Source organism: Larus michahellis, chromosome 2, assembly GCF_964199755.1.
Source record: "Larus michahellis chromosome 2, bLarMic1.1, whole genome shotgun sequence".
In the NCBI taxonomy this organism is placed as follows: domain Eukaryota; kingdom Metazoa; phylum Chordata; class Aves; order Charadriiformes; family Laridae; genus Larus; species Larus michahellis.
The window spans coordinates 93,817,907-93,939,893 of NC_133897.1; the positions used below are offsets into that span (position 1 = coordinate 93,817,907).

A 121,987-nucleotide genomic window follows, 5' to 3' on the forward strand; every position below is an offset into this window, starting at 1 on the left:
TTTAGTTCAACCCGTCAGTGAATCTCAACAAAAGTGAATTAAGTTTTATTGTTTTGTGGAAGGTGTTCAAACCACTTTACTGATGTTAGAAATGGTTTAGTAAAAGAAGCATAGCTTTCCTCCAGCACAGAAAAGACCTTAGGATTTACAGTGGAATTCTGTCTTGTAGGAGGAGTTGTTTCTGTTGCTGTTAATGACTATTTTGCATTTGGCATTGGAGCAGAATCAGTCCATTAGGCAACAAGGCTTCTGCAAAATAAATGATATTTTAAGATTCCATGATTTCACAATTAGAGCCAACGTATACACAGAGGTGCTTATACTCTTTTTAACATCAACTTTCATATATTCCTCCTGTCTGGTACAGTTCCAGAGGTGATTAGTCTTCAATACAGGCTCTGAGTAGCAATTTTAGCAAAGAAGGCAGAGGCCTCTTTCACATTTGCAAAGCAGTCCTTGTACAAATGGAGAAAGAGTGGAAGAGCTCAAAGCTGAAGATGTTATACTGTAATAACCTCCTGTATAATTTCACTGCAAAGAAATTTTTCCAGTTGTAGTTCATGTTGCCCTCAATTAGTATGTGAAACTTTTGTTAACACTTTCAGTGGTGTCAAGAATGTTACCTTTGAGGTAACAAGAAGCATTTTTCAGTCATGTTTTCAGTAAAACGACAGTTTTACTTGGCATCAAAGTTTTGTTAACCAGAATCTCTCTTGTCCTTGCCTCATAAGTAGACAATCAAATCAGACAGTTCTTGGCTTTCTGAAACTAACTGAGATCCATTGATTTCTGCCTGCTTGAACACGAGAACATCAGGATAAAGTATGACATAAAAGAAGTCATACTTTAACAAAATGTTAGATTTGTCCTGATTTTTGATGTAGGTGGTAACAAGCAGAAGCAAACATTTAGTTTAAAAGATCCTGACATGCTTTAGAGATGTGTTACCAACATGATGGTAAATCACTTCATTTATTTGTCCTTCAGTTTGAAACCTACAAATTAGCAAAGCCACTGCTTAAGACACCTTTCCACGTAAATTGCTTTAAGGTAGCTACATGGAAGGATTCACAGAAAGAATAAATAGTAATTATCATTGCAGGCAGCTCAGGCTGAAGAGAACTCTCCACTTCACAGCAGCAATTAAAGAAAGCAAACTTGGTAGGATGGATAATGAACAGGATATAAAGCACACAAGAATCACATTGGAAATCAATGGAACACTCTCTTCAGATTTGATCCTGAAAAGTATGAAGAAATAGAGAGTGTTCAGAAACAAACAATCAGAATTATTAGGTGTATGGCATATAGAAAACTGTTTTATGAGGAGACATTATGAGATCAAGATTGAGTAATTTGGGAAGTTGATTCATACAAGCTACCCATTTAAACCCATATAACAGAGAAACACAGAATAGTTTAGGTTGAAGGGACCTTTGGAAATCATCAGTCAAGTCCCCTACTGAAGCAGGGTCAACTAGATCAGGTTTCCCAGGACAGTGTCCCGTTAGGTTTTAAATATCTCCACAGATGGAGGCTCCACAACCTCTCCAGGTAACCCGTTCCAGTGTTTGACAACCATCATTGTAAAAAAGAGGATGGGAGTGAAGGTGTGTATATATATACAGAGAGAGATACATAGGTAGATAGATATGGATATAGGTGATATAGATATAGCTATATGGATACATACGCACGTATTTACCTTCATCCTGCAATCCCATGTGAGTAGGAATGGTATGTGTGTGCGGGTAAGATGAAAAGAAATTTGTGTAAGAATTCCTACTTACTGAATCTTTGTTTCTTCCTGCTGTTTTATATGTGACATCAGGCAAAGAGGTTATCAGAGGCTGTGGGTTTGCTAAGAATTTATTTTCAAGTTCCAGTACCTACAGAGACATATGAATTGTCTGAGGTGTATTAACTATATGAAAATATGATTACTTGTGTAACTCGTTCTCAAAAGATAACCAAGGTCAGAAACTTAGTAGGATACTAAGCAAAATCATTGACATGTTATTCTCATTTTAAATGGACATTTAAATCGATAAAAGAATATATCTTTCAGAATCAGATTTAGAATGTTTTTCTTTTTAGATTTAGATTTAGAATCTTTTAAATTTGAAGATATTTTGGAGAAATACTTCCAAAGATAGAAATATTTTAACCTTACAGCAGATTTCTCTCTGTTGGGGTTTAGGCTGGGCTCACCACTGGATGAACGTCACTGATTACTGAAGGATTTCAGAATCTTCCCTTAAAATATCAGTTGCACTTTAGTTCCAGAGATTTGTCACTGGATTGTGAAAATGTTATCTCTGCTCTGTTTTAGTCATTCCTGGGTAAGCACAAACATCACTGGATTTTTTCCTGAAAAATGTTTTTGCTATATTTTACCATTTCTCTTGTTTTCTGTCTGTAAATAGTAAAAAAAAAAATATAATTTTAAATTTTACATAATGTGAGAAATACCCACAGCAACCTACCAGCACATTTTCTCAATAAATGACATAAGATAGTTTACCAAACAATAAAATAAAAGTGGGGTTTTTTTCAGAATATTCAAAAAGCAAATTTTACAAATCCTTTTCCCTTTTTCGTTTAGGTTTCTTATTCTAAATTTATCTGGCCCAAATTAATCTCTGCAGTCTATTCTGATCCCAGATACACAAACATTTCCCAAAAAACAAATGCCTTGTTTGCAGTGCAGAAAAATAAGAAAGTATCCTGGGGCATTTCTTCTATATTAATTATAGCTCTGGTTGATTTCCAGGAACAACTGTTTTAGGAAACTGCCCATGGAAAGTGACACTGATGAAAGAATTTGTATTGAAAATACTGCTTATTAAAAAAAAAAAATCAGACCAATTACTTTCAGACAGAAAATAGAATAGTGGATGCAGGGATTTAGACATAATAGTCACAAAGTAAAAAGAAGGAAACAAGCAAGCCAAAGACTTCAGACATCTTTAGTGACACAGCAGGAGATAGGTATAAAACATGTATACATAGACACACACAAACACACACACATACACACATACCCTTCCGCTTGTTTTATCCTCTGGGTATTGCTTATTATCTTGTCAAACATCATCTGCAAAGATAATACAACATATTGTGTACTAACCTATCCTCTGGTCCAGAACTGTGCCATGTGGCTTCGTTACATATTAAAATTTTTCCAGAGCAGCCTCCAATTTTTCATCTGTCTCAGACTTTCAGTGTGCTGTTTGAGCCTGATCTCAAAAAACCCAAATGTTCGCTTGCTTTTTGTCTAAATTGTTAAGGATGGCATACTTTTGATCACCTTATGTAAGTAAAAAGTTATGTCCCTCTTTTGCTCTGTTTCCACTTCCATCTTATGAAACCAAGAGTTCTCGTCTGCTTCTTTGAGGGAGGATGAAAAGGCGTTTTAGTAATTAGTGTTTGCAAAGTTCTAAGTACAAGTCCTAAATTTCAGTCACTGGCATCAAAATAATATGAAAAATTCACTGTTCCAGAAGTTCTGTAAATGTCCCCAAGTATACACAGCCTTTGAACAAATGATCAAGATGGTTCTGACATCTTTTCTCATGTGGAGTAGATAATTGCACAACATAAATAGTCCTATAAAGATCCCACTGAAAGTACTTGTAGTTTGCAGTAGTATTAGGTGCAAACAAAAGTGTCTTCTACCGATTGATAATGAGTAAAGAGGGTCCACTTCAATTTTAATTAAATCAAGAGGAGTGTTTTCATTCGCTTCACTGGATAGGTGCTTTTCCTTTTTTACAAGCTTTCTAATAGTCCATTTTAAAATATGTTTCTTTCTAGTGAGATCAAAATGCAGCCTGTACTGTCGTAACAGAGCACATTCTCATTGCCATTCTTTGGATCAAAAAGGATTTTAAATGCGGTTGCAGCCATTGTGCTATTTTACACAGTGCAGCATTTACGATATTTGGTGCTTCTTTGGCCATTTGTGTGCCACTGAAATAATGAGACAGACACACAGTGTGACATGCAAATAGTAAAGAATGTTTTCCTAAGGTATGGAACAGATATAATATGCTCAGCCACTCTAAATAAAAAGCATCACTGTTTTTAACCATGAAAGAATAGGAAGAAAAAAAATTAAATTTGTTACTTTGACTAAGTAACATAAAGGATGCAGCACCTCCACCCCCTAGAGAGCTGTTAAAAATGGATAGGCCTTGTAGGTTGCCAAAGCTTCAAACTATTTCAGTACATGGTTGCTTTTCGAACAGCTGAAAAAACCCTTAGAAGAGACTCATTAAAGTGCAGGCAAATATTCAAACAGAACCTTCACCTAGTAGATCTTTCCCTTTAAAATGTAAATGGTTTGCCGCTTATGAGGTTAGCAGTTTAGAAAAACAAAACAAAATCCTTGAACATTTTTAATAAAGTCCTACATTATCTGAAAGGGATTGGAATGGATAGTGCTCAAACGGAAAGAAATGGATGGCTTGTGTATACGCTAATACTCGTGCTATTGTAGCTCTTATACATTCCTGCCAGCAGCTGTTTACGTTGTCTTTTCATATAATCACAGAGCAGCTCAAATGAGTTGAGATATATACAAATACTGAGAATCAGACTTGAAGAGGAACCCTTTTATTGGCTTTTAGGGCTACGTTGTGAAATAATGCCTTAAATTCTATTAGGCCACCCATGCAACTTCTCACTACTAGACAACCACATGCCTAACATTTTTAAAAATAGCTGTATTTTGCATAGCCAACAGTTTCTCCATTTAAGGTTAATTATTATGACCCAGAATTTTAGCTTGCAATATATGAAATACAAGGCTACTAGCAACCTACGGGGGTTTGCTCATTTCTAATTTAAATAATGGACAGATTTACTCTTCCACAATTGCTGGAGTGAGTCGCTCGGTGGCCCAGTGTCACGGAGGCTGTACGCCTGTAAGTGAGAAGAAAATTTGGCCTGCCATCTGGGCGTTGCACTCTAGATCTACGTATGTTCCATGAATACAAACCAGTACTGCTTTCCTTTTGTTTAGCAGGCAACATACTATCGCAGTTTTTCATTTAACAGCCTCACACTGTTGTCTGTAGCAAGCAAGTAGTTTCCAGTGTCTTCAGAATAGGCTCCCACAGCAGCCAGGCTGCAGTTCCTGAGCATAAAACTTGAGGAAAAAACATGCACACGGTGAGTACATTTTGGGTATGATCTCTATGTGCAAGCAAAAATGTTGCAGGAGAGAAGGCTATAGTTCCTTGAAAGTTTCAGGAATTTTTTTTAGTATACTCCATGAATACCAATTCCAAGTTCTAAACCTGTCTGCCTACATTGTTTTGGTAATCTAATATAAGGGGGTTTATATTATATGACTGGATTCTACAAAGAGACGGTCTTTAAAAATGCTAATGCACTGATTGAGCTCAATTCAATTAGGTTACTGAGAATAGTAACTATAAATGCCTGCAGGAAAAGAAAAAAATAAAATCCTTGATTTACTTTATTACAAATATGCTTTTTCATAGCTGCAACTGAAAGCAAAGTCCTGGTCGCATGCTTCCCTTGAGCACTCTAGCAAGGAAGGCCAGTATAGGTAATCCTTTAAAGTGGACAGTGTTAGATCCCTTGTCCTCAGGATATCACAGGTGATGTCAGCAGTTCAGTGGTGGCATTTATAGGACTTCGGACCATTTATGAAATCCATTTGACAAACCTGAGTAGACTCTCAGGTGAGCAATCCACGCTCATCTCTGCTTTCTGCACAAACACAGCTAACCGAATTTATATTGTAAATATATATTGTATATATATCGTAAATATAAATATACTTACATGAGCTGCAGGTGTGTGGTATAGAAATCTGGATGCAAAATATGTAAGCATGTGTGCAATATTATTTGAAATTGCATGAAGAGACCTGAAATAGATTTTTGAAGCTGCTCTGATTAATTTGATGCAACTTGAACTGTCTCCTATGAGAAGACAGCAGAAAAGCACAACCCAAACAGGTTTGATAGTTTTCCACAGTTATAGTATACCAAACTCTCTCCACAACCAGGTATTATGGGGCTTGTAACAAAGGACTCTCTCTCCTTTGACAGATCACCACTGACTCTTTCTTTTCCACCTCTCTTTTTAGTTACATTTGCTAGGTCTGTGAACCTGGAAGAGCCTGCTGCAGACCCTAGGGAGCCCTTGCGTATTCTTGCAATTTAGTGGTGGAGCCTGTGATTCCTTTTCTTTCTGTCTACTAAATGTTTGGACTTTTGTTGTTGGTCATGTTTATTTTCTTGGTTCCTGTCTCCAGCTGCTGGTAACTATTTGTGTCTTAATGCAGCTGCTTGGATGTTTTGGAAAAGGATGAATTTTTCGCTGGGGTGGTTTGAGAGCTTTGATACTCTGATGTGTTTTGGGGTGAGTTTGATGACGAGCTTTTTCCTGAGTGCTCACTTTGTCTCTGCTACCCTGAAGCCGGTACTGGAGGTAGCAGGGAATGTCCTCCTGACCTGTATGTGTGTGGCTGTTCCTCTCAGAGGGGTTGGATATTTGTTCTTTATTTTATTACGTGTATAATTTACCTTGGGTTAAAGCAAACTCCAGTTTATCTTATGATCCTGCCTGTGGAGGTGGAAGTATTTCACCTCCCACAAGTCGGTGCAAGACTGTCTACAAATTCAAAATAAAGATATAAACTGCATCTGGTCTAAAGAAGTTACTACTTAGCAAACTCTGTAGAAGTGTTTATAGTCTTATGGCTGAATATTTACGGTTGAACTCTGTTGGTGCTGTACAAAAGTAAGAGTAGGATTAAATGAGATGTGTTTAGTATCATTCTTTCCTTCTATTGACTGCATCTTCTTTGTACTTTCAGTTTAGTATGTTTTACCAGGTCGGCTTGGATCTAACTAACTGCTGAGTTTTTTCTTGATTTGGCAGATTCTCATTTATCATCCTAATATAATACTGGTATTGCTTGGTTTTGTTACTTTACGAATACTCTGTAAAATATACAACACAAGCAGTCAGAAAAAAGTAGAAAAAGAAAGCCAGCAACATGGGCAGTAACAGAATATGCATATGCCCTGTATTTTTCCACTGGTAAATGCACAGAAAAAGGCTGCTTTGTAAATCCTCTGGTAGCAGGCTCTATAACCAGGGTTTTTTCTCCTGAAATTCAATGTATTTTTCTTTCTGAAATTAATAGCAATCTTGATTTTCAAAACACATATAAATAGGAATTTTAGTTGGCAGAGTTCTACTTACCACCCTATGACAGGCCCAGCTATGGTCTTTTTTTCACTGAAGATTATATATTTATTAGGCCATTACAAATGATTGGAAAGTGTCTCACAAATTGACTTAAATTCCACAGTCAGTTTAATCTGGCGTATGTTTGTGCTGCTGCTGAAAAGGTCATTTCTACTCTTGTCTTTATGCTGGAGCTAATGTTCTCATGGCCTCAGCATGAACCGATTAAAATGGTGTAAAGTGAAAACTAAGGTGTTGGGGGGCGGAGGTGGAGGTGGGGGGAAGCTTGTTCAGGATAACCAGCGGTTTTCCGAAGAAGTTTGCCGTGTGGCTGCATGAATGCCAGCCCTGGCACATGGGAACACCCGGACACGATGGCTGTGACTGCTTCTTTGGGCACCAGCCTGTGCCAGATTTAAACCTGAACCACTGAAAGGCGGCATTTAACCCTCCGTTTCCGTAGCCTGCGCTGTGTTACGCACCTATTCCTTTGCCTCAGAGACATGACTAAGCTTCTTTGTACTGACCCACTTAAACATGAAAACAAACAGCACCCAGCCAAGAAGCAATTTCTCTTGCGGAAAAATAAAATGGAAATCTTGATGTAGCGCACTGTATCCCCCAAGCCCGTCGTCTGGTTTGGCTTGTAACCCGGCAGACAGTGGTCTGTGTAATTTTCATTCGTTTAAGTGATTTCTGACCATGTCAGTTTTGTTTCATGGTAAACTAAACATAAATTTAACAGTCCCGATAAAGGGAGGGTGTGCAGAAGCACAGCTGACATTACTGTGAATCCTCATGAAACAGTGAAGGTTGTGTGTCCTAATGTGTTTGGGACTCTAGTTTGAGATAACACTGTCTCTGCCCACTATGCTTATTCTTCTCAAAATGAGCATAACTGATTTTTAGCTCTAAAGCCTCTACAAACTGCAGGCATCTTTCTTTGACGGATATTTTGAGATTTTGCTTGGTTGTTTTTTTTTTGCATTTAGACTGAATGAATGTGTGTTCATTTTCTAAATCATAATCCCATTCCTCTCTCCAATTTTGGGGTTCTTTTGGTGCCCTGACTTTAGAAAAACATAATTTCAAAGACCCTGCAGAAGCAATACAAAAAAGTACTGTTCCACACATTAAAAAGTATTCCCTTTATCTTCTACCTTGGTGATTTATAAGAACGAAGAAAAACGTCTGTTCACTACACATGAAAATCCCCAGTGAGTTAATTTTTTTCCAGTTATAGTGCTGTTTTTGAGTGATTTATGGTCTATGAGGCATGGGAGCCTATGATTGTGGAAATACACAAACAACATTTAATAGGCCTTTTCCAAAACTCGAGCAACATAAGATAGACTTAATATGGATTTCACGTGCAACGTGTTGTGGTCAGTATTTAATCTATGTGTAACAAGAGCCATTACCTTATGACAGTAGCTGATGTCAACACAATATATTCTCACTCACAGAAGTCAATTTGTGGGTTTCTGTGCCCAGTACTCCAATCAGAGGTTTCTTTTAGGTCTTGCAGAAAGAACATACTTCTGGCTGTGCTCAGACCGAAGGTGTTGTCCGTATGAACTTGTTTAAGCTAAATTTTGTGTATGGTGAGGAAAGGTGAAATGCACACAGTTTTCATCTGTGCCAGTACCTCCCAGCTCACTCTCACTGGCATTCCAGTGCCCAGCAATGGCTCTAATGTAAAAATGGAGTTCTGTTCCAGCATGCTGTGTGTTGCTCTTGTTAGACATGGGACGGCCTTTCATTATTGTTTCTGTGCAAACCAGTAACACCTTAAGTGTTTTTTCATAATTTTCCTTCTTTATTTACATCACTATGGATGGTTAAATGTTCCTGATTGCCTCTACGTACATATGTACTTATGTACTTCCCTCTTTCACAGTTACTTGCGACATACTCAATAAAATTATAGCATGAAACCAACAGAAGTAAATGCTTTTTCCACTTATCTTGTAGAATTGATGGTTAAGGCTATATCTGTGCTTTTACTGTCAAAAGATAATATGCCATATTGTCTCTATTGCATGGCACATTCTTCTTTTTAACACAGCCGCGCTGAAGAGAAGGGCAGGTAGCACAGTGAATGCACACAGAATTGTTGGTACTTGAAAGGTGTGAGGGTGGGTCAAAACAAACAAGCAAATCTTAATTTATCAATCAGCTTTAATCAATATTTCTTCACACAAAAGCTAATATAGTAGCTTAAAAAATAACAAATTACTCATGGCTACTGGATATTAGCCTGTTTTCTTAGACTACAGCAAAGTAAGATATTCTTTGGTGCTGCAGGCTAAAATCTCTGACCAATTTTCTGTCCTCAAATAGGAGGTGCCATGCAAAAGCAGTGTATGATCTTAGATGTTATACCTTTGATGTACCTTTTGGTGTTGATAATTTCATGATCTTATCACTGGTGTAAGCAATCCGTGCTTACAGTTTGTTTCTATGTCTGCACACGGACACCTTGGGTCCAGTAGAAGTGACCTGCTGAAATGTACTCCTACGAAATGCCTTAGAGCATGAATGAAGCTGGAGAGACGGAGTTCTTGTATCGACCGTATGAACTGAACCTTTAGAACTATAGCAATTACAAAACGGTAATTGGTATTTCATTGATGATGCTATTGAGATGAGAGCTCAGAGCAAAATGCACTTCCACGCACACCCTTCATTTAAGATGCTACTGATCGGGAAATAGATTGAAGTGCCCATAGCTGAACTGTGATTTGGGCCCATACTGATTACATGTATCATTTGCTTTCGCTTTTTGAATACAGTTATCAAATTGCTCTGTATAAATGGGAGTGGTGCAAGCATGGGGAAGAATTATCCACTTAATTCCAGCCTGTGAACATGATCCATATTAATTTAATGGAAAGTCAAGCTCCTATGTACATGTTCTCGGGGCTAAGGAATTTAATAGAGCCTCTGTGCGAACATCCAAGATTCTGAATTAGGTCCCTTGCTTCAGGATTATAGCCAGAATATATGATTATAATTGAAATTTTCTTATTTCAACAATAAAAAAATCCAATCCCCCTCAACATATTTGCGGTAGAGATTTCAAGATTTCATTTTCAGAAAAACAAGGCTTTTTAAATGCCTCGATAGCAGATGTTGCTGTTAACGAAATATCCCAAGGATACATGCATTATGAAACAATCACCTGAAAAGGATGTAAACTAAGCAAGGGAATTTCACTGCAGAGTTGTAAGTATCACATTCTGCACAGAATAACTGCTTGTTACTGCTATCTATATAAAACTATGGCTGTAACACAGAAAGAAAAACAAAAGTAAAACAAATTAGCCATAGACACCTGGTCAATGAGGAGAATTGTTGTCAGGGTTAAAGCAGGCAAAACAAAGCTGCAGGCAGGTCAAGAAAGCTTCCGACAAGGCAGACCTGACAAGCCCAGTCACGAGGCCTCACAAATGCAGTACAAAGTACTGGCAATGCTGGATCACAGGGCTACCCAGTTACATATGTAAAGTAATTACGTTAATGGGTGAAATTTAACAGTGAGTCAGAACATGTCAGGACCGCTGACTCCTTAATAAATGAAATGAACAGATTAATGTTTTGATATGTAATTTGACTTCTCATTAGTGGTAAATGTGAAGTCTTAAACCGATGCATGTAATTCTGACCCTATAGTTACTATTACAGTTGATTAAGTCCTTACTGCAAGTCGTGATCTTTCTCAAGTCTCTCTGGATATGATCGAATGATTTTGTGTTTTACAGGAGCACTGCTAAAATGTTTGAGGTGAAATAGAACTCAACCCCATCTGTATTGCAGGGAATAATGAAATAAATATATTGCACTTCTCCGCACTTCACCTTGTTAATATGTTTATATCCTGCAAAGAGAGACTGGTCTTCCATGGCCTTTACAGAACCACAGAGCACTGGGAAAGCAATAAAGAGGCCAGTCCTGGTCAGCCAAAAGGAAATCAAAAGAGCAACTGAATGGGAACATTGATTTAATCCCATTAGCCTCTGTAAGCTCACGGGTCCTTCATGAGCTCGTCAGACTTTCTCTTATTCTGTAAAAACTAGTGACATTTCTGTAACGCTACCTCCGTACACTGCTTGGCATTCTTGTGACTCACCTTGACACGCAGTTCATGCCCTTCATGGCTGTCAACAAGGAACAAAACTACATAAAATCTCTATGATGTGAGTTGTTCTTTTCCATCTTTCATTTTGCCTTTCTTTCCTGTGCATGCTTCACGGTCCAAGTTCATTAGCTTCTAATAGAAAACGCTCTTATTATAAATTATTTCAAAACTGCAATGCAGTCACATAGATGCCAGATCTCCTCCTACATTTTGGGCACATCTTACACTGCCAACAAAGTTCTCTTGTTTTGGTGTTCTGTGGTCTGCTCAGCTCTCCCACATAAATAATACCAGAGCTGAATTTTCTTAATAAACATCTAGATCTTGGCCTCCATCTCTCACAGTCTGCTTTTGGGACTTTTTAAAAAAATACTTCACCATCCCTTTTATTTGGATATTAACCCTCTCCACACATCTGCAACCTACTGCTATAGCAGTGGGTCCAGTTTTTTGACTGCTAAGACTGAGTATGAGCTAAAGTCTAAGTTCAATGTTATAGCAGTACTCTTGAACTCCAGAGAGCAACACATTGTTTCTGACGTTTTAAGCAGAAGACTCACTCTTCCTTCCACCTGTTGCCTTGTGCTCCCCCACCATGGGGTTTCCAGTGCGCCATCTCTGCCCCTTCTTGCTCTGGGTCTCCATAAGCTACATGAAGGTCATTAGCAGATCTGTGACACACCGACCAAATGAGGCTGGTTCAGGGAGCCTGAAGCAAAGCAGAGAAAGTTGAAAGAATATTTTAAAGGAAGCCATACTCCTTAAAAGTAGCTTAACACTGTGAATCCAGGCCTATATATGATACATAAACTCGTATGATACACAAAATCGGTATACAGTATTTCTGCAACAAGACATCAATGCCAAGAGTTGAAACTCAAGTCTCACAGATTACTTATTCTTCCAGTAGTTCAAGAAGCATTGACTTCTCTTCAGTCCTATAAATGGAACTGCAGTGCCTTTGACACCATGAGAAATGTGTGAGTGCTTCTGTCACGCTTTATGAGACTAATCTCTTTTGTCTGGGGTTAACTCATCCTTTCTCCACAAGATGCTATTGTGTTTGAACTAGGGAACTCCTTGCTGAACTCATATGCAAAATAGAAGTACACAGAAGGTAGAAACAGGGGCAGGCTGCCCAGGAGCAGTAAAGGACTATTGCCTGAACATGCAGGGGAGGTGGCACGCACCTGTGGGAGGTGGACAATGTCATCACAGAGCAGCTGCCTATCACCTTTCAGAAGTCACGGCAATCAGGGAAGTTCACAATGACTGAAAGAAAACAACTGCCATGACCATCTCCAAGAAATATAAGAAAGAACATCCAGGACAGCTTCACCTCAGTTCCTGGGAAGGTCAAGGAACAAACACTTCTCAAAGCCATTTTTAGCTACATGAAGAGCAAGGGTGTTGTGAATGGCTAGCATGGATTCAGCGAGGGCAAATCATGGCTGGCTAACCTGAGCCAACCTTCTGCCATGAGATAAGTGATTCTGTGAATAAGGGGAACAGTCGGTATTGTATACCTTGACTTTAGCAAGGCCATGATCCTCCATAGTGTCCCTATTGCCAAAGCGATGATTTTTTTGTCTGGATAAGTGAACAATAAGGTGAATGAAAACACTGGCTGAGCCATCAGGATCAAAGGGTGTTCATCATTGACACAAAATTCAACTGATGCCCTGGTCTAAGCGGCATCACTCAGGGATAAATACTGGGGCCAGCAATGTTTAAAGTCTATTAACGACAAGCATAATTTTGCCCCTTCCAGACCCTGTGATTCTCTGATTCCAAGTCTGAGGTAATCTTTCCTGAACATTTTAAAATGTGCTAACTGGAATATGCTTAGTCAAAAGGCCTTAATTTTAAGTTTTTAATTTTCTAAAGCATTGTGGCTGAGTCATGATTTTCCAAAAGCAGCTCTCCAAGGAAGAGAAATGTGAGGATTTTATGGAGAACAGCAACACAGGAAAACAGCACTGCAGTTTGGCAAAAGCTGACTCTAAAATAAGCAGCAGAGAAGCTGATCCAGTTGTAATCCCTAAGGAGCTGTAGCAGCAAGTACTGATTTGGCCCTAGGAGCAAAGAAACTATCCTCTTCCTTCCATTCTTCTGTTGCACACGTCTCTGACTGTCTTTTCTCCACCTGATGATGAGGGCGAGGAAGAGAGGAGAGCAATAGTTATCAAGACTCCTTAATCGTGAATCTCAGGGGAATTGCCTTGCCTCATTTTATCCCATTCCCTATTCTTTTTCTTAGCTTCTGATAAGAAGAATCTCTTAGATTTAAAAACAACAAAATCTTGACCGAAAAACCTGCAGAAAGACATGACTTACTATTACGGATAAGAACACCCAGTGCTCGTGAGCTAAGTTGGGGGAAGGAAGACAACCTGTTTGGCTACATTGGTACTTTGTACGAGATCAGCTTTGCTCGGTTCCAGTTAAATTTAATTATTTCCATGTAAACTTATTAATTATGCAGAAGAAAATTTTAAAAACTTTTCCTTTAAAAATGAAGCTTTAGACCAGAGGAAAACATAGGCACTTTGATCTGGGGACTGCGTATCCAACACTGTGCTAGGAGAAGGATGCTGATGCAGATATGAAACGGTACCATTTGCAGCACAGTTTTATTACATTAATTATTTTGAGTCACTTATTATTTACTCTTGGAATTTAACGCTCAGATGAAGGCTCTGAAGGCAGCCTCTGGAGAACTGCTGCCTCTACTCTACTCGTTTGGTGCTTGCCTATGTTAATATAATCAGCTTGTAGCATACACTGTGGCAAAAACAGCAGTACAGGATTCATGACATGTAGTTGGGCAAAATTCCAGCCATGCTTAATGCCAGAAAAGTGGTGTATTTGGGGATCAGCACACTCCCTGGGTACAGACAGCAAAGTCAACAAGTGATTAGGAGGATAAGTATGCAAGGTGTGGGAGAAAAAGTTTCTAGATGAGAACAGGGTGCATCTGTGGGGGAAGGGAAGTTACAGAGACTCTCTGCACTGATGACAGTCTTTGATTTAGAGATGGAGAGTATAATTTAAGAAATATCAGCCAAAATGAGATCGTAAGCAAAACCCCAAGGGACACCATGGGGTGAGTGCGTCTCCTAGGCAGCAGATGTAGTTAGCATCATCCTGGCCAGAGCCTGAAGGTAGGCTCACGCCTCCCAGGACAGTGTCAGCAGCGGGTGCAGCAGCATGATGCTCATAGCAGCTAGACTGAATGCGACGAGCTTCTCAAACCACTTACAGAGCTGGTTCTTATGAACCTGTACAAAATGGTACGTCTTTAGACATTATTGAACTCCTGGAGGTAGTACCTCCAGGGCTCTGCAGCCGCTTCAACAGCCTTCAGAGTTGTGACTACGTGTTGCAATGCAGCCTTCAGTTTTGTGTGTGTATGTACTTGGAGAATGTTGAACACTTTACATTTGTAGCAGCATTTGTCCTGTGTTATACTATTTCATTTGCACCAGTTTTGCTGTCATGGCAATGTAGTGATTGAGCAATCTGACTTGCTCGATCCTCGTGACCTAAACAGAAACTCAGTTACTCTTCTAAGTCAGGTTCTGTGTGGCGTGGGCACTTAAAGCCCTCATTCAAATTGCTAAAAAAAATAAAAATATGCTCATTATCTATGAGAATTTGGCCCTCTTATTGATTGTCTACCCTTCTGCATTTGATTTTCTAGTATATTTCATACTGCATATTTGACCACTAAAGGACATTTTAATACCGCTCTGAAAAACAATTTATGGAGTTAAAATTAAGACCCCGCCTCACTGTGCAAAACATATGCAGTGGGTGAACCTGAAGTATTTTCTATTTTAATTATTTCTTTTCGGTGCTACTTATTCCAAATCACTACATTCTTCCTCTTGGTTATGAGAAGCTTCAGTCCTCATAGTTTCCCCAAACTGATAGAATCTAGAAATATTCAACTGCATTCTGCTTAATTCAGTGATGGCAATATTTATTTGCTTGTGTGAACACATTTTGTGGCAGAATATGCTCGTATTTCTCTGGTGACTGGGCATGATGGTTCTTCCGGGTCAGGTATTTTTGCACTTGGATCACCTTTCCGGAGGTATGTACTCCGTGCACCTTGCTTCTTTTCTGATAACCAGTGCTTACAGTGGCATGAAAAGTGGTGTCAGGGTTGGTGCCAAAGCTGCTGTGGCTTGGAAGCTCCCACATCACACCTGCCCCTGCGTGCATGATGCTGCTCCTACCTGAAAAACCTCCCTGAGGACCAGGAGCTGCTGCCACGTTCCCAGCAGCACACAATTAACCCGTGGGGAGTTACTGCTGCAAGCTGCAGTCCAGACCCAGCATTTCCAGTCGAGCTGACTCATTCTGAAGACGATGAGATAATTCACCGCTTCATAGGACGAGATTCCCTCTCCACTGCTATCTTCAGTTGAAGAAGTAGGGAGCTGACTGCGATGCTGTAAGTGGCGCGCTGCGGTTGGGAGCACTCGCTACATCTGTGTTCAAAAAGGAACGAACCATTTTTTAGAGTGTGGAACAAACAAAAAGAGCAAAGAACCTGGAACGGACCCGATAGGAAGGAAGTCACAGTAGGCAGGGCACTGCAAAGACAGGTGGGGCAGAATGGACAATGGCAGGCCACTGGGAGTTCAATCAAAGAGAGGGGGGAGGAAGAAGAAGGGAAGGATGCCCAAAAGCTGGTTAGACAGATGGGGAGTGTAAGTCAGCAGGGAATCTTGCTGGGAAATACAAGCACCCCTGCAGGAGAAACAAGAGAGCAGGGCTGACATGTAAAATATGTTAGTCACCATCCCATTTCCATAGATCTCTATTATTCTGGTTTTTAAGGATTTGGCCAAACCTGCAAGGATGTTAAGCAAACTGAGAACTGCTCTTAGGATAAACATTGAGCTCGGAGATTAGAAAAATCAGTATTGACAGTAGCTGTGCTTCTCACACTCACCAATACGCCACATTATCTGTTCTCCCTCCCACCCCCCGGGCTTTAAACCTGCTTCAACACTGTCATGCAGGGTTGCCTTATATCAGAACAAGGAATACACAAAGATTTCAGGCTTTTGGCTTTTGCAGGTTTTTTTGTTATCTTTCTTTAATAAGCCTCTCCTCGTTGCTTTCAAATGTCATTCTAGCCAAAGATCTTCTATAATTAAAGAGCAAAACTGTCCAACTAATTAGGAGTTTTCTCTTGCCCTAAGCATATCTCTGGGCATAGAAACAGGGAGTTTAAGGCAAACTGCACAGCAGCAGGAGTAATTGAATTATTTAAAATTAATGTCTACTTTCTAAACCGTGTTCAGTGGGAAAAAAATGAGCAGCGAGATCAGGAACAACAGAAAAATGATAGAGAATTTTCCTTAGGAAAGTAATCAAAGCAGAAGTTGCAAAAATCCCCTCTAAATTGCATTGAAACAGCGGGATTTTGTGAAAGTCACTGACTGTCAGGCCCCTAGGGCTTCTGGCCTTGATTATGCAATTGCTGCACAGGCAGGACGGGCTGCCAGCGGTGGCTTTTATGTGAATTTCCTAAAGAAAATACTACAGTAAAATACATGTTTAGGTGCTTTTCATTCAGAAGATATTGCCTGCGGTGGAAATCCTTGGGTTCGTTCTCACTTTCTGATGATGGAGGGAGAGAAGAGACTTGTCTAATTAGGTACATTTCATCCAAGATTCCCTCTTGCAAATCTCCCATCTTTAATAATGAGGTGTTCCTGCTCCCTCTGCAGGGGCTAAGAAGGCTGCAGTCATAAAACAGCCAGCTTTTGCATGCCTGAGAACCAGGTGAACGCATAACCCCAACCATAATCGTCCTCTCATTAGTGCAGCATTGAAAAATTTTCTCAGCTGAATGTTTGGGGCAAATACTATTTGGGGTCTTTTATAACTGCCTTTCTCACTGGGATTTTTTGCAGCGTGATACCATCAAAAACACAAGTTAGTTTATTTTGTGCTTGTGCTGATTGTATCTCCTGTTTTGCTGGGCTGGTTTTCAGGGTATGGGATGGTATGGCATCCTTCAGGACCAGCCACTTACCTTCTCTCGCTGGTGGAACATCAGCGCTATCAATGCCGCTTGGTAAAAAGGAGGCAGTTAAATGTGACAGAACAAAAGAGAAGCAATATATAAGCATGCCTGGGCTAGCTGCGGCAAAAGTTTCTCATAGCAAACTTTGAATAAAACTCTGCTTAGTGTGCAAAGTCCTGGACTGCACCCATGCATCTCAATAGAGTTTCATTCCCTTAATGAAGCTGCACTTCACTTCTGTACTTTAAAATACTTATGTGGCTGCCACCCAAATATTTGAAATAGAGATAACAACTACCCCCCCTTTCTTCTTCCTTGGAGACAGGAGAAATGGCTTGATTAATTTATTATAGGGTTTTGTTTGGTTTATGTTTATATGGATGACTGGGCACAATGTGCTGGAGACTGGGTGGGAATAAATTATCAAAGGAGAGCTGTAGCAGACCTGAAAAAAGAGAGATCTGCGAATGTTCATTTCACCTGAGGGTGCTTTCCATAACCTGAAGTCCTTCTCCTAGTGAGTTCTGTTACTAATAGGATGTATTGCTGCATTTGCTAACAATGTTGAATTTTCAGGCTGTCTGGCTTCATGTCTGTATTTTGTTTGCTACCATCAATTCTGGCACCCATCACACGTATTTTATTAGTTTATACTCTTCCTCATAGCCATCATCAAAATTTTTTGTCACTTGAATTCTTTGAGCAACCGATCACGTACATACATACATGAAAAAAGTCTTACAATTAAATTCTTATTTTCTAGGATGTAAATATAATATTCTTAGAATAGAGGATAAAAAGGTATTCTTTCTTGTAACTCCTTAGCTTTGTCAATTGAAAGAGGAAATTTATTTCTTACTTCCCTCTGTGGGAAAGGAAGAGGAGGCTTCTATTATAGAATGAAAAGATGCCCATCTGTTAAGGGAGCTTTTAGCTGGAAAAGGGAGATTTGAAGCTGGTCTTTAAATGATGCTCCACAATTATTTGGGCCCAAAGTGGTGGGATTTTGTCAATAAACTCAATGAAAACTTCAGCCTTGGCTTTGAAGAAAGTCTGTTCATCCAAAGCTAATAAATCCCTTTCCAGTGGTGAACAGGCTGTAACGATGCCTCTAGGGCGACGAGGAGTGTAAACCAGCCAGAGAGGCCTTTCCTTATCACCTCGGAATTGCAGTGATGGGGAGGAAGGAAAGCACCAGGACAGACCACACCACTGCCAGGGGGCCTTAACTGCTCACAGAAAATGATGTGAACGCTCGTTCTCAGCATCCCTGATGCCTCTTTAGGGTATCGTACGCACAAACAGTTATCAGCCAACTGCGCACAAGCGGCATGAGAGACAAAAAGCCTAATCTGGCACCTGGAAGCAACTCCATTTGAAACCACAGTGGAAACTTAATGCCGTTGTCTCTTGGGGTTTTATAGCACTTTAATGTCCCAAACCGCATTCACCTAAATGTCTGCGTGCATATTTCACTGGTGCAAGATTTTAATCATTTTAATCATTTCAATATTCTCCTAAAAGCTGAGGCAGAGAGAGGAACTGCTCAGTGAACTCTCTTGCCTGCTTTCTAAGACAGCAAAGATAACTGATTAGTATAAAATGGAATTGCACAACCATATTAATACCTAGAGATTTTGTAGGCTGGCTTATCTTTATATTACCCTTCAAATTAGCCTGTGGTTTCCTTTCATTCCTTCCTGCACCATTAATGAGTTTGTGCTCGCCCTTGCTGATTATTTTTTCCACTGTTCTTGCCCCTGTTCCAATAGAATACATAGTATAAACAAACACTGTAAAATGTAAAAAATTACATGACTAAGAAAACAAGCAACAAACAAGCTAATTTGGAAGGGGGAGGCAGAAAACAGTAAGAATTTAAAACAGGAAGAAAAGAGAAATTAAAACCAGGATTTATTGATAAATTTACATAAGTATATAACTCCCCTGACAGAAACAGATCTTTATTTTAAGGTAAACAAATCCTCAGACTATGGCCAAAAAAAACCCAAAACCTAGCAATTTTATATGAACAACTGGAGATACCAGATAAGGGCAGAAGTTTTTAGGGAAAAGTGACTAGGACTTTCTGAAAGGTTAAAAATGGATATCTATGTAGTTAAACACTAAGTAGTTCCGAAAATTTCAGGCCATATTTGTATGATAGGGTATTGTTATTATTTTTGTCTATAGGCTGTAAGTGGATTGGGGAAAACCATTTTGGGACACATAAGATTGTCTGTTTCCCACAGTCAGCCTTTCGGAGCTCAGAGACATACCCCACAATTCAGGATGCTCGTTCACACAGGTATGTAAATTTTCTGTTAATCTACCTCAAAGGACTGGAGAACTGAACAACCATGCATTTGAACCCCTTCGTGGGGAATCTAGGCACTTCATTTCTGATACATTTACTCTTCCCCTTGAGGAGTCAAAAGAGATCTATAGATCTTTTGGGGAAATGGCTGGCTTTATAAATTATGGAGGCATAACTGCAATAATTAGCTGGCTTTTGTCAGCATCCTACTCCATATATAGCAGAGCTGCTAATCTCTTACTGTTTTTCACTGCTTTTGTCTCCTTAGTAGATTATAGCTGTATGATTGGTTTTGATCACTTTGTAATGAATATTGTATCACAGTGCGCTAAGTAGACTAGCATCAACATGTTACTTATTTCTTTAGGATTAAAATGTATGTGGGTAGTTTTAAAAGGTATTTGCAATGACTGGAAAAATCCCATGTTTTCCAAACAATTAGATTCTGCAGATTAGGACAGTCTTTGATTGCACGCGATATTACTCTGATGTTACTGGGCATTGAAAGTCCATGTGAAGCTGTTTCAGATCTAAATTGGCTCACAAAGGTAATTCGTCATTGTCTCCATCCTGAGGTGTATACATCCATCGTGTGCTTCAGGGGATGGTAGCAAGTATTTTAATCCTGCTTTAAAGACAAAAAAACTCAGCAATGAGAGCTGAACAGGTTTATCAGACATCACAGCAAGGGCCAAGTGAAATGTGAAATGTAGCTATAGGATACTCTGATGTCCTAACCGTTGGAAGTATGTGGCCTTCCTAGAAAGGCTGGATAAAGGTGGATCTGCATTTTATTTAATTATCCAGACTCAGCTTTTGAGAACTCCTGGCTGAGAAATTAATCCGATTTATTTCAGCATGCTAATAGCTGCAAGTGTCTCAGATGTAACTCACTGCATCCGCCCTCCTGGCTTTTCTCCATTGCTCTCAGTGCTTATACAATGCTATTCTGGGTTGGCTTATAAAAACTCCTAGGGCATGTACAATTTCTCTTCTGTGGCAGACGGTGCCAGGTTTGCCTGTCGCAGGGCCGATGCTGCAAAGTGATGATCTTGCTGAGCGTGGCCTCTTAACATTTCAGTCGTTTGCTTCTCCAGCCACCATGCTTCAGCTGGCCATAGAAAATAGCTTTGGGCAACCTGTTGGCCACCCTACACACTCTGAAATACGGTAGAAGGTAGAGAGTCAAATGTCAGATATGATGCCCTTAGGCCCCTGATGCATCTGAGTATTTAAATACAGGTGAAGCCCACAAAACATTGGTTAACGTGTGCTGAACTGAGTCTACAACTTCTGTATCTGGTTTGGATGCTCTTCGACAGAGTTGAACAGACATCGAATCCCAAACAGCAGAGCCGTTTGTCAGCATCATCCAGTAATTCTTTCAACGCAGAAAGCCTGTGAAATGAATCAAAATGCTGCACTCAAACTCTTGGAAGCATTTCATGCACAGAGCATTGCTCTGCTTAACACATTTCAAACTACAGTAACTGCTAATAAGATAAAAAGCAGTGACAAATCAGAGAATATCGCCTCCAACAATCATGCATGACTTACCATGGCAAGCACATCCTCGATGAAGAAGGAGAGTGCTCAGCGTCCATTTCAGGCCTCCTGCTGCAGCTTTTTATGCTTTTTATTTTTATCCTATTTGTTAAAATAACAGCCCTTTATAAGTGCTGATTGCAGAGATTTTGACTCCTCGCCTGCTGGGTTCTCCCTCTGCTCCATAGGAGTTTCCTAATTGAATATTTCCCCTGTGACTAGAAAAGCTTTGAATAAGAATAGGAAAAAAATTATTAACAGTCTTGAAACCTCCCCCGAATCTTCCACCCCAGCCCTGTACACAAGCTCCTTTCCTCTCCCCAAAGTGCAGAATATTCTTCTTTCAGTGAGCAGCCTCAGCTCTTTTTCTGCAGCTAATCACATTTATTATACGCTGAACATTGTAAATGAACTGCAGTAAGATCCTAACATGAGGAGGAGGGAAAGGAGAGAGAGATTTTCATTCAAAATAAGTTATAAAAGGTGTCTGGTTTGGTTAGAGTCACCGGTGCCTCATTTCTCACATTTGTGAGTCAAAAGCAAGGAATCGTTTACTGCCTGCGTTGAGAGCTTGCATTAACAATTTCTGCCCGTGTCCTGGTGGATGGCGTAGGACTTTGAATTCATTGAAGGATGAAATGTAAACTCTTTTTTCTGGCACTATTATTCCTATTAAAGCACCAGCAGGCTGCATGCTGTGGTTCACTTGAGGAAGGACCAAAAAGTTGTGTTTCAGCTCTCGACGTGTGCGGGAGCTGGCATTTCGGACTGAGGCAGAAGGAGGACTTTATCTGCCAAGCTCTTCCACTGACCATGATGGCTACTGCAAATGCTCACGTTTCCTCCTTTCTCATCAGAAGCTGCTGCTCAGGTGGTCTTGCTGCATCCCTCAGCAGAAGAGGCAGGAAAAGTCACAGCTCCACCTGGCTTGTCTGTGAAAAAAGAAAAAAAAAAAAAAAAAGTGTCAATGAGGCCATTGCACACACCTGGCTTCTTCAAAGCAAGGAATACTTTTCTAGAAAAAGGAGGCTCTGCTGTACTATTCCCTGGGATTTCTCAGCTAAGTGTTTCCTAAGTTTCAGAAAGCTCACTATTCCTCTGCACACAAAATAAATAAATAAATACATAGTAAAATGGATAGGGAGGATGTATGAAAAAGGAAGGAATCAGAGAGGATAGATAAGCATGGGAAGGACTTAAAAGGGCTGAAGGGAAATTCTTCTCTCTACATCTCGGCTTCTTCAGCCTCTATGCCATCATGGATTTAATTTTCCTCTTTTTTAAAGGGGGCTTTGTTCTTCAGATACTTGTGGAAATAGTCTCACAAAGATATTCCTTGTAATCTTTCAATTGCATCAGCTTACAATAATGAGAAAACCCAAGTTTTTCCCACTCTCCGATGTAGGCCGGTTATTACCCATCAAGGGAGGGAAATCTGCACGTTCTGCTCCTCCTTCCCCACCTCCAGGGTTACATATCCTTTCATGCCTTTTCCCATATCATTTCCCCACTTTATGAAGCAGGTTTATCTGTTATCCAGCTGCATGTGCTGCAAGAAGATTGCAGCTGGGAGTTATCTCTCCTAGCGAGAGAGAGCAAAAGGGCACCCCTCAGTACCTGTCTTCAAAAATCATCTGTTCTCCTATCAAGTGACCTACTGTTGAATTTGAGCTGTGAAGAAAAATGATCTTGAGAGGAATGTCTGCTAGGGACAGTTAACTGGACTCTGGTACTCCCCGTAGATCATTAACAAGAGGTTAATTACATTCTAATTCCTTGAACAAGCCAGCTGAAAAAAAGTGGATTTCAGCAAGTTTCTCTATGCGTGTACATTGGTCTGCAAAGCCAGCGCTGGCACAACAGAAAGGGAGGACCCAGAGAGACCTGAGTCTGCTGCAGATCAGGCTCAGGTGTTTTCAACATGGGATACTGGTTGCAGGTCGGGTTCAGCCATCACCTGAGGAGGAGGAGGATGGGCTGGGCAGGGCAACCAAGGTGGGGGGGGGTCCTATGGCAGCAGGTAGAAACTACTCTGGACAGTCAGGTTTGGGGGCACCCCTGAGCAGCTGAGTCTGCTGCCTCTCCAGCCAACATGAGGGAAAGAGATGGGTTGTGATTGCTGCTGGGAAGCACTGGAGGGAGGCCGCCGTCTTATTCCCCAGGTCTGCTTCTGCCTCTTATCTGAGCAAAGCAGCAGTGGCTCTGGCTTTGTAGGGTGCATGAGCAACAGGGAGAACAAGGCCCTGGACATTTAGCTGCTCCAGAGAGCTCGCTGCCAGTTCTGATTATGCCTGGAAACAGCCCTGGTTGCAGGCAAGAAAAAGTAAATCATTCTTTTGTAAGGGAAGCAGTCTGAAACAGCTAGGTACAGAGACTAAAGGTGGGACCAGAGCTTAGAATTCCCCACAGGTGCTTTTTAGAGTAGCGTGCCTCTTCTCATGAGGCCCCACCAGGTATATGGAAGAGCATAACAAATGAGCTTCTGCACTGTGTAATCAAATATGTTGGGCAGCAGAGAAATGGTTAAAGGCCACAGCAGAAGGATGCGTAGTGCGACCTCGCTGTGGTTCTTCTCACCATCCACAAGTTGCCCAGTACGTGCAGCAGGAGGGAGCGAGCTATTAATAGTTCTGCTCATCATGGAAACAACATAATCCTAGCACGAGGGAATATGTGAGCCATGAACTGTAAAGAAAAAACTTCAGGCACAGAAGACAGCCTCAAAACTATGTAATAATTAGCAAAAGAAGGAAAGAATATGTTTAATAGAGGCATTTGGGAAGCGACAGAAGAACGCCTCTGCATGAAATAAAATTTAAATGAAGCCTTGCACCTGAGCAGCGTCCTAGCTCACTCTCACAAACACTATAAGTATTTTTGTGAACAGATGCATTAAAGTGCTTGGCACACGGGTGCCTAATAAACGCTATATGTGCTGGAACATGTTCATCTCGTTTTGATACATATCCATGTCTTCGTTGGGGTTTTTGTGTGCTTCTACAGCTATGAACTACTTCTACAAGGCATATGCTTTTAGAAATTGTCGGCAGAAGAGTACAGGCCTGAATTTCTATCAATCAAAAGCATTGGTAGAAAATGCACATACGTTCAGTTTGACAGTGTCCTGAGATAGTTAGTAATTTCCAGTGAAGAATTTCTGTGATAAAATAGTATGTTTTGGTTATTTGTACATGCCAAGCACTTAACATAAACACACATCTCATTTTAGTGCCTGAAGTGTATTCACAGTTTCCTGAAATTACCAATGCTATGATCATGACTCTTAGGCAAGAAGAAGAAAATCCTATTAGTGCATTCCCACAGAGAAAAACAGTATATTTCACAATAACAGTAGCTACTGAAGGCCTTGAAGATAATACATGGAGGATACAATATTTGAGTAAATATCATAATATTTGTATGTGAGTATTATGCAGTATATTTATGAACAAACCTTCTCTGTTAAATGCTTATACCTTGATTAAATCCTGTAAAAAATGCTAAGTATGTTTGCAGGCATATTTCCATTACCACTTTAAAACATTTGGATCACTTGCATTCAGAAGGTATGCAAATGGATTTAGCTGGGTCATCCTTTAACTGGTATTTCTAACAAATATAACGCCACGGGGCATTTCTCTTGTCAGAACACATTTATGTTATTATCTAGATGATTATGGCTGTATTTTTTCCTCACATATTCTACCTTGATGATATACTGAATCCTCAGATTTTCAACAAATGGTTATGATGCAATTACTTTAAATATAATATGTTTTGATATGTAGCATCTTTTATCCCCATTTTTCACAGAGCTTTATAATTATTAAGTAAACCACCCAAATGAACAAATTGGTTATGGCCCTTCTACATCAGTGGAGCTATCATTAATATCGGGACAAAATATTGTCATAAATGTTAAAAACATGTACAATAAAGTATGCAGATACTCACACACAGAGTTTAGAAAAGAGAGATGTTGCTTCAATATTTCCAGTGAATTAGCAATAACGATTCCAATCTATAGAAAATGTTATTATTAAAGAATTTGTTTTAATTCCAGGTGTGGAACGAAAAGCAAAAGCAATTTATACCTTAAAAACAGGGAGTTGAGGGTGAGCTCTCACTCTCAGATGTCTTATTAATCAAGCCCTAGTGCCATTTCTATTACTGCTTTAACATGAACAGTCACTGGGAAAACGAAATGAGAAGGTATTTGAAATCACGTCCCCCACACCTAGCTGACTGGCTTTTTACCTGCTAGGCTAATAACTCATTCCTAATGGCTTTCATTTGTTTTACATTCTCTCAGCTTTCTATTAAGGCTTTATCAAATTGTTATTTTTATTTTTATTTTTTATTTTAATTCACTCTCTCTCCAAATGCATAAGCATTAGAGTTTGAAAAATAGCCTGGCTAAGAACGAAATATATCTGTAGTACAGAGTGCAAACTGTCTTGGGTAAGGTTTATCAGAGGAGAAAGTGCAGGATTATGAAAGAATAAAAATTAAGATATACCAGAGGCGGGGCCTTTCTGAGCCCCCACGCTCCTCTAGAAACAGCCTATTTGCAACGAACAGGAAAAGAGATGTAACATAAGTAATTAATACCAAATTCACCTAAATCTTGTGCCAAGAACTTCGTTAATAATGTGATTAATATGCTGTAACTTTTGTCCTGGTTGTAAAAATTGCCATCAAATAATTAATTAATCCCTCTATGGTGATTAATAGGTAGGATTAGCCAAATCTGCCTGGACCAAAAATCTAGGCAGCCTAACTCCAGGTGAGGTCCTGTCAGTAGAGCTGTTGTAGATGTCAGTATGGGGGATACCCTATTTGGGCACCAAACAACCTCTAGTCTATTAGAGCCCTTGGCCTTAAAGACAGATTAAGGCGGTTTTGGTCTCCTATCTGCTGAAAATAGTATAGGAATATACTTTAATGTTGTCATTTTATGGCTATTATTTCATCAGTTTGCTACAGGTACTATGAAATATTGGAATAAGCAAAGTCTGCAATGATACTGGAGCCAAATAAAAGTTTCAGAAATGGATCCTGAGTGTCTGGATCTCTCTTTGCATCTAACCACGATTGCAAAGCATAAGGACTACATCAATGGTACTACGAGAAGGCTGCATTTCTGTAGAATCCAGTCTCTGGGCTCTGCTGGCCATAAAACATTCCCATGGGCAAGAAGAATTGTTTTGAATGTGCCGTGGGGTTTTTCCATGTTAACAATACTGCAGGCCTTTAAATTCTTAAACACTTAATGACATTTGATTGAGAAGGAGCTCAGTGGAGGAGGACCAATGAGGATGAGACTGTATAGGGCAGCACCTCTGCGGGTGGGGGATGATGCTCGTGTCTGCCAGTGTCTGGCTTTGTGCGGCTGCCACCCTCCCTGCGTGCCATGTCACGGCCTCCCGGGCCAGGCTCCCCGGGGACCCACAGCAGGAGAGGGGCTGGCCCCATTTGGAGAGGAGCAGGGCATCTGGCAAATCCCTTCCATTTTCTTTCAATGGCGTAGCATATTTTCCAGAAGAGAGCACTCTCCAGAGGAGCATACAGGCACCAAATATTCACCCGTTAGCAAAAAAGAAAGTAAGCGGTTTCATTAATTGTTTCAGTACTGTAGATGTATTAATCCCTGTAGCTTTGACTGATATCAGTCCTTCCCACATTTTATAAACTATCTTTGCTTATTAAAAAAAAGAAAAAAAAAGGGAAAGAAAAGCTGTGAAATAAAGTGATGTGCTATTGAGTTTGAGCCAATCCCTCTGAGCAGGGCTTGTTGCTATGTGATGTTAGTCAACAAGGGAAGAACAACCACAGAGCTGCTTTAATTACTTGAACTATTCACCTAAAACTCCAGATAATCTGACTCTCCAAAGAGAAGGAAATCACTGTTTTCTCTGATACTAGACAGGGAAATGCTGAGCTTAAAAAAAGAAATAATAAAAAGATACATTTGCCTGAGGTTTCTACCCAGAATTCCTCCCATGACAGCTGGATAGGGAAAGTGAATATACAAGATCCATAAAACAGGGATCCCATTTTGGGCAGAAAAGGTACTGCCAGCAGCACCTCCTGCACTCCAGCCTCGGTCTTCTATCACTAAGGGAGAAATGATATGAAGCTGGTGCCTCTGTGTGATAACATGGAATACCACTGTTTTTTTGTCACAACATTCAGGGAGAGTCTTCCCTACTCAGCTGCTAAAGAAAGTTGAAATCGTGAGAGCTGGACTAGCCTTTTCCCAAGGGGCTGGAGACAGTTTTGCCTGAAGGCAAATCTCTCCTGAGATTTGGAGAACAGACTACTCTGGTCCTGGAGAACTGATAGAGGCCAGTGGGATGCACTGTTTAATAGCTTAGAGGTAAGAAATCAGTCCAAAGGTCTCTGCTCTGCCTTTTATCAGTAACCCCCTGATTTCCTACTGTCCTCAAGTTCGTACCTTTCCTACCCGCACATAGGCCATACTATGTTTTTGCAACTCCTTTATACTACTGCAGTAAACTCTGTAGAACAACTCTCCTGTTCTGAGTAGCTGTGCAGCAATTACCCGTTGATGAAGACATGTCAGCAGACATCACCAGAAAAGGCAAGCAAGAAATGATATGGCAAGGAGACATTTACTTACTGAAAGCCAAACAGCAAAGGGGGAAAAAGGAGTCAATTGCTGCTAAAGTTGCTTCTAGTTAAGTGGCGTGTTTTATTTTTCATATAACTAGTTGCTGTGTTTCTGAAAGTTGAGGCTGCACCTTCCGTAATTGATTATTCCTGGATACTCTAGAAACTAATCAGGAATTAATTTCAAAGAAATTACAAGATGCACAGAGCTAAAGTCTATTGTCACTGTGAAATCCTGTTTTTCTGCAATATTAATCAATGTGGCTCAGCCTTTGAGTATAATTTTTTTAATTTACTTTTTCCATCAGAAGGTGCTAGAAAACACTCATCCCGTTTCGGAAATATTTAAAATACAACACACAAGAAAGACAACGTCAAAATCAAATTGCAATGAATTCTGAAACTGGGACTGGGGGATTATGCAAGACAAACTACTGAAGCCTATGCAAGCCCCTTTGGCCCAAAGAGGCTGCCAGGTAGCCTCCTAGGCTGTCAAATAAACCTGGAAAGAAAGTTGTGTTGTTGACTCTCCAAGTTGATTGCTGTAAGAACGGAGGTAATTTTCTTGCACTTGACAAAGCAGACACAAAAGAGAAAGAGGGAGCGTGGCAAAAAGTAGGGAAGCATGTTTTTGTGTTCATGTTCTCAGGGTACGTGGCAGCTGGTCAGTCACAGACGGATGCTCTGGGCTGGCAGGTCGGCCATGACAGCTGTTGCTTTAAACCTTGGCTTTCTTCCCTGGTCTGCAGCATCACCAGGATGGGTTAAATAAATCTCCTTCCCTCCCTGGTTCCTTGCAGGCTAGGGCCAAGTGAAGGGGTCGCTCTGTGCTCTGGGGTTGGGGCGGCGCAATGCAGCTCACTGACAGGTCAGGGGAATGACAAGAGAGGGGATGGGACAAGGTGGGGGTCAGTGCAGAAGGACACACAGCCATGGGATGATGGAGCAAGAGCCCATGCAGCTCAGAGCATCCGAGCTGGACATCCCAACAGCTGAGGCGTGTGCATTAAAGATCAGAGTTATCCAGCCCTGCCAGATTTATGCCAGTGCATCCTGCAGCAACTCACCACCTCTTGGTTTTGGTCCATAGCGTTGGTTTCTCTTTGGGTGTGTATATATCAAGCTCCTCAGACTCTAAACTAATGTCTGGTATAAATGAAGTAATATATATTGGAGTCACCAATTAGACCTAATTTTTCTCCTTCACTTAAAGGTCTTGATAATACCACAGCCCTTGACAATTAATATTGTGTTTGAATTATCCTGTATTTGTCTCCTCTTTGTATTCCTTCTGTCATTAGTCATAAGAGACTATCTAATGACTACTGACTACTGCCATAGGTAATGACAAATAACATATGATGAACTTTCACCAGTTTCGTACAGGTGAGCTCACAGATCAGTGGCCTCAATTAATACAAGTATCTTTTTCTAATACACACGATTTCTAGTCAGAATCAACCATCTGTTCATAAGATTGCAATCACAAAAAGAAGAAATAAGAAAAATATAACTGTGTTCCTTGCCCCAGATGGCCCCAGAGACAGTTATGTACCGTATCTCTATAAATGTCCCTTTCTTCTCCGTCTTTTGAATGCTTGCAAGCATCAAGCCAGCAATCACTCCCCTGATGTCACCAGGCAGGGCTGGCTAAATGATCAGGATTTTTAAGTCTCAGCTTAGGCCTTCCCAAGGCCTCAGCCCCGTGATATACATCTTTGCAGTGAGACATGCTACAGTGTGGGCTGTCTGGTGTGAAGCCATTGCTAAAAATACCAAAAAAATATCAGCTTGCTGTGCTTCCTGGGTAGGAAGTTCCATGAGGGGAAACTTCCTCCCTTGGATGCAGAGCTGTAACTTCTTTATTGCTTGGGGACCACAACAGCAGCTGTGAGAACCTGTGGCAGGGGAGGGGGGATGTAAGGCAGGGACAGACAAATAAACCTGTGCCCGAGGTATAAGACATGACGTCTCATGCGTCAAACGCAGCTGAACAGAGTGGGGAAATATGTGTGTGCTCTGAGCTCGCAGCTGCCAAGACAGAAATGTTTTATTTGTCATTTCTAGCAAAGTCTGAGAGCACATGCTGAAGAACCAGAGGGGCTCTGTTGCCTCCAGGAAATTCTGAAAAACTTTTGGATTTTGGTGAAATTGCGACCAGGAAGTCCTTAAAGAGATTTGTTTCAGAACAGTGTACCAGGGGACAAATGTAACTGCAGTGTGCTTACTTCCTTCACCTAAAATGTCACCTGTCTCACTGTTCTGGTAGTAATTGTTGGGGTATAGGTATGGTCACAGTCAATGTTTTCTAAAACAGATTACACAGAGGCAAATCTACATACATAAATGGGTTTTCTAAAACAGATTACACAGATGCAAATCTACATACATAAATGGTGCTACATCATGGCTAATATGGAATAAAATAATAGTCACAACCTCATGTTAGTTTGGAATTGGAACATATTTTTTGATTTGTATTATTTAATTCCTTTTTTTTACACAAATGCAGTCGTTAGAGAAAGAACATTCTGTATGGCTAAAGAAATAAAAGGATCTTTATCAACTGATCTTAAAAATGGGTATATATATGTATCTAATGCATCTATGCATAATATTTATATAAGTATATGTATATAACTCCATCGTATGTGCAGATTTTTAATATGGAAGTTCAGGAATGACACAGTGTTTTCAGTTCAAATAGCATGAGCACATTAAATTTGAAAGCAGAAACAACACCAAAATGCAGCATTTGGTCTTCCAAACCTGAGAGAATATTCCAGTTAAGAGGAAGTGGGGGCCAAAGCATTTCAGCATTTGGAGAATGCAACCTATCACGTAGCTAATTTACCCTGGGCAAACAAGCTGCGCTTCCTAGAGGGCAGGGGCCTCTCTCTGGACTAAAAACCATGCAGATTAGAACAAGTTTACATTTATGAGGAGGAAAAGGCAACTTCGTTTACAAAAACTGAATACAGGGGGTTTCCTGCATGAGGAAAAAGATGCCCTCTGATTTCATTATGCATGCTCTTTGCTGTGCCGGGAGTCAGGAGCTCAGCAGTGCCTTTCTCTGCTCCTCGAGCCCCCGTCCCCAAGACACCCAAGGATATTCTTGGCGCCCTCCAGCTCCTCAGGGGCTGCTGCAGAGACACCAGCCAGCCTGCATGGTTTTGTAGCCTACCACAGGTAGAAGGAAAATATGATGACAAACTGGGATTCCTGGAAGAGCGAATTTGGTAACCTGGCCGCAGAGGAGAGATTTGCCTCGCGTTGCAGCCGGGCTGCCCTGCGAGCGTGGGAAGAGGGGGATGTGCTCTGTACCAAAACCTGTGTGAACTACACCACGGAGCAGTCCTGATGAGGGAAGTACAGCTTCCTCTCTGCTATCTGCCCAGCAGACCAAAAAGAGGAAAAACCAGCTTTTCCCTCTGTCACTCCAGAGCCCTGCTGACAAGGAAAATAAGTCGTCAACGCTTCAGTTTAACAAACCTTTGGCGAGGCACCAGGAGAATGATGTTTCCCACAAAGCAAGGCCTCCTTTAGCCTCTTTCTGCAGGTTTTGTGTGGCAAATTTGGGGTTTTTTTATAGTAGTAAATCTAGATTAACTTTTCTGAAGAAAATGGGATTATGCAGAGTTAATTTCTATTTCAGAGAGGAAGATGAACTGAAAACTGCTGAAAGTGAATGCATGTATAAGAATTTCTTCGAGGCATCTATTTCTCTTCAGCAGATTGTTCAGCTAGGCTGTGTGTAAGACTTTGCCCGCTGAGGCTGCGCTTTTTTTTTCGCCCGTTTTATTTTAAGTAGCATCCATAGAAATCTTGCCAAGCAAAACTCTGGTGCCAACTCATATGCTGCGTATGGCCTGAAGTGCTGGGCTGATTGGGGTTTTGTTTGGGCACCGGGAGGAGAACGACGTTGTTTTGGTTCACACACACGATCCCCGAGTCCTCCCGTTTCACTGAGTTTTCAGGAAATGAACATATGGCTTCGGAAAATCCATCTCTTCATCTTGGGCTGTGTCAGCTGTAATGAGGAGAGGAGCAGCACAAAACACAGGCAAGTCACTCACACATATGTGTCTAGCGCAGGAAGAATACCTTCAAAGAAAGCTGAAGGAGTCGGAGATTTCACTCGGGAAGACAGCACTCGGATTTGGGTACTAAACACTGTCATCATCTTTTTGGAAGTCATAGCCGTATGCTTTCAAAACATGCTGTGGAAGGGGCTGTATTGATCTGTTGTGCATCGTTAGCCAGCCATTCTCACAATCTCTTAATTCTCAAGTCAAAAAAATGGTCTTCAGCAGAAAAACAAAAGTTGACCTTTTTGAGGGTTGGGCTTCAAGCCACCATTTGTCTGTGATGCCGCTCAAAAAAAGGCTATAATTTATTTTTTTAATATAAGGAAATACTTTCTCTTCCACTTCTCACCCACCAGTGGCTGAAACTGTTGATATTTTCAGATTTGAGAATGCAACAAATATAGATAAACAATTGAAACTCTGGGGATTTTCAACTTGATAGCTGGAAATTTTAGCAAGTTAGGTAAAGAAAAGAGTATTATTTAGTGTCTCTGTGCACTGCAAAAGTGAAGGGGAGCTCTGCCATTTACTGTGATAGGTACAGATCAGGCCATACACTAAATACCACTAGCCCCCGGTGTTGCCTGCTATATTGAGATTGAAAGTTTGCAAACAATAAGAGAGAATAAAATTCTTGTCTGCTTACATTAACTACAGTAATTATTTCATTTCTGCTTTTCTTCTGAACTCCCGTCCTGAAGACTTGTACCACAAGTGTCAAGAAAAGAAGCGTTTCCGCAGGAATTTCTAAGGCTATCTAAGGCTAAGGCTATCTGTTGTAAAATCCATTGTCATTAAAGTAAACCTCAATAACTGATAAATCCCACTACTATGCAAATTTGTGGCCCCAGTATTGGAGGAAAAGAGTTACTACTTTGCTAGTCTGCTTCAAGCCTTGCTGGTTAAATGAACGGCTATAACCTGTTGTTCCACGCATGGTATCTTCACCATTTCTACACAGTGAACTTAAAGGGTGGACACTTGACATGAAAATGTAAATGAACGAAGCCAAGTTCCCAGCACTAGTTAGGCAGTAAAAGACAGCTGTAGTTCTGAGGACTACCAACCAAGATCAACGACATTTCAAAAGTACCCTGAAATTGTTTACTGCCATTAAAGCACAAATGCCTGTGACTGGATGTGAAACTGAAGTATTAGATTTCTGCTCTTGTTCCAATGTCCTTTAAATGAACAAGCTTTAAATACATTGCTTTTTATTTGCTGCTTTTTTGTTTCCTTTTATGTAACAGATTATTCAGAGCACTGTCTTTGGGATAGAGTTTGTCAGTCAGATGGAAGTTATTTGATTTCACAAACACATTCACATAGCAAGACGTGTGCCTTTTATACTGAACATTAATGCAAATACATGCACTCTACCTAATTCAAGGAGTTGCCATTCTGTTAGAGCTCCCATGCTAATCTACAGCTGGGTCTGGCTCCTTTATGCAAAATTAAAGTGAAGAAACAGTGTGAAGATGTTCAAAAGTCCCTGGCAATAGCAAGAGAGGAACTCCTCTGACCATGCACAGCAGAAAACAGCCACGAAGTTGGCCTTTGAGTACTTCATGCAAGTTTAAACAGGGAAATAAGCGTGGGACCTGACAGACAGGTATCGAAGATTATGCAGAGTTTTAGGGTGCATCTGTATTATATGGGACGACCCCAGGGAGACGACTGGAGTTCAAACATTCCCAGCACCATCTAAGTTACATGGCCTCCAGGGCAGACGGAAACACTCAAGTATTTATGCCCTATTTTAATGACCAGATCTCAATTTCACAGCCCCGTTGTTCTGCCTACCTGTGGACAGCAGGATGAAGCTCACTGTGATTCCGTTTTTTTCCCCCATAGGGATTTTGTGGCCAGGAGGAGGAAAAAATCAAACCTGCTGCAGTGGGTTATGTAACTTCTTTTTTTTTTTCTTCAGATGAAAAAGTGTTGATCCTTGCCTTCTTCACAGGCTGGCTTCCCAGCTGCTGCCTTCCTCACTTCTATTACAAAGCTCTACCACTTTAATCTGATCCTTTCTCTGTGCTGTATCATTCTCTCAGTTTAGCTTGTGAAGCCTGTTCCAAATGGACTTCGTTCATTTTAAACAAATTGACTGCTTTCAACTTTAACCAGATTGAAGTTGCGATTGTGTGTTGTTTACCTATAGCATGAAGGGGAAAATCTCTTTTTGCTTGGGAGAGATCAGAGGACTCCCAGGACTGAGACTTCCTTAGGTAAGCTTGCTGACATGTGGAACATATCACTTTAATCATCTGCATTTTTTCCTCTGTCATTTTAATATTACACACACCCCCCATTGAATGCACCCTCAGTAAGTTCGCAGATGACACTAAGCTGGGCGGGCGTGTTGATCTGCTTGAGGGTAGGTTGGCTCTGCAGAGGGATCTGGACAGGCTGGACCGATGGGCTGAGACCAATGGTATGAGGTTCAACAAGGCCAAGTGCCGGGTCCTGCACTTGGGTCACAACAACCCCATGCAGCACTACAGGATTGGGGCAGAATGGCTTGAAAGCAGCTCGACAGAAAAGGACTTGGGAGTGTTGGTTGACAGCCGGCTGAATATGAGCCAGCAGTGTGCCCAGGTGGCCAAGAAGGCCAACAGCATCCTAGCCTGTATCAGGAATAGTGTGGTGAGCCGGACTAGGGAAGTGATCATCCCCCTGTACTCGGCACTGGTGAGGCCCCACCTCGAGTACTGCGTTCAGTTTTGGGCCCCTCGCTACAAGAGGGACATTGAGGTGTTGGAGCGTGTCCAGAGAAGGGCTACAAAGCTGGTGAGGTGCCTGGAGGACAAACCTTATGAAGAACGACTGAGGGAGCTGGGGTTGTTTAGCCTGGAGAAGAGGAGGCTGAGGGGAGACCTTATCACCCTCTACAACTACCTGAAAGGAGGTTGTAGAGAGATGGGGGCTGACCTCTTCTCCCTGGTGACAAGTGATAGGACGAGGGGAAACGGGTTCAAGTTACGTCAGGGGAGGTTTAGATTAGATATTAGGAGACATTTTTTCACTGAAAGGGTTATTAAACATTGGAATAGGCTGCCCAGGGAGGTGGTGGATTCACCATCTCTGGAGGTGTTTAAAAAAAGGGTAGATGGGGCACTGAGGGACAGGGTTTAGAAGTGGCTCTTGTCAGGGTAGGTTAAAGGTTGGACTTGATGATCTTAAAGGTCCCTTCCAACCTCAACGATTCTATGATTCTATGATTCTATGATTCTATGATTCTACCTATCAAGGTTATACACTACTATCCTGAGACGTGGCTTATTTGCTGCTGCAAACAGTTAAAGATTCTGTAGCATCCTGTATGATTTCTTCATTTATTGCAGACATAAGGTGGTATATTTTCAAACAGTTTCACTGTTTTTTAGCCGAGAGATTTCCATCAACCCAGCTGCTTTCTATGCAGCCACCAGCATTTGAAAACGTAAGGCTTATGCAGAGCAGCCAGAGCCACTTGTAAGAGGTGCTTCATGGCCCATTAACAAAGCTGTCATATATGGCTAGCCTTTAATTAAATATTGATAGGGATCTAGTCTTGGTGCAACATTTCAGACTAATATGGAAAAATCCTTTTAATCTGCATAACACATCAACATGCCACTACACTGCTCACCCCTGTACTTCTGGCTGGCTGAAGCTGACACACAAAATGAGAAGGTTGTTCAGCTGTTGGTGCCAGTTCAATCCCCACTGTCTTTACTAGTACTATAATTAAGGATGCCTGTTAATGTCAGTGGTGGCTTACATGAATGGTAGTATATACACTATGGTATTTTAATTCCCATGAGGGGAATCAACAACCAGTTCCACAACAGTTCATCAATAGGTTTTTTTCCTGGGTTTGAATCTAGTCGTGAAAAATTAAGAGGTCTGTAAAAGTTCCACAGTTCAATATCACCTTTATGCAATTCAATAAATAAATAGTTTTCCAACTGAACGGTTCTCACCCTGAGAAGAATTTCATTCCATACTGCCCACTCCCTTGCACACGGCAGGTACCGCTGAAGACCACACGTGTCTCTGGAACACTTGCCTGCAAGTTAGTCGTCTTAGCAATTGTCATAGCTGCTAAAGGGTCTCGTGTGACTTAGACGGTCAATGCTGTATTGCACAGGGAAGAGAGACAACTCCTTTTTTTTAAGCTTTTAGGTCTGCCTTTTTTCATTATCCATTTAATAAGTACTTGTAACTAGTGAACTCTAAACTTTTTTTTATTGCTCAACAAAAAAAATAAATATAATCTTCTGACTGTCAATCTGAGTGCAGTATTTAAGACTTCTTTTCAGTTTTTTAAGAACACATTTCAGGAGACATTCCACAGAATCAGCAAATTCTGACAGGTATGAATGATTTACTTACACTGTATTTTCCTCTTGTGTGGTGCTCATTTCTTCTGATGCTCAATTTTACAGGCAAAATTGTCTTTGAAGAGTACAAACGAGCTACTACCTGGCTGTACAACATGCTTTGTATTGCAACTTTGCATGACTGGATTTCTTCTAAATTTGGTTTTCTTCACTATATTCAATCTCACTTAAATATTTTCCTTCCTGAATTGATACAAAATTTAATGAAAGAAAAACATTAATAAGCTCTCTTCTATCACTTAGAGCACTTTATTCTCTTTATATCTCATCCATAGGAGTGGCAGTCTTTTCTCCCTCCTAAGCTCATGTACATCAGCCATAGCAGTATCGTACATAAGGAAAATGCAGTTCTAGAAACATGTAACTTTAAGAACAAACAACTTCAAGTAAGTTACTTATTGGAGTCTGGTCTGTAAAATCTGGTCCTGGCATTTTGCTCAGGAACCACTTCGGGACAGCGGTGCTTGATAGAGGTCCTGTTCGCTGATGTATTTCCAAGTGCTGTTATTACTAGACCACGTAGTTCTACGTGTGTCTCACTCCAAAGAGGAAACTACTCTTTTTAAAGAAGCAATCTCTAATGCCACGGTCAATGGATTCTATTTCCTCATGCACTTACTATGTGAGTTGTACCAAATGAAGGAATCCTACAGCACTAGGTCTTCTTTCAGGATCTAAGCACTGGCTAGAGGCAAATCCAGCTCTGCAGATGTTTTCTTTTGGAAGGGCTCATATTGACCGAAACAACACTTTGATTATTGGGAACCTTTCTTCCCGCACTCAGTTCTGAGTTGTTAGTTTGTGTAACTGTGTTCTGAGCTATAAAAGGTCCTTACTTTATTGCCAAATCCCTGAGCAATGGGTAGTCTTTATAACTCTTTCAAAACCCCTTCACATTTGTGTACTTTTGGCCTGCTCTGCATCTAGATGCATCTGCATCACCTTATATTAAGGAAGAAAAAAAAAATACAAGCCAAAATGGAAATTAAACTAAAAAAGCCCAAAACAACAAAACAAACAAACAAACAAAAACTTAAAAAACCTTAAGATGCTCCAAGAGGTAAAGAAAATGAAGCAAATGAATAAATGCTAGTTAAGCATTATTTTGTAATGGGGAGTCACAGAAATATTAGGCAAACAGCCACAACATGAGTATATCTAATAATTCTGCAAGGCATAATGGTAATGTTGGTCTATTTAGCAGCTATTACAGACCAAGGAAGCTGAAAGAAACTCATAGGAAGGAAAGTGAGTGGTAGGAAATTCTTTTCAAGAGAGTTTAAGAATCCTGCCTGTTCTGTACAAAACAAATTTTACTCAGTAACGCTGAATAGCACCTGTAAAGTAGAAGACTTTTCAGCAAGAGAGGCTGAATATTACAGCTTCAAGAATGTATTGATTACTGCAGTGACAAGGGGGGTTGTGCCAGCAAAACTGTGATATTTTCATTCTGCTGAATCCAAATAATGGGATCATGTGTTGTGCCTCTGCAAGAGGTTATTTGAGCACATGTAACGTTCACTACTGGGTCTTTATCATCCTCAAACATGTATGGGATAGATAAGCAGTTTCCCTATTCTGTACACGTAGAATTGAAGGGTAGGCTAGATTAAGAGACTTGCCCAAGGGCATAGAGGAGGACTGAATCCAACCATTGCTCTTGTCAACCGGCGCCCCATTTATCCGGTTGCTGATTAAGTGGAGGGTCCTACATTCTATTATTGGTGATGCTGGTCTGACAAGAAGGATGCATTAGTCCTGGTAAGGTGGCATACAAATGAACCATGTTAATTTAAGTACCATTAGAAACACAAGACAGAAGGAAGAAAATCAATGCTTTGTTTTATAGTAAAGAAAAAATCAATAAGGAAAGAAATGGTATTTTTGAGGATCTCAGAAAATGTGTTGGGCAAGGGGGAATAGTTAGAGGGAATTAAAACTATTTAATGTAAGCTGCTGGTGTCCTTTTAGACAACGATGGTCTAGAGCTGTCATCCTGTAATAAAAACCTGAGTAAAATCCAAAACTACAAAGTTGTGAGAAGGAAATAATATCAAGTAGAGGCTGGTTGTTGTGGGTTTTTTAAATTAAACTGGCAGACAGTTGCAGCGAATCTATGAAAATTGCAGAAAGACGCAAACAAATTAAATTAAAAATAAACATGTACAGCAAATGAGAGGCTACATGTAATCCCAAAAAAGCACAAGGCAGGTTTACATAAGAAAACTGTCAGAGGTCCGTTTCTAGTCTTGTTTTTCTGTCTCTTACAGTAGCCCATAGCAGATGGCTGGGTAAAAAGTGTAAAAACAGGCCAAAAATGGAATAAAGTTTTCATGGTGTTGACTCTTGCTCTTGGCAGTCTGCAGTTTAGAAACATCCCAAACCAGAAGTTGCATCTGGACCATCCTATGTAATAGCCTTTGACATTACTTTCATCATTTTTAACTGCTCTTTTAAGACAATATTCTGTCAAAATAAATCCCACCATTTAAGTGTGTCTTATATTAAAAATCAGTGGGTTTGATTTGCTTTAAACTTGTTTACTTATCATTTGGTAGCCCTCCTTCCTACAGCACAACAAATGCTGAAAAATTGTTCCCTCTACTCCTCCCTCATATCGTTTCATAAACAACAGATTTCTGTTTCCCCTTGATCCCTGTGCCAAAAAGTAATTTCTTTGTTAAGCTGTTGTTGTCTTTGTTATTTGTTTTCTCTGAAATATAAATCATTTGATACCACTAAATATAATGTTGCTCTTCTGTTTATCTTCATAGGTACCTTTGGTACCATCCATAACATTTGGGATGTGATTTTATGCAGTGTCATAATCATAGAATCATAGAATCATAGGGTTGGAAGGGACCTTCTGAGATGACCTAGTCCAACCCCCCTGCCAGAGCAGGGTCACCCAGAGCAGGTTACACAGGAACGCGTCCAGGTGGGTTTTGAATGTCTCCAGAGACGGAGACTCCACAGCCTCTCTGGGCAGCCTGTTCCAGTGCTCTGCCACCCTCAAAGTAAAGAAGTTCCTCCTCATGTTTAGGTGGAACTTCCTATGTTCAAGTTTGTGCCCATTACCTCTTGTCCTGTCCCCGGGCACCACTGAAAAGGGCCTGGCCCCATCCTCCTGACATCCACCCTTTAAGTATTTATAAGTGTTGATAAGGTCCCCCCTCAGACGTCTTTTTTCCAGACTGAAGAGACCCAAATCCTTCAGCCTTTCTTCATAAGAGAGGTGTTCCACTCCCCTAATCATCTTGGTAGCTCTCTGCTGCACCCTCTCCAGCAGTTCCCTGTCCCTCTTGAACCGGGGAGCCCAGAACTGGACACAGTACTCCAGGTGCGGCCTCACCAAGGCAGACCATAATGATGGTCTCCCATTTGTCTTCTGTTTCTTCCTAATAGTTCCTAATATTTCTTTTTTTCTTTTTGACTGCCAGTCAGGTTTGTACAGTAGATTTCACATACCTACTAACAGTGCCTCAGAAGTCTTTCCTAAGTGATAATATACGTGATGTTGAGTCCATCAGCTGTTTGGCCTTTGTTTTATTGTTGATCGTCACATCATACGAAACTTTGTCACTCCTTTTTTCACCCCTTCTCCAGATCTCTTGCATTACGGTGAAGGAATAATAGCTGTCCCTGCCTTTTAGCTGGTTTTCTGTACACAAGCAGATCTTTCTCCTGTACCACACTAGCTTAATTTTTTAGCACCTTTTGGTGAAGGACTTTGTCTAAACTTGTATGGAAAACTTCAGTCTAGTCCACTTCAGTAGCTGGATCATTCTTTGCCATATTTCCATGGACTGTTTTTCAGAGAATTTTAAGAAATTCATGAGGCATGATGTATTCCTCATTATAACACATTTGCCATCCTTTTATACATCCATGTATGTATTACGGGCCCCCATAATTTGCATGTCAGATGAATCAAAATTGCTGATCTATAAGTACTTTTGGATGCCTTTTAAAAAATATGTAACTGGCATTATAAAAATACCTTCTATTTCTCTGGCAGCAAGGCCAATCTACGTAGTATACTGCACACAGTACTTAACTGCTCCCAATTTCATATTTAAATTCCTTTAGAATTCCTGGAATTCCATTAGAAATCTCAGAACTCTGTTCTGATGGCTTATTAAGAATTTTATTTATTTGTTATAAAGGCTCTTTTGCTGATACTTCCGTTTTGGCCAGTCCTCCTTTGTAAAGAAGGACTGGCACAGAAATCTACCTAAGGTTCTCCGTTTCATGAAATAAAATTAGATTACTTTGATTTTTTTTCCCTGTAGTCTTATGCCCCTGATTACTCCTATTGTATCTCATTTTCTATTTGGCATTTTACTAGTTTTCTCACTTCTAATGTTTTGGGTAAAGTTCTTAACAGATTTGAATTGCTTTACTAAGTGTTCCTCAAAAATCCTTTTTTTTGACCTGGCATGTTCTGGGTTTACATTTAACTTGCCGGTTTTGTATTTTTATGTTTTATAACATCTCTGTGTATGTATATAATATAAATACTTTGCCTGAATATATGCCTGTAATACATTCTGTATTGTATACAAACTATTTTATATTTTATTGAAGTTCTACATTTATACCACCAGTTTCATATTTCCTTCATTTGAAACACAATTTGAAACTTAGTAGTAGTCTACTAATCCTGTTAATCTCCTCTACTTTGCTATTAAAATTATGCTGTCTTTTTCTGTTGTTCTAGTAATTTCTTATTGATAGGCAATATTGGTTTGGTCTGGGCCACCAACACAGCATTTCTAAACAGTCTTCCTGATATCTGGAAGCATTTTACCCTTTCCAATGCTTCCTTCAGTCCTTTTTCATAGCTTTTTATGTTATTCCCTTTTTTGGACCTAAATGTTATGTAGTGGATGTTTTGGCTTTTTAGCTACTATGACAGAGTGGATCATTGTCAGATACACATTTACCAGGTTCTGCGTTGCTGGGGATTAAATTTTCCTTTTGTAAATTCTTATTGTTCCAAGAAATAGTCTAACATAGCCTGCAAATCCATTACAATGTCTAAAAATTTAGTCTCTGCATCACTTCTTTTTGTGAAATGTATCCAAATGCCTACCTCTGGGGATAAGTGAGTTCTTCTATTATTGAATTTTCTATACTTACGGTATATGTAACAGTTTTCAGCATCACACAGTCTTTACCACCATCCTGGTTGGGTGGTTAATTTTACCTTATGTAACACATTTAATATATACTGATTGCATTTAGGTACGGAATTATAATACATAATGATTCTGTATGGTCAAAGTCTCACGATTCTTTCATGGTTTATCTGTATGCTTTTGCTCCATTTCACCTTGTTCTTTTTTTCTTTCCTATATTTAGGAAAAACAGTTCTAAAAGTTGTATCATTCCTCTTCTTGGCAATCTATCATAATCTGTCTCCAAATTTAGATAGGTCAAAGTTGGTCATTAGCACTAAATTAATTTTCAAAAATGGTTAGAAAAATTGCAATAATAAACATTACTGCATGGCCCAACACTGTAAGCACTTCTGAGACAATTCTAAAATCATAAAACATGCAAAATATGACAAGACACAGAAATTGGTAGAAAAGTGGAGGTGAAGTACTGCATTGTACCAGAAGTCGCATTGAAACTGGAAGCCTCCCACTGCTCTGAACACAAGATTAACTTCAGAGGGACCGGGCACTGTTGTGAAAGATGTTCAGAACATGCAGAATAACTCCTGAAATAGCACTTCACTGGCCTCCTAGAAGGAAATGGAGGCTACATGACTGCTTGCTAGCGCAGTAAAGGACACAAAACCAATTGTTGTGTGCTATATTAAAACCCCAAAGCTGGGTATCTTCCCTCTGAAAGGGGACAGTAGTAAATGACAAAGGGAGAGTAGAGCTAGCACACTGTATAGTTGTATATCTGTACCTAAGTGAGTTTCTTTCCTGAGCCCATTTCCATCCTCAAGATCTTTTGGCAAAGAATTTCACAGTTCATTATGGAAAGCATGGTCAAAATATGTCTTCATTTGCTTTCTTCTACTTCTGTTATTATGAAAAAGGGTGAATCATCATTTTCTATTCACCTTCTTCATGTCACTCCTGATTGTCAAGTTTTCATAGAGTTATCTCTTATAGGTTGAGGAGTCTTGGCATATGCAGTCTTTCCTTGTTGGTTGACTTCTTTGTTCGTGCTTGTCACATTTTTCTGTTCCTTCCCCCAGCCAACTGTACTTATTAGGAGGTGATGGGAATCAAAACTCCATGTATGGCAGTTCTCCATACTTTTCAAAATAATGCCTAACATCCTAGTCCCTTTTTGATTAGCATCAAGCTGATATTTTCTTAGAGCTATGTCTTAAAACTCCAAAATCTCTTTCCCGAGTGGTAGTAGCTTCTTTACAGTTCATCATTATGGACTAGCTGGAATACTTTTTTTTTTTTCCTCATGCTTTACTTTGCTTTACTGATGGAGAACCTCATCTGACATTTTATTGCTGGTTTTTTTCAGTATGAGACATCCTCTGCGATGGCTCTCAGTCAGCTTCTGTTTTACCCCTCAGACTACCATATTCCTATCCAATCCCTTTTCTAGATAATTTACGAATACAGTAGATTGAATAGGCCCCAGCACAGATGCCTGTTTCCTTCCATTGTGAAAATTAATGCTTTATTCCTGCCCTTTTTTCCTATGCTTTAGTCCATTATTAGCTCATGAGAATGCCTTCCCTTTTACCCATCTTAGCTAAAGTTTTTTGGGAAAGACTTTTAAAGGCTTTCTTCCCTCCAGCTTAATGTTATCAACTGGATCACATTCATCTACATGCTTCTGGGTTTCCTCAAAGAATGCCAACAGATTTGTAAGGCATAAATGTTCGGCTTGACTCTCCATAATACATTATTTTGCTCATGTGCCTACTATTTTTATTCTTCATTATTGTTTTAGCCAGTACATAAGTCAGATTTTCTTCTACAGATTTTTGCATTATGTCAGGCTTTTCTGCTATCTCTGGAACCCCATGAAACCCTTAAGGAAGTTCGCATTACATTCTTCTGACACCAAGACTGATACGAGAAATTGCACATTGCTGTTACATTTCAGTATTAGGCTAGAACTCTTGGCTGAATCCTGAGAAATGGTTGCTGTTCTTAATATCAACTTTGAGATAGAACCCTTGATGCAACCCTGTAAAGAAAGATTCTCCCACAGTGAACAGATATGAAAAATTAATTTACCTTCTCTGTTATGGCCTTGTTTCCTCCAAGAGCTCCTCATGTAGTTTGTTTCAAAGAGATGTCTAGGTTTCTATTTCCTTTGCAAAGCTAAAATATTTTATTCTCCAGTGTGAGGAATAAAAGAATAGAATACACTGGGTCATCCTGTTATGGTCAGTACCAAGAACATACCTGCAGACTTGGGCTGTACTTTATTTTGGACACTTGAGGAGAAGGGTGTATGGCATAAAAGGGGGAAGATGGGAAGATTCATTCTATTCTTACTGTACTTGACATGCACACAGGCATAAATCTGTTGAAGCAGCTGAATAAAACCAACATTGTAACCAAGACCAGGCACTCAAAGAAGAGCAGGGGAGGAGAAAAGGCCTAGTAGGTCTATCCTGAGGTAGAAGTAAAAGCAAGAAACGGAAGCGATTCTTTTCTCCTGCAAATGAAAGCCTTACAATAGAGTTCTGTACTCTGCTGCAAGCAGACTTTTTAATGAGAAGTTTCTGTCCGGCAGTCTTGACTGATTGAGTCAGACTGAATGCAGCCATGGAAGTGTGGCTGCTTCACTGGGATTTTCATCGGGAGGTATTTGGGTTACTCAGTGGTTGGGGCAATTGCATAGGATGCAGAAAATCTTCATGTTTACGCTTTACTGTCCTTACAAGTTGCTAGTGAGTCGGGCCTATTGGGTGATCTTTGATGCATGTATTTCTTTCTCCACAGTTATGTAAATAATGATTGATTTGGGGAGAGATGTTGAGGTCTATAAATCATAGATGCGGGACTGGACAATATGAAGATGCAGCACCGAGAGTGTTACTGAAGTAACTGCGGCTTTTGGGAATGAAATTTAGATATTCTGGGATGTCGCTACTAAATAAAATTTAACATGAATTATTTAATTTGATAACATTCCAACTTTCTACTTCTTAAAAAGAATGGGAAATCACTTTACTTATTACACGTCAGTGATCCAGAAACACTGCAGAAGTCTCTCAGATGTATTCTCCCTCCTGAACATATCCTTTCATATTCTTCCTTTCATGGTGTGATGATCTCAAACAAAACTCTAAACAGAGACAGTAAACCAGAAGATTGGGCTAGTTATAGTAAACTTTCTAGCCATATTTTTCTAAGAATTTACATACCTGTCAAAAATCAAAGGTTTTTGCAAACACAGTGTGACGATGCTGAAGTTCCAGCCCAACCCTCCCCGCAAAAGCGGTCCACTGGCCCTCTGTCTTCTTCTCGCCTTTCTTCTTGCTGTTCTCACTTGCTGCATCGCCGGAGCAATTCTCCAGGCAGAGATGAGATGTTTTATTTTTCATTCCAATGAGGCTTTATTGTGTGGGGGAGGGAAAAGATTGGAGGAAGGAAGAGGATTTTTTGTTTTCGTTTCTGTGGGGTTTGTGGGGTTTGGTTTTCTTTTGTTTTAATGTTTAAAGTATGCAACTCTGGGACGACATTTTCAGGTCTATTTTCCAAATTCTTCTTAGATGACTAGAGCTAAAATAATTCACTATTTCTTTATGCTCTTTCTATTCTGAATTTGAAAAATCCAAGTTGTGATGCCCCAGCAAGTTGGAGAAAGCAATCCAGCTTTGCCTGTATTACTATTTCTTTCTCACCCTGATGCAGCATCAATGCAGCTGACAAAATATTGCATATATCTGTGCTGAGAGATTTGACCTGAGGCTTGTCATCAAGCTCCTACAGCCCTGATAGAATTGACTGTTTGGCTTTGACAGCCCTGTTCAGCAATTGTATCAATTAACCCTGGGGACTGAGGGGTCCTCACACCAGCACAACACTAAATTTCTCTCCTCTAGAAAAGAACTTAATGGATCATCTAAAGCAGGTTTCTCCCTGAATCACCTACTGAAACCTCTGTTTAAGATGAAGAAGAATTGTGGGACCCATTTGCCATAATTCAACAACCAAATAATAAAACATTTCCAGTAATTCAAGAGCCCTTGATTGTCCGTCTGCCAACTGGCAAGTAAAAAGAGTAACATATCTATCCACGCAGCTTCTTTTATCCTGTGGCGTGTTGGAAATCTTGAGTTGTTAAGAATAAGGGCAAAATGTTATTCTCTAATTTGAACCCAGCTTCCTGGCAAATTAATCTCTGTCAGGTACATATCAAAAAAGAGTAGCTTTCTCTTGTGTAATCTGAGCACCGCAGCACAAAAGAGCACAGAAATTAAATTACAGTTGTGATCTGTGCAATGCAGACTTTGAAAAGGAATATATAACACCAAACCTGGAAACCAAACATATGAGCTAAGGCAGCAAAGGAAGCTGTGAACATATTCTCATTAAATCTTGCTTCTATCAAAAGCCTGAGTCAACCTATCCAAGAAATCCCATTAGTACCAAAGCAAAAGCCTAGATACAGACCCGGTGAACTAGTACTGGATTTTTTGCCTCTGCTTCAGGGATTTTTCTTGCATCTACAATTCACCACGGATTTGTTTAACAGCAGGAACTGTTTGTTTAAAACCTCAGGTGTGCTTGATATTTTCTTTTTCCAAAAGCAGTTATAACCTCTATTTTTCTAAAGAAAAATTAATCCCAACTGAGAAAAAAGTATTGTAGAAGGAAGGAGGCTGGGTTTTTTTCCGCTTTATCTCATTCAATTCTGTTTAATTGAAAAAGTAGAAAAGTTCTGAGAGCCTGTTCTTACATGTTTACTCCTTACTTAAGGCTTTACTAGAAAAAAAATAAGTGTTTTAAAATAAACTCCAGGCAAAAACTTTGAGAAGGAGAGTTGGGAATCTGCACCGTAATCAACCATCTCACTTCTGGGAAAAGCACAAAAGTGTTTTTCACTAAGCTTTTAGCCAAAGATAGCTAGCTTGTATTAATAACATATTCGTACTCTGGGAGAAATCCAGCCTAGGGGTCTGAGCTATAGAGGCACCGGTCACCTGCAGCTCTGATCAACTTCAATGGGAAGTAAATGTCTCTGTAGATCAGAATTTACTGGAACAGAAATTCAGCCTCAGGATAAAATGAGACTTTTTAAAGAAATTTAATTTACAGAAAGAAATGTGACTGCTTGGGGTGGTTGCAAGCCACTCTGTAAGGATCTCTCCAAAGGCCCCAGCCAGTGTTTGATGGAGTAGTGGCAAGGGCATCTACTATTGTGGCTACAAATCACATCAATTGTTGGTCTCCTTAATTAAAAAAAAAAAAACCAAAAAAAAACCTACACAAAACCCCACAAACCCACAATTGGAAGTGATTGATTGCCAACAGATACAGGAGGAAAATGAAACTCCAACCGAATATCAGGCATAAAAGAGTGAGTGGTATGACATCTTTAGCGCTAGGGAATAACTTGGGTTCCCAGTTCTTTGAATGATCTTTATGTAGCAGTTACTGGTGTAAAACAAAACCTAATTTCTTGCATAAAAGTTCAAGAATTCATCCCAATAGTCCATGAAAATTGTAAATGTGCAAATAAAGAGCTCTTCTTGAATCTGTCAGGAAAAAGAAATTTAAGTGGAGGCTTGTAATAAAAAGAAGATGACCTGAGGAAAAAAATAATTGTAATTGCCTAAGTTTCAGAAATCAAACAGCTAGTGAAACACAGCCCTTTTCAATGTCAACATCTAGATTGTTTCCTCAGCTGATTGCTATTTTGGAGAAAACAGTGATGGGGGCTGAACTGTGATTAGGACCCAAGTAAAAGGACTGGGCAGTGTTTTTAGAGCATACTAAGGGCTAAATTTTCAGAAGCCCTGGACGTGCATTTGTTTCCACTCTGATACTGATTGCCACATTTTTCAGAGCAGTTCAGTGCCCAGTAGGCTGAGATCCTTCGACAAACTGGTTCTTTATTATTGCAGTTTCTTGTTTGGCTAGCCAGGACCATGCAAAGGCTTCCTGCATCTTGAAGGTACCAGATGCCTTGATCTTCCTTTTCCTCTTCTCTACTGACGCTGCTGTTCTCAGGCAGAAGCTGAGGTACAGCTCTGTATGAAATTACCATACTGGTTCAGGAGCCTGAATCTGCTTTAGGAGTCAATAATCATGTTAAAGCTGCATTAATTTTAATAATGGGGGAAGGCAGGACATATTTTGAAAACCTTTGAAGGCAAGAGCTTAACAGCCTGTGAGGATTACCAAGTTAGGGCTGGCTGGTTCAGGCAAACCAATTTATGGCTGATTCGGTTTAATATCCCTATATATCTCCAACAACCATTTTACCCCGAGAGTAAGATGCAACTTTTTATTTTTTTAGCTGGAGTTTTTTGGCAGTTATTGGTCTATGACCTCTGTTCTAAAAACAAGTTAAATAGGATTTGCAGAAGTAGGGACTTCACCTTATAGCACAAGGCCCTGTTCAAATGAAAATTTATTTGGGTCGTGTTTGTGATTGGTGTTATATTTCATAGAAATATAAGAAGAAAATACAGCTCGGATCCAACCTGTTTCTAAGCGCTGAGCTGTAGAGCTGAGCTGAGCATTAGATGAGGTTTGCCTACTTCTTGGTGGTCAGGGTATTTTAATGGGAAGGCAGGACTAAGGGGTTAAATGTCCTCAGGCAGGGGAGAGGGGGAACTTGTAGCTCTGCATGGCATTTGGTCCCTGAGTCACTGGTCGATAGTGTCACAGGGGAGTTTTTGTGAGCATCTAAGCTGTCGCCTTCTTCATTGATCTTGTAAGCACCTAATCCAACAAGTCAATTGTTTACCATGCGCTGCCTGTAATACCTCTCAAGCAGTACTGTGGGTAGCCAGGGACATTGTGTTGTTCCCTGTTATCTTCTTCCAACAAACAGTGAACTCAACCAGCATGACCAACTTGCATTCATTATCACAATTACAGAGCACCTCTATTTTTTTCATGTTAGACCTTGTACCACGGTGCTTAAGCACCCTGCTTGCTACTGTGGTCCTAAGGGTATCGGCACGTCAAGGCCTGGTGGTAGCAACCAAACAAGGCACCAAGTTTTTGCACAAATGAGCGCCTAAATTTTTGTACACATATAAGGGACACAGTATAGCAGCTGTTCAGCTATGCACTCAGTACCTTACTAGGGAATAAAGTCAATGTAAATGGAGCATTGAAGAGGAAAGATGAGGGAGAACTAGGAGCTTTGCGTTACCTTCTCAGCTTAGTTACTGATCTGTGGTATGACTTCAGGCCACTCATTTCTGCTCTCCTTTGCCTTTTTTCCTGCTTACTGGAGGATGTGTAATTCTAGGGATACCAGCCAATTCATCGAGCATTTCTCCAGTGCCTATGCATGGGGGATCCAGTTGCATCTGGGGTGTCTACATCCTGTATGCAAACACTGAAAGATAATTCTTTTTTTTTGTCTGTTTCCTGACTTAAATTCTAGTCCAAAGATTGTTTACTCTGACTTTTTTTTTCCTCTGCTCTGACAGCTTGTAGCCTAAATCATGATTTCTGAGCCATGTAACTTTTTTTATTAGAGAGAAATCTGTATCCCTGTCTCTGATTACAAAAGGCCCGGAATGTAATCATCTCCAGTAATTAGATGTAAAGACAGAACACTTGGGAAACTGCAATTCATGAAACTTTCAATATGTTACAAATCATAATTTGCCGTTTTTAAAACAATGACATTATCAAATGTATATGAATTAATTTAAAGACCTCGCTGGGCCTTTAATTTAAAAAGAGCAATAAAATAATCCATTGCTTACCTGGTACCGTATCAGAGGCACTTGCTAAGGGACACAGGGACTTCTACAGTAACGTAGGGAAGGGTAATGACAGGAAAGCAAAAGGATTTGAACACCAGAATTAGCAGAATTTTCTTACAGATTGGTGTCTTTAAATCAGTTAATGCCAGCGTCCAAGAAGGTGTAAGCTCTACGTGTCTAGCGTAGCCTGGGCATTTATACGGGTACTGTCTCGTATGGAGTTGCTGCTGCGTAAGAAGGGATGAGGTCTCAGCTCATCTTCAGTGACAACCAGCATAAGGTTGCTCTTCTGTACCAATCTTCCCCTTTTGGTGAAGCTTTATGGATTCAGCTCCTTTGTCAACTTTGGCTGAACTTAGCCGGCAGGTTCAAGAAGTAAGGAGGGCAGCTGGATAAGATGTGTGTGCATTATGCATGAAGCGTTGTTGCAAAAGCTGCTTCTTTAACAACCTGGATAGTAACAATGAGGGAAAGGGAGGGCAAAGAGGAGGAAAAGCGTGAAGATGTGTTCAGAAAAGCATATCACGGAAGGCTTCATATCTAGGGGTTAATGCTCAGTAAGTTTTGGAGAGTATGCCCTAAGAGGTGTGATGGTTCTCTCAGTCTGCGAACAGTTCTATTACAGGATCAGATGTCTGGAGGTTATACTCCAGTTTTATAAACCATGGGAATACCACAGGCTTTTACACATGTACTGTGAGTTCCTCAACTTCTTCATTCATGACGTGGCAAACTTAATTTCAACATATATTTCATCAGCTTCTCCAATAAAAATGAAAAAATGAAAAAAAAAAAGGTTCAGTTGTGATATAAAGCGTTTTACATGTTTGATGATGCAAAAACTGTAGAAGACAATTTTAAAATTATTTTTTCAGGGCTTGTCTTTGTGGGAGACAAGAGTTTATAATTACCAACCATATAATAAATGTATTTACACTAATAAAGTCAACATGAGTATTTGAATAAGAACAATGTCTTTTAAAACATTTTTTTTCATATATATACATACACATACATTGTTCAGAAAACAATCTATGCTGATTTTCAAGTAATTTAAAGAAAAACAAATACTAAACAGTAAAATTCCTTTTATGGGAGTTTTAAAGTTAGAAAATGGAACTAAATATTGGTGTGAGTTACAGGGCCAAATCAGTTCTGACAATAATAGCTTTTATTTTTCCCTGTCTTCCCATAGGGTACAGAAGAATTTTTTTGTTCAATTCCATTTATTCGTTAAGTTTAGTTCAATGTTTAATACAATAGAAGTCAAGAAATCCTGTGAGAATTGAAGACAGAGCAAAGCTGGGGCTTTATTTTTGGGGGCTTTGTTTGGTTTTGCTCCAGTAATATTAAAGAGCAGTGAAAGGATGAGATCTATTAACTTAAAATGTGGAACAATACAGAAACTTTTTTTTCCCACAAACCTTGTGATAGTTGATGTTGCCTTTATTGAAGAAATTTACTGTAAACAGAAATATATCTAGAGAAACTTAAATGTTATCAATAAAACAATAATATAATTATAAATAATACAGGGAAAAGTTAATACTGATCTGTAGTTCCGCTTCCATTTGAACAGAGCTAAATACAAGCTTATGAAATGCTTTATTCAGTTTTCCAACACAATGACAATGTGAAAACTCAAAACTCCTTTGGCTTAGCAAAAGGGAAGAACAAAGTCTAGTATTAAGACTATGTTTATAGGAAAGATTGCATATTTAAATGTTTCATGTTATTTTGTGCATGTCCGTGTGTATGTACATGCAAAAACATTTTGCTACCTCTTTTTGAGCAAAAAGTCACAAATATTAAATAACACTGTGAGCCATGATTAACATCCAGTTTCATCAGGCCACTGAAATTGTCGTGGAAATAGGTGCATCAAAATCCATTTATAACCACTCTCGTATCCTGTAATTGCCAGCACAAAATACTGCGCTTTGAATAGACAATTATTTTTTCCTTAGAATGAGCCCATACACACAGGTCCTGAATTGAATCCTCCTCGCTCTCCAAAGGTTTCACTCCACAATTTTTAATATTATTTAACTATTGTGGTTAAGATGGTAATAACGCTTTTCTGAAGTTTATATTGGCAAAACCTCCATCAGAGATGCAACAGGCACATAAGAATAGAAAAGTGATTTAAAGCGGTAGAATTGTAGACATCTTGTATAGAAAAAGGCAGCATGTTTTCCCCTCTCTCTTTCATGGACCTAGAAGGAAACTGTTACTGAGGTGGAATACGTGCATTAGAGTCCCCTCAGAGCTTACAGGGCAGAGAAATTGATCTTGTCACAGAGAAAGAGCTTTTCTGAGTCGTACAAAACCAGTCTTTCCCACATTTTGGAACAAGCATCATTGTAAGTACTTTTAATACGGATATTTTAATTTTTTTAAAAAATTAAGTATTTTATTTCCATTATATTTACACTTTGCTTAATAATAAGAGAAATTATAAGCTAAAGGGGGAGTTCTTAGAACATCAACCAGTGGCGGTGAATATCTCCTTGAAAAGATGTTTCATAAACTTATGACATCTAAAGTTTAAATCTCCCACTGGTCTACAGAGATTATATGTTTTTATTACAAGTAATAAGCACAATTTTAAATAAAAAATAATTATTTATTTCCCAGCATGCAAACTGTGATTTACAGAAGTGTAGGGAGAGCCTTTGCACTGAAGAGGGTAGATTTAGACTAGATAGAAGGAAGAAATTTTTTACAATGAGGGTGGTGAAACACTGGAACCAGTTTCCCAGAGAGGTGGTTGATGCCCCATCCCTGGAAACATTCAAGGTCAGGTTGGAGGGGGCTCTGAGCAACCTGATCACGTTGAAGATGTCCCTGCTCATTGCAGGGGGGTTGGACTAGATGACCTTTAGAGGTCCCTTCCAACCCAACACATTCTATGATTCCATGATAATAGGATTCTAAGCGCCTAAACTCTAAATGACAGAAGGTTTTTAAAGTTTTGTTTTTGTGCACGTAAAGCAGAAAAAAATAATGTTGTAACACATCATTATCTGTGATAAACTGAATAATTTAAAAACAATTAATGAAGACGCAATTGCAACTGCAGCTTGTCTAATACTTCTTCAAGAACTACTTACCCGTCAACTAAAGAGACATCAGACCAGTGAAAAAAGAAAGAACTGGAGCAGTACGCGTTCAGTATCCTTTGACAAGTGGCATAAAGAAAATAAAAGAAATAAAAATGAAAAGATGAAAGGTAACCTAGTTTAAAAATAATTATGGAAGCTTGGGTTTTGTGTTTTTTTTTAAAAAAGAGTTGTTTAAACTGCTTATTTATAATCCAGCCTTTCAAATACACATGATTAGTTAGAGTAATATGTACCTTGGCTTTGTCTCTCTCTCTGTCTTCAGACTGACTGCTATTTGAAGGCCTCATTTCATATGGCTGGAGTAATACTATTGCACAAATTGCTACCTTTCGAAGGCTGCGGTGTGAACCCCCCTGAACAACTGCCACTTTAGCATGCCACAATAAAAAAAAATACCTTTCATATAACAACTCTCCTCCTTTCCGGAGCAATAACGAAACGAAGCAAAATGAAAAGGAATGGCCCTCCGTTTTCCCGGAGGAGTCAGGCTTTGGGGACATTTTCTCCCCTCTCAACTTCTGGAGTTCCAGAGCTGAGAAGGGCACACATGTGGAGCACACCTTCAGCTGCACTGTGTCCCCCCGCACGCCCTGTCCTCCCCGAGGGCTCAGCAGACACCCTGACACCAAAGCCCATCTCCCTGTTGTGTGGGGTTTACTAAACACTCCCCTACACCAGCTCCCCAGTTGCGCTGGGGGTCCTCTTCTGCCCCCCCCTCCCCAGCTACCCTGCCCTGCCTGGCTCCTCAGGCTCTCATGGAGTCTCATCCTCTTTTCTCTCCCTCTCTTCTCACCAGAGACAGGGGACACTAGGGGATACATTTTCTATTAAAATAGGAAAGATGGGGCACACTCCCTGCACGATATCATCTGAAGGGGTAGGGGTGTGTGTGTGTGTTAAGTGATCCCCTGGTGCAGAGGCAGCAAGCCTATGCTGGTGTGAGCATGTGCACATCCTCACTTTATCTATACATGAGGCTAAAACTGGTTGTCTTCAGTGCTCTTAGATGTGCAGGTGAAATGTCTGTAGAGCTGTGAGGTTTTGGGTTTATATTGTTATTAACCAGGCAGATAACCGATTTTAACTTGGTTAAATATAGATCCTACATTTGGGTTCCCATCATTCACACCAAGGCTACTCTCAAAAAATATTTTTCAAAACGGCAGTCCCCCTAATCTTATGGAGTAGATGTTTAATTAAGTTTTTCTGACCAACAGCCAGCTATCTTCAGCATGGATGTTCACTCTCTCTGTCTTGAACCTGGTGTAATGGAGAGGGGTCATCCCACCAGTTCAACTCATTCCTTGCCAGCATCATTTTTATTTCAGATACTGAGTTCCTTTTCGTTTTACATTTGACTGCTTCCTAGTAAAATTAAGACAATTCCTAGTAAAATTAAGCTAAAACCAGTGTAGACCGTGTTGTGCACATGACAGCCCTGATTTAGCTAACGCGAAGTTCTCATCGCACAGACAAGACCCAGCAGAAGGGAAAGCATCTTGAAGGGGATGCAGAATTTGATTCCCATCCAGAGACACAGTTGTCCTTGCTACCGTTGCCTAGGGGGAGAGCAGAGTGGGGAAACCTGTACCTATGTTTCTTTCTATTCTGTGAATAAACAGAACGACTTCAGGCTCCAGGGCTTTCTAGGTTATACCAGGAGTATAAAATTCACGTTAAAGAAATTGTTAAAAGCGGCCTTGAATTAATACATTCTCGTGTTTCTCTTTTCTTCTAGTTGAGAATTCACACTGAAGAAAACACCACACATTTCTTACACATATCTGCTGTTTGACCATGTGGACCATAATATATTGCAATTTGATACTGTGACACTAATGAACCCGTCAGGTCTCAGTTCTGCAAGGGTCCTAATATAAGGCACAGTTCATCACTTAATGTATCTATGAATCTGAATAAAGAGAGGCTGAAATGCAGTGAGATTTTTTTAGAAAAAGAAACAAGGGTGTTTACCTCTTACTTTGCCAAGAAGACTAAGGTGAGCTGCGGTTTGTTGCTGTGGAAGTGCTCTGAGGCTTTGCCCTTCTTGTTACACAGCGGTACCCTTGAACCTTCAGCCCCGGCTGGTCTGTGTGCCATGAAATTACATTTGGGAGAGGCAGAGCTCCTACAAAGAGAGTCCTGGATGCTGAAGATCTCAGGTTTTGTACCAAAGTTTCACCGGGGGACACGGGGAAATGTCAGAACCATAAATTGGCTTCTCTCTCCTCTTTATCACGGAAGCAGCATTGCCTTCCCAAGTCCCCAATTTCCTTCTGTCTCGCTCTAGCCACAACCAGCTGCTGGTTGACAGCCAGCCTTACGTGCTTGTAAACGCAAAGGAAGGACTGTTGTTCAAGTTGTTCTTGTAGAATTCATGGTGTACTTGGTTGCTCACCCCATGTTAGGGCTTAACCTATGATGTAAGGCGTGAAATTACTGGGTTTAGAAAAGGCAAAAATTTAATTCTTTATTCAGAGATAACAGGATGACAATTTGAAAGCAAAGACTTCTTGATGATTATTAGTCAGGCAATGAGAAAATTCTAGCTTGACTGTAAGATTTAGTCTAGAAACCCCATAGTAATCTGGAATCTCATTTTACTAGTGTAACCTATAGAAACATTTGACTTCTTAGTATCCTTCAAAACTTCAGTCTTGCATTTTAAAGTTTCCGAAGATTAAACCATTATTTAGCTGGTGAATGTCTGACTGAAAGACATGAGACAGTGTCAATGGAAATAATTTTGTAAACTAGACAGGACTCAGACATTTATAGCGAAAACCCAGCAGCAAAGTGGTTTAGCACCTGCATCCTCCTGTGGAGGAGTTTTCCCAAATAACAGGCGCTCATGAAGGTACTTAACAGCGAAACATTGGTATCCAGCAGATTTTCATTGCTCTCCCGAGTACCAATATTGCAGTGGTACCATCTTAATGAAAAAAAAAAAAAAATCTGAGAATTTTACCTAGCCTAAAAATTCCAGTTACGGTGCCAAGTATTTTGGGAAATCCAGCCCTGGCCATGAGTAGGGCACAGCAGACTGCTAGAGAGCTGCTGCGGCAGAAGGGTGAGCGTGGCTGGGACTGCTCTGGAACATCTGTAAAGCAAAACTCATAAAAGAAGATTATACTGGTATGTCACCTAATGCAGCTTAAAAATAAATACATAAATAAATAACCTTTTGCGTTCCAAGCCCTTGCTCAACTCCAGAACAAAAGCACCACGCTCAGAGATCACGCTCCAGCTTTGCTTTCGCGTCTCTGGTCTCTGCCCCAGCAAGTCTGACCGTCTGGGTCTCAGACACCACCTTTACAAAAGATTTTCTGGATCTAAAAAGAAGTATGAAGGGGAAAAAAATGCGGCTATATTTAAGTACAGAAGTGCCCACTGGCCATTCAAAAGCACGAGCAAATATTTCCACTGGTAAATCGCAGTAAATATTTCAACTAGTGGATCACAGAGCACCAGTAGATCACATACCCCTGCTGGGAAAGGCAGGAGAGAGCGAACGCACAGCAACCCGATGCTGCAGCGCGGACAGGGACCGGCGCAGCCTGCGCTGCCCCCATTAAACGCTGCTGGGCCGTAGCGCGGGCGGGCGCCGCTGTCCCCGCCGGGGGGACACCTGCGCTCCCTGCCCCCATGCCGTCGCCGCGGCAGCGGGGAGAGCGCCCGTCCCCGCCGCATCGAGGCTTCGGGCGGGTGTGAAGCTGACGTCCCGAGGCGACGCCCTTACGGCGTCAAAAGTTTCAGCTGTCGGCGTTGAACCCCCCCCGGCTTTCTCCCCGCCGCTTCCCACCCCCCTTCTCGCCGTCGCCGCGGGGAGGGGCGGGCAGGGGCGCTGCGCGGTCGCACCGGGCGCTGCCGCCCCCGGGCGAGCGGCGAGTCCCCTCCCCGCGCCCGGCCCGCCGGCGGCGGCGGGAGGGAGGGACGGAAGGTGCGCCCCGTCCTGCCCCCGTTGCCGCCGCCCCCGGCCGCCATGTGAGAGGAACGGAGGGCCGCGGCGGAGCCCGCCCCCGGGGGGCGGCGGGGCCGGATCGGCTGGCCGCCGCGCTGCGGGGTTCTGCAGGTCCGCGGAGGTGGCGGCGGCGGCGGCGGCGGGCGGGCAGCAACAAGCCGACGCCGGGCCGGCCCGCCCGCCCGCCATGGCAGCCGGGTGGGGGGCGAGGCTCGCCGCTCCCAGCCGCCGGCGGGGCTGAGCCCGGCTCCAGCGCAGGTAGGTAGGCGCCGGGCCCCGGGAGCGGACCGGGGGGGGGGGGGGGGCGCTACCGGGCTGGGGAAGGGGCTGGCCCCGGCTCTCCCCCACCCTACCGGGGGGGAGAGGCGGCGCTGCCCCGGCCCGCCGGAAAGTTTGGGCAGGCGGCGCGGAGCCCCGGCCTCCCCCGCGATGCCGCTGCGGTGCCCCGCGCTACGGTGTGGCGCTCGGCGGTGCCGGTGCGGTGCCGCCGGCGGTGAGGGCCGTGAGAGGCGGGCGGAGAGGGAGGGAGGCTTTTAAATGGCTTTGAGGAGGGGTACCGCGGAGGTGGGGCCGTGCCGGCAGGCTGGAGCGCCTTGGCTCGTCGTGGCCGGAGAAGTGTACGTATTTCGGTTTGGGGTTTGTCTTTTTTTTTTTTTTTTTTATGTTTTTTGATATTTTTTTTTTTCCTCCCGATTTAACGTGCGGCGTTTTAAGGACGGGAGCGCTGCCGAACTCCTGAAGGATGGCGGGGGGGAAGAGGGTTAAATGCCCCCCTCTGCTGCGGGAACTCCCGGCGGCTCCGCTCGCTGCCTCTTAAAGGCCGGGGGGAAGGAGGGGGTGGTGTGGGGGTGCTCGTTGGGGCAGTTCGGAGGAGAGGTAGTTTGGCTCTGCTCTGCCTTAACGAGCATGGTTTTAGCTGTCTTTAAAGGAAATGTGCTCACGGGTAGGTATTTTTTTTAAAAAATAAGCCAGCCGCACGCTTCAGGCTGAGTAAGAGGTTAATGGAGATACCGGCGTGAATGCAGTCAGCGGATGGGACTCAGTTGGGTGATTTCTGTTCCCCGGGCTCTGCTGGGTTTTGGGGAGCTCCGTTTTAATTCAGCGCCCGTCCTCTTCACGTGTTGGCATTAGAAGGGAAAAAGAGCCCCCAGATGTTCTGGTTTTTGCATGCACCTGCTTTTGCAAAGCCTAACTCCCCGGAGTTCTCCGTGATGTTCCCACCCAGCCAAAGATGCCGGGTCCGTGTCCACAGCCCTGCTATTTATAAGACTTGGCAGAGTGTGGGAGGGGGAGGAGGAGGAGGAGGAGGGATGCAGCACCAGGCTGTTGTTTGCCTTTTGCATAAACTACAGAGACAGGTCGCATATTGTTTGAGATGTTGCATAGGTGGAAGGGGGGGGAGGGGTGTGTTGGGGGGGAGAAGAAGTGCAGAAGCTGAAGTGTTCCTAATCCTTCTCTTCCTAGGGATCGTGGATCCGTGAAGCGCTTCCCTCCGATGTGAATGCAGTGTCCCCTGTGGGATGCAGTAGGTGATGCCCAGCTCTACTGCAATGGCAATTGGAGCTCTCTCTAGTTCTCTTCTCGTAACCTGCTGCCTCATGGTTGCCCTCTGTAGCTCCACCATACCTGTACAAAAACTGGCCAGGGCTCAAGACAAACAGGAGATAAAGGCAAGCCAGGAAAAGAGGGATCACACATCGACAAGGGACAGCCAGGCAGGCCCGGGGAAAATGAATGAGATCGGCCGGAGCGGGAGGGAGGAGGGCGGCAGGGACTGGAAGAGCAAAGGAAGCAGGAACTACTCGAACAAGGAGTCTTGGACTAAGCAAAAGCAGGCTTGGAACAGCCAGGGGATGAGCAGTAAATCCGGGAGCATTCAAGTGCAAGAGCAGAGGGATGCTGCTCCCCAGGAACCTCAGGCAGCCGAAGAGTCCTCTCTCCCAGAAGCTGTCGCCAGCGTCACTCCCGAGCCTCCGGAGGAATACGCCTACCCGGACTACCGCGGGAAAGGCTGCGTGGATGAGAGCGGCTTCGTCTACGCCATCGGGGAGAAGTTCGCACCGGGCCCCTCCGCCTGCCCCTGCCTCTGCACCGAGGAGGGTCCCCTCTGCATCCAGCCCGAGTGCCCCCGGCTCCATCCTCGCTGCCTCCACGTGGACACCACCCAGTGCTGCCCGCAGTGCAAGGAGAGGAAGAACTACTGCGAGTTCCGAGGGAAAACCTACCAGACCCTAGAGGAGTTCATGGTAAGGGCTGAAGCCCAAAGGGCCTTTTGTGGGTCCTTCCGCTGTTCAAGGGGGTGTTGTGTTCTTCAGGTGCTTTCTTGGGGGGCGTTCCGGGTCTCCCCCTCCCCTTTTCATTTCCATGTTGATACTGCTTCTGCAGGGCTGTAAAATATTCCCCTTAAACATGACCTTTCATGCTCTATGGTAGTGTAACGTTTTTAAATGAGGGGGCTGATCTTTATTAATTCCTTTGGTATTTACAGTAAAAAATGCTACTTGAAAGGATGCTGCTCCCGTGGTGGTGTGGATTTTATGAGAATTTCCGTTTGTCTCCTTATCTAACTGTTAACTGTGAAACTTCTACCTTGCAGGGATCGAGCAGGTTTTGTGGGCTGACTTCTATTCCTAGTAATAATCTGTGTTGGTAGCTTTTTCCTAACAGTCATTTCTCTTCTCCTTTTTAACTGTTTAAACTGGTTGTGTAACATTTGCTTTCTGAGAATGACTATGGGCCTTCTTTTTAATAAGAGCATGGCTTGCAGCCTGAATCACAGTGGTACCTGAACGACGGACTTGAAAAGCTGTATGTTTAGGGAAGTCCTTTTAGAATAGGGCCTTTTTAGCACCACTGCACAAGGTCATTATCATTGAAAATGCAACTTATTACAGTGCACTGAAAAGTTTTGGAGTTGGGGCCAATTCCCCGGTGACTTACCTTGCCTGTTTCCCTATGGTATTTTACTGTGGCTGACATCTGCGAGCAGACTCTTAAGAATTTACTTGCGAATGACTGTTCGGTACAGGGCTGGTTCAAAACCCATTTCTGAACACACCAAAGATTTTAGAGATGAACATGTGGAGGGGAGTACGAAATACAGTTCAGGGTTCTGGCAGCTCGAGCCCCTCTCAGGATGGAGAAAAAGAGAATGTATTTGCAAAAGCTATAAATAAGTTGCCACCTCTGCTCTCTGTGGTATTTGTGTGTTCTTGGAAACTTAACTTCAATTCATAATGTCTTTCCACATTCTTCTTCTTGAAAAAAAAATAGGAATAAATAAAGGAGCAGAATTACTCTTTGCAGAATAAACCAGTCTTTTCCCTTGCTCTCTTCAGGCAGTAATGCGTAGATCATCAGTGATATTTCAAAGCATGGCAGAAAGCATCATATCATCCTCTCTTTTTTCCATGTCACCCTCAAGGATTGCATTCAGCTTCAGGGTGACAGTTTTCTACTTGAAGAGGGAGAAGGTACTTTAAACAGCAGTTGGTTGGCATGACCTTTTTGGAGAGGGATTGTGAGATCCTTGCTTTTGCAGAGAAGTTAATTCTGAGGAGTGGCCAAAACAGCGACGCTTCTGCACATGTTCTCTGTAGGTCTCCCCTATCGAAGTTTTAAAGGCTCCCCCCCGTGCTCTAACGAGTTGCATTTCTTTGCCTTTATATCGTGGTGTCATATTAATGGCTGTAAAGCAAGCCTGAAATACCTTATTGTATTGAGCATGTAGCGAGAGGATAAAACTGTAGGGCTGCCTGTTACATCGGAACATGGCTGGCAGCCTTGGTAAAAAGGGAATGCTGAATGGTGACATTTACAGAAATGTTCTGAAAAGACTTTGGCTTTCAGCTTTCTTTTTAACCCCATTCAGCCATTAGCCCTTGTGCTGATACCCTCTTGTAATGAAACATCGGTTCCCTTGCTGCTTGATTTTTTTTAGCCAGCTTAGGAAACATAAGTGAGAAGGGATGTCTGCTCGGGATGCACAAGGAAAGTCACCAACGCAGCTGGGCGGTGGAACTGCAGCCTGTTTATTTGGACCTGTGAGGACATTGGTTCTTAGCTGGGCTTCAACGTTGGTTCCAATATTGTGAGTGCAAAACCGTTAGTGCAGCTGTTTGCCCGTGCCGCTGCAGCCGGTGGAGATGCCCGGCAAGGTGGGGTACAGATGTCGGCAGGCTTGCTGCTGCTCAGTGGCAGCAATTGCAAATGCAAGTAGTTGCATAGGATTTCAGAGGTCATTTTACAAGTTTGAAGTTGACGGTCTTAGAGAGGTTACTAACATGCAGTCTCTTGATTAAGGTTGGGGAAGGAGTTCTAAATGGAAACAATCTGACTTTCCTCTGTGTCTGCACCTACAATTTGTGGCAAGAGCAGCAGAGATCACTGAAGGAAGAAAAAGGTGACCTCCTAACTTTTTAAGTGATGTTACCTGCACAGATATTTATGCATAGATGCGTAAATATGCATGCAGGTTTGGAGTTTGCTTATATAAAATTAATATATGGCTTAGCATGGCAAAAAAACTGCCCTGAGCTAGTGCTAACTGGGAAGCCGAGTGTGCCAGGGAATGGGAGGTTTGATGCATTTCTTCTGTGATTCACAGTCCTTCCTGCAGGCTTTGCTTGTGTATGCGTGTGCGCATGTACTTCTGCTTGCAAAAAGGGACATGGATGTCGAGCCAAAACACAATGCAAGTGTGGGGGAAGGATGAGGTCTCATAAAGCTGTTTCCATCAGCACCGCTCTGCTCTCCTGTGGGCATTGGTGAGGCAAGATCCCAGAGGGATCACAGCATCCATACGCGTGGAACCGGGAGTTCCACTCCAACAGCTTAGTTGTTGAAATACAACGAGGATAAAATTCCACACTGGAGCTGCCGGGTGCTGAGCACGTGCTCTGCTAGATGTTTTTCAATCTTACAGTAAGATTTGAAAACGCAGGCTAACTTATAAAGTAATAGCCTTACAAGGACCATAAGTTCTCTTCAGAGGTTTGCGAAAGACCTACGTTTTTTGAAAGTTGTTGCTTCATGTGTTTTGTTTAGAATTTCTCTGCTACCAAAATCTGTGTTTATTTGTGAATAACTTGAAAATCCGTAAGTCAACAAGCCCAAATGGATTTTGAAACATCTGTGGTATTTTGAAAGCATAGAGAAGCAAAAACAAGGCCAGTATGTTTATTCTTGTCAGCTTAACCCCATTCATGTTCTGAGTTCTGTAAGTGGCAAGGAAATATTAATAAGAATTCCAGCACAATAGCAAGTCAGTTTGGGTTTATGATTGATTATTTTTTTTTAAACTTAGATGTTTTCAAGGCTCAAGTAACCAAATGTAGATTTTTTATTTTTTTTTTTTAAATTCAGATGATTTTGTTGGTTTGGTTTTGGTGTGCTTTATTTTTTAACTAAACTTCAGCACGTGGAAGTGGGGAAAAGAAAGCTCAAATAACTTCGGACCAGAACTTCAATAAGTGCAAATGATTTGTCACTTCTTAATTATGACAATTTACAGTAAGTTGCCAGATAAACTTAATACCCCTCCTAAGCTACTGTTTTCTTCATGCCCCACTAGTGGGAAATCTACCTGTTTATACAATGGTGCCTTTACTTTTTTACGACGTCTGCAACTCCGTTTATACATCTGCTCATAAACTTACCTTTAAACAATTCTAAGGAAGTTAATTTTTTTTGCCATCTGTACTCTTTATTTTCTACAGGTTTTATGGCTGCCTGGTGAATACTTAAGACTTCTGTGTCTCTCGTTGTCTTCCCACAGTTTTTGCTTAGGCAGAACCACTGCTGCCGTAGAGTTAATAGCTTCATCCTTAGACCACGGAGATGTGGTATCATTAGTCTTCAGAGAGAAGTTGATAGGTTGGATTATTTCCAGTCCAGCCTGGTTATGTCAGATGCGCTAAGCATGAGTGCTGCCGGGCTCGTCGTTTCCCAGCTGAACAAGTGGGATGCTGGTCGCATTGGCTGCCACGAGGAACTGCACTACGTTATAGGAGTTGAGGGCAGGAAATGAAGGACCAAACGTGTCTTTTCATTCTGACTTATTTAGCTGTTGTTATGTATACACACTTATTGTCTCTCGTCTCTCTCTCTCTCTCTTGTGATGATTATGTCTCCAAGTATTAAGCTGCCATTAAGATGTGGAAAGAAGCAGGGTTTTTCTACAGTTCGTGCTACATCCTATTGATCTATACAAAGCAATACACTACCGTTCGGTCCAAAGATGAACAGATAAATGTTGACATTAATACCATTTTAGCAGGCACCGCGGTTCACTTACGTGCCTGAAAAGAGCTTTGTAGAAATAAGCACATGGAGACCTTCCTTAACCCTGCTACCATTACTCATATTGGTGGGTTGAACAGATGGCAATACTTCTTAAAGTTGTACTGTCGTTATTTCGCTGAAATCCCATGATCTATAACGCAGGAAGGGTATTCTTGACTGCAGTATCACATTAACAGTGTACTCCATTCATGAAAGATGTAGTCTTCAAGTGTTTGTCCTGTATAAGATGAGAATGAATTATTCTGAATCATCATTATTAGATGAAGATTTGATCAACTTGGTTTCTCATTTAATAGTATTTTCAATGCTTCATTAAATGGCTTCTTGTTCTAGGAATTTTAGGCTTCTGTCAAATTTGGAATTCTAGTAAACAACCTGCTTAATTAGAATACGTTTAGATTTTACAGATGAGAGGTTTTAGGAATAACATCTGTGTGCTGTCTTGTTTCCTGATTGTCATCAGATACTCTAGTTTTTACATAGCTACTAAGTGGAGTCCTGGGAGAGGGAAAATCTGTTGTTGTAGTTGCTGGTCTTGTTGAACTGTGATCATTGGCAAATTCGCATTTTTTTCAAGTGATGGTGCCAAAGTGTTGAAACCATTGAAACCAACTGAAAGCTGTAGCTTTGCTTTGTTGAGCCTGATCATTGGAATGGAGTTCTAGTAACATTCATCAAGTAGGATTAATTAAAAAAAAAATTAAAAAATCAGTCCTCCCCAAAAAGCATGTTTTCATAACTTAGTAAGTATTGTTTCTGGATATAACTCCAGAGGGAACTATTCTTCCTATTGCCTTGCAGATAGTAAGGAGCTCGGGTTTGCTGACAGTCAAAATTTCACGTGCAGTTCAAGTGATTACCTGGAATACCTGAGCCTCTCAACTCTGAACGCTGCATCAGAAACCTCCTCATCCGCTGACACTCCAGCTCTGCAAGTGAACACGGCAGTTTATAAACAATTACAGGACAAAGTTCTTGTCCCAAAGCCTGCAATAAAAATCTGCGGTACTGGGCTGTCAGCCTCCTTGTAGCATTTTATAAATGTATGGTGTGGTGTTATCCTGGGTAGAGTGTAAAGCAAAGAGAAAAATGGAAGCGAGCAGCTGGCAAAGGAAGCCTGAAATAAATAATAGTAATAAAAGCAGAAAGCAACACAGCAAGAGACCCTATTTAGGCTTTCTAAGCAGAGGGGACGGCATGAAAGGATATGTGAGTGCATAAGCAAATAACAGCCCTGGCAGGTGGGAAGGGAAGTGGCAAAGCATGGATGAGCATTTAGCTGGAGACGACGCTGTGCAAGCATCAGCATGTTTGAACTTTGGAAGTGAGAAGGATGTGAAAGAGGCAAGCAAGCAGAGAATGGATTTGAGGAAAAATGTGATGGGCTGCCTAAGAAATAGGGGAAAGAAACCAGATGATCTGCAAGTTAGACGTGTGGGTGATTCTTCACAAAGAATAATATGTTTTAGATATGAGGCTGCTCTGCTTTTATTGGAGAAATGTGACGGGTGGTTGTCTGGCATCAACTGGAATCTGGAATGAAGAAGGGTGTATAGAAAAATGACCTCATCCTTAAGTAAACCTAGATCCTGCACAGATTGGGGATTTAGAGGATCACTGGTAATATCATACAGCTGTATTTTCATCCTGTGTTCTGAGCGTGGATGCCAGTGTGGTTATTTGGAGTACAGCAATGAAATTTACAGTTCACCCTGTATTGCTCTTCAGCACCTTGGCTTCCCTCTACCTCCAGCTCCTTGCATGGCACAAGGACGTCAGCGATGCGATGTGCAGCGCTTGGTCAGGAACACTGAAGAGGACAGCTGGAATTGTACATGTGGCAAATGCAGACTTTTGAAAGTCCATTTTTTCCTAAATAGGGCCTTGATGCTGTTTTCTTTGGAATTGATTTCTTTGAAGTAGGTCATTCAGGTAATTATCTTGTGGTATTCCTGTTCGGTAGAGTTCTTCAAAACCAGTAACGTTTCAGTAGGTAAAAAGGATGACCTGTATTTTCCTTCACCCCTTTCTTTGAATTGCAATTTTCTTTTCAGAAGGTTACAAGTATTACAAGAATGCTCCAAATACAATTAACCTACGGGAAATACCTGAATTCAAAGGATGGATTTTTTCCCGACTTCTCTTCAAAAATGATGATTTTCAATAAAATGCAACTTCCTGCCACCAAAAAGCTTTCAAAGCTGGAAAAGTTGCGATAAGGATTTCCATTAAAAGAAGTTTCATATTTCATTTAGCAAAATTTTTCTTCTTTAAATACAATAATTTTTGCTAAATTACTTTTTGAACCTCTAATGGAATCAGATCAGATCTCATCTAAATTATGAGCTTAATTTGATGGAAGTTCATTGGAAATGTGGTAGGGAAATTTTTGCTTTATTTGTGTTCAACGTCTAAAGAGTTCTTGTTTCCCAGATCCCTTTGACTTTTCTGTTTGGGGCACAGGTTGGGAGCAGAACCTGTGTGTTTTTCTGCTGCAGCTCTGTAATTTTGCAGGAGCCCAGCTTCATTATTCAGACCACAAAAAGCATTTTTTTAAAGGGGGGAGGAAAAAGAAGTGAAGAACAATGCAGATGGGAAGGTGGGCATTGCACACTTCAGGAGGGCATTAAGTGAAAGAGTTAAAAAGGTGTCTGGATTTGTGTTTCAGGTTTCTCCGTGTGAGAAGTGTCGCTGTGAAGCCAATGGTGAAGTGCTGTGCACTGTCTCAGCTTGTCCCCAGACAGAGTGTGTGGACCCGGTGTATGAGCCCGACCAGTGCTGTCCTATCTGCAAAAATGGTGAGTGATGGGTGCAAAACAAGAAGGGGGGCTTCTGTCGGAGAGATCCACGTTGCTGTGATCTGTTTTTGAAAAATAATTCCGATATTTCCCTTTTTCCCCAAACGGAGATGGAGAAGAGTTTTCTGTGGGTGTGTCTTCCCAGTGTGAGGAGCCAGGTCTTTCCTTGACTGGGATGGACTCGATTATGACCTGCAGGGATTTTTGTTACCCAGGAGACAGTTAGGGTGTTAATACCAGATAGTGGCTTCTGAATATAAATTTTGCATGAACTCATTGTGGATATGTTTTATATAGGCACACAAAACAGAACTCGGGCTCTTCATGTTACCCACCTTTCAACGTGCGCAGTAGAAGTTCCTTTTGTTCTCCCTTCTTATTTGTTCCCCTTTCAGAGATTCTTCTCTTCATTTTTTTTTTCCCAAGGCAAATCAAATGTACCTTATTGAGCTCATTTAATTTTCATAACTAAATGAATTAAACTCCCAAGTTTAATTGAATATTTTTCGTAACTAAATTAGACAGAAAGTCTCTCTACTCCCAGGAAGGGCTTGCATTAGATCAAAGTCTTGGTCTATTTAGAGGAAAAAATTACATGACACACCAGCTTATCACTTATAAAAAAGAAATGATAATTTGTTAATAGAAATGAAAGCTGCAACATCTCAAATGAAATTATATTTAAAATGAAAAAAGACTTTTAAAAATATTCAGATAATTGGCAGCCATATATTATTTCTCTAGAATAGGTGGGCTCCATTACATGAGCTAAAACAAACTGGTTAAAATTGTGGAAAAGCTAGGGGAGGAGAGAGTGTACAGCATATGCTTTCCACAGATTCAACAGTAGATGATAAGGGATAGCTAATTGCATTGGAAGAGTTTCGTTTGTATGGGTATAAAAGTAATTGCTTCACATCCCTTAATTGGTTGTTACAACCCTGAAGGAATTTGTTCTCTGCTGTACAGCTTAAGGGCACTCTGCTTATGGAGATGAGGACAGGCATTTTTTGAGGCATTTAGGGACAGTTCCTGAAAAAGGCTGAATTTGGGAGCTGGTGGTATGATAGGTATCCGGTCTGGAGGATCCTTTAGCACTTTTTTGATGGCAAGAGCCTCCTGAGGTGCTCACAGGCTTTTTGTGTGCACCACGCTCTGCGGCAGTTCCCCAGGTGGGGGTGACTCTTGGCAGGCAAAAGGTCTGTTTTCAGTATTCGGGGATGGAGTCACAAGCATAACGCGCGAAGTCTCTTTTGTCTTTCCCACTGAATTTCTCTGTTTGGAGCAGGATCGACTTTCCATTGGTGCACGTTCTCCCACGAGCATCGACATTGTGCGCTGCGGTGGCCATCTCCCAGCGGTCGCTTGCCTTTGGATTAAGGTGGTATGGCAGCGCAGGGCTTGGCTTGGCTGTTCACGTAGATCCCCTGACATGTTTCCCAGAAATGAGGCCTGTTTAAAAAAATCAGACATAAAACATGCCTTAGTTGTGAAGTGCTAAAGCTGAATTACCCAAATTCTGCCTGCAAGAAAAGGGTGGTCTTGTTCCTCAGTGTCTGAATCCCCAAAATTAATTGCATATTCCTTGGATCTGCCCACAAGCTGGCATCCCTGACCTAGTTTCAGACCAAGGTGACCAGAGCTGACTGTTTCCACTGAGCTGTACTGTCACTTCTCTGCATGTCAGAGAATCAAGAGTGGCTTTCCGTGTTAGCTTTTAGAGGAGGAAAAAAGTCATTAACAATAACAACAAAAACAAGATAGCTCAGAAGAAGATCGGCTTTTCTGGTTCAGCAGCTTCAGTACAGTATCACAAAGAAATTTTTGAGGAATCCTCTCCATCTGGGGAGTGCATTTAAAAAAAAACTATCAGGCGGTTTGCTTTCAGAGCTTATTTTAAAGCAAGGGACACGCGCAGTTTGCAAAGAACTTCAGTGAATTGCTGAACGTTTTTAATTAGATTGGAGCAAAAACCTACTGGGCAGGAAAAAACTAGCCTGCTTCATCCCCTTGTTATCAAGCCTACTGGAACAAACACGCCGCGAATCTGAGTCGGGGAAACAATCATCGCTTCTTTGTGCTTTGGGGTTGATGGCTGCAGCAATGACATCAATGACATCGTGTTTGCGATCCGAAAGAGCTTGGGTGATGTACAGGGGGCTCAGCAGCATAACCTGAGTGGTGGGAAAGGTGGAGCCGTGGAAAGCGTGTAAGTGGGGTGACTGCCTTCATGGTCTGCATCCCACCCTTGGAAGGGGCAGAGAAGGGGTGGGAGGTGAAATTCGGGTTCTCTACACTGACTAATATTTGTGCGTTGAAAATGCACAGACTCCAACTCAGATTTCCCTCCCTTTCCTGGCTCTTCGTAACGTATAAGACTTTCCCGACTTGCCTGGCCTGCGGATTGCTGTCGGTCAACCAACAGTCAGGGCTAAGCAGCCACATCCGTCACTGGTAGGACCACGTACAAATGCCTGATTAAGAACTATGGAGGAGATCTAGTGAAAGCCTGCTGTTATTAGAAATGAAGGAATTCAGTCTCTTGGCAGGCGTGAGACAGCGTGCGTTATCCCTTGTGGGAAGGAGGGGGTGTATAGTGGACTTCCCCAACCTGATTCCACAAAAGTGCTGGCAGCCCTTCAGAGGAGGGGCGGGTGGGTGACTGCCCAGCAGGCTGACACAGCGGCACGCGTGTACGGGTACAGACTTACTTTGAATGTAAGAAGTAGTAAATGGAAAACTTGCGTGGCAAAGAATGGTCTTACGTGTAGGATTTAATAGTCTTCTATATCACATCCTGACTTTCAAGAAGGAGCCTAGATGCTTCCATAGCTGAAGGTGTTATTTTCGTCTTTGTGGGCAGGGACAGGGAGTACTTTAAAGAAGTATATGCTCTGAAAGGAAGGGATAGAAAGTGAGACCTCACTGAGAGAATTGTGGGGTGAGGGGAATTTTCCTGCTTTTTGTCTCGAGTCACTACAGCTAAGGGAGTTGTTGTGTGTTTATCTTATATATATGCCCTGCAAGGAGGCACGGTGGGGACAGAGGGGAGTGGAGGAGTGGCTTTCTTCTTGTGTGGGTTGACATCTTGAGCTTCATGCTTTCGGTAACTCACAGCAGCAGCAACAAGAAAAAACATCTGGAAAGTTAAATCTGCCTTCAGAGAGTTGCGTTAAGTAACAAGTGCCCAATTCAGCTCTCCATCCTGCTTTACGGTACTAGCAAAGTATTTACTTCAGTGGAAGCCGTCCCTGTTCACAGCGGTATCAATAAGCTCAGAATTGGACACAGACATTTCTACCGTTCGTACGGAGTGAAGGGTAAAGATAATAGGCATACAATTCCCTTTCCATTAGGAAAAGGCTGGACACTTGTCACTGATTCATTTGGGGCAGTGGGAGGGGGTGGCAGGGGTAATACAGAAAGTGAATTATCTTGCTGGATTAAATTACCTTGGTTGTCTGTTCCACTTCTATTTCCAGTATTAGAGCCCTAATAGGCGTACACAGCCGAATGCCGCTTTGCCTGAAGCGTGCAGTCGATGGAGTTAAGAGTGGCCCTGCTTCTGCTGGTGTCTTTCCAGGAGGATGAGATTAAACCTGCAGCCCACAAGGAGCCTGGAGGGGGAGGCGTGGGTGCTAGACCAAAAAACATTTGGTTCTGAGGTCCCCAAGAGATTTTTATTTCATTATGTGGCTGAAAGATTGTCCCAGATAAGATGAAGCTGATCCTAGTGCCTTCCTAGCATTTATCCATCTGTGCGTCAGTGTTGTTTTTGTTTCTGCAGCAGGGAGAGCTGAACTTCTCCTGTCGGTGAAGGCTTCTAGCTACGCAGTGGGGAAAATACAAGCGCTGATGCCCAGGGGGTCGCCTGTGTTCTCAGGGACTGTAACAACCGCAGGAGGTGTCCTGTCTCTTCTCACTGGCCGCGCAGCAGGGACACTTTGCTCTGGATACAGTCGTCTCAGGTGCCTTCGGTGGGATGAGTCAGGACCTCATTTCATATTTGGGTTCATAGTTACGGTTGAAATACATGCATCGTGTGGTTGAAATGGTTGCCAGTAGTAAGGTGTGGGTCTAACATGATGCAGGCCGAGAGGGTAAATGTTCATGGTTTTGTATACCCGTACTGAGAGGTTGGCTCAGTGAAACTTGCTTTAGTACCTTTACGTACAATTACAATGTTCAGGCATGGGGTGACTCGAGAGTACCTCTAAATGGCAGGTGGGGACCTCCGTCTGCACAAAGATGCTCTGAAGAGGGGCAAAAACCTGTCAAAGGCTGGCAGAGCTGATGGCCCCTTTTGCGACTGTCTGCACAAGGGGACTTTGTTTCACCATGGGACTCAAATCTATTAAAAAATGATGCTGGTTGAGGTGGTACCATCACCCCTGTGAGCTGTTGTCCCTCTGAAATCCAGGTAGAGAGAGGGTGTTTTGGGCTGAGGGACCTGTTCGGCCATAACAAGGCTGAGGATGTTTATTCTGGGCAGATGAAGGGAAGCTGCACCTTGGCAGCTCTCATATGAGCTGGCTGTTTGCTCTTCCCTGCAGCCCCAGCTTTGCTCAAGCACTGTGGAGAATCTGACCTGTAAAATTTAATGTCCTTCTGCAGTGTGTTTAACTAAAATATGTTATGCCCTCGACAGTATGTGCCTTGATCTCAGCAATGAAGAAAGTATCATTATGCTGTCCAGGTAGAGGTCAAGGCAGGACTATTGCAAACATCAGGAATTTATTTAAATAAACAGTGCCATTGATCGTCTTCTCTTTCTATTTTCATTTTAAATACCTTTTTCAGTCATGCTTTGGCAGCTAATTTATATATAGCAAGAAGACCCAGAAGTTTTAAAGCCTGACAGTGGTTCTTCAGCCTACATTAAAGAAAGGATCAAATCGGGTGGTCATGGTAGTCTCTTCTAGATGTAAACTATAGGAATCATAAAATGATTGTGAAGTCTAGTTTATAAGATTGAAGCAGTATTTCATTCAGAAAAAAAAAGGAATTTACATTAAAAAATAATAATGTGATGAACAAGAAAAAATTTCAAACTAATCCCAGTTCCACCCATATTGTAGGCGCCAATGTGATTTGTTCCATTCTGATGTGTTTAGTTCAGGCATTTGAATGCCTGTGTATGCAGGGTAGTATTTATTCCATGTTTCTGTGTGCATGAGCCGCTTAGCAAAAACTTCTGCACAAACTTCCCGCTTTAATAGGCCGTGTTTCACAAAATGATTCATAGTATGGGTCTGTTAACCAGGAAATATTAATGTTTCAGAGGGAATTAATGTTTCAGGGGGAAAAACACACATTAAAGTTGTATGAACAGCTGTATGTGATTAAAATTGCCTAGTGAATAAGCAGGTAGGTCTAAAAACTGTAGCAGATATTTTGTCAGCTACTTATTGAAAAGAAAGAAATAAAAGACTTGCATCTTTTTGGCTGCACTGGGCATTTAAAGTGGTTTCCAAATCTGGTAGGTGAAGTTGGTAAACTAGTGGAAGTAGGTTTTGGTGGTGATTTCTGCTGCTGATGAAGCTGGAAAAAGTTCAGTCTGTGTTGTCTTAATTCAAGGAATTCCTTTAACCCCATTTCATCTCACTGCTCACCTCTCTCATTTTCTCTCATCGCTCTGGGAAAGTTGGTGGCTGCACAAGCTATGTGTTCTTCCTGTGCAGAAATCACAGATTTTTCTTCCCGTGCCATTTTTCCCGCTTAGATCAGAACCTGTTTAACTGTGCACGGGTTACCACTGCAAACTGGGCTGAGCAAAAACTTGTGCCAAAACCACATCGGCCTCGTCATTTCCAGCTCACAGACATGTGCGTGCATGCACACATATATGGGATATGGGGTTGGCTTGGTATTTTCATGCTGAGCTGGTTAAGTAGTGGTAGGTGGTGTTATTTCCTCTGAGGGTATTTATTTAGTGTACAAAATGTGTTGACTCCCAGGGTATATGATTTTTTTTTTCCCTAGTGATGGAAAGCTGTCAGAGGATGAGAAAGATCTGCCTGAAGACATGGCAAAAGTATCCAGCTCTACTGAGCCTAAATCGGTTACCAGGACAAATCTTTGTATATATATTTATTGCATATACGTATTGTGTGTATATATTTTTTTATATTTTTTTTTCTCCAAGAAGTTCCAGAATGCTTTCAGTCGGGAGTTCTCCTGTCAAAAGGCAGCAGTAAGTGTCCCTGAGCGTGTAACATCCTGTCATTTTGCTCAGACACATGAGGACAATCAGAAGTTATACTAGCGTTCCGTATTTAAAGTTGTACTTCATACCTGAGTAGGAGGATATAGAAGATCCTATTAAAATACAAAAGCAGTGTATCGTATAAGCTTTCCAGGACTCACTTTGCAGTATTTTCTCATTACAGGCTGCCACAGTGAGCCTGAGAAGCGTTTCTTCGGCAGTCAGTTTTTCTCCTCTTACCTGATACTGCAGACTTAACTCATACAACACAGCTAAATTCTGCTGTGTCAGTCACTTTCATGGCAACTGCTTGCAGGGGCTATCACTTTACTGTGGGTTGAAGTAAAAGTCGATGATGATGTGCTCTAAACAGTTGTCTAGCAGTGACGGTCCCAGGCGAGTGTGGGAAACAAGCTGCCAGCTCTTCATGGTGGCGTCAGAACTTCAGTGTGTCGCAGCTCACGGGTTCTTAAAAGATGTTTTGCTTTAGCTCCAGGGGCAGAAAGATGAAAATGCTCATAGGAAAAAAGAAACACTTAAATCCGTGGATGGGGGGAGAAGAATAACTTTTCTGGCAACTTTCATGCATTTCCTAAAAAAAAAAAAAAAAGAGAGAGAGAAAGAGAGGTCTGATGGACCTTATGCTGCTCCCACAGCAGTTTCACGTATCTGCCATCCTGTGTAGTCCTGGATGCCGGTTCTGGTTCAGACAGGAAAGTTCCTTCGTGCTAATATCCACCAGGGTGTTGGAGTAAACAGTGTGCTATTGCTTGATTTGTCTTCCCTGACCGCTTCTCTTCTACATAGAGAGGCATTTGGGGATTTGCTTGTTTTCTAGTGAAACAGTTAACCTGTGCTCCTCAAATGAAGTCTTCAGTTGCTTTGGGCTTTTGTTTGGTTGGTTTGTTTTTTAAGTTCTGTATATAATGATTTTCTGAGTTTGTATTGCAGCTTTATTTACACACGTACATGGAGACAGATAAGATGTTAAAAACCAATAAAATCCTGGAGCACACATTGTACCCCCTTCTGCCTCCGCACACTGTCTCCAGCGTTTGTTCTTTGCTGTTTGAAGAAAATTCAGAGAGCTAACATTAAGGGTATTGAAGTTTTTCCTACATCCAGTCTTGTTCTTCATGCTGTTCATTAGAGACAGTATTCCCAGGGTTAATTTTGCTCCTCCATTCTGCTAAATAAATTTCGTGTGTGTCACTAATTGAAATTGTGGCAAAGGTTTGTGGGGCCTGTACGACTCCAAGGTCTGAAATACTTATGCTATATGCTATATCCTTGGAATAATATTCCCTATCAGTAGGACACTATTCTATTTGGTTAAATTATGAGCTCCTAGATTCTGAAACCCCGTCTTGCTCCAGATTGAGTTACCGCAGGTTAACGCGTTACCCGATGTTAGCTGAGCCGCTGTCGCTGCCCATGTGAGCTCTCAGGTGGATTCTTTGCAGATAATCCTGTTTGTAAATAGAAATTATTTACTAGCTAGGTGCTACAGCGACACAGTAATGGGACTACATGGCTGATTAGTATTTTGCAGTGTGATTAAAAGGAGCAATGATGAAAGATATATACCTTGTGTGTTTTGCTTTATATTCTTCAGGGGGTTTTCATTGCTATTTCATTATCTTAACTGATGCATCCAAGAGTTTGCTTGGCTTTGAGGGGAGGTGGAGGATTGTGCTAAAGTGTTGCGGTATGTTAGTATATTGGCAGTGCATCCCTCTGATGATAAATGATACATTCAAAATCTCCTTTTAATTGTGTGTGCAGTGTAATTTTCTCTGCTTACTTTTCACAGGAAGTTAAGGTTTAGGCATTAAGGAAGATGTGAATTGATGCGGGTGACTTACTGATTCATGGAAGCGGGGAATTGGCTGATTTCGTTGAACTTCATTTCTTAACACTTTGCTCTTCCGTGGTTTGTGCTTTGCAACTACAGTGGCCTTTCCACGCAGCGCAGGATTGCCAGTGTGAGGTCTGCCTTAACTCCTTCTAATTCCTCATTCTTTGGGATATGTCTCAGGTCTCATATGAGCATGACAGCAATCTCAGAAGTTTTCTTCCAGTCCTGTTTGAAATGTATGTGCAAACGTAGTACAGATCTGATTAAGAACAGGAAAACCTGTTTCCTTTCCTTACATCAGTTTGACCAGGGTCTGACTTGTTCACTTCTGCCTGTGTTTGGAATTGGGCTCTGAAGGAAGAGGAGTGATGGGTATCTTAGGGGAGTGGCTAAAAGCGTCTAGTATTTTTTATTAATACTTGTAAAATTGAAATGCATATTTTTCTTGTCGCTCTAAATAGCGTCTTACTGTTTCAAACTACCACACTGGGGAATTCCCCTATGCTGTGTGCTGTCAGAGTCCGGAATTAAGTCCCTGTCAATTACCTTTGCCCAGCAGGTCAAACATCTTTATCAGCTGGAGATTCAAGTGCTTTCCTAATTTAAAACCTTGATCTTTAAGTTGGAAGCAGCTTTTACTTTGTGAACCTTTGGATTGCTTCCATGGGGGTAATTATCCATGCAGTTTTGCTTCCTTGAGCATATTCAGCTGTACAGCAGTGATTAAAAAAAAAAAAAGACAACGACAATAACAGTTTTTAAGTAATTCCTTACCTTCACCAGCACAGTAGCTGTAATGATTAACATTCCAAAGCTGATTGGCAACCAAAAACTTTGAGTGCTGTCTTCATTTAGGAAGACCCTCTTATGTTTTGGGTTTGGTTTTTTTTGCTGCCTACATTGGTGCTAGTTAAATTTTTATTAGAGGAGTGACTTCCTACTGGAAAACAACACTTTCTTCTAAATGCCCCATTCTTTTGCTGAGTCTTCAGCTCTGTTTGCTTGTTTCTGTGCCCTTAGCCCTTGGTTGGGCATGCATAAATCCAACTTACAGTCTTGTAGATGGTCAGTGTTTTTCTCCTGCATCATTTCTTCTCACGTTGCAACACATTGCTCTTGCACGCTGGTTACTGACCACCTTTCTTTGAAGTGCATGCAAATCACACACTGTTGTATCATCTGTGGAAAAGATAAGTGTGTCTTCACTGCATGCTCAACCAACATGTGATTTATTTATTTTTTCTTTTCCAATGGAATTGATCAGATGGAGCACTAGCAAAAAGAAAAGAACAAACAATGCATTGTGACAGGACTCAAAATACTATTTGCTGAATAGCTTTGAATAAAGAAAATCTATATCCAAGCAGTTGCTTTTGGGCCTCTTGTGTTTGAAATACTTGCTCGCAATGTTATCTCCTTTCTCAAAGGTAGTTCCACGAGAGCGTGGTGTTAATTGCTTTTCACAGAAAAAGTAAAGGTATTACTTCTTATGCTCCAAAATAGTTCCTATTTCTTTCTGATAGCATGATCTCAAACATTTTCAGTTCAAAAGGGATATCACTGGTTAAGCTGGACAATTTTGAGGGAGATACGCAGTTAGTAAGTCCTATTAAAGACAGAAGAGAAAGGAGGATAGTGACTGTTAATGATATCTCATGAAGCCAAGTGACAAGACAGCACAATGGTAAATGAAATTCAGCCAAACCGTATGTCAGGTAGTGAAAGAAACTGCTTGGATATTTTGATGGCCTCTTGTTAAGATTTCTGCCAGGTAGTTTTAGTTCAATATCAATGTGAAATGCTGTATGTAAACATCTGTCAGTCTTCATTAAGAAAGGCTTGCATTTATTAGAAGTATGCTATTATAGAAAGACTGGTTCCTCCCACCTGATTTGTGTAATCTCCCGTGTTTGCTGAGCACTCAGCGAGAAGAGGTTGCAAAAGTACAGAGAAAGAGCAGCAAGAAGGCTGAATATTCCCAGGTGAGAATAGATGAGGTCTCTAGTAGTGATAACAGATGATAAAGTGTGGTACTGGGGGAGAGGAACAGTACTGATGAAAATCGCTCCTGCGTTCAATACAAAGTCAAGGGGGAAGCAAGAAAATCAAAAGGCATTGTACGTAAGATCTTAATGCACCGTGTAATTAACCCATGAACACACTGCAGAAGACAGTGCTGATACACGGTTTCCTAGGATTAAAATAAAGATCATATATTTGATAGAAATAATAAAATACCTTAACCTAGCTATGGTGAAACTGCTTGGGGTGACACGCTGTAGAGCCTAGTAGAAACCTGCTTACGGGAGTTCATTTTCACATATGCAGAAATGTGATGTTACTGTTTCCTACTGTGCACATCTTAGAATTTCCTTTTTGAACTGCCTCTTTTTAAAGCACTGTGCAGAAAAATGGTTAGGCTATCTCGACTTTAGCCCAGCCAAACCCATCCTGGAAGTACGTGTACCTTGTTAAGGCAAGAAAAGAGACCTAATTAAGGGATCTTTAAAACAGCAGCAATATTTTTCCCACACAACCATTGCACAGTCATTGTGGTGTGTGCTGGGACACAACAGCACATTACTCGGTATATGCAGATGATGGAGACGAGACCTAATGAGGATGCCTTTTGGCATGGTCTGCTTTCAGCTGCTCTGTCAAGCTTTATTTAAATGACCTAAAGGTAAGTCAGCTATAAATTGCTTGTGTAATAGCTATACGTACTGTCTAAGACTTCTGAGTTTGGTCAAAGCACTCTCTGCAGTTATAGTTTGCGTGTGTTTAATACAATCAACTGAAAGGCTAATTGAAGAAAAAAAAAGGCTCAGAAGCAAATAAATTATAGTTTATGGAGTTATTCATTATGTCAATGTGATACAGAACGTGACACCCCACAATGGAAAGCTAATTGTTTTCCTGCCATGGCAGCTTGCTAACCTGATACATTGCTTATGAACAGATTAGATGGAGGTTTGGCAGCCACTAACGTGAGCGAATGATTGTTTTTAAGACCAGTTCATGCTGATGCTGAGGTCCAAGCCAGGTAATGATTATGACAACTTAGAGGCAATTCTGCATCCATTATTTAGTGTATATCTCTTCCTCTCTCTTTTTCCAGAGATATTTAAGTCTAATTATATGTACATCCCTAAATACCCATACATACATGCAGCTGGAATACATGAGGAAGTCTCATTACCTAGTTTGTAGCCTAAACATTAAATCTGCAGGTTGGATTTTGATTTCAGTGTATTTAAATAAGGTGTGTTTTCCTTCTCCCATGGCTGTTGTGTTCTGTTGTGATTAGGTAAGCTGCTAAAACATGGAAGAATCCTTGGGTCCAAGCACTGGGGGAAGCGAGGTCCAGGTGTGTTGCCAAATGCTGCCTTGCTGGCAAGCAGGCGTTTGTCGAGTGCACCATTTATATGCCTGCGGCGCTGAAAAATAACGCCTTCCTTGATTTTTCTTGTTGGCAGCTCATTCAGCAGAGAAGTTTTATCCGTTGCGCATTACGAGCAGGTGATGTATTTGTCAGTATGAGAGGACTTCTTAATTTCACATCAGTCGAGTGTTTAATCTTCAGTCTTCTTAGTAAAGTTTGTTCTGACAGCTGATTCTTTCCAGTCAAAATGACTGGAGAGTCAAGTCAATTATCTTGAAACACATGGGTTTGTACTTGTGCCTACGTATGACTGATTAGGCTTTAGCTCTGAAGGCTGTTGTGGTACGCGCTCCCTCAGGGCCCTGGTGCTCTCCCCAGGCTGTGCTGCTGTGTGTGCAGTCACCTGGCTATGGCTGTGGACCAGAAGATGCTTCCATGAAAATCCCTGTTGTATCAGCGAAGTGGAGGAGCAGTCTGGAAACCTTTACAGTCCTTGAATCAAGTTTTGGGGAGAGCAGGAGAAGTTTTCTGGACTCTGGTTTTAAGAACTGCTACCACAGACAAATATTCAGGATGGATAGTTAACAGAAAGGGAAAATCTACCCTGTCATGTTAGTGTAAATGAAATACATGGATTACAACATCTGGACGATGCAAAAGGGAATGTTATAGATTCAGATGACGTAAAACCCACTCATACTTACCTCAAGTTGGGATCAGCTCCAAAGGTGGTCCCGCTGGCAGATTTTTAGCCTCCTGGCTAAGCATGTTCTTTACATGTGTGTGTATGCACATATGTAGATATAGATATGCTACAGACATGTCAGACACCATGCTTAGTGAAAGCACTTCCCACTTTTGAAACTCCCTCTCAAAACGCTTCCCTGCAGTGGGCCACGGCCATCACCTTCTTACTTCACCTCCCAGACACTGGGGACAAGCTTTTTGGTAGAGTCTGTAGTGATAGGACAAGGGGTAATGGTTTTAAACTAAAAGAGGGTAGATTTAGATTAGTTGTAAGGAAGAAGTTCTTCACTATGAGGGTGGTGAAACACTGGAACAGGTTGCCTAGAGAAGCTGTCAATGCCCTGTCATTGCAAGTGTTCAAGGTCAGGTTGGACGAGGCTCTGAGCAACCTGATCACATTGAAGATGTCCCTGCTCATTGCAGGGGTGCTGGACCTTTAAAGGTCTCTTCCAACCCAAACTATTATACAATTCTACATGCAAAGACAGTAGGGTGGGCTATGTACTCGAGTGGCAGCTGTAGCCTCCTCACCGCTTTCTTGAGAAAAGGTGTTTGACAACTTGGTGTAACGTGCTTATCCTTCCATCTGGACTATATTGCAACGGAAGCACGGGCAAAATACCTGCTCCTGTGGGTGCACAGACCGTTGCACCCTTGTTTTGCAGAGAAAGCTGCAGGAGTGCTGTACCAAGAGCTACAAGGCTAGTTTTGCTACAGAGCATTAGAGAAGAAGAGGTTTCCTTGGTTTTACAGTCCCCAAGATGAAAGATGACATTTTGGTTGGGTGCCTGAAGATGTCAGCGGTTGTCATGTCATTAGTTGTGGCTAGCTGATGCTGTAATACATTTGTTACAGTTACAAGGCTCGAAATCGACTGTTTGTTGCCTTTTCCTCTTTTTAATAAGTGAAAACGGAGCTTTGGATTTAATCATAAAATTTCTACAGACCATGGTGCATCACCCATAATTCACCCATGACTGTAACTAACACAGACAAGTTGGAGGTCCCTCCTTGGCTGCATACTCCTCCTGGTGGGGGTGGCTGTGCACTGGAGATGCAAAAGCAAGCTCCATAATTAGAGTGGCCCGAAGATGCAGCCCTATAAAAAGGTAAATTCCCACCTATTGTCACTAGAGGTCAGCGTTAAAGTAATTTTAAGGTCCAGTCTCTTCTTACCATGTAGTGGATTGTCTGTAAATTCAGGCTGTGGGTGGTTGTGGCACAGGTGGGACTTGTGTGAAATGGGTAAAATAATGAGCTAAAATAGTTGGGTTGATTCATTTCATACATTCTTGTAAACCCTCATGCTTTGATGGAGTGACTGCTGATTTACCTCCAGATAAATGACAAAAAGATTTGATCTTTAGTTTTACCTCCCTGCTTACTTGCCTGCTTTATAATTAAAAATCTGTGTTCCTTTTTAGATTTGTGGGTTAGTTCATTAGCAGAGCTCCAACTGAAGAGCTGTTAAAATGATTTTCAGCGGGGGCTTGGGAACAGAAGTTAGAAACACAGATACTTTTGCAATTCTGTTGTGATTCGCTGTTTTTTGCACATCAGCAGCTGGGTATGTCGGAGATGGTGTCCATATGTAAGAGGCAGATCTTGCTGCAAGTTGAATTTGAATATTTAGTTATTTTGATTTTTGGAACATGTGTGTTTTGTTAAAATAAGCACTAGCTTTGGATGCCTAGTTTTTCCTTGTGGAAGTAATGTATATAGATGTAAGTCTCAAATAGCAAGATGGATCCATTCATGCAAGAACGTCCAGTGCGTAGCCAAGTTGGAGCTGCATGTCTGTGTTGGGGTATGTAAGGAGCTTGTAGGCTGTGCTCATAGAAAGCTTTTGGATAAACTAAATTTCTGGCTGTCATGGGGGTACAGGAAAAGACGCTGCCGGTCGCTGTGGCTCACTGAGCCAGGCCTAATCTCCTTGGGAGCGATGGGGCTCTTGAGGAGTTGCTGTTATCTTCTGCCTCTGAACTTCCAGAGTTGCTCGTCTTTGGGGCTGCGGCGCGTGCTTTGTTCATAGCAGATTGCGCTTAGTAATAATTGGCACTGTGTCTAATCCTTTCTGGTTTAGGGCGTATTGGCATGGAAAAGCATTACATGACATGACAGTGCCTGGAGGATAACTGAGTAGCTTCGTGTGAATGTGGTTGTTCATCAATATAGGTTTGAACATCGTGGTGCACATCCAGGAAGGAAAAACAGACTTGATGGTGTAAGGAAGGAAACCTCGTGATTCAGGGAGAGTGCAGTGTGTCAGGTGGCCTTTGTAACTCTAAAACAATGAACTTCTTTTCAAACACAAGATTATTTGATTATATTTACCTTTATAATTCCAGATAAAATAGTGTTATTTAAATGGGTGTCACGCGTTCCGTTTATGGAAGGTGAAATGGCATTTGCATTTTGTGCGGTCTCAAAGCCTTGACTTCCCCAAAATTCTTTTAGTGTAACAAACCAGCCTCGGTGATAATTAAAGAGAGACTAGCTTAGCGTAAATGCATATATATGTGCTTTCATCATTTGCATAGAAAGACAGCTGAGTAGTTCCCAGCAGTGAGCTCTCAGTGCTTGTTTTCCAGAAAGAAAATTCAGTAAATACTTCAGAATACCCAAAACCCAATGTTTTCAGCCCACATGAGATGCATCCACAGGAATACCAAACTGCTGGATGAGTCACTATATGTGGATTTCCACGGATTGTTTGGGAGTTTGGTAACATGACACAGATTTATTCAGTCAACCTCCATTTCTGGGGTATTTTTATTAGGAAGGTCAGTGATCTGTCTGAGCCTAATTATCCCATCTGGCAAGTGTGCTTGAGGCACACAAGTGTCCTGCGGTTCATGTGCAAAAAGAAATGATGTGGTTAGCAAGTTATTTATTAGCTCTGGCTCCTCAGCTGAATGGAGAGGTGTCTGCTGGCAGCTGCATTGCCCAGGGTGGCCTTAGAGGTGGCTCTGGGAGAGGACTCGAGTTTGCATCTTCAGCTTTATGGGGAGAACTTCCTCTACTGCTCTGCTATTTGAGACTCTCACTTTTCATCCTGTTTGGTTTTTTTTTTAAACTCATTCTTTTAATGGTCTCAGAGGACAGTTAAAAGCTGCGCATTGATTCAGAAATTCTTTTCAATTTTTCAGAAGTTTCTTTCATTCTTCTGGTACCACTGAAATGTTAGGTGGACTTTTCAGAAAGACCTTCGGGTCTTGAAGCTGCAGCATCGTACAGCTAGCGTTGTCTATTTTAAGTCTTTATACAGACCTTCACAAGCGCAGTACGTAGTCAGCCCAACCATCCCCAACACAGTTCAGCCACGTGGTGCCTCTGTAACGCATCGAAATAGTGTGGGAGAGCAACACTGGTGGAGCAAGTGCCATGTCCATGATCATGCACACACAAAACATGGACGAAAAAGGAAATGATCGTGTTAACTCTTGGGTCATATATTAGCATACGAACTGCTAAACCCCTCCATTCTCTCCTAGGGTATCCGTTCAAAATGCCAGCCAAAATTAGTATGGATTACAGACAGTCAGTATATTTAAACGTTCATCAAGACTATGTGCAAAACCGAAATCTTCAGAGACATCATTATTAATGAAGCCCCTCAGTCATATGCAATAATATAGATATATATTTTAAGACACCCATTTCCATGCCTTATAATCCTGTTTCAACTCTGAAAAGGATGTAATATAATTCTTGCTGGAAAATGTTTTAGATAAATCTATGAATTCAGTCAAAGCTGTATGTCCTTTATCTGCTGCTAAGCTCTTTCATTAGTGGCTCTTGACAAAACAATGCTACGTAAAAGGTGACAGTCAAACTGATAAAAATCCAATTTTCTTTGTTTAACCAGAAACAGGTGTGCAGTCTCTGTATTTTCTCTATGAGCTTTGAGACCACTGACAGGATTGAGATAGGTCTGTAGCTATCAGGTTTGCAGCTTGAATTCTGTCACTGGCCGTTTTCCCACCAGTATGAGCTATACCTATTGCCGGAGGCACAGAGCGCAGCCGTGCCAAACTGCGATAAAGATTATATGCACTAGAATGATAAAAGAAAACAAAATAGTATCGTGTCCCAGAACAGTGATGATGTATAGAGGTTTTGAAAAACCGTAATAAGAGAGGGAAAACTCAAAGGAAAAGCTTGCTTTTTTTTTTTTTTCTTTTCCCCACCTCTGTATAGAATAATGTCATAAATGAGTAAAACAGAGTGTGGCAGCCCTTGTTGTGTCTGTATTTGTAAACATGCAGACTTGCAGAAAGAGTAAACCCATCTCTTCTGGTGCCGCAATGAAAACATGGGTGCTTTTTCTAGCGTAGTCATTGAAATGTGAAATGTTTCAACAAAAAGCTTATCGCTCCTTTGTTTGGAAGATAACTCTGAAAAAGTCTGGGATACCTTGGCTAATATGGTACAAAGTAACGTTGGGTTTTTTTCCTGATAAATTTTACTTGGTACACTGGTCCGGTAAGCAATTATAATTGCTTGAAGCAATTATAATTGCAGATATTTCTCAATCCTCTAAGCTGTTCTTTAATTCTGCCAACATCTCAGTTCAAATAGCGCTTAAGTGATTTAAGGAAAGGAGACAGAAGGTATGGGAATGAGGAAAAAATGAGAGGGATGAATGAAGAGGAAGAAAGGGTGGAGAAGGAGTCAAGGAAGATGGGAGAGGGAGAATTAGACTATGGCACGCTGAAGAAAAAGGCTGTGTACCCTAGCGAGGTAGGCAAGAGACGCTCTTACTTGCAGCCTGATGTATGTTCTTGTTGTCTCTGTTTTGGGGGAGAAGAATATACCTGGCCGCAAAGTCAAGTCGAAATGTTTGCAAGTGAAGAATTAGGGAATGTGAGGCATGGAAAGCAGAGCCGTGGTGGCCGTATATTCTGCACAGACTCTGCATCTGCTTGTCTGGCTCCAACCCTGCAAGGCAGATAGGAGCAAACTGCATGGTGCACGCGTCTCTGTCTTCCCTGAATCTGTCCTGCACTCCTGCAAGCACCGGATTTATTTCATTGTTTTAATCATCCTCAGCAAAGTCATCCATCAGCATCTTAAAACTTTCCTCCTAGGATAGGAGCTAAGCAGCCGTTTTATTGATGAGCTTATTGAGATTTTATATGCGTCTGACAGTGGCTTTCATCACAGCACGGTTCTGATGCTTTGGCAGGAGAATTTTATCTAAAATGTATGAAACAAAGGAGGGGCTTGGCACAGCTAAATCTTTATTAAAAAAAAAAAAGGGAAGTTGATGGTAGAGATCTGTAGTCAGTACAGTATTGAATACTGGAGTATTCAAGAAATAGGACTATTAGCTGAAAATCCATAGGGGTTTTTTGGTTGGGTTGTTGGGGGTTTTTTAATTAGTTACTGCCTTTAGACATAATAGATTTTTCATGACCTTGGAACTAATTGTGAGCAGCAGAGGAACTTAAGGAAAGATTGAATCATTTCACTTCTGAGTTGTTTTTCCTGGGTAAACAGACAGGATGTTTTTCATTGTTGGCAAAAGGTTTCAGTGCTGCAGGTTGTGAAGGTACCATTTTGTCTTTTGCAAGCACAAAAATCACAGGGAAACTGGTTAGGTTTTTTTAGGAGAGTGGGGGAAAGAGGCGAAGCTGTAAGGTGCAGCCCTACGTGTAAAGTACCCTCTAACTTCAACATCATACGCAAATTGTGTGTGATGTATGTTTATGGGCTCCCAGTGTCGAGAGCAAGAATCCCGAGCGTGAGAAACTCAGGGAATGGGGACCCGAGGGCGTCTCATCCAGTATGAGTCCATGACATCTGTACGGTCAGTTGTTTGAGGGAAGACCACGATGCCCAGTTTCAGTTGTCACCATCAAAGCCGGTCTTGGCTGGAAAAAAAGTATTTGAGGTTTGGGGAATTACTTGCTTTTTCTTCCTCTTCCGTTTTAAGGAGATGACATCTGTTTCATATGGGAAGTGCCGAAACAAGCATTTTTGATCTGTCTGCTGACACGTGTAGCTCACGTGAAGTTTTTGGCAATGATAATGGATTCATTGCTTGGATAAAATGACTTCCTACCAGCAGCCTTTGCATAGTTTTATGTTTGCTTACATAAGTAACTCAAAAAGGATTTGTAGCGTAAATTTCTTCACCAGATCAAGCCGTGTGTCAATGCAACATCTCAATGCCACATGGTCAAAAAAGTCTCTTGCTTAGAGAGACTTCTAGTGTCGAGGCAGCTTTCACTACGTTTGCAATTGACTTGTTTATGTTGGCAATAGCACTAAAGACTCTGAATCCATGAACCAGGACCAGATTAATTAGTACGTGCTATGTGAGTGAAGAATAGAAAGTAAATCCCTGCTTTAACAAGTTTACAGCCTAAATTTATATTTGTCATAAGGAGCATGTTGTTATTTTCATAAATACAATTCTTAATGCCACAGTCCCCAAACTGTCTATTCCTAAACTACCAATTGCCCACCCTGTACACACAGCGGTTTTCTCACCCTGACGTGTCACCTTTTATAGCCACAAGACATAGGGGATTTGGCTAGGGCTGAAGGGTGTGTGTCAAGTATGGAGGGGGAAAAATCATTATTATTCATGAATGGGACAATTCAGTGCAATATATTGGTAATCGTGTGCGAACAGGAAGTTTGAAAGTACTTAAAAAACAGAGAATAGCGTCTATTATTAATCTGAAAGCTCAGCCAGTGAATGAAGGAAGGAACCTTCAGCACACCTTAAAAAGTAATTATTATTCATTAACAGGCTTATTCCAGTTTAATAAGCTTGCTTATTTGACCCTGAGTTCAATTTCTTTAATTGCTTTCATTAAGCCACAAAGAAGGTGTAAATGAGGAACTTTTCCCTTCTTTGTCTAATCTCTTTATTAAGAATATGTGTACTCAGGCATTTATTAGTGCCATCAATATTGCCTTGCTGCCTGGTTTGTTTGGAAAAAAAAAAATATAAGAGGTATTCTTCGATAAGGATTTACATCCAAATGACGGTGAAGCGTCTCTCAGGTTGTTTTCTTCTTTAGTATAATTTTAATTGCCAACCTTCTGACTCACTGGTTTGGACTGGAGCCAGGTGAGATTTGGGTCACTGCCTATTTATATTGTTTTCAAAAGAGTGCAGGTGTTGAGTTGTGCGTGTGCTTATAAATGTTTCCTGTGGCCTCCTGCTATGTGCAGTTGTGCAGAATGGAAGAATTCAGATAGCCACTGTAACAATTTTACAGATTTCATTTAGCACAACTGCAAGGAAGGAGTTCCTTGTCCTTTGTATAGACATGTCGGTACAACGATGGAGCTTTGAGTTACCAAGTCTGATTTGTCTGTGTTGCACGGTCATGCAGTCCTAACAGACTGAAATTAGGATAGACTGTTTTCTGAACTTATCTCTGGAGAAAAAGGGAAAAAACCAAACAAACAAAACACCAAAACCAAAGAAGAAAGGACAGGACCAAGAGAGGACAACATCACTGCAGCAGGATCCTGATCTAGGACAAGGTCTTCTATTGCTACCCATAATAAACATCAGCAGTTGCATTTCACCACATTAAAAAAAAAAAAAATGACCCACATACTGTATTACATCCACTTTACAGTAAAGACAGAGTTGTTATTTTAGTTTGTGTTTATTGATAATGGAAAGGCAGCTGGGACACCTCTGTTCCTGCTCTGAACAACTCACATCTTAAATAAACAATACGCAAAAGCATAAGGAGAATGGGAGAAGGAAGAGGGTGACGCTGAGTTTGTGCACACACCATCTTGGTTTGTGAAGATGCTCCGTAACTCGGTACTTCTTATGCTTAAGGTGTTCGAGGTATTGAACTATTCAGAAGATCTCTTTTATCACCTCTGCAACCTGTGAGTTTAACTCTCTACGGAGTTGTTGTCCTACATGTCAACAGCTGACTTGGAGTGTGTCCCACCATAAGCAATAGCAGCATCTTTCTGTGTCTCCCAAGCTGAGACGTAGATGGCTTTGAAGGATTTAACTGAGGAGGGGTCCCTGCACCCTTCCTTCGAGCAAGGCTTCAGGTTCCCTGGGGTGCTGCCCACTCTTCTGCAAGGCATTCAGGCCTCTCTGTTCCTATCTTTGGCCTGCAGTTTTCTGCACTTTTCAAGCTCCTGTTCACCCGTGAAGATGTGGTGGGCTTTGGGGCAGGAACCCCTTTCCTTTCAGCTCTTCACACGTGGATTGCTGCTGCCTCCTCTTTTGGCTTCCAGTGTCCCGGCTAGCAAAACAGGCTTAGTCCCAGCAGCTCGTGTAGCATGAGACAACTGGCAATGGAGAAACCAACGCCTGAAAGAAATCTAATGGGACTGCAGAGGGTGTTTGCACGTATGGCTAGAGCTGAAGTGTCGTGGTTTCAGTTGGGATAGAGTTAACTTTCTTACTAGCAGCTGGTATAGTGCTGTGGTTTGGATTTGGGATGAAAGCGATGTTGATGGCGTGCTGATGTTTTTGGTTGTTGCTAAGCAGTCAAGGCCTTTTCTGCTCCTCTCACCGCCCCACCAGTGAGTAGGCTGGGAGGGAACAAGAAGCTTGGAGGGGACACAGCCAGGACAGTGACCAACGGGACATTCCATACCATGTGACATCATGCTCAGCATGTAAATCTGGGGGCAGGAGGAGGAAGGGATGATGCAACCCTGCTTTCCTGGAGATGGATGAACACCTGCCTGCCAGTGGGATGCAGTGAATTAATTCCTTGTTTTGCGTTGCTTGCATGTGTGGCTTTCGCTCTACCTATTAAACTGCCTTTACCTAAACCCATGAGTTTTCTCGCTTTTACTTTTCTGATTCTCCTCCCCATCCCACCAGGGTGGGAGTGAGCGAGTGGCTGCAGTGCTGGGAGGGAGCCGAGTCAGACAGCAGCGCTCGCCAGGGAGCGGGTAGGGGTAGAAGCGAATCATCTATAAACCACCTTGCAGTTTAAAAGATATATATTAGTATGTGGCAGTGTCGTGGTCAAGTGTGCCATCAGACCGGTCAGTGACAACCTTGTTAAGCTCCAATGGAAATCAGGACAGAAATGGCAGCGAAGAGTTGGTACACCAGAGCCGTCACTCGTTTTCTCTGGAAGTCATCATTGGATTACTGATATGTTCACTCCTTTGCCCCTGCTTTGAAGCTAATGACAATTTGAAAAGGAAATAAAGTGACCTCTGAGCGAGGCAGTGCTGGCTGCTCAGAACGGGGGGCTGGCACTGTGGGAATCTTGCACCGAGCCATAGGTTTAGGATTGCACGTCTGTCTTTGCTGCAGGTTTAATGTAATTTAAAAAAAATGGGAAGATTGAAGGGCATGAGACAAAGAGGAAAGTGCAACAGAAAACTGGATGTCATTAAAGTGAAAAATCCTCTTTTAGAAAGTGTGCAGTCTTTGATGTTCTGGTTGTTTAGATCACATAGCATTAAAAATGGGATTAAAAACATGCTCATTTTAGACATCGTATCTCCACCATTGCAAGCACTTTTAAGTTGCAGTCAGTTAAGGAGCTTTTAACGATAATGACCCAATTATTTTTAAGACCTGGTAGTAAACCTATCATGTTGATATTTTAAGGGTTTAAATGAATAATTTCAGTTTTACAATTTGGTAAAAGCTACTGTAAGAAATAAGCATGCCATATGAAATTCCATTGGCCAGACAACCTTTAATCATACCCTATTCTTGTTACAACAGGAAGCATTAATTAAAATTGGAAGCCCGTGAGTAATTATTTCTTTCCTTGCAGTTTTCTTTGAATGGCATTATTACGTTCAAATCCTGCGTGAAGGTCGTGGATAAGGTGGTTTAAACATCACTGTGTAGTTTCCAGTCTTTCAGAGGCGAGGAATCACAAACTGGTGTTTCCCTATACAGGATGCTCTCACAGTTGCACTACTCTTTTTTTTCTTTTTTTTTTTTTTTTTATTATTAGAGTTTCTGATTACTTTCTTAAAAGGGGAGAAGGGAATTAAAATGGATATTTTATCATTGGTGTAAGATGACCACAGACTCTGCTAATAGTCATCTAGTTCTAACCCCAAAATAAAATTGTTTTCATTGGCAGTTTTCTATTTCCTTCTGTATTTTAATCATATTGTCGTGGGTTTGGCCAAATCTGGCTGGTGACAAATGCTCTCCCCCCGCCTCTCACACACAGAGAGGAGGAGGACAGATAAAGATATTTACGAGTTTAGAAGAAACTAAACTACTTTAATGAAATATTAATAATAAAATATAAAGGAAATAATGAAAATAGATACAGTATATACAAAACCGTATTAAGATCCCAGGATGACATCACCGGCAGGCATTGGGGAAGTCCCAGACTGGACTCAGCGACGGGTGAGAACTGGATTCCAGAGTTGGAGTCAGGAACACACAGATCGGGATCAAAGGCAGATGAACAGGCAGGGTCCTTCTTGGACATCAGCTGTTGAAGAAAAGAGAGCTGACCCTTTGATCCTTCAGCTTTTATACTGAGCATGGGGCAGATGGGATGGAATACCCTGTTGGTCAGTTTTGGGTCCCCTGTCCCATCCGCTCCTCCCCGCAGGTGGGACCCCTCTATGCTTTTCCCCTTCCAACCCTCCAACGGGGCAAATAATGAAATTAGCTGACCTTGGTTGTTATAGTAATAAGTATAAGCATAAGCACAAGCACAAGCTGTAAACATTGGTCTTATCACTCTGAGAACAAACTGTTCTCGACACAACATGCTCTTAATTTCAGAGAGTTAGAAGAGGCCTAGCTAAGAAGTAAAATTACTGAACAGAAAGTTGGTTCTGTTTTACCTCAGACCAGGACACGTATACATGTATGTTATCTCTGATTTAGAATATTAAGCAGAATACTTTAGAATACTTAAGCAGTATGTTTTAGAACATTAAGCAGAAATGTCTTTCTCCTTACATTTTCTGCAATGTAGATATATGGTGTCATGTATATTATAGAATAACGTACTACATAATACATACAACATATGGTTATATATGTGTGTGTATATATATCTGTGCATATACATGTGCGTGCATGCATATTATTAATGTAGAAAACCCTGCTCCTGGAGTGAGTTTTGGTGTGATTCAGTACCTCATTGACAAGCACAGGGTATAAGTTGTGTATACAGTCCTCTACTTATAACAAGCTAATGGCAGGATCGCAGCTTAGTCCCATTAGTAATGTCCCCTGGTACGTACTCTCTAATTGCATTAATGGGTCTATCTCCCAGCTTTCCTGAGCAGAAAATGCCACTGAAAGGCTGCCATAATACGTGGTAAATGTATTCAAGTCCATGCTTCTAAATGGATAGGTGTTCTCCGCCAGTCTGTTTTAGTCATTGAGCCACAATCTGAAATCTCAGCTGTTGTTAAAAAAAACAAGGTGACAAACTTTTGGGTTTTGTTTTGGGGTTTTTTTGAAAGTGCCTGTAGATTCTGGTTTGGCCTTGACGTCCACTTCTCAGTGGTAGCTTAGGAGCGATAAATACATTGTTAATGATGGCACCCATCAATATATATGCTAGAGACATTTTTATTTACATTTATTAAAAAAAGGTTTAATAATTGTATCCATAGATAATAACTTTGAAATACCAGAGAGGAACTAAATAATTCTATGACTGATTTGGCACGAAAGAATGCAAACTCATTTCAAGAGCTCCTAGCTACTTTGTGATCCACTGAATTTCCAGTCTTCCTTTTAGTGTTGGCTATCCATCCATAACTTGTTGGTCCTGGCAGGAGATGTTGGCATTTCAGGAGCTGTCTCCAACTGATGCTTCCCTTCTTTATATGCCGGATGAGTAGACGGTGAATCAGGTTTTGTTTTGGCAAAGGAGATATTGTAGCAGTGTTAATTGATAACAGTCATTGTGTTTTCAGGAATGTGGAGGTGGCATATGAATTCCTGACTTTTCTGCAAGAGAAGAGAGAAAACGCAGTGTACATTCCCACCCACGAGAAGTATATTCCCCAACGAACATTTGTCCAAACATTTAGATTTCCCAGTTTTATGTGCTTGCAAGTGCACTAATCGAGTATCACACCGAAAAAGCATTTTGATTTGTCAGCGCTTTGCAGATTGTGAGCCCATATATTAACAACTTGATAACTTTGGTTAATTCGTGTTGCGTATTCTAAATTTCTGGTATACTGTCCATGAAACGTCATTGTAGAGCCCAAGCAGAACGCCATGCATGTACGCATATAGCACTGTTAGGACTGACTTGGGTCAGTTGTGTGCACGATGAAGCACAAGCAAAGTAATTTGTTTGCGGTGTAGAGGTGATTTGAGAAGTGGGATTTTCTTGCAGGGGTCTTTAGTTGGCTGGAAGAATAACTAACCGAAGACATGGAGACACTTGTTCTGTTCTCTGTTGTTAGATAGGTTGGGCTGACTTTCATTGACCGACAGGTTCATGAGCTTTCAATAAACGTAGATGAAGTGAAAGTTTTTTTCCTCTGTTGTTGTAATTTGCAGCTCTTTGCTCCAAATGAATGTTTGTGCTCAATCTCATGTTTTATGTTAGAACATTTTAGGAAATCTTTTAACATAAAGCATGATATTACTTCAAAGACTTTTTGGACTTTAATGTGGAGCTGTTGGTTGAACACATTGCACAAACTGCATAGATGTTTTGTTAACACCATCAATTCTTTGGATCGTATTCAATTTGTCAATAATTTAGATAGATGGCCTTGGAAGGTTTTTAGCAGAGCTTGTGCTGTACTGTTCTTCTAAACTAAATTGCCCATTTCGTTTTTTGTAGAGTACCATCTATTGTTACCAGCACAGTAGGAAAAGGGGCCAAGGCAAGTGTGTCAGAGACCCTCTTACATCCAGCTCTTTCTGTTTTGAGTATTTATAAATAGGTCTGAATTAATTTCTTGAGATCTTTGCAGAGCTCTTTCTGCAGAGCTCTGAAAATGTATTTTCTATTGGTATAACGTTGAAGTGAAGGAAAATGGCTTTCAAAGTGATTCTTAGTGAAGTTACTGAATCTTTGTGTTGCTACCCCTGGTAGTCAGTGTATCACCAGCAACATCTAGCAGAGTTAACCGACGCATCAGTGGACTAACAGGACCTGCTCGAGCAGCGTTTGGTGGATTTTTTCAAAGTGCTTAAGAACTGGAAGAAAAAGGCCTCAATATCAGAGTGATCTTTTAGGATACTAAATATCTGCCCAACTTGCATTTGTCCTTTGGGATTGTTCAGTCAAAACATGTCCCTCAGCAGTCTTGGAGAAGTGCTTGGACAGCCAAAAAACTATAGTATATCTGTGTGAATTCCCAAGGCAATACCAGCATCGTTATTCACTAATATTTCACTTTAATTCAAGGTTTTGCCAGGAGCTGGAATTGCGTTTTGCATGCAAATCTGGGCAACTTACAGAAGAATATCCATGAAGATATGTCCTGTAGTGATACCAGCTGAAATTGCGTCTTCTGTAGTGTGCCTTGTACTGTCTTGTACGTTTGGAAAAATTTGCTGAGAATGTAGCTGGTAAACCAATATATGGTGCACTTCAAATAGGTCAAAAAACTTTCCAGCACTCTGTTGACTGGTAGTAACTAACTGAAGTACAAACAAAATTGACGCTACGGCATTCAGCTTTCTTCTTGGTGGTTATCTTGAAAATGTACCCTTGTGGCAAGTCAGTCCTGCAGAGAAAGAAAATTCTGCTGTACAACTGAAACTTGCCTGATTTAGATTTTCCAGCTCAGATCCTAACAGTTCCTCTCTCCTCCATGGCTGAGGGGTGGGGACATGGAGTAAGTGTGTGGCTATCACAGACAGTTAGTGCTACTTAGTGGGAGAAAAAATAGGGTTGTCATCATATTGCATGACTGGTTTGTGGTGGATTTCTATACTCCTGTTACTGTATTTTAAAAACTGTTGCCACTGTGGCTGTGGATTGGTCATAACTCCTAATGATTTTGGTGGTTTGGAACCAAGTCCTGTCTTTTATCACTGTCTTGTTCTCAACTTTTTTTGGAACTTGGTCCTGGTATTGAATTCAGAATTGCCCTATAATGAACGAACCAGTAATATCTGACTTTGCGCAGGTAGGACATTCATGCAGAGTGATGTGTTCTCCGATGAATGAGAGAATGGTGTATCTAACTGATGGACTATGCTCTCACATCAGATATCTTTTGTGTGCTCATGTTACAACAGTCTGTTGCTCTCTGAAAATCTCTTCAATGAGAAGAATATCTTGCCCTAGATGCAAGCAGATTCTTCCTTTCTCTGGTTTCTCATCAGCCTCTGCAGTGGTAGCAGGACCAAGTACCCAGGTATCAGCAGAAAAGCGTGAGGCTGAGGGACGTTGACGTTCGGTACCAGTTTTTTTCCACTGCGAGGAACTTCACTGTGTTTATTTCTGTTGTGAGAGCACGATCCAGCACAGAGTGGCGATTCGGGAGATTAGGAGCTGGCACGCTCAGGAGGAGACCTGTGAGTACCAGGTGGGCGTGAGGAGCCGACTGGTTGCCAGCTGTGTTTTCCTGAAAGGGCTTGGACAAGTTCCATGTTTTGAGCAAGACAGACAAAACTCATATGGCCAAGAGCAGTCCTCGAAGCTCTTTTTAAGTGTGGTCTCCAGGCATGTTTAATTACACCTCGAGCTGGATAAAACTTTCCTCAAGTTTTTGCAAGTCCCTGGCCCGTACCTGGACTCGTGCAGCTTAAGGGATGTGACGCTATTTCTGACTTGATATTGTTTGTCTTCTGATCCTTCAAACAAGCTTTCTCTTATAATCCTTCAAAAAAACATCTTTTCGCGAGACTTTTTTTTGTTTATAGTCATCTGCTAGCACAATTTGGCATCTCTGCCAATTTACATCACCTACCAAGAGAGCAGGAACTGAGAAACAAATGTGAGTCCAGCATGTCCAGAGATGAGATCCTGGGTGATTACTCCTAAGCTCCTGTCCATCTTTGTGGAAGCTAGTGATAATTAATGTAATTTCTGCAGGCAGTGTAAAGCTCTGATGGGGAGAGGGGAGTGATTTTTTGGGGGGAGGTTCTTTAAAAAAAAAATAGTGGTGTACGTTTTTGCAGAAAATCATTCTAATAATAAAACCAGGGCGTCAGAAGTTTACTATCTTGAAATATATGGGTACTAGTGAGACAAACACCCCAGATACATATGTGGTAAAAATTGTCAGCTGCATAGAATTCTTTGCAAATCCTGTCTGCGGCTGCTGTGGGCAGAGCTGAGGTATGTCCAGGGAGGTGGTGGATTCACCATCCCTGGAGGTGTTTAAAAAAAGGGTAGATGTGGTAGGGACATGGTTTAGAAGTGGTTTTTGTCAGGGTAGGTTAAAGGTTGGACTTGATGATCTTAAAGGTCCCTTCCAACCTCAGCAATTCTATGATTCTATATCAGCCTGCGAGCCACTCTGGTTTCTGCACATGGTCCAAAGTATCTGAAAGCTTCACCCTGAGTCTAGGACGGCTTTGCAGGCTCCTGGTACTCAGTGCTTGTCCCGTGCTGTTCCTCTGGTCTGTGCAGAAAGATGAGCGTGATGCAGAAGCTGGTCTGTGTGCACCCTCTGTGTCATCAGCTTTGCCCTGGGGGAGCTCTCTGCACGTTTCCATTTATTAGTTCAGACCCCTCCAGCTTTGCCTTGCAAGGCCCCTACTGTGAGCCCCAGCCTGGCTCTTCCATTTCAGAGGCACTGATCACTGGGAGGGACTGGAGGATGTCCTTGGTGCAAATGGGGCCCTGAAGAGCTTGCAGCTGGGTCTGGTGCAGACTCACGTTTGCGTCTGTTTCAGAAGGTGTTCCAGAAGTGTTTTTAACCACAGACCTGGCCACCTAGTGTCTCACCCTGATCCATCTCAAAGCTTGATCCCATTGTTCTCCCCAAATTATCTCATAACACAAGTATCTCTTGTGTTACGATGTCACATAGGACATTTCTTGATGGGAGCTCTTGATGGGACTTAAGGAAAAAAGGAAGGTTTACCACCTTTGGAAGAGGGAACAGGCAACTCAGGAGGAGTACAGAGATCGTGTTAGGTCATACAGAGAAAAAACCAGGAAGGCAAAAGCCCAGCTGGAACTCAACCTGGCAATTAACATAAGGGACAACAAAAAAAGTTTCTATAAATACATCAAAAAGAGAGTGACAGAGAATGTCCATCCCTTACTGGATGCGGGGGGAAACCTTGCAACCAAGGACGAGGAGAAGGCTGAGATACTTAATGCCTTCTTTGCCTCTGTCTTTAATAGTCAGACCAGCTACCCCCAGGGTGTTCAGCTTCTTGGGCTGGAAGATAAGAATGGAGAACAGAACAACTCCCCTGTAATCCAGGAGGAAGTAGTTAATGATTTGCTTATGCACCTGGACACGCATAAGTCTATGGGGCCGGACGGGATTCACCCAAAAGTTCTCAGGGATCTGGCAGGAGAGCTCACCAAGCCTCTCTCCATTACCTATCAACAATCCTGGTCAACAGGAGAGGTGCCGGATGACTGGAGGGTGGCCAATGTGAACGCCCATCTACAAGAAGGGCCAGAAGGAGGATCCCGGAAACTACAGGCCTGTCAGCCTGACCTCTGTACTGGGAAAGATCATGGAGAGGATCATCCTGAGTGAGCTCTCAAGGCAAGTGCAGGGCAGCCAAGGGATCAGGGCCAGCCAGCATGGGTTTATGAAGGGGAGCTCCTGCCTGACCAACTTGATCTCTTTCTATGACCAAGTGACCCGCTTTCTCGATGAGGGGAAGGCTGTGGATGTTGTCTACCTGGACTTTGGTAAGGCCTTCGACACCGTCCCTCACGGCATTCTCCTGGAGAAACTGGAGAATCATGGCATAGACAAGTGTACCCTCCGCTGGATAAAAAACTGGCTGGATGGCCGTGCCCAGCGAGTTGTGATTAATGGAGCAAAATCTGGTTGGCGGCCGGTCATCAGTGGTGTCCCTCAGGGCTCAGTTTTGGGGCCAGTCTTGTTCAATATCTTTACTGATGATCTAGACAAGGGGATTGAGTGCACCCTCAGTAAGTTTGCGGATGACACCAAACTAGGTGGGAGTGTTGATCTGCTTGAGGGTCGGAAGGCTTTACAGAGGGATCTAGACAGGTTGGATCAATGGGCCAAGGCCAATGGGATGAGGTTTAATAAGGCCAAGTGCCGGGTCCTGCATTTTGGTCACAACAACCCCGGGCAATGCTACAGGCTTGGGGAAGAGTGGCTCGAAAGCTGCCCGGCAGAAAAGGACCTGGGAGTGTTAGTGGACAGCTGGCTTAACATGAGCCAGCAGTGTGCCCAGGTGGCCAAGAAGGCCAATAGCATCCTGGCTTGTATCAGGAATAGCGTGGCCAGCAGGAGTAGGGAAGTCATCGTGCCTCTGTACTCGGCACTGGTGAGGCCTCACCTCGAGTACTGTGTTCAGTTTTGGGCCCCTCACTACAGGAAAGACATTGAAGTGCTGGAGCATGTCCAGAGGAGAGCCACCAAGCTGGTGAGGGGTCTGGAGAACAAGTCCTATGAGGAGAGGCTGAGGGAGCTGGGCATGTTTAGCTTGGAGAAGAGGAGGCTGAGGGGAGACCTCATTGCCCTCTACAACTACCTGAAAGGAAACTGTAGAGAGGCAGGGGTTGGCCTCTTCTCCCAAGGGAATAACGACAGGACCAGAGGAAATGGTATGAAGCTGCGGCAAGGGAGATTTAGATTAGATATTAGGAAGAATTACTTTACTGAAAGAGTGGTCAGGCACTGGAACAGCCTGCCCAGGGAGGTGGTGGAGTCACCATCCCTGGAGGTATTTAAGAAACGTGTAGACATGGCTCTTCAGGGCGTGCTCTAGTGCCCAAGATTATTGTTTGTGGTGGGGTGTTATGTGTGGGGTTGTGGGTGTGGAGTTTAGTAGGTGGGTTTTGTGTTTTTGTTTTTGTTTTTTTTTTTTTGTGGTTGGACTCGATGATCTCAGAGGTCCCTTCCAACCACTAAGATTCTGTGATTCTGTGATTTCCCGCTGTGCCAGGCTGTGTGTCTGTGACTGGTGGGAAATACGCCCCCCCTGTACCAGTTAGGCATCATTGCCCCTAGCAGGTTTATCTCCCTCAGGCTGGACATGGTTAGCTTTACTTCGTTTCCATTTGCAAAGGTACTGGTGGTATGCTGAAAGTATAAGCTTACCTTCAAAAAGGAAATACTGAAATTCTTGCCCTCATTCCTAGTCCTGTAGTTAACAACTATGCAGCAAAATAGGATTGGTCCGCATCCTCAGCAGGGCTCTATTAATGCAAGTCATTCAAGCTCACACTTGAAAGACAATGGAGGTAATCTGGTGTATAACAGCCATGGATCTGGCTCATTTTTTACACGCTGTGAACACTGCTAAATATGTTCATGCAGACCTCCGCTTTGCCACAGTTTCCTTGTGACCTTGAAAAAATAAGATTTTTAGAACTTCCTGATGTTTAAAATGATGTGAATGGAAAACCCTCTCTCTTCCCTCATCTGTTTTTTTCTTGCTTGACAGCGAATGACGGGAGAACAAGTTCTATTATACAGTAGTACACTGTATCATGATTAGGGTCTCTGATAGAGCATTAAATGCTACTATTCTATATAATCTACAATTAAGCAACAGTTCTTGCTTATCAGTTCCTTTTCATGCTGCTCCTCTGTCCGTATGTATGTGCATAGGGACTTAGGTTTTCACTCCGTATTGCACAGTTAAGCAGTTTTAAATTTCGTAATAACTTGAGCGTGTATGTCTGTGTGCATGCCACCTTAACACAGAAAGAACTATAGAAGTTGTGTATTATTTAAGAAAAATCTTTTTATTGACCAGAAGATTGGGGGTGTGGGCGTGATGATGTCTCTTCTAAGTGGCGTATTTGAATGTGGCTCCAGTATATTCTCACCAATGCAAAACCTAGGTAGAATTTTATTGACTTTACATGTTCATTGCAAATGCAAGTTTCAAATATGTACAGAAATTATTATATCAAGCAGCAGTATACATTCCTATTTTCAATTGCTTCAATTTTCAAAGAAACTTGAAGCATTTCTATTAAAAGATTACAGGTATCTGTCTCCTCCTTAAAAGTTCACAGGCTGCAATTAATGCAAAACTGCTCTGAAAGATGCTCTACAATCTGCTTGGTCTGCGATTTCTGCAAGTAATTATTTCCACAAGCATGAATTAGTGAACATCCAAAGAAATATACTGTAATATACTAAACTCATAGATTAGCAAATGCCCATAATTATTCACTGTGTTTCCTCAGTGTCATCCTTTCTGGGAGGGAAGATCTGAGTCCTCCTCAGTTGGCTTAACTTCTCTGGAGTTAATATTTTAGTTTGTACGATTGCATGCACAGGTGCATGAATACAGCCATTTTCAGCAAAATGACATCAATGTTTTGGTTTGGAAGTTGCACGTGCAACTTTTTTTGTTAAAACCTGTGGGGCATCTTGAGGCTTTGGATGGATTAGAAAAGTCTACTGAAAGATGGGAAAAACATGACCAAAAATGTGGATGGTCACCAGACATTTAGTCCCTAAATTAGCAGTTAATGTTAATGATGTTAATGATCAAAAAGAAATGATATGAAGAAACTCTGTTATCACCTTGGTGCTATCAGATGAAGCCAACATCTAGCCCAAATTAGAAACACTGAGGTTTCAAGAACCACAACTTTCCTGAAAAAAACAACAGACAACATATACTGTATATTTGTCTAGATTTCCATTAGCATCTTAATATGGCTCTTTGGTTTGTGCTGGGGGGAAAAAAGGGCCCCCCAAAAAAAGCCTCTGTGAGATGCATGCTTACATGTTGCTGTTGGAAAGCACCAAACTGGTAGCAGTATTTTTGAGTCTGCCTTGAACATACCTGGGTGCATTAGGGACGGCGAAGATGACAGGACTAGCTTTTTTTACCAGTGTTCTGCAGGGGTTCAGGAGATGTGCGGGTGAATTCATGCAACGTGCACTCCTCTAATGAAACTTGCAGCATCCACGGGGAGAAAGCAAATCCCTTGCCAGGAGGTGGTATTCCTGAAATCAATGTGCGGCTGGGTATACTCGCGGTGCCTCTCTGCGAGGACGTGCTATGGTGCACCTTTCTGGTCAGATCTACTGTCTGTGCTTGAACCGGCAGCATGAAGTTGTGTCATTGCACAATAGATGGTGTCCTGCAGTTCTCTCAGAAATCAGGAGGGGTTAAGGGCGAGAAAAAAAATAAGGTAAATCTGACCGGATCAGGAAGAGATGGAAAGACTAGAGTAAAGATGGAAAGATAAATGGCATGAGGACTTAGAGTGCTTTGATTACGGTATTTTTATTTACAGAATGCAGGTATTAAAAGGTAGGAAAATTGCATGCAGGATGAGTCTAGTTCTGGGCTCCCCAGTTCAAGAAGGACAGGCAACTACTGGAAAGAATCCATTGGAGGGCTACAAAGATGACGAGGGGATTCCTCTCTTATGAGGAAAGGCTGAGAGACCTGGGTCCGTTCAGCCTGGAGAAGAGAAGACTGAGAGGGGATCTCATCAATGCTTATCAAAATCTAAAGGGCGGGTGTCAAGAGATGGGTCCAGACTCTTTTCAGTGGTGCCCAGCAACAGGACAAGGGGCAACGGGCACAAACTGGAACACAGGAAATTCCATCTCAACATGAGGAGGAACTTCTTTACTTTGAGGGTGGCAGAGCACTGGAACCGGCTGCCCAGAGAGGTGGTGGAGTCTCCTTCTCTGGAGACATTCAAAACCTGCCTGGACGCGTTCCTGTGCAACCTGCTCTAGGTGACCCTGCTCTGGCAGGGGGGTTGGACTAGGCCATCTCAGAAGGTCCCTTCGAACCCCGACCATTCTGGGATTCTGTGATTATTGTGTGTACGTGGAAGGTGGGGGACTTAGGTAGTAAGAAAAATAATGTGCTGAGGGCGATGCTGGGGACCGCAGCACACGTAGGCATGGCAGTGGGGTAGATTTGAGGAAACTCGTTTAGATGTGCAGTGCTTGTGCCCTGCTGGCTGGAGGAAGAAAGGGTGCTCTTGTGTTTGAGTTATATTACATGACCTCTTTCGAAATCTTTCTAACTCCTTGGTCCTGGTTTCCTGAATGTGCAGACATGCACATTTCTGCGTGGGAACCTTGCTTGCTTGTTTGTTTAATTTCCTCACTCTCGTCTTTTTCCACGGTTTCTTTTACCGTGCCCATTCCTTCTCTATTGCTGTATGGCCGTGGTGGTCTGTTCTCCTAAGTATATGTAGTTGAATGCCCTGCACAATCTTCCTCCAGTTTTTTCATAGAGCTCACATTTGAAAACTGAGCACAGGGCAGAGGAGCATCTTAAGGGGAAAAAAATAAATGTGGTGGGGGTGGAAACTTTTCTTAAAATCTTTCTTTTAATAGAAAGCAAACAAATAAGAAACCAAGCCATCGGAAGTCTGCCCATAATGGGAGTTGAATGTGGTCAAATACAGCTAGGCAGGCCAACCTTCTCCTTTAGATGTTTTTTCTCACTTTTTAACAGCCTGGAAGTGGAATCTGGCTTTTAACCAGAAACCTGTGTTGGAAATGGTCTTTGAAAAGCAATGTTGTGTGCAGGAAGAACTTGCGATAGATTACTTATTGGGAAAAATAAGTGAGTGAGTGCAGCTTTTAAAAGCTCCACTTTGAAAAGAAGTGGAGGCTAAGGAGAGGATGTGCCAAAGAGATAAAAAGCCAAGTTTTTCTTGCTGCCTTCCATTACATCTGATATTTTCTCCTATTTTAAGTTTGCCCCTTTCTGACTTGTCAGTATCTGCGTTCAATCACTACTTGTCAACACAAGTTTTATTTAATATGAATAAATATGCTATAATTAGCTAAAATGTGAGTCTTGTAATTACAGGTGTAGAGTTGTTTTATTTGCTAAGACTTTGTGCCCAGGGAAAATGACACAACGTGCCAAGAAGGCTTAAAATCAGAAATCTAAATTTATCATTCTGATTATTTAACCATGATTAGGGCGTTTTTACTTAGTCCCAGTATCCTTTGACAGTTCTGGTGTTTGCAGCACTAGCCGAAGATGAAGATGCGTTTAACTGTTATTTTTTATTGCTGGCATTTTGAAGAGCCATTGCTTCTGTTTGCATGATTCCCTCAGAGAATCTTTGCAACTGGTTTGTTTTGCCCTGATGCTGGGATGTTTTTACCTGGAGCAATGTTCCTGATACAGTAGAAATCAACTGACAGTCATGCTTAGAGGGAAGAGACTCCTTGATGTATTTTATTCCTTCATGTAATTTATTCCTTCATGTAATTTGCCTGGAATGATACAAATTCTGTAGAAAAGTTTCCGTTGCAAAGTGCTTTAGTCTATTTTAAAGCATTTTAGTGGTCTTATTCACAGCATTATGGTCAAGACTTCACTTAAAAATTATTCTGTGTTGTTTTTTTTGTTGTTTGCAATTTAGAAATAAAATGATCCCTTGTTCACCTGTAAAATAATAATACTCGAAACATTATTTCCACATGCACTTTAGATAGCGAGAGTATATTTAATGGTTGTTAGAAATTGGTTAGTGTCTCTGTACTGCAATTTTAAGAAAAACTGTCGCTTTCATCTAAAGGATTTCGGTGATTTTCCCTTTTTCAACACATAAGGGGGAAAATGTATTAAAAATCATTGCTATTCTTGTGCTTAAGAAAGTGAACAGATCCTCAAAATATAAATTCATAGACCTCTGGCTAATCTTACAGCATGTAAGTCCCAAGTTACGGTTTGAAATCCTTGGCTGGAAGGCATCATAAAGGAGAAAATCCTTATTATCGAGAACTTCAGCTGTTCATCTTCTGAATAACACCTTCAACTGTCTCTTACATTAAAACAAGTAGTCTGGCTCAGTGAAATTATTAGGTGAAGGCTCAAAGCAAGCAAAGGGACATGGGTGCTTTTTCGTACACGGCGGAGTGCGACTCTGGGAGTCATTGGCACGGTTTCCCCTGGATGTCAAGAATTTGCATGGATTTGAGAAGTGGTTGGATACATTCATGGGAAGAAAGTCCAGTAAAGCAAAATGCAAGGAGCATGGGGGCCAAGGCGTTCTTGTGTTGATTCCTGGAGGAATCGACGTCTTCATCAGTGAACCAGTAACAGGGACCGTGCAATTGATTTCCACGGTTTTGGGTGGTGGGAAGCTCTTTTGGGTTGTCGGACGCTGTGCCAGTGGCACACATCTCCAAATGTGGCTCACAAAATGGAATGAGTAGAAAAGATGACAGAGAAGGTTCAGTGTACGGTGATGCCCATAGGGTAAATAATCCAGACGGTGCCTCTGTGCTCGACTGGGAAGCGGCGGCTGGGGCTCAGGGGTGGTTGCTGAGAGGTCTCTGAAATCGCCAGGTCAATGCAGGGTAGCAGGCAACAAAGCCAATGAAATACTGCCCATAATCAGAAATACTGTCCATAGTCAAGAAGGGTAATGAGAATACGATAGTGCCTTTTTTTCCCCACCAATGCACCCACGTGTGAGCGCTGGGTGCAGCCCTGGTCTCTGCGCCCGAGGAAGGCTGTAGGGGATGCAGAGAAGGTGCGGAGATGAGCAGATAACACGCAGGAGGGCATGGGGCTGGCTGACGAGAAGAGACTGAAAAGGCTGCCACTCTTCCTTTTGGAAAGAAGACGAAGGAGGGGACACGTGAGCAAGGCTTATAGAGTCACGGAGTCTGTGGAGAACCTGAAATATTTGCCAGCTCCCGCAGCACTACAACAGGTGGCTTGTTAGTGTGTGGTGGATACGGACACGTATGAGACTCCATCGCTGCAGAACCACCTTGTTAATTTTTGAGTGTTACCATGTGTGGGAATGTTTGTGTTACTAATGTTAGAGACCCGAAAGCTCTTCTGGCTGCGGTCATTCTTTGTTTCCTTCATCTCTAACACACCCGTGAAAGAATTAATTTGTTTTAACTTTTCCTCACTGTTCAATGGGATTTGTTGCTTCATAATTTAGTAATGATGTCAAATAACTAACACTTAGTATTTGGACTGTCAAGCAAAGCTCTACGTGGTCCTATAGAAAGAAAAATGTTGATCATAATTATTGTGAGGATTTGGGCTCTAACTTGCAAGGTCCTACGCAAAAAAAATGTGAAAGAAACAGCCTCAGCCCTGAAGAGTTTACAATGCAATAAGCAGGAAAAGGTACAAATAATATGGGAAGGAAAACAGTTTAGATGATAGCATATGACTCTTAAGCTGTTTGCTCTTTGTGGACTGGATCTTCGGTCCTCCAGTCTTTATGCATTCTCTAGTGGAAATGAGACACCCCTTAAGAATATTCCTCTCCCGACCACATCTCCATCCTCTCTTGAAAACCCATCCAAAGCTTTCATTCACAAAGAGTCCTTACAGAACTCATTTTTATGCACCTTACTACACGGATTTCAATGGCACATGCATAAATTACACACATACTTGTAATAAAGAATGAGAAAAGAAATTACTAATCCATTAATGGTTGTAGACTTTACAAGTACCTATTGTGCTACTAAAGCATGTAATATCAAGTGCAAAGGGAATATTTGCAAGTTAAGCCCCTGAGCAAGACAGGAATAAACGACACCTTGCAAAAGGGAATGAGTCAGAGGAGCTGGTGGTTTCTTCCTCTTGGGCTGATATTCCCCCTTTGCTAGGTCATCGATTCTTCTGTGGGAAACATCACCTTCCATGTCTCCGAACGCTCTACTGTAAAGTATTTTACAACACTTTGATCCATTCTGTAATGAAGAGCTCCTCCTTTTAATTTAGTTTTGTCTTCTAGGGGGGTTACGTAAACTAGTAACTCATATTCCACACCAGCTTCCCAGGTCTTACTTTTGCTTATGCTGTGTATGCAGCAGGTGAGCGGTGATCATTTTTATCACCGTTGAGCAGAAGAATACCCCAAAGATGAATGGAGTAGCTAACATTGTAATCATACATCAAGTGCTTAATTGTTTGTTGTAGGACATTTTGGAGTAATAACTTCATTAGAAAAGTAAAGTGTAATTTTTAGTTTTGCCGCTTTTATTTTATTTACTACTCTTTTTCTAGTGCGCTGATCTGAGTTTTATGAAAATCAGTTCAAAGTGTCTTGGGAATCATTTACAATTTCCTAAGGCTCTGGTTTTGCCTAGGAGAAAACAAACATAGCTTTCAGATAAACATAAAAGCACCAGCTGTTTCTCCCCCAGAATTTTTATTTCCATAATACTTGCCTTTGGAGATAATTTTACAAGAAACACATAATGCGTGGAAATATTTAAGAATAGGTTTACAATAATTCTATGACTGTAAATACAAAGACTAGCTTTCATGCCTCAGTTACTGCTCCAGAGGTCTGATGTGCCGGCAAAAAAAGAGTAGAGAGATCTAGGAAGCAGCCCAGGCTCCCAATGCCAGTTTGGACATCTTGGGGACTGTTGCCTGGAAGCTAGCTTGGTTTTTGCCGGGACAGTTTTCTGGACCGTTAATGTAATAAGAGGCCCGATATGATTTCTTACTTTTCCCAGAGCTGCTTTGCTGGAGCTTGATGGGTACTCCTGTGAACAGGAGCTTCAGTAATGTTGGTAGCACCTGCGCCCTCACGTGCTTTGGGCTTAGTGGTAGGATGTTTCAATAGTTCAGCTGCTGGCTGGGAATATCTTGCCTCTTCCTTTTCAGAGGAGCAGACATCTTTGCAACCTCCATTATATGAATTTCGGCTGCTTAGGTTGTGAGCTTGTGTTGGCTAAAAACAGCAGGCTCTAAATGGGCCCTGATTTCTTTTGTAGGTGTGTCTGTATCGTGCTGTCTCACTGGGATGAACTGTTGCATCTTCCTAGCCAAAACAGCCTGCCCTTTGACATTACAGCTGATGGCTAAATACACAAACTAGATCCACTGATACCTCTTAAAAAGCGGCAGCAGGAATGATGAATGAAATGTGCAGCTTGTCATCATCAACTTTACGTTTCTTTCGCTAGACCCTGACCCAGCCGACATACGTCCATGTACATCCAAGTCTGGCTGCTCTAAGGGGGCTGGCTGCCTCCTTTGCTGTGCTCTTCCCAATTTCACACGCCTGTGTAACGGCAAGAAGGAGAGTGTGCTAATAGCATCACAGGAGAAGAGCGCTGCAGTATCGCGTGGTGGTCTTAACTTTGCAGCACATGGGAAAATTAAGTCCAGAAATGAAGAAGTTGAATGATATTGTGTGGAAGATTTCTTCTGGGTAGTGCATATCCTTTTATGTCTGCCCTTGTGAGTGACATGCAATTTCTGTGCTGCTGCACTTCTCTGAGATGAAAGGATTTGCATGACTCAGAGAGACAATCTTTGCATTTAACAAAACCGGTTCCCATATTTTTCATGATTCATGTCTCTCACTTCAAATCACCTGTCTTTCCATCTCCACAAAGAGATGATCCCTTAAAATAATTTTGCCAGTCGCTGTGACTGCTTTCCTGCCTTTTTCCTTCTTACTTGCAATCCCACTAATTTGGTTTCTTCCCACAGCAGTGGTTTCCTGCTCTTTTGCCTTTGCAATGAATTGCCTTCCTGTCTTCTGCTTTCCCAGTCTTCCTACCCCAAAGCACCTCCATTAGCCAGTTGTTGATTCATGTGTCGCGTAAGGATGATGCAAACAGAAATGAGAGGGAATGAACTTCTGGTAGTCAGTGATGGATTTCTGTGTTGCAACTGAAATATATGTAGATTTACTTAGTACCTGGTTGCATTTCTAAACAGGTGTCATTAGACATGGTCCTAAGTTGAGCATGTGAGGTCTCCTCAGGAATGAGGTCTTAAACTTGCAGCTCTGACTTGTTGACAGTTCCTGATCAACAGAACAACAGCTATTATTTGGTGCACCCCTTCCTATCCTGGGTATTTTCGTTGTCCAAATTGCTATGCTATTCTAGCGTCTCAGTCTTTATTCTGTGCAAGACCTCGATAAAGTAAGAGAGCAGTATGAGCCCATGTCAGAAATTGGGCTGAAACGTGAGGGAGGCATCTGCTTGCAGGTGAAGGGGACAACCTGCAGACCAGACTCGGGAACCATTGTGGTTCCTTCAGCACCGGTCCGAAGGAGATGCGATGCCTTGCTCCCTGGAGGTGCCTCTGCCTTTCCCTTTCTACACGGGGCTGGCTTGGACCAGATCCCTCAGTTTTAGGTGGCAAAGTTGGTGCTGAGTGACTTGTCCCCAGGGCTGTGGGTGTCCAGGAGGAGTGCGCTGGGGTAGGGACCGACACCAGAGTTTCCCCGGGTGGCATCCTGGCCGGCCGTGGGAGCAGAGCTGCTCCGGGTACCAGGGGCAGGAAGGGTGTGCTCTTCACGGCAGCGTTTTTCTGGTATTTTCTATTCGCCTTCCTGAACGGGTACGAAATACAGTCTTTCCAAAGCAAGCTCAGCGCTGTGTTTCATAACCACCAGGGGAAAATCATTAAAGGGGAAGAAAAGGTAGAATTATTGATTCAGCAGCACGGAGGGCAAAGCATAGCCTCTCTTTTGCTCATAAAAAGACTGTGATTTTCCTCAGTTGCAAAGTAACTTAGGTGCATCTTAAAGTTGATAAAGAATTTTTTCGTAGGAAAACTTAACATCTCTGGTTTTTACAGGTATATTCACATAATATTAGTATCATGTTAAAACAATCAGCAGTTACAATGGTATATTTTGTACATTTTCACACCTACAGATAGTAGTAATTCATTAGGACTGGGGAGTAAACAGGTTCTTCGGTTTCCGTTTTGATTCCCATGCGCTACACCTGCTTTTAAGAAGTACAGCTTTTTATTTCAGCCAATGAAGCTAACAATGCATGGCAAAGATGTTGTTAGAACTCATTACATTTTAAAGTGATGTATGGCATGCCAACGATTATAATTTTTTTTGGCATAGATCCCTTTCACTTCTGTCTCTGTCATAAAAGGTGTTATTTAGCTATTTTTAGGAGGCAGATTTTTGGAAACATTCTAAATTAGAAGGGGGAGAGAAAGCGGTCAGTCTTCAGTATATATATTTTTAAAAGTCCTTTGAGGAACTGCTTTTTTATGTGTTAAATAACGGTTACGCTGGGATTGGTCTTGGCTGACTTCTTACCTTTTGTCATGCAACTCGAAGGAAATGGATAAAATGAGCACAACGTCGCAGATACAGTCCAGAAACTGCCACGGGACCAACGTCTGTGGGTATGAAGCTGAGCAGTTCAGATGTGACGGACCACTTATTTCTGTGATTGCACAAACTCTGTCCCCTTTAAGACTCTCGATTTCTGTTCCCTTTTCTTGCAGCTGACAAGGTTGCTCACAGCTTGTCTGTATCAGAGGGTTACACGGGTGTCTGAGACCCCCAAACCGCTGCTCCTTCAGGGGAGGTGCCTTTTCCTAGGTTAGCGTGTATCACTCGAGCAGATTAGAGAGAGAGGTGTTAGGTGCATCTTTACAGCTGCAACCAGAGTAAACCAACTCTGGTGAATTTGGCTAAGGGGCTGGAAAGCTGTCTCTGTAGGCAAGCCCCTAAGGTCATAACTAAAACAACAAAAAAAAAAAAACCAAACCAAAAGCATCGGTTATGATGCCGAAACTCGAAATAACAACAAAAAAGCCAAACCAAGCCCTTACAAACCCCCTAATTTTGCATGGGAACTATTTAGTTGGGAGAGTTGTCACTGTCTGCTGTGACAGTCTGTCTGGATCTGAATGACACTACGTTCAGTATTTTGATATAAATCATTCTTGGTAAGAAAGATAATCCCTGATTTAACAGTATTCAGTGTGTTTATTCTAAAATGCGGTGAAAAAATGGCTGATGCTTGACTGATAATGTTTTGTTGGTTTGATTGAATAATTCCTTGTAGCAGTACGTAGCCAGTGGCCATCCTTGCGTACTGCATTCTCGCTACTCAGTGTTTTATAGTGACTGGAAAAATGCACTGATTTAAATTCCACTTCATTGCCAAAGCAGCATTATACTCTACTTCGGTACCACTTTAGCTTTCAATTTAGTCGGAGTCTTTAGGGATTTTTCCATGATAATTCTCAAAATCTCTCCTTTCATTACCATCCGGCATTTAGTATGTGTTTCAGGACACATACAATCCTGTGTGTTACAGCCTGAGTTAACCGTACACTTCTCAGCGACCTAACTAACCTGCCTGATGGACGCTGCAGCCCACAGTGCTGCCGTGCTTGGGCTAATTAAAATGTGCTTTTAGTTCCAGTGTTTGCAGCAGGTCTGTGATGCGTTAAATTACCGGCCTGTAGCGCCTGCTTTTGGAAGTGCAGCCTATTTAAATCTGCATAATAGTTTTTAGAATAACTTGTTGAGGCTCTTCCAACAAAGGCATTGCTTAGTCTGAAGAGCAAGCCGGTGTTTCCCAGCACGAGGAAGATGACTTAGTGCTGAGCAGGTCTTTCACCAGGCCCCCAGTAACCCCACCGAGCTTGGCAGGGTCACCGGGATGAATAAAGAGCTTAAGAAAGGGAAGGATTAGCCCCGTTAAGGTCAGCAGCAGAGCTTTTAAGCCCCCATGCTATGACGGCTGGGGCGGGCAGCCACTCACCCTGCTGCAGCCCACACAACATCCCACCACCCTCGTCAGTCCGTCTGTCCCCACCGTGCCTGGCGATGCTTCCGCAGTTTCTGTAACCAAGGGAAAGTTTAGCCATGCGTCGTCGGGCTTGTTTTCTTGGACATGACGTCCCTCTCTGGGCTTCCAAAATAGTTTCCAAGCAGGTAGACGATGCTTTTGCTGCATACCCCCACTCTTCCATCCAGCTGCCGGGGCTCCGCTTCACCGCGAGCATCAGCATCTCTGCAGGATGCTGCGCTGCAGGGCACGTCCTGGACCAAAATCACCCTCCTCCCGTCCAGGCCGGCTTTGGCCCAGGCTGGTTCACCGTCTGGCCTGGCTGGTGCAGGAGGGAGCAGAGAGCTGGGGGGGAGCACGGGCAGGCGGCTTTCTGCCAGTGTAACATGGGTGGAAACCTGGTCCCAGGTGTCAGGGCCAGCCCCCGAGGGTTTCTGTTGTCTGAGGCATCTGACATGAGTTTTCCCCATGCGTTCGAGCCCCGTGTCTCTAATTTCCTAATCTTCTGGGTGGTGACTGAGCTGCAAGAAAGCTGAGCGCAAAATTGGTGCGTGGCTTGCTGGCTTCTACGTGTTTATGTAATTTTCTGTTAACGTACACACAATGTTCAGCTGATGTTTAATTGGTGCTGTTTCTGAGTGGAACACGATATTCCTTTATAAGTCACAGGACTTCTAAAAATCATTTTAAGTAGAGTATTCAAGTCTCTCTATATTTTCTCTGATAAGGGAAGCTGTTTGATGTAGTTTATTTTTATGGCTGTGGTGGTGTAACCCCAGCTGGCAACTAAGCACCACGCAGCCTCTCGCTCTCTCCCCTCACAGCGGGACGGGGGATGGAATCGGAAGAGTAAAATAAGTTTAATAAGTAAAGCAAAAGCCTCACACACAAGCAAAGCAAAACAAGGAATTAATTCACTACTTCCCATCAGCAGGCAGGTGTTCAGCCACCTCCAGGGCTCCATCGTGCGTAATGGTTACTTGGGAAGACAAATGCCATAACTCCAAATGTCCCCCTCGTCCTTCTTCCCCCAGCTGTATATGCTGAGCATGACGCAATATGGTATGGAATATCCCTTTGGTCATATCTCTGACCCCTAGGGTCAGCTGTCCTGGCTGCCCCCATCCCAACTTCTTGTGCACCCCAAGCCTGCTGGCTGGTGGGGTGGTGTGAGGAGCAGGAAGGGCCTTGACTCTGTGTAAGCACTGCTCAGCAGTAATTCAGACATCCCTGTATTATCAACACTGTTTCCAGCACAGTCCAAAACATGGCCCATACTAGCTACTATGAAGAGAATTAACCCTATCCCAGCCGAAAGCAGCACAGTGGCACTCGAGCCTCCTATTTAATTGGGCCCTTTGATGCTCCGAGGTTTTCTGTCTGGCTCATGCGGTATTGGATTGTTTAGTGTTCGATGTTCCTTTCCTTCTTTTTATTTGGTATACAAAGCAGATATCTGAAATTCTGCTCTCTGAATACACATGAAAATCCAAGGGGACAGCAGTGGCGGCAGGATTATGGACTGTTCCCTTCCCGCAAGCAGTTCTTATCTGTGCAAAAGTAACTGTGCAGCCCTGGTTTCGTAGCACTGGCGTTGTCATTCCAGGGATACCAACGTCACCGCAAAGTGCAAGGCGATGGAGAATCAAAATTGAGACAAAGCGGTGGTGGAAAGGATCGTTCCAGTGGCTGTGGTGGCTTTGTTTTGTGTTCTGTGGGATTTTTGGACACTCCTTCAATTTCTAGGGCTGGAGCCGGAACAAAGCATTAATCAATAGTGCTGTCACATCCAATAAATGAAAAAGTAAAACAACAGAACTTAATCATAAACAGGGCTTGTGGGTCTCTCAAGCAAAATATTAAAACCCAGGCCTAAGTAAGATTATAGCTTGCTTTATCTTCCAGATTAAAAGCACCTGCACGCACACGTGCGCACACACTCAGGCACACTTAGACCACAGCAAGTGCCCGAGCTTTGATACCCGCTTTGTCACAGCAGTGCCACTGAGGACATCATCACCCCGTTTAGTTACAGGAGAACTTCATTGAGCTTCCTTCTGTCTGTCTGCTCACAGCAGGTGCTGCTGTGCCCATCCTTCTAAATTAGGTGGCAAAATGTTATTTTTAATTGTTTTGCCCTTGGCAGATTTTCTTCCAATCTGTCAGTTCCCTGTGCATCTAACAAAACATGACTCTAACAGAGGGAGGGGTTTTATTATTTTTAAAAGCACCAAGGCTCTATCTAACATGAACAAAACGCTGCTTTCGTGAAATGTAGCACATTGCGCACACTGCCTTTTTCTTATTTCACATAGCAGCAAGGTAAAATTGCAAAATGGATGAATAGCTTTATTTTTCCTCTCCCTCTCATATATATATACACACACACACACACATAAACTGGAAGGGTATTAGGATATTTGCCATGGTTCTCTGGCTGCCAGGATCTTAAGGCATCAATAAACTACAGAAATAGTACATGGTTCTTCGGGGTCCCAAATTGCTCTTAAAATTGGGTCTACCTGAATCCTTATTCCGTAATTGAAAACTCTCTTTTGGACTCGGTTCGGTAGCGTCCAAAGGTACTGAGGCGAGTAAAAGTTTGCAGTGGACTGGGAGCGGTTGGCGCGGTGACAGCAGCAGGGGTGATGAACTTATTTTTGTGAGAGAATGAGAGTCCGCTCTACTCCCAGTCACAGGCTGCTTTTGCCAGCTGCTTTTTGTGCTTTATCTTTCGAGCTGACATCGCGCAGGAGATAGAGGTATTTTATATATATCCGCATGAGAGGGAAACAAAATCAAGTCAGTGAGATACAGACCCTTTAGAAGAGATTAGAGATCGGAAGGGCGCAAAGTCGGTACAGATGCCATCTCTGGAGGAAGCGATGAGATTTGAGAGGGATGAGGGAGGTAATGCCTGCGTCTCGAAATCTCGCTGCTGCGGTGCCACATGGTGGAGCAGCCTTATTTTGTCCTGCCATGCGGTGCTGGCACATCTCGAAACCCATCTCAAATGTCTTGGCAGGTGAGTAAGGGACTTCATTCCAGCTCATCGGGAACTAGGCACAGCCACCCACCACCCATAGTTCGGCTGTCCTAGCTCTCAGGTGTAACTTCCAGCTGGGGTGCGGAAGAGTCCCTGGTTTTGTGCGGTGGCATCCCGGGCCATCGGCAGCGGCAGACGGCTTGAAATGCAGGCTGGGAGCTTGTCTGCATCTCCTCTTTCATCTCGGGGCTTTGTTAGTCTCTCTGGCATCTGCAATAGAACCTGGAGGAAGTCTCGAAATGTCAGAAAGAAGAAAGATCTGAAAGATGGGAGGGAAGGCTTCGCTTTCCCTGGCATGTTCCTGAAATTGCTGAACAACAGGAACGCTCTTGCTGTACATGGAAGACTGTCAAGTACCGTTGTGGGAAAGTGAAACTTTCCTGTAACGCAGAAAGGCTGCATCAGAATTTGACTTGAGTGTAATGAAATGTTTGTTTCTGTAAGATTTCTATCTGGTATAAAATTCGTAATATCAGCTCAACTTTTTCATCAGTGGCCACAACAGAAAGGCAGATGTCAGGAAGCAGAAGGGAAATGGGAAGCAAAACAGGGAATATCACTGTGCTACTGTACAAGTCTGTGGTGTTGCTACAGCTTGTGCATGGTGCACAGGTCGGGTCCTCACAACTCAAAAAGGAGGTGTCAGAACTGGGAGAGGTGTGGGGAGGTCAGCAGGGATGGTGGGGGTGCAGAACCGGCCTCCTCAGGCTGCAGGCAAGGTGATGGGAAGGAAGGGAAGCATGGTATAGGTCTATAAGCTCATGAACAGCGTGGAAGAGGGGGGTGGTTGTTATTGCCTCTTCCACTATGAGGATTTGGGCGTACAAAATTTAGGTAGCGGGTGGAAGGTGTCAGACAACAACAGAAAACTGTTCTGCCCTGTGTGCAAGAGCTGTGGACCTTCTTGCCACCAAGTGCTGTATATATGGGTTTAGCAGGATTTTGGAGAGGTTAATCATACAGAAATCTATGAACTCCACCCATTAACTCCATTAGCTCAGCACACAGGAGCCATTTATGAAGCTTCTGACTCAGAAAGTGCTGGAAGCTGGGTGCGTGTTTTAGGAACTGTACTTGTTCTGTTCCCATACACTTCCCCATTTATCTCTTTTTGGCTGCTGCAGGTGCAGGCGAACCCCTGATCTCACCCAGCACGGCTTCACGCTTCTCAAAACTTTGAGAAGAAGGAGTAGGATCTCTGTTTTCGTGGTGTAACCATTGGAAATCTCTCCGTGAAACTTGAAAAAAAAAAAAAAGAAAGAAAAAAAAAAAGACTGAGCTAAATGTTGAGGTTGTGTCATTTACAAAGTGCTCTAATACCACAGTGATGAATGCCATATAACTGTCAGGGCAGACAGGTCTGCTGTCAGGTACCTTGCAAGTGACCCGTTTGACTGCTGCAAGGAGCTATTAAAAGGGCAGCTATTAGCGAATTTAGTATAAACCAGAGCCCAAAGCAGTCTTACATCAAAGTGTTACATTACAGAGGTTGTCACTGTAGTTCTAATTGGAGAAAATTTGCCGTGACTTATTCTCCAGGCAAACACATTAACTTGCAGTTGAACAGATTTCTTTGTCCATAATTTGGCTTAACACACGATGAAAACAGTAGATTAAAACGCGATTTGCCAAATTGCTGTATCTTATATTTTTTAACTTGATGGGAACACGTGCCCAAGCAAAAGCAGGGACGGGCTGCAGACGAAACAGGCGCAGCTCTGTAGAGCACAGCTGGGGTTTTGTAGAAGGAGAGGAGGAGGAGGAGAAGCTTCAGAGACCCTCTTGCGAGGTTGTCAAGGTTACAGGTGCTATTGCTGCTGTAGGTGAGTGGCTTGGGCATTTGCTGCTGATAATTGGGATCGGCTGTTTTCTTCCGAGATAACAAAATTTGCATTTTAATTAGGTGCTTGCATTTGTCGACACGGAAGCATAAAATATAAGTCATTGGGAGCTTTTCACAAGACCACCATAAGGACTTTGAGAAACATTACAATGGCAGCATTTACCCCAATGAGATTTTTGAACTTTTTTAGTTTTTAAGGATTTAAGAGGCAAGAACCCTGCCATAAACTCTCAGTGAATTAACCACCAAACATGCCTTCCTAGTTCCTTAGATCCCAGTATAAATGTTGCTTTTGGAAGCTAGCATTCCCCGTTTCGGATGCGGGGAAGCCGAGAGCTGCGTGCCAATCTGGTGCTCAGTGTGAGAACTGAGGATTTGCACTGAACTCGCTGCTTCAAGACATCGCTGAGACGGCAGCAACTGTGCCTTAGCCCTAGGAAAGAAATCTCTGCTGATACCAGCATGGCATGGCTCAAGCGGAGTCTGACAGCGCCAGTATATACTTTAGGAAAACAAATGATGTCGTGGTAGATTTCAAGCTGCGCTCGGAATTGGTACAATATGTCATATTGAATTTTCTGCCAGATTTAAGAGTGATATGGCAAGATCTTCATCGACTGCGACGATGTGCAGCACCGCTGACTTCCTTAGAGCTATATAAGTGTATACGGCTGGGGAAGGGGCCCAGGAGGTTCGTACTGAAGATCAAACAAGCTCAAACAAGCCACTGCTGCACTGAACGAGTACTGGGTGCTAAAGCCGGGCAGAGCCGTGCTGTTATCAAGCAGGAGCTGAGAAAGCAGGCAGCCTGCTTTGTAGACCAAGGAGGAGAAATTCACTGTTCGCTGCTCCTGCAACAGCAACATCGGTTCAGGAAGCCCACCACCGCTTCGGAGTTGGAACAGCCCGGATTTACTTGGAAATGCTTTTCATGTGGAAAGTCGGGTAATTTTGCAGACTTTTTTTAAAACTCACAAAGCGTCTCGCCCTTTGGGATGGGAAGCTGCAAATCTTGCTAAATCAATATAAACTGCCCAGTTTTAAGTAAAGCAGTAGTTTCAGCAAATGCCATGCCTTCAGGGCAGTTTATCTGCTCTGAAGGTGGAGGAGACACGTGCTTCCGCCTCCCTCTGCTAAGGGAGACAAGGAGATGGCACTCCTGAGTCTAACATCAGCCTTTGTGTGCCCGCTCTGCCTCTTTGCCCCAGTGTCTGCTTAAAATCTTCAGTTCCTCAGTTTCCCCACTGTCTTTTTAGGCAGACGGAGAATCAGATCATGAGCTGCTTCATCAGAACCATCTGTCCAACTGGCAGGGACCAGGGAAGGGCTGCCGGAGGTGCAGCCGGGGCAGCCCCACACTGAGAGTCCCAATGCTGCCACCCCACGTGTCCCCCATCGCTGCAGGCTGGTCTGCTCTGGCCGGTCCAGCCGTGTATGTCGGGTTTCTGTGGCCACTCCTCAAAGGAAAAGGAAAGGGAGGAGCGTCGCCTGCTTGGTAGGAAGGGAGCCACAGGGCACCAAGAGCCAGGACTAACTCATACAGCTTGAAAATTGGATGAGGTTTGGGGTGGAGCTCAGGGGTTTTTTTTCCCTAGAAGAAGTCTGAGGATGTGGAGAAATGATAAAAGGAGAGCTGTGGGATTATTTTCCCCTGTTTGGACGCTATATTGTACTGGAATTTATGTGCATGGTGCTGCTGTAATATAATCAATTCAGCTTTTTCATTGATGACCTTTTCTGTAACATTAACGACAATGTTGGTTGCGCACGACACTGCAAAGGAAAAGATGCCAGTCTAAGTACTATACAGGATTTGCAGTTACAGTAATGATGGGTGCAAATGAAGAACCAGAAGACTGGCAATTTTCTGTAGAAAAGTTGCATGATACTAAAAAGTAATCTAGCTTGCTCCATAACATACTTTGTTGCTGTCATTTGTTTTTGTAGGGTCCCTTTCTCAAGTAGATGGTTACTGCTCTTCTGTAAATTTACCAACACAATGGCTTTCCCCCATATTAAACAATTTAACAATTTAGGGATAACTTGCTGTATCTTTACATTTAATAACTTTTCTGATGTAAGAAGGAGTAGTCACGCTTGGCATTAAAGTGCTGCTAATTGTGAATGGAGGCATTTACATTCTGAATCCTAGTGAACTGTATTACGCGTGTTGCAGTGTTTTCATTTCATTCCCTGGATGATTTTTATAACCAAGTATACCCTGTAACATTTACTTTCCCAGAATGAAATAAATCCTGCACCGGGGATTGACATCACTTTGGTTCCTCTTGTGCCTTTTGCATAGTGTTTAAATTTCAAGTGGTCTTGTAGGTTTCGTGCAAATTCTCCATGGAAAGTAGTTTCCGCTTTTAATATTTTAACTCTTTGTTAATATAGCTTTGTAAATCCTGGGGCTCTTACAGGCCAGCATGCAAAACATGCAAGTATCTTTACCTAATGGGCGGGTGAAACCCGTCTTGGGAGTGAAGTTTATTAGGTGCAAGAAGAATACTGGGTTTAACTGAACGGTAATTAGAATTGTATAGGTTAGAGTTGAAATCTTTTAAAGTTCCACCAAGGACAGCATAGTTAATAACGCTGCTTTATCTCAGCTGAAAGGCAGGGCATCTCCCAGTGTGTGGTGGGACCCAGGAGCAGGTCTCCCACCCCAAAGTCCTCCTTCCTGGGTTGTCCAACCCGGTGGCACTTTACATGGACAGACTGAGGGAGCTGCGAACACAAACGTACCACAGGAACACTGAGTTAGTAAAGCAGGTAACTTTACATGAGGTATGCTGTATTTTGGTATCCGTACTGCATCCAAAGCCTTGAATGGGCCAGAAGCCACCCAAAACTAGGGAAGAAGCCACATGTGAAAGATCTTTGTCAACAGTCAGTCCTAAAACAAAACACTGGCTTAAATATTTGGAGGATTAATGGGTATGATTTGGTGAAACAAATTTCTGCAAGTCTTGCAGGCCTCTTCTTTCTTCTTCCTTGAGGAAAGACCTTCATTATTGTCAATTTGGCAACTAATTCTCAAGCTGCAGTGTCAGTACACAAACACATAACCTGATCCAAAGAGATAAGTATTAAAATTGATTTGTGAACTGTTTGGTTTGTATTTTAAAATGTGCAGCGTGCACCTGCCTTTAGTTTTCAGAGCGAGCACTTAAAAAAAAGAAATACTTTGTGTTAGAAGAAGAGGCCGTACTGTTTGCCTTAGGTCTTACAGTAGACCACTGGCAATGGAAGACTGAATTTCATCTGTGATTTATTTACTTGCGTGGCAAATAGGTTGGCAGTTGATAAGCGTTTTGCACACCCGTATTTTTTCAAGCGTTTTGGCTGCATCCAGTCAATATTTGCTGGTCCCCGCTGCACATCCCTCCGTGGTGGATGGTGGTACCGAGGTGCTGTTGAGTGGCCAGGCTCTGCCTGGGCAGCTCTTGTGTGTGCTTCGTGCACGGGAGGGACGGGTTCCTCTGAGGGCGTGCCAGTGTATGGATAGGAGATGATTGGTAGGGTTTAGTGCCGCTTTACAAGCACATGCAGATTTTCAAGGCAGAAATGGACTTCTTTTTTAATAGAACCGTAGGTAACACAGCACTCGCAGCCTTCTGCAGCAGAGAGATGCGAGGATTTCGCCTTTTGAAAGAACCAGATGTGTCTTGTGAACGTCATGCTGGTGGGTCGTTCTCCTGCCTCTTCCTTGGAAATGACATTATTTCAGTGTAATTCAGGGGTGTTCGTAGACTTGCTGACTTACATAAGATGGAATATTTCATTTTATACACGAAAAGCGTCTTCATTCAGAAGAGTCTGGAGCTATTTCCGTTCTACTGGGAAAGGACTTGTTTTCACAGGATATGGAAAATAAGCTAATCTGATACTTTGATTACTACACACAATGTATGTTTCCAATGGAGAAAAAGTAACAACATTTATAATCAGCTCTCTAGTAGCTTAGAGTCGCACTGTCGCATTATCCATAGCTGGCTTTTTCTCTGGCGTAGATCTGTATTCATCTGCGTCGTCCATTTGTGCCCGGGTCTCCGTCACGGTTGCATGTTTCACAGAAGGGCTTTATTGCACCCTGCCCTGTGGAGGGTGGGACGGCCCGTGCTGACAATGTCCAGCCACATCAGAGCGCAGGGCCCTTACTCTCTTTGCCGCTTTTATGCCGCGTGCGCGATGCCCACCTTTGCTTGTTGTGCCCAGCGTCACTCACTTTGCGTCAGGCTTTCCGTCCTCAAGACGTGAACTGAACTGGGCTGGATTACAGTCTGCTGTGGGCATCACGTAATAAACTCTTTCCTTTTTTCAGGCCCGAACTGCTTTGCAGAAACCCTTGTCATTCCAGCAGGCCGGGAGGTGAAAACTGATGAATGCACTATATGTCACTGTACTTACGAAGAAGGCACTTGGAGAATTGAACGGCAAGCTATGTGCACTAGACATGAATGCAAACAGATATAGGAGATCTACAAATCTTAAGTACTTTTCGTGGTTTTTATAAAATATCTCCCAGCAGTGAGCACCCTAGATGACCCAGGGACATCTGAATGAGAAGATTCTGGTGAGGAGCAAAGAATAAAGTACTGATATTTTGTTTTTCAAAGTAACGTAATACTGCAAGGCAAAGAAGTGCATATATTTCAAACGTTTGGACATACGAATACCTGTCTTAATAAATGTGTTATTTTCACAGTGAGTACACTAAAATACACTCTATAAAATATTCTATGTATTTCTATAATACCATTATAGAGCTTAAAAATAAATGTTTTATATAGACAATACAGATTAAAGTACTGTATCATTGCCCGTCCTGTTGTGCACCATGGCTAAAACATGACGTTTCTGTTCTAGTTTCATCACATGAGGGTTTCCTTGGGATTTTTTTGGTTTGTTTGGTATTTTTCTTCAGTTTAGTCGGCCAGGAAAGAGCCAGCATATGACAAAAATTCAACATTCTTACTTTTGAAAAAAACGGAGTAGAATTGCTTTCAGAGAACATGGGCTTATTTCTGAATATTGCTGTAGTGTAGAAGTGGGTCAGTTCCTTCTCTTAGTTCCACGGATGCTTATCTACTGGTCCACAGCGGAGATAACCTGGACCAGTGGGTAACAGTGAAACTGGTCTCTCAAAATCAATTCCTCATATTCAGCTCAGACATAACACTTTACAGCAGGACAGATTCCTCTGTGACGTGAACAATATTGCATCGCCCAGCTGGTGGAAATGATGGTAAGTAACCACGCGGCATCATTAACGTAACGCATAATGGATGTGGCGAAATGCAGCTTGGAAGGGCTGGAGCAGCCCAACAAGCCTCCACTGATGCGGCTCCACGCTGCGAATCCGTGGTCAGGAGAGCTGTGCCATCCCCTGAAGGCCTGGTTCAACTTTTTGGTTCGTTCTGGTAATCTGTACAGGGTCTGTGACGCAGTGTGCTAAGAGGGAAGGTTTTGAGCCAACTCTTTGAATCCATCAAAGGATTTTTAGCACAGAAGCTGACCCTGACTGCGTGTGAGGTGAGTCACATCTCCCTGCTTCAGCCATCAACAGCCTTTGCTGAGATTTGTGTTGGTTTTAGTTTAGTTTATCACCAACTCCTACGTTACATCTGCTTTGAATACCTGTAAAGGCAACGGCTCAAAAAAACACTTAAAACATGGACTTGCCTTTAAGCTTTTGCTAGAGGCTAGACTTAATGAATCAATATCTAAAACCAGACGACTATTTATTAAATTACAACCTACCCTTTGCTCCTTACTCCCATGGTATAACCTAGTTACCAGGTTTGCATCCATAAGAAATGTGATTTTCCGGTACTTCTGAAGACCGTGGGATTTTTGCCAGTGACTTCAGTGGATCCCAGTTATCACCTCACGTCTGTGTTTTGAGCATGTGTCTGTCTGTCAGTGGGCGATATTTTTCCCAGTGATGGTACGGGAGAAGAGGAGGAGTGACAGAATCAGAAATCGAGAAACTCCTGTCTCTTGCGCAGACAGCCCTGTGGCAAAGTCGTGCGTGGTATTAGTCACAAGAAGAACAGGAGAAGGGAAGACAGATTATTAGATTTAAATTGTTTTAAATCACACAAAAATCAAGTAAGTAATAACTTCGCCAGAAGTGGCTGTGCACATATGTAAACATTGCACTGGAAGTATCGTTCTCCAGTGGCTGTAATTCCTAGCAGGGATACAGAAAATATTATACCGGGGTTGTCACTCGGTCTGCTGGTAGCAGCGGAGGGTGACACAGAGTACAGATAGTTTGTTTTCTTGGAAGAAGGGAGGAAGCGTTTCATATCTCTTTTGTACCTAGACCATAAGTACACTTTCAGGTACAAACATAAATACTTTTTTTGCCGTTTTATAAAAAGAGTACCTTATTCATTGTATACCTCTAACACAGTGAGATGCTGCTTATTTGGGAGTAAAGGAGGTACAATTTGGCTAACAATTGTATTCTTTTAAGTATACCTATCCATTTCATAAGATTCAGTAGACACACGACAGAAGGCTAGCTCTGTGTAGGCTTCTGGTTACCGAAATCAGGTATCTGCACAGCTGTGAGAAAGTGCCACGAGTGACAGGGGTGTTCCACGCGCATCTCCTCAAGACAGCGGAACTACCCACACAGAACGCAGCTGCGTGACGTGAGTAAGAGCAGAGAAAGTGGACTTACACCTCAGTGTGGGATTGCCTTTCCAAACAAATAGGCTGGTTGGTGTCTTTTTAGGAGACACACGTGTTTTCAGTGAAACCGTAAGAGACTCAGAATTGTGTATCTTTCAGCGTGTGGCCATAATGCTTAAGTTTGTTGAAATCTCACCTTGGACTACTTCCACTTCACGTCTCCTTCATTGAAGGCTCTTATTAAGCTTTATCCTGCTTCCCAGGGCTTGAGTTTTTGTTCTTTTGGTAAGTTCTGCCTTCGCTGTAGTAGTAAGTAGAAGGTTAAAGGATATTTTAGTGTGTATTTCCAGTGTAGCTTTTACAAATATTTTCTCTTGCACATTTTCTCTAGAAGGCTTTCTAGAATAACTCCATGCCAGCCAGACCCAGCAGACAGTGATACTGTCATCAACCCCAGCATGGAGGCAAACACACCGCAAGACCCTGAGAGCCAAACTCCAAAAAGTGACTGCACCAAGCAGCGTGGGGGCAATGGAGCCGGGGAGCCGAGATTTGCAGCCTGCTGCATAATGTCACTTCACATAGACAAAGGGTTAAAACAGAAATCTTACTCTCTCTTTATAAGAGTGGGAAACGAAAATGTGGAAATTAAATGATTTAAGGTTAAAAATTAGGTAATATGGGATGCAACTGGAGACCATTCACCTTTAAACTCATTGAATCCCTAAGCAAAAAACCAGAACTGCTGTTGTGGCCGCGTGTATTTGTCTAAATGTTATGATTTGGTCATGTAATACACCTGTTCATATTTAACTTTATAAAATAAGAGAAAAGCCATCTGCATCATTTCCAGTGACCCAGACTCCAGAGGATATCGGCTTCCTGACTGAAGCCTAAGTACTCGGCTGGTTTCGCTTCAGTGCAAACAGTGTGATGCATCCTGCGTCTGAGGAGTTCTTCAGCTTTGCAGGTGGGTTGTGTCTATAAAAGCTGTATTTCCAGACACGCGGATCACTCATGAATAATTCTGTATTTGAAGGTCTGTTGCTTGGATAATGAATATTCTTCTCAGATGTTCTTATGTAGCTGCGTTGGCATGAATATGAGATTTCTGCTTCTACTTCACTTGCTTCTGCTTATTTCCCAGTTGAAATCAAGACAAATTAGTTCTTGGGTTAGCCTCATCCATTTTTGTAGGAGTGCACTGTAGACGAGTTTGGCTTCAAACCCATGTAAGTAGGTGCCTGAAGAGATGATATTCTAGGTGGTTTCAGGTAATTATAAAATTGCAGCGCTAGTGTGTAATAGGATTCTTTGTACTACTCATTTAAAATACAAAAATGGAAGTGCTGGTGTATTCACTTAAATACTTATGTGAGATTTCAAGGGGAAAAAGAGGAAAGATAGGAGATCCGAGACAGAGGAGCCGAGCATTACAATAGAAAACATAGAAAAACATAGCTACACTGTCAGAAGTGTATATCATAGGGAGATTTGCAAAGAATTTCATAAGAAAAGTAACTGAGAAATGTATTTGGGTACAAATTGAAATACGGGAAATTCTAGTTGGAGATTAAAAAAACCCAACCATACGGTAAAGGTAATTGAATACTGGAAGATGTTGCCCAGAGATGTCATGGAGTCTCCATCCTTGAGGATGGTCAAAACCCGACTGGACACGGCCCCGAGCAGCCTGCTGTAGCTGAACCTCCATTCAGCAAGATATTGGACTAGATGATCTCCAGAGACGTAAAACTGAAAGCCGGGTTTAAATTACATTGAAGTAAAGTCTTTAATACAAATAAGACAGAAAAAGATATAATGAAAGGTTCACTCACTTTAGAAAACAATCTCTTCTCTTCTTATACTGTGTAATATAAATGATACTGTCGTGATTGTAAAGTATTTGATGTACTTCAGGCGGTAACTGTAATATTTAAACTACAATAGCTCCATAATACGTAGGAGGCTTCTGAGGGCACATATTATTTAAGAATCTAATGCAGTCCAACGAAACACTCCATTTATTCCCCTTATCAGGCAATGAATTTTTTTTCACAGCCCGTGTTACTTTGGGTTTTCTGTCTGCAAAATACACCTTCTGCCCTGTATTCCTGCTGCGTTAAAAAAAAAACACAAACTGGGGGGACAGCATTGAACCAAATATCACAGACTATTTTTTTCTGGCTATCCAAGAATTCAAATTTTTCACGAATTTTTGGTAAAAGTGCTACTTCAGAAAGTGTGTAACTTGTTCAGTTTTGAGAAAACAGCCACTCATTCCCAGAGTCCTCTTCCCTTAGAAAAAATAACTCTGCTCAACCACACTGGAAATGTAAATTTTCAGTCTTTTGAAGTGTCACATTAAACAACTCCCATCGCAGAGAGAAAATAAACACAACCCAGTGTGTCTTTCCAATTGCTCGTTTATATTATGCGCCTCATTCATTTTATACGCTTTTAAAACAAATACAGCAAAACTCCAAACTTGTATGTCAATTACCAGTTAGAGAGAAGTCAGAAGTTTTTATTTTGTTTACCTCTTGAGGTTATGCGGAAATACTGATGGGGAATATTAATCAATTAGTAATAGGAAAACGCTAACATAATGAGTGGCACAAAAGCTGATGTTTAAAACAGTCACCTCTCAACTTACCAGAAATATTTGTTACTTTGTCCATGTTAGGTTTATTTGGGGCTATTGGCTAATAGTAATGCTATTTCTGTAACACTTAACAGCTTTCTGCTTTTAAAAAAATCATTACTTTTAAGAAATATACCGCATAAATAAAGCTATTGTTAAAGAACAGGCAGACTATAGTAAAGGAATAGCGAGTATAATCTATCCATCGGAAAAGCTGAGTTTGCCACTTATATTGGTCAGTAATCTTGTCAGTTTAGTGGAACTCGAGAAGTCAGCCTGCTGCATATTTCTCCGGCAAAAGGGGGAAAATGTCCCCTATAACACTCAGCAGCCCAGTTTCAGCAGGATATGGAGCACTGCTGCGGATTTGGAACAAACTGCAGGACCATCTGCAAAAGGGGAGCGTGCCGAGTGTTTCCGTGCACAGATTTTACCTCGTGGTAAAGAGGTGAATTTATGAAAAATGGTGAAAATAGGAATGCAAATATCAGTTCATACACAATGGGGAAAAATAGCCAACGCACAGTAGATGGAACATGAGGAAATGAAAGCAAGTGTAACATG

The 121,987-nt window shown here is 42.1% G+C and overlaps 1 protein-coding gene across 4 annotated transcripts; it reads left to right on the forward strand.

Moving 5' to 3' along the window:
- The first annotated feature begins 56,319 nt into the window (after nucleotides 1-56,319).
- VWC2 (von Willebrand factor C domain containing 2) lies at nucleotides 56,320-117,012 on the forward strand. Of its 4 annotated transcripts, none has more exons than XM_074573581.1 (4): nucleotides 56,320-56,639; nucleotides 57,846-58,627; nucleotides 65,353-65,482; nucleotides 116,459-117,012. In XM_074573581.1, exons 2-4 carry the CDS (start codon nucleotides 57,914-57,916, stop codon nucleotides 116,608-116,610), a joined length of 996 nt encoding a protein of 331 aa, XP_074429682.1. In that variant the 5' UTR covers nucleotides 56,320-56,639; nucleotides 57,846-57,913; the 3' UTR covers nucleotides 116,611-117,012. The 4 variants fall into 4 exon arrangements, with proteins under 4 accessions (XP_074429682.1, XP_074429681.1, XP_074429684.1 ...); XM_074573580.1 differs by having other exon boundaries at nucleotides 56,545-56,643; nucleotides 116,459-116,752; XM_074573583.1 differs by lacking the exon at nucleotides 56,320-56,639 and adding an exon at nucleotides 56,736-56,998.
- Nucleotides 117,013-121,987: the final 4,975 nt, after the last annotated feature.

Coding starts and splice junctions, on each gene's coding strand:
- VWC2 (XM_074573581.1), top strand. CDS start 57,914: ATGCCCAGCTCTACTGCAATGGCAATTGGAGCTCTCTCTAGTTCTCTT. Junction 58,628..65,352: donor AGACCCTAGAGGAGTTCATG/GTAAGGGCTGAA, acceptor TTTGTGTTTCAG/GTTTCTCCGTGTGAGAAGTG. Junction 65,483..116,458: donor CTGTCCTATCTGCAAAAATG/GTGAGTGATGGG, acceptor TCCTTTTTTCAG/GCCCGAACTGCTTTGCAGAA.